The sequence below is a fragment of the Schistocerca americana genome, chromosome 4 (assembly GCF_021461395.2).
Source record: "Schistocerca americana isolate TAMUIC-IGC-003095 chromosome 4, iqSchAmer2.1, whole genome shotgun sequence".
NCBI lineage: Eukaryota > Metazoa > Arthropoda > Insecta > Orthoptera > Acrididae > Schistocerca > Schistocerca americana.
The window spans coordinates 597,182,174-597,309,767 of record NC_060122.1 but is presented as its reverse complement, the minus strand read 5'-3'; the positions used below and the strand labels follow the sequence as shown (position 1 = coordinate 597,309,767).

The 127,594-nt window shown below is 43.0% G+C and overlaps 1 protein-coding gene across 1 annotated transcript; it reads right to left on the bottom strand.

Annotated features, from left to right (window-relative positions):
• Positions 1–6,146: 6,146 nt before the first annotated feature.
• Positions 6,147–115,756, bottom strand: LOC124613107 (chitinase-3-like protein 1). Its single transcript, XM_047141710.1, has 12 exons — positions 115,632–115,756; positions 97,341–97,518; positions 36,924–36,993; positions 35,785–35,961; positions 33,088–33,182; positions 32,867–32,998; positions 31,645–31,772; positions 29,183–29,309; positions 28,914–29,099; positions 25,854–25,976; positions 13,095–13,253; positions 6,147–7,220 (listed from the first exon to the last, which is right to left on the bottom strand). The coding sequence occupies exons 3-12, from the start codon at positions 36,991–36,993 to the stop codon at positions 6,927–6,929; spliced, it is 1,491 nt and encodes a 496-aa protein (XP_046997666.1). The 5' UTR covers positions 97,341–97,518; positions 115,632–115,756; the 3' UTR covers positions 6,147–6,926.
• Between the last annotated feature and the right edge of the window lie 11,838 nt (positions 115,757–127,594).

The window sequence follows — 127,594 nt, the reverse complement described above, 5'->3', positions numbered from 1 at the left end:
GTTTTGACGATCTAACGCGCCAATTGGACAGAATTTGGCACAACATACACCAGAAGGACATCCTACAATGCTAACAGTGAATACCAAGCCGAATAACTGCTTGCTTAAGGGCCAGAGGTGGACCATCGTGTAACTGACTTGCCCAATTTGTGAAGCTCTTCCTCTTAAATCACCTAATTTTTTCTGAAATTGTCATCATTTGTTCGTCTGTACATGTACATCACATCTACCGATTTTCGTCCCATCCGGAAGATTCCTTCGCAGTGCGTCGTTTTCTTTGTCTTTCAAAGACATTTTAATATACCCTTCCGAAAATTAGCGCCAGCATGTAAATGTGAAAGTGTCACTGAAAACAAAACCACATATTCTGTTCTTGAAAATATTTGAACAATTTCGTGGAATTTCGGGGCTCGGACATGGTCGCTCCCACATTCGACTGCGCCATCTAAGAAAATATTCCCTTATATTCTGCATTCATTTTCTACGATAACAAAAAGAGGAAAAGTTGATGGCGATGTAAACTAACCTACACACTACGGCGCACCGAACAAACACTGGCCCTACTCGCCGTTCACAGACTTCGGCTCACAATCCAGCCCGTAGCCCATCAGTGACTGCGTGCAGTTCAGCCCGTCCAGTGCCTTGATGTCAAGGGCTCGTTACGTACTGGGCAATGTGACTGCGTGGACGAGGCCTCTGTGCACTGCTGTGGCGGGAACCTTGACGATGAGGCGTCCTTGAGAAATCTTTCGTTTCAAAGCGTGACGATACAAATTTAACGTTCACAAGAGAACGGGGTTCTCAAGGAAGATCATCCGTACATAGCAGTAAAACCACAACGGTAGAGGTCCGAGACCTGTAAATGTGTCCGTAGCTGGCCTTGGAATAAACATCAGCTTGTCAGTGTAGCGGCCTTTGTCTAGTTACGTCGAGAAAAGCCAGCCATGTTCTGTAGCTTCGATGAAACCAAGAGTTTCTAGCTGCCGTATGCCAAAACATCGCTCTGAATATTTTGAAGTGTACTGATTGACATCACCACATACGCGATCTCCTAGCCTTATGTTGCAAATACGTTGTTGGCATTGTCTATCTTCATTTGATTCCAGAATTATAAAGTCTCTGGCACGGTGCGCATCTGCATCTACATGTAAAATGCGCAAGCCGCCTTACTTTGGTATTTTCGGTATAAATAGCATTTCTCCCATTTCACGTTCCATTCGTATGTGGTGCTTCGGAAGTACTGCGTCGGACTATTATGAATAACATTCATATAATAAATCTCCTTCCATTGGTAACCATGACAATGTTCACGATTTGCGTGTTGGCCTGCCTCTGAAATTACTCTTGCAACTGTTAAAACTCTGTGTACTGTGTACTGTTCCACAAAGTAATACTTAATTCATAAAAAATGTTCAAATGTGAATGAATTCCTAAGGGACTAAACTGCTGAGGTCATCGGTCCCTGGACTTACACACTACATAAACTAACTTATGCTAAGAGCAAAAAACACACACACATATGTAATGTCTCTTGCAGCGGTCTCTCCGCGATATTTTCAGAAATTTTATAAATTATATAACTCAGTACATATCTCGAAATATCTCTTCTTATCTTACCGATTATCAATGCAAAGTAGTTTCAAGCCCAATTATTCCTTGGAGCGTCCATTTACTCCATGGAATAGCTTCTCTGCTATCTATGTTTTCTCTTATGAAAAGAATAAGAACTTCTTGCCGATTAGTCGTAAAAGAAGGAGGTAGATGTATGTATTGTTGAGCGAGTCGCCATCTTGATGAGATACTGTATGGGAAGGAGTTTAATACATGAACTAAACTAAAGTAAGTGTGTTTGAGTATTATTTAACGGATTATTATTATTGACAGTGTCTGCTTACTACGCTGTGTTGCACGGGATCAGTGGGGAACGTCTGATTTAAACTGGACGAACCTGCCGTTTTGAATGCTCAAGATATCCAGTTACTTCAAATAAATAGGCTAACACGGTCTTACCAGCAGATCTCCGGTCTTCCCCATGTGATCACCGAAAGTTAATAATTATTACAAATGTTTCCAGGAGATCGACTCACAATTTTCGTCGCACCGAGACTTCGAAATTGCATCACTGCCTTATGGAACTTAAGTTAAGCTTAATTTAATCAGGACAGAACAGTATTGAGCTGTGTGAATGTGATAAGCCTGCTTTGTCAATGAAAATTCCCTTAATATACGCATGTTTTTACTATCCTGATCAGTGAAGCTAAATCAGGCCGGTGTGAGAGAGGTTCTTTAAATTTAAGAAATATTAAACACACACACACACACACACACACACACATTCCTGCGGGAGACTCGAACCTCCGACGGCAGGGGCCGCTCAATCCGTGACATGGCGCCTCAAACCACGAGGCCATACCGCGCGGCACTTAATTCACAGAATGTATTACCACTTCAGTATTTCCTGATCACACAGTCTATGTACGGTGTTGACATAGACTGCCCTGCGTGCATCTGAGCTACATTACTCCTTTCCAGTATACAATTTAATTACGTACATACATGAAACCTTACGCAGTTTCGCGTGTGCCTGATGTATACACGTACAAAGACACATATATGTTTAAGATACCACAGGGATCCGTCCTTGCTCCTCTCCCGTTTAATTTCTATATACCTGATATTCCAATCCAGAAGTTTGGCTAAGCGGACGACTGGGCAATAGCCACCCAACACAAAACCTTTGAAACAACTGAAGAAATCCTAACTTCTGATGTAGACATCTTAAGCCAATATTTCAGTAATTGTAAGTTACACCAAAACTCAAGTAAAACAGAAATTGGATGTTTTTGCCTGTCCAGTAGATGGGAACACATATGTTTATTTTGAGAGGGATAAACTTTATCACAACATGAATCCAAAATACCTTGAGATGTGGTGCGGAACGACAGACACTTGCTCATGTTGTATCAACATGCCCCTCATATGCCTACAGGTGTCCTGTTGAAGATCCCGTGACAGCGACCAGTGGTGTGACAAAATACTTAAAGGACATTGATATCTGTATATATTTTGTCATTTGCGTTATTTTATCCTGCAGAGCTAGGTTTAAATGTCGACATTTAGTAGTTTTGTAAACTTTGTATGTGTATTGCCATACGGTAAATAAATAACTGAAATAAAACTGCTTGAAAGTAACCAGAGTAATTCAAAAACCATGAATTACTGATTAGAGGAAAAAGTTTTGTTCGGGAGGTCAGAACCTAACGGAAGATGGGGTATTAGACTATAATTAGGATTATTAAGAAAACGTTGTGATTTTTGGCAAAATTGAAAAATGTCACGAACTGCTGCAGCTCATTATGTAAATGAAGTGTCAGAAATACGCTATATTCCATTCTTTCTGAACAAAACTTGAAAAAAAATTTTGGAAAAAGAATGGTCAAGCGTTTTGTGAACTGATTTGCCTAAAAGTAAGAAATAAAATGGATTAGGGGAACATTTAACTTGCCTTTGCATCATGCTCTTAAACATGTACAGTAAATATCCACTAGTGGACTAAGCACTGAATTTGGTATTCTCAACCGATACGCAATCTGCTGCTCATGATTTCTATCAACATTCAAAGGCGCGCAAAACGTTTCTCTAATGTTTTTCGCCGGTCGCTGTGGCCGAGCGGTTCTAGGCGCTTCAATCTGGAGCCGCGCGACCGCTACGGTCGCAGGTTCGAATCCTGCCTCGGGCATGGATGTGTGTGATGTCCTTAGGTTAGGTAGTTCTAAGTTCTAGGGGACTGATGACCTCAGATGTTAAGTCCCATAGTGCTCAGAGTCATTTGAACCATTTATTTTTCTAATCTGTTCTATATCTTACTTTTAGATAAATCATTTCACAAAACATTTGACCGCTTCTTTTATCAACTTTTTTCAGCTAATTCTTTGGTAGGAAGCGTTCCGACAGCACGACATGTTCAAGAGGCCATACGTTATATTCTGTAGCGTTGTCTGCACACCTTTCAGGTGAGTTATTTCTGTTAGGTGAAGCACAGAGGCCAGGTGGCGAAATGTCGCCTGCATTGTAACAGTATGCAATCGACTTTCGGCATACTGAATACAAAAATATCGCTTCACGACATTCTTGTCACACTCTGTTCGTGTTTTTCTCTGTGTTTGTGTGTTCATTGTGCCAGAAACAGAGTATGCACCCCCACAACGCAAGTAGAATTTCGCCACCTACTCTAACGGGTGGGCCAAACAGAAATATCGCATCTGAAAGGTGTATGTTTCGGCAATAGAGAGTCACTGACTTTCAACAAATAATGTTGATGCATTATGGATTCTCATACAAACTACTTGGAGGGAGATACCCCAGGCACATATTTATGCCCTCTTTGATTTTATGTCAACAGTGTCTCTGATTGTAGCTAGTAACTGTCATTGCGTAGTGAATGCTCAGTGTCAGAATTGACTAAAATTCTGTAATCCAAATCATTTAGGTTTTGTCATGTAACTAATCTCTGCTATACTTTTTTAATTTCACAAATGTTAGTGTATTTGGTCACAAGTCTGTTTTCCACAGAGTCTCTGTGTAACTACTCAGCTATATTTGGTAATGAATGTATGTTCCATCGGATAAAAATATGATCTATCCTTTCACAGCTGTTCGATACTGTGTTGTTTTTTTATGTAAAAGGCTGCTGGAGACGAAATGAATGATTTACAACAGGGACCTCAGTTTCTGATATAGTTGGTTGGTATTTACTATGACTTTCACTATAACAATGTTGTGTATTTGTTTTGCTTGAACGCATCGTATAATTTTTCACGAAGTCCCTCTGTAGCTGACTGACCGAGTCGGTGAAAGACAAGCGCGCGTCACCTTCCTTAGGACCACGTCAAATGAGCGGTGTTACGTCTGTCTTCGGGTTGAAGACTGGTTCATTTTGAAATTCACCTACAGAGAACGATAGTAACAACTGTATGTATCGTCACCAGTACCCAAAACATTAAGCAAAGAGGTAATGGTAAATTTATAAAATTGCTCTCCAAGCACTTAATAGCAAATCCGCCGTAAATCGTAAAAAGCAACGCGGCGACCACGCTCAGAGCAGCAGACGACGCCGAACTGTCGCCGTATCATCCTCTGCCAGATGGCGTCATTTGGATATGCAAAGGAGAGTCGTGTGGTTTTCAGACCTTGGAACTGCTACTTCTCATTCCAATTTCTCTTCAGGTAGCCTCAGGCGGATGAGTGCACCACTTTCCAGTCCTCCCGTTAGGGAAATATTCCTGGCGGTACCGCGAATTGAACCCGGGTCTTTCGCATGGCAGCTAGACGCACTGAACGCTCAGAGGCGGGCATTGTAAAGAGCAGGGCCTGATATTTGTTAAGTGCTGGTCTCTTTACAGAGTATGTAGCAACGTCTTTCAGAGGAATGCGTCAACTACCAGCAATTCTGCAAAGTAAGTGCTATGAGGCAATCGGGTTTCCGTCGTTAGAGGTTATTTTATGTTATGTTAACCGGGGACGTAGAAACGACGGAGAGGCTCCGTCCCATCCGCAGCCGCAGTGGTCCGCAACCCCACCACGACTACCGCAGTCCACTTCACCTCTCCGCCGCCCCACACCGAACCCAGGGTTATTGTGCGGTTCGGCCCCCGGTGAACCCCCCCCAGGGAACGTCTCACACCAGACGAGTGTAACCCCTATGTTTACGTGGTAGAGTAATGGTGGTGTACGCGTACGTGGAGAACTTGTTTGCGCAGCAATCGCTGACATAGTGTAACTGAGGCGGAATAAGGGGAACCAGCCCGCATTAGCCGAGGCAGATGGAAAACCGCCTAAAAACCATCCACAGACTGGCCGGCTCACCGGACCTGGACACAAATCCGCCGGGCGAACTCGTGCCGGGAACCGGCGCTCCTTCACGCCCGGAACGCCGTGTGTTAGAGGTTAGTGTAATAATTTCAACAATAAAAATTTTCACAAGGAAAAACACAAAATGAAAGAAAAATATTTTATTATAATTATATTAAATACAATATAAATACAGAATCATTAAAAAGAAAGAAAAGAGATTCAGAAAAAATGCTACAAAAGTTACAGAAAACAGAAAGGATTTGCAACAGTTGCCATAAATATCCATATTTTGATTTGCAGGTCCTTGTATTGGCCCTGTTTACAGTTAAAATTTTTGGGATTTGAGGTCCGCCAGTTACGCAACACACCGTTTTTCTCAGTACCCAAAATAAAAAAAAAAAAGTTGCCATAAAATTAGAAGTGTATGAAAACTCATTTCCTTTTTGCATCTATTACTACAATTTTAAAACAGAGATACGAGTTAAAATTGTAGGAAAATAACATCTTAATCATAATACATAACTACATAAATGTTTTAATAGCCAAAAACAGAGACACTGTGTAACTACTCAGCTATATTTGCTAATGAATGTATGTTCCATAGGCGTACTCCAAATAACGATTGACATGTTCCCACAATTAGTATTTCTACGTTTTTATGTTTGTTTTGAAAGTGGAAGAAACACACTTCATGTAATAGGAAAAGTGTTATTCTATAGGAATCGAAAATGATAGATTGCCGTTGGTACTGATGTATTTCCTGCGATCATTAGACCAAAAGTTTGCAATTTTCTGATAATGGAATCATCGGAAAATCACTTCTGATCTGCATAGCCGTGACTACGACCTATCTATATTCATAATTCTCACTGTAGGTACTCACTTTAACAATCGTATTTATTTATCTTAACAATAATAAAGAAACTCGATCTATGCCAGTGAAGTATCCCACATATAGTTTTCATACTGAAATAAATAATTGGTTTCTGTTTTTGATGGACAATTTTTTCACGTTGTCGTTCCGTCATTAACACTGCGTGTTGCTGTACAATCGCGGAAAACCGCAGAGCTCGTCAGCAGGAGACGAGGTTTCTGTAGTTGCAGATCGACGTGCGGGGATCGAAGGCGAGTCCGGCGGGACACTGGAACCTGCTGGCGGCGTAGGCGCCGAACGAGGCGGAGCAGTAGTAGAAGACGCCGCAGTCGTACGGGTCCCTCACGTAGCCCGGCGCCCTGCACAGCGTCGCCGGCGTCGCCGTTGTCACGTTGCTTCCAGGCAGGCTGCCGAGGCCGCTTGTTCCAGGAGTACTGCCGGAGCCCCAGCCGTTGCTACCGCCACTGCTGCTAGCGGTCGGTGTGTTCCAAACCTGGAACCAGATTTTAATGTTACGAAAACGCCCAAAAATTGACGTACAAGTTTCAAAAAATGGATGTAGTAAAAAGTAACTGATGGAAATATACACCACTGGCCATTAAAATTACTACACCAAGAAGAAATGCAGATGATAAAATGGTATTCATTGGACAAATATATTATACTAGAACTGACATGTCATTACATTTTCACGCAATTTGGGTGCATAGATCCTCAGAAATCAGTACCCAGAACAACCACCTCTGGCCGTAGTAACGGCCTTGATACGCCTGGGCATTGAGTCGAACAGAGCGTGGATGGCGTGTACAGGTACAGCTGCCCATGCAGCTTCAACACGATACCACAGTTCGTCAAGAGTAGTGACTGGCGTATTGTGACGAGCCAGTTGCTCCGCCACCATTGACAAGACGTTTTCAATTTGTGCGAAATCTGGAGAATGTTCTGGCCAGGGCAGCAGTCGAGCATTTTCTGTATCCAGAAAGACCCGTACGGGACCTGCAACATGCGGTCGTGCATTATTTTGCTGAAATGTAGGCTTTCGCAGGGATCGAATGAAGGGTAGAGCCACGGGTAGTAACACATCTGAAATGTAACGTCCACTGTTCAAAGTGCCGTCAATGCGAACAAGAGGTGACCGAGACGTGTAACCAATGGCACCCCATACCATCACGCCGGGTGATACGCCAGTATGACGATGACGAATACACGCTTCCAATGTGCGTTCACCGCGATGTCGCCAGACACGGATGCGACCATAATGATGCTGTAAACAGAAGTTGGATTCATCCGAAAAAATGACGTTTTGCCATTCGTGCACCCAGGTTATTCGTTGAGTACACCATCACAGGCGCTCCTGTCTGTGATGCAGCGTCAAGGGTAACCGCAGCCATGGTCTCCGAGCTGATAGTCCATGCTGCTGCAAACGTCGTCGAACTGTTCGTGCAGATGGTTGTTGTCTTGCAAACGTCCCCATTTGTCGACTCAGGGACCGAAACGTGGATGCACGATCCGGTATAGCCATGCGGATAAGATGCCTGTCATCTCGACTGCTAGTGATACGAGAACGTTGGGATCCAGCATGGAGTTCCGTATTACCCTCTGAACCCACCGATTCCATATTCTGCTAACAGTCATTGGATCTCGACCAACGCGAGCAGCAATGTCGCGATACGATAAACCGCAATCGCGATAGGCTACAATCCGATCTTTATCAAAGTCGGAAACATCTGGTATGATTTTTTTTCCTTTTTTTAGTAATTTAATTGAAAGCTTTGTTTCTTTGGTAAAAATAAAATTGGTTCTTTTTGTCGTGACAGAATAAATTACTATTAATCACACCAGATTTGTCGGAGAACAGCAGCAACATGTGTAATTGATCCAGCTTTAAGAAATTCTATTACCTTTTAGCGGAAAATTCGTGCGGTACTCTCCGACGTTAGAAAAGTCGTGGTGTTTCGTTCGGAGCAGGAGGCGGCTGTCTTTTCTCTTTCGCGATATCGAAAATTACTAAAAAAAAAATGAACAGAAATTTTTTTCGGAGGAAGATCGCGCGGAGAAAACAGATGGAAGTTACATGAAAGAAACCTAAGGGACCAACTAATTGGATTTGTACGAACATATAAACGGAACTGAAAGAACTTGGAATAAATACTATAACGATGTCGTCACGACAGCCTCCTGTTCCGACAGAACACACGCTGGATCATAAGCTGCATAAATCTTTTAAACAGGAAAGATTATCACAAGTATAATTAATGAAAATAAGGTTGAGAGATTTTCTTTGAAATTAAATAAACTTCAAGGCTTCAAGTATTATATTATGAAACGGAAACTTACATTAACATGGCCACCCATTGTGGCGGTGGAGCGAATTTTCATGATATACATTCTCGCTTGTTTGTGGCTACATATATTTTTTAATAAAAAAAAAAATGGCTCTGAGCACTATGGGACTTAACTTCTATGGTCATCAGTCCCCTAGAACTTAGAACTACTTAAACCTAACTAACCTAAGGACATCACACAACACCCAGCCACCACGAGGCAGAGAAAATCCCTGACCCCGCCGGGAATCGAACCCGGGAACCCGGGCGTGGGAAGCGAGAACGCTACCGCACGACCACGAGATGCGGGCTATTTTTTAATCACTTAAACTCTTAAAGTTACAATAAAATGATTATATCAGTATGGAGCACAATACTTTTGCGTCCGACTCGCGACACATTCACAGAACAGCTAGAGAGCGGCGCGGCTCCCTGCAGAAGTAAAAATTGGCAATTGTTATTTTTTAAACATAGGTGCATCGTTTTTTTTTTTACTGATCGATAGCAGCGTATGACAGTTTATAGCTATCGTGATATTCTGCGCTTTTCAGGAGCGCGGCAAAGATATCTGGTTACAACATTCATTGGTATATGTTAAAAGTTCGCACATACTGACGCGAATACAGAAAAAAAAACTTTCACATGTTAAAAATCGCAGTGATAAAGGCTGTAATGTCACAAACATGATGGTACGTATTTCTCCTCCTTACACGAAGCATCACAACAACGTTTCACCAGGCAACGCCGGTCAACTGCTGTTTGTGTATGAGAAAAAAATGGTTCAAATGGCTCTGAGCACTATGGGACTTAACTTCTCAGGTCATCAGTCCCCTAGAACTTAGAACTACTTAAACCTAACCAACCTATGGACATCACACACATCCATGCCCGCGGCAGGATTCGAACCTGCGACCGTAGCGGTCACGCGGCTCCAGCTTGACGCGCCTAGAACCGCACGGCCACACCGGCCGGCTGTGTATGAGAAATCGGTTGGAAACTTTCCTCATGTCAGCACGTTGTAGGTGTCGCTACCGGCGCCAACCTTGTGTGAATGCTCTGAAAAGCTAATCATTTGCATATCACAGCATCTTCTTCCTGTCTGTTAAATTTCGCGTCTGTAGCACGTCATCTTCGAGATGTAGCAATTTTAATGGCCAGTAGAGTAAATTTCTCCACTGGAAACACAGGAGACGTAGAAGGTGAAGGACAATTACTTTTTTGATACTTAAGTCCGTGGTTTTACCGCAGTTGTAGGAAACTGGCCTGTACTGTTGAATGCTCACTTCTAGTCCCCTGCCTAAGTCGTCACTGCACTTCGCTTTTGGAGCACACCGCTCTCGCAGCTGTTATTGTCAGATTTCGAAACTGGAGCCAATGTGCTTCCTTCAGGTTGCCAATCAGTTACGAGGTCGAATGACGTGTTGTTCCACCAAAAAATGGTCTCTGGGATACTGGGAATCGAACGTGAAGTTCTCGAGTGTCACTCGATGTCACTTTCACCACACCGTTATGAGTGACAAATGTCAGTATTTTAAACATAGTGACAAATGTGTTGTCCAGGGGTATTCTCTGCCACTGTAGGAACCAAACTCCGTTAAGTGACAAAGTACAGCGGAATGCGAGCGTCAGTGGGGCACTTAATTTTTCAGTGCATACAAAGCTATCACATTATATGAGGTGAAGGATGTGTGTATTGACTCGCCGTTACCGTTGAACAATAGCTAGTAAAGGATAAAATAGAGTACCTCTGGAAAAATGACTGAATGTATTTCTAGGAGAAATGTTTACATATTCTGTTGACGAACAGCATAAACTCGTCATGATACAGCTGTTTCTCTGACGTTAAGTGCAATAACTATCTTCAAATCGGCCAGCCATTCTCGCGTAGAGAAAGGCTTACGGATATATAAAAAAATCAGAAAAATTAATTTATCTGAGGAATCTGATTTTCTGCGAACAGTAGAACATTGTTGAAAAGGAAGTCCAAATAATGCGGTTTATTTACACAAGTAATGGCTTCACAGGACGGACGACTGCTCACAGAACGACTAGTTACTATTGCTGCTGTCAAAGAACAGTGCGTTCAGGATTTAATTGTTGTTTCCTATCCCCTCACTTTGTGATGATGGTATGTCTAGATGTCTAGAAAGTGTGTGTGTGTTTGGGGGGCGGGGGGTGGGGTGGGGTGAGGACGATGTTTAGTAGATGTTGAGTAGATATTCCTAACGAACAAGCGTCGACATGTGTATGCATCATCAAGTTCCATAGTATACGGAGACCTGCCTCATTTCTTAAATTACGTCTCGTGAAGACGGGCTGTGTTGGTTCTGAGAATACGACGTGAATTTGGAAAATCTGAGTGGTGCACGGCAGTGTGACAGATAAATGTGAAGTACTTCTCCAAAACTATGGAGACATAATCACTGGTGAACATAATCGTGTGTCTGTTACACATAGTTAGCTGATGTTTAACGATTCCTCCTTTCGGATATGACCAGTAACCACTAAAAGAATGACGATATGGATTTAATATCTCGTTCACGGCAAGTTGGGATTAGACTAGGATAGGGGAGGAAATCGGCTGCATACTTTTCGAAGGAATTTCCTGTCATTTGCCTTAAGCGATTTAGGACAACCATGGAAAACAAAAAGAATTTGAACCCCGCCCCTCCCGAACGCAGAAACTGTCAGTAAGTAGGGTGGAAAGTGTGGGCACCCCAAGAAACTGCGTCTGAATGCCACACCGAATACACTTGACTCTTTCCGTGTGGTTTGATAACTGGCAGCTATATAAGTAATGGATCTGGAAAGACAGCGTCAATCGTCGAGCAGCCGCGCGTGCAGCGGCATCCAGATAGGCTAGTTATGCCACGCTACTTTAGGAGGAGTAGGCGTTCGCGTACTACAGTTTTTAAAGCAATAGACAAAATTTCTATTACTAACAAGGATTTCGTAGGCGCCTAAGTCATCTTGCACGGTCCGTCGGTGTTTTGCGGTGGAGTTTTGAACTTCACTCTCGCTAACAAGGATACGAATGAACACGGTAACGGCTGGGTTACCGTTGCTCTTGTACGTGGACCAACAGTCGATAAAGTAAAAGGGATAGATAATTTCAATTCACGTGACGTCATCGCTTATCGGACATTTCAGATTTGTGAAGTGTACAACAGAGATAAGGGTTCATCGTATTACATGTCCACTATGCCTTTGGTCCTCAGGACCAGGAATCGTTGTAAAATAAATGAATCGGAATCTGTCTCAGTGTGGGTTAAAGGTGTTAACAACTGTAAAAAGATCGCACTCGTTGGCGATCTGACTCATTATTATCGAAATTAAATAAAGTTCCCTTCCTTATCCTTAATCCTTATCTTCCTTTATTGTATTACATGTCGACTATGCCTTTGGTCCTCAGGACCAGGAATCATCGTAAAATAAATGAAACGGAATATGTCTCAGTGTGGCTGAAAGGTGTTGACAACTGTAAAAAGATCGCACTCGTTGGTGATCTTACTCATTATTATAGAAATTAAATAAAGTTTTACTGTTGGCATTTCGGAGCGCTAAAGTAAAATGTCAGTATGAACTTCATTAGACTTTTAGTTCGCTTGTGATGTTCAAAGTAATTTTTTGACTATACCTTGCTGGTCATCCTGGAAGATACCTGCAGCTCTAACAATGTGCGTCTGTTGCCCTCAGGTATTGACTGGTTAGCACTCGTATTTATTTCTGAGTTGGAGACGGAGGCTACTGAATTAGAATGTTATGGCCGGTCGGGATGGCCGAGCGGTTCTAGGCGCTACAGTCTGGAACCGCGCGACCGCTACGGTCGCAGGTTCGAATCCTGTCTCGGGCATGGATGTGTGTGCTGTCCTTAGTTTAGTTAGGTTTAAGTAGTTCTAAGTTCTAGGGGACTGATGACCTCAGAAGTTAAGTCCCATAGTGCTCAGAGCCATTTGAACCAGAATGTTATGAGATTTGATGCCAAGTAAGCTAGTACCCGTGAAAGCAAAATAATTCGAGTTACGGGGGACCCGCAGACTTACCGCGGTAGCAGTGCTGTTGTGTGACCTGACTCCTCGCAGCACGCCGTTGATGGTGCTGAGCAGAGGGTACTTCCCGGCGCCGCACAGACCTCTGAAGTCGTCCGTCTCCAGGCTCCAGATCATGGCGCCGCCCAGGTTCATCGCGAGGGCGTACTGCGACTAAAAGACAAACTAGAGTTACGATTCAAAGTCAGAGGACAACGTTAAGTAGCTGAAAATCATTACTTCGGTATAGCTTAACCGTTCAGCGCACGTCAGAAAATTTCTCAGGAGGTACAAATGTTATTTAGTCGACGCTTCGAGTGACATCTCGTGCCAGTGGTGGGAGGTGCGACTTGCACGCTGCCCAGTCCGACCGACTTTAGCGTCAGTGTAGGTAGCGTCGGATACAGCCACTTGCTGGCTGCCCGATTCCAGCCCAGTCCGGTGCGACCTACTTTTATGTGTGACTTTTTCCCACATTTCCCTTGACGCCCCTTAAAGATTAACTCTACATCAAAAGTATGTGCTTATCAGGCTAATATCTGGCACCTCCTCCATATACACTACTGGCCATTGAAATTGCTACACCACGAAGATGACGTGCTACAGATTCGAAATTTAACCGACAAGAAGAAGATGATGTGATATGCAAATGTTTAGCTTTTCAGAGCATTCACACAAGGTTGGCGCCGGTGGCGACTCCTACAACGTGCTGACATGAGGAAAGTTTCCAACCGATTTCTCATACACAAACAGCAGTTGACCGGCGATGCCTGGTGAAACGTTGTTGTGATGCCTCGTGTAAGGAGGAGAAATGCGTACCATCACATTTCCGACTTTGATAAAGGTCGGAATGTAGCCTATCGCGATTGCGGTTTGTCGTATCGCGACATTGCTGATCGCGTTGGTCGAGATCCAATGACTGTTAGCAGAATATGGAATCGGTAGGTTCAGGAGGGTAATACGGAACGCCGTGCTGGATCCCAATGTCCTCGTATCACTAGCAGTCGAGATGACAGGCATCTTATCCGCATGGCTCTAATGGATCGTGCAGCCACGTCTCGATCCCTGAGTCGACAAATGGGGACGTTTGCAAGACAACAACCATCTGCACGAACAGTTGGCCAACGTTTGCCGCAGCATGGACTATCAGCTCAGAGACCATGGCTGCGGTTACCCTTGACGCTGCGTCACAGACAGGAGCGTCTGTGACGGTGTACTCAACGAATAACCTGGGAGCACGAATGGCAAACGCCATTTTTTCGGATGAATCCAACTTCCGTTTACAGCATCATGATGGTCGCATCCGTGTTTGGCGACATCGCGGTGAACCCACATTGGAAGCACGTATTCCTCATCGCAATACTGGCGTGTCACCCGGCGTGATGGTATGGGGTGCCATTGGTTACACGTCTCGGTCACCTCTTGTTCGCATTGACGGCACTTTGAACAGTGGACGTTGCATTTCAGATGTGTTACTACCCGTGGCTCTACCCTTCATTCTATTCCTGCGAAACCCTACATTTCAGCAGGATAATGCACGACTACATGTTGCAGGTCCTGTACAGACCTTTCTGGATACAGAAAATGTTCGACTGCTCTCCTGGCCAGCACATTCTCCAGATTTCGCACCAATTGAAAACGTCTGGTCAATGGTGGCCATGCAACTGGCTCCGTCACAATACCCCAGTCTCTACTCTTGATGAACTGTGGTATTGTGTTGAAGATGCATGGGCAGCTGTACCTGTACACGCCATCCAAACTCTGTTTGACTCAATTCCCAGGCGTATCAAGGCCGTTATTACGGCCAGAGATGGTTGTTTTGGGTACTGATTTCTGAGGATCTATGCACCCAAACTGCGTGAAAATGTAATCACATGTCAATTCTAGTATAATATATTTGTCCAATGAACACCCGTTTATCATCTGCATTTCTTCTTGGCGTAGCAATTTCAATGGCCAGCAGTGTACATTTAGGAAGTCGGCGGGACCTCGCGCAAGCTACCTGGAGCGGTAGCCCTCGCGGGCTATGTGCTGCACTAGGACAGCCTCAGCGTCTTCTGTCCTTTAGTGCTAGATGGCACTGACATCGTTTTCACAGTGGGCCCGCCCACATTTTGCCAACGTTGTTTCGACTACGCTGTAGAAGTATCGTTTGGAACCCCTAACACAGCCTCCATAGCGGTCCAATGTCTCCCATTAAGATTGACGTATTTTTGAAGCCCTTAACAAAGAAATTTGTGGCGAAGGATTTGTTTCGGACGAAGAGGTGCACGCATTGGTACAGCCATTGTTCGGTAGGAAACTGCGAACATTTTTCCATGAAAACACTTACCGTCTTATCTCACAGTGGGATAAATGTATTAACAGTTACAGCGATTGTTGTTGAAATAATAAACACTTTAATTTTTCCCTGTGTCTCGTTTTCATTTGACTTCCCCTTGTACACAGTCCAGTGCCATTAATGCGACCACTACCTATGTTCGACCAAAACGTGCAATAACCACTCACAGACGGCAAGTGGTAGCACTAGCAGTGGAGGGTGTATAAAGCGTGTCGGGAGGGACGCAGTCATTGTCACAATGCAGAAGCGGGGCTATTTGTCTGATGCCAAGGGTTGGAGAATTTTCGAAAAGGTTAAGCTGCAAATTGTGTACGTGCCCACGTGGTTGAAGTATACCGTGCAATGGCAAAATGGCGCTATCCAAAACCGGCACCACAGGCCATAGATGACAGAGGTGAACGACAGCTGCAGAGATGTGTAGGGGCGAACAGAAGTGCAACAGTTGAGCAACTAATCGTCCAGATGAATCAAGGGCTACCAAAAGCGTCCTCCTCAATGACCGTTCAGCGAACATTTGCTGCATATGGCGCTCCGCATGGTCCAGGCGCTGGGTCATGCAACGGCACTAAAGGCCGGTTCCCACTAGGGCTGCCGCGCTTCAAAACCGCGCGTCAAAACCGCGCGTCAGCGGCGTGGTTGCCATGGAAACGGCGTCAGCGGCACGGCGCGGCGGGCTCTGCGTCGCGGTTTGACCATGTCGAACCGCTTCCGCTGCCGCGTGACGCGCCCCAGGTGCGCGCCGCCAATCACAGAACGCGCTGAGCTTGACGTCAGGTGCGCAACCCCGGGCCACAAGAACTTTCGCCGAACCGCTGGCGCGGACGCGGCGGCAGCTATGAAATACTTATCATCCGATTCCAAGGAAACTATTCGGTAGAAAAATTTGATTCTTGGGCATGTTACAGCCTTATATCTTCTCTCGATAAAGGGCCGAATTTCTTTTCGATATTCGTCGTGGTTACTTGCTGTATCGCATTTACGTAAACCTTTACACGAAATTTTAATGAGTGTGCAGAGGTAAAAACGCATTGCGTGGACTTTGCGTACAGTTCATTTTAGGTAATACATTATTGCGTATGAAATTTAGTCAACATATCGAAATTGCTTTTAAAGCTGAGAGCAGAACGATAGCTATCACCGTTCTCTAGATATTGACTGATATGTCGGCGGACGGGCTGTGCGGTGACCGCGCGGGTTGCTCGCGGCGCGACCGATACTTCGTCCTGCTCGTCGTAAACCATGTGGTTTTATCAACTGCAAATTTCGTAAACGGTTCAAGAAATCTAAAAGCGTTTTTTTGCAAACGATAACTTGTAAAAAGTCATGTATTTCGTCGCATGATAAATATCCAAAATCTGTTTATCTACCGAGATATGAAAGAAACTACAGTTTTTCAGAAGGGATAGATGATTTTTTTTAAACAGCATTTAATAGCGTGTCGAATGAGAAGTTAAACAGAAACTAATTTGCTGGTATGTCATAAGATGTAATTTGCTAAGTATCTACAGCTATTGATTATTTCCTTTGGTAAGTAACAAACGTTTTTTTTCTTTATCGAGTGTACTTTATTGGTTCAAGACGCGTTTCGCCTTTTACTTTAAGGCATTTTCGGTGGAATCTGGAATGATTCTGTTTTGTTTTAAATGCATAACTGATTACTTACAGTGAATCGAGTTTTTGGCGGACATATACGTTTCCCCTCACCTGGTCACATGCTGGAGGTTGAACTAAAACTTAAATTATGGAACATAAGCACATTTTCATGTTCGCTCTTTTTTCTTCTGTCACTAGCTGTAGACATTTTACCGAAAACACTGATTTGAAGTCGTAACTACAGTGTGTTCACCTCATGCCCCTTCCTGTTTGGTTTGTTTATGTACATGTTGCCAACCTAAAGAATTATATGCTGAAGTTGTTTTTTATTTCTGTTCTCCTAATATCTGAATATGTGTGGGGCTAGCCAGTGATAGTTATAGAAAGTTGAAAGTGAATGCAGTAGTTGTCAGACAGTGGTTGAAAGGTTTGGTGTTCAGCTGATTTCAGTTTTGGTTTAAATGTTTTGTGGAGGAGTGCATGGAGGAGGAGGAGATTAGTGTTTAACGTCCCGTCGACAACGAGGTCATTAGAGACGGAGCGCAAGCTCGGATGAGGGAAGGATGGGGAAGGAAACCGGCCGTGCCCTTTCAAAGGAACCATCCCGGCATTTGCCTGAAACGATTTAGGGAAATAACGGAAAACCTAAATCAGGATGGCCGGAGACGGGATGGAACCGTCGTCCTCCCGAATGCGAGTCCAGTGTGCTAACCACTGCGCCACCTCGCTCGGTGAGGAGTGCATGGACGACTAAATTCACTGCTTACATTAACAGATAAAATAGTAGAATAGCATTTGAACAAATGATTATTATCAGAATACTATCACCCAACCCCTTTGTCCTCACTCTTTGACACCTCATAATATGTCCTGTCAACTTACCCCTCTTGTAGTCAAAGTTGTGCCGTAATTTCCTCTTCCTACTCTATTTAATTCCGTACCTCTTCTTTAGTTACACGATCCTCATATCTAGTCTTCAGCATTCTTATTGATCACCACGTTTTGAAAGCGTCCATTGTCTTCTCGACAGAACTGTTCATCGCCCACATTTCACTTACAAGGCTGCACTCCACACAAATACCTTCGTAAAATAGTACCCAATCATTAGAATTTATATTCCATGTGAACAAATTTTCTTTTTCAGAACGCTTTTCTTGCTATTCACAGTCTTCATTTTATATCCTCTCTACTTCTGCCTTCTCAATTACTGCTTCCCTTTCAAGTCATTGAAGTCTTAGAAATGCAGTTTGGTTTCTGTACAAGTTGTAGATAATCTTGTGTCCCTGTGTTTTATAGATGACATCTCCAGAGCTTCTAAGAATGTTTTAATTAAGATTGTCAAAATCTTTCTCTAAACATGCAAATGCTATAAACACAGTTTCGCTGTTCTTCAGTGTGTCTACTTAGTTAAGTGGTAGGATCAGTATTGCCTTGCGTGTTCAGACATCTCACAGGAATCTAACATTGTACTTATGTTAGTTTGTACAACCCCTCCCCCTCTCCTGTCTACATATTCCTTCCACTATCTAGCCTTCTCTTATTTGCTTAGTTCTGGCTTGCCAAATGAATTCTAGACAGTTGCTTCTCCTTTGAGCAAAGATTTCTTTGTTCTTTCTCATTTTCATTCCCTTATGTTTTCCAAGTGCAAAATCACATTGCAATTTTGGACTTCCTGTTAACGTCATGTTTAGACATTTCTATTTCCAATGGCCTACTTTATTTGCTGCATTTTTATATTTTTCCCTCTTGTCAGATTTAATATTTCACGTTTTATCTAACGATTTCTATTTTACCTTCTTCCCATTCTCATACTCTGCTGCATTCACCACTTCTTCTCTCAAAGATATCCATTCGTATTCTAGCGGGTTCCTTCCTCTGTTTCAGTCAGTCGTTGCATTACGCTAACTTTAAGATTATCGAAAAATTGTGGGTCTTGACTTATTCAAGTTCCATTTCCTTAATTTGCTACCGTTTACTGTCTCTTTAGTTGTAAACTGCAGCTCGTAACTAATAAAGTATTGTAGGTTTGCGTCTGCACCGGGAAATGTCTTATAATTTAAAATCTGATTTCGAAAACTTTGTTCCAAATATGTATTATTCTTTCATGATTCTTAAGCAATGTGCTAGATAGTGAAGAATGATGAATGGTAGTCATGAAATCTGTTTATGGTGAAATGAGAAAACATGCATAATGGAATATGTGAAAGAGTACATTGTACAGAAAATGAAAAATTGGTATGTCTTCATCCAACTTCGTCTTTCCTCCATGTAGGTGTAAGATATAGTTTTTCAAACGCACCGGGAGTTTCAGTGGGTCCTGACCCGTACCTCAGTAGCTGTCCGTCATTGGCTACCGCTAGCGCCTGCCGCTTCCAGATGGGAACGCCAATTCCGCGAGCCGCCGCGTCAAAGCGGAAAACGCTTGCCGCTGCCGTTGCCGCACGACGCGCTGCCGCGCTCTAGTGGGAACCGGCCTTAACTGCTGTTTCAGAAACGAAGGCTGGAATTAGCTCACCAGCACCGCAACTGGACGATCGAAGAGCGCCAACAGGTGGCCTTATCCAGCGAATCATATTTTATGATGCATCGGAGAACTGATCGTTGACTTGTACGGCCCTCCAAAATTGTCCGAAGGGTCCAGGTCTGATGAGGGTGCGTTATGATGTGAGGAATGTTTTCGTGGCATTCCCTGGGCGAACTCGTCGTTCTGAAAGGCACAATGGACCACACAAGTATGCATCTACACTTAAGGACCATGTCCACTCCTATGTGCAGTTTGTTTTTTCGTCGGCATGATGGCATCTACCACCAGGACAATGCAACGCGCCTCACAGCTCGCAGTGTTAGTGCGTGGTTCGAAGGAGACCAGGATGAGTTTACCGCATTCCCCTGAGCACCAAACTCCCTGGATTTAAACCCAATCGAGAATCTGTGGGATCATTTCGATGGAGCTGTTCGCGTCATGGATCCACAACCGGAAACCTAAGCAACTGGCCACGGCACTGGGGTCGTCATGCCTCCACATTCCTGTCGGTGCCATCCAGAACTTTATTGACTCTTCCTGCACGTCTCGCGGCGGTCCGCAATACAAAAAGTGGTTATTTAGACTTTTGACACGTGGCCACATTAATGTGACTGGACAGCACACAGTCACAAATATTCCTCGTAAATCACTCTATCTGTTAGAGAAAACTGTATCCCTGTAATAATACCTGAGATTAGCCCAAACGTACAACAGAAATCGCGGGGGCAGCCTTTATTTCATATCTGTATAGGCAGAAGGTAGAAGAAGATAGATGGACAGATAGATAGATGCATAGATGTATGGAAAATTGTACGCATTCAAAACTAAAAGAGAAAGGACAGTTCTGAGGCATTAGTTTATCTTATTACTTTTCTCCTAACGGCATGTCTGGTCCGTTATGTACACTATGTAATCAAAAGTGTCCGGACACCCCCAAAAAATACGTTTTTCATATTAGGTGCATTGTGCTGCTACCTGATGCTAGGTGCTCCATATCAGCGACCTCAGTAATCATTAGACATCGCGAGAGCGCAGAATGGGGCGCTCCTCGGAACTCGTGGTCAGGTGATTGGGTGTCACTTCTGTCATAAGTCTGTACCCGATATTTCCACCCTCCTAAACATCCCTAGCTCTACTGTTTCCGATGTGATAGTGAAGTGGAAACGTGAAGGGACACGTACAGCAGAAAAGCGTACAGGCCGACCTCGTCTGTTGACTGACAGAGACCGCCGACAGTTGATGAGGGTTGTAATGTGTAATAGGCAGACATATATCCAGACCATCACACAGGAATTCCAAATTTAATCAGGATCCACTGCAAGTACTATGACAATTAGGCGGGAGGAGAGAAAACTTGGATTACTGGTCGAGCGGCTGCTCATAAGCCACTCATCCCGCCGGTAAATGCCAAACGACGCCTCGCTTGATGTAAGGAGCGTAAACATTGCACGATTGAACAGTGGAAAAACGTTGCGTGGAGTGACGAATCACGGTACACAATGTGGCGATCCACTGGCAGGGTGTGGGTATGACGAATGCCCGATGAACGTCATCGGCCAGCGGGTGTAGTGCCAACAGTAAAATTCGGAGGCGGTGGTGTTATGGTGTGGTCGTGGTTTTCATGGTGAGGGCTTGCGCCCCTTCTTGTTTTGCGTGGCACTATCACAGCACAGCGTACATTGATGTTTTAAGCACCTTCTCGCTTCCCACTGTTAAAGAGCAATTCGGGGATGGCGATTGCATCTTTCAACACGACCGAGCACCTGTTCATAATGAACGGCCTGTGGCGTAGTGGTTACACAATAACATCCCTGTAATGGACTGTCCTGCACAGAGTCCTGACCGGAATCCTGTAGAACACCTTCGGGATTTTTTGGAACGCCGACTTCGTGCCAGGCCTCACTGACCAAATCGATACCTCTCCTCAGTGCAGCGCTCCGTGAAGAAAGGGCTACCATTCACCAAAAAACCTTCCAGCACCTGACTCAACGTATGCCTGCGAGAGCCGAAGCTGTCATCAAGGCTAAGGGTGGGCCGACAGCATATTGAATTCCAGCATTACCAATGGAGGGCGCCACGAACTTGTAAGTCATTTTCAGCCAGGTGTCCGGATACTTTTGATCACATAGTGTATCTGTTCTATGAAATTATGCGTGTGAACTTACCGAGTGTACTACTCCTTGAGATAAGACAGCATTGTTGTAGGAAGCAAGGAAGATTAGAGTTTTTAAAGTCCCATCGAAATCTAGGTCATTAGAGACGGAATATTGTTGTGTGAAGATATAGCGGGTCAGGAGTATATTATCAGCTACAGACTGTTGCTGATCGGTACATGTCCAATGAACGCAACATTTCTATGGGACATGTTACAAAGACTAATATGTTACGATAAGGGGTCAAAATTCCAGTCACCAGAAGTAATACAAGTGACACGTAGCTGTGAGAAGTACCAACTTCTGGTTGGGACGTCGTAGAACCAATGAAAAATGCTTGTACTCCATAGATACCATGCACTCTATCTTAATGGAGCAGGTGAATCGATAGAAAACGAATGACAGCCAGATATATTGCCTGCTTCCTGGTCGATGGAACGTTAACTCGCAGAAAACACTGTTTCAATGTGTCTACATCTGCATTTCAAGAATCCAGTCAGTTTTTTTCCCCGTAAAACTCCAGTTTTATAAATGCGTTTTCTGTAACGAAAGACGATGCAGTGAGAGGGATAATATTATATTCATAGTCTGTGGTTCATGGTGTGGGTTCCTGTAGTCATGTCCTAGTTCATGAAGCACGGGCAACGTATGAGTGGCCAAGTAAGTGGTCCCGACAGTCGGGATACCAGTTACTTTGGAATAAGGCTGGGCATCTCGGACATATTCTGAGTCGTGGTCACCTTTGCGCTCATACGGCAAAGACTACCAAATCCACCGGTTAGTCCCTTAGCCGTTAGGGGTAAAACCCAATGGGACTCGGGGCAACCTGCTTCCCTGGTACTTTAAATATGATGCTGGCAACAATCAGAGCAAAATGCCTCGGACCTTTGGAGGTGACGGAGTCCCACCTCTAACTGACAAACCAGAGACTCCAAAGATACGACTTGGCAAACAAATGGTAATGAGATGGGGAGCTATTAATATCAATGGGGGCTACTCTGGGAAGAAGGCAGAGCTGGCAGAGGCTGCAAGTAAGATGGGGCTGGACGTTTTAGCTGTTAGTGACATTCGGGTAAGGGGTGAGAAAGAAGAGGAAGTGGGAGAATACAAGGTCTACCTGTCAGGAGTCAAAGCAGGAATAGCACAATGGGGTGTAGGGCTTTACATCAGGAAAGAAATGGAACCCAGCGTAGTTGCAATAAGGTATGTAAACGAACGGCTGATGTGGATAGATTTGACAGTGTCTAGCAAGAAAATTAGGATTGTGTCAGTATATTCGCATTGTGAAGGGACAGATCAAGATAAGATGGATAGTTTTTATGAGGCACTCAGTGATGTAGTTGTTAGAGTAAAGGACAAGGACAGTGTTCTGTTCATGGGTGATTTTAACGCCAGGATTGGAAATCGAACAGAAGGGTATGAAAAGATTATGGGTAAATTTGGAGAGGACATGGAGGCCAACAGGAACGGGAAACAACTCTTGGATTTCTGTGCCAGTATGGGCTTAGTAATCACAAACTCCTTTTTTAAACATAAGAACATTCACCGGTATACTTGGGAAGGCAGGGAAACCAGATCTGTCATTGACTACATAATAACAGATCAGGAATTCAGGAAGGCTGTGAGGGACACACGTGTATTCAGGGGATTCTTTGATGACACTGATCATTATTTAATCTGCAGTGAAATTGAGATTGTGAGGCCGAAAGTGCAGGAGGTCAGGTTCATATGTAGGAGGATAAGAGTGGAGAAACTTCAGGATAAGGAAATCAGGCACAAGTACATAACAGCGATCTCAGAAAGGTACCAGTTAGTTGAATGTAGTCAATTACAGTCATTGGAAAAGGAATGGACAAGGTACAGGGACACAGTACTAGAAGTGGCTAAAGAATGTCTTGGAACAGTAGTGTGTAAAAGTAGGATGAAGCAAACAGCTTGGTGGAATGATACAGTCAAGGCAGCCTGTAAAAGGAAAAAGAAGGCGTATCAAAAATGGTTACAAACCAGAACCCAGGTAGACAGAGAATGTTATGTTGAAGAAAGAAACAAAGCCAAACAGATAATTGCAGCATCCAAGAAGAAATCGTGGGAAGACTTTGGAAACAGGTTGGAGACTATGGGTCAAGCTGCTGGAAAACCATTCTGGAGTGTAATTAGCAGTCTTCGAAAGGGAGGTAAGAAGGAAATGACAAGTATTTTGGACAGGTCAGGAAAACTGCTGGTGAATCCTGTGGATGCCTTGGGCAGATGGAGGGAATATTTTGAAGAGTTGCTCAATGTAGGTGAAAATGCGATCAGTAATGTTTCACATTTCGAGGTAGAATGGGATATGAATGATGATGGAAATAGGATCACATTTGAGGAAGTGGAAAAAATGGCCAATAGATTGCAGTGCAATAAAGCGGCTGGGGTGGATGAAATTAAGTCGGAACTCATCAAATACAGTGGAATGTCAGGTCTTAAATGGCCACACAGGATAATTGAAATGGCCTGGGAGTCGGGACAGGTTCCATCAGACTGGACAAAAGCAGTAATCACACCAATCTTTAAACATGGAAACAGAAAAGATTGTAACAACTATAGAGGTATCTCTTTAATCAGCATTGTGGGTAAAATCTTCTCAGGTATTGTTGAAAGGAAAGTGCGAGTATTAGTTGAGGACCAATTGGATGAAAATCAGTGTGGGTTTAGGCCTCTTAGAGGTTGTCAGGACCAGATCTTTAGCTTACGGCTAATAATGGAGAAGTGTTATGAGTGGAACAGGGAATTGTATCTAAGCTTTATAGATCTAGAAAAGGCATATGACCGGGTTCCTAGGAGGAAGTTATTGTCTGTTCTACAAGATTATGGAATAGGAGGCAAACTTTTGCAAGCAATTAAAGGTCTTTACATGGATAGTCAGGCAGCAGTTAGAGTTGACGGTAAATTGAGTCCATGGTTCAGAGTAGTTTCAGGGGTAAGACAAGGCTGCAACCTGTCTCCACTGTTGTTCATATTATTTATGGATCATATGTTGAAAACAATAGACTGGCTGGGTGAGATTAAGATATGTGAACACAAAATAAGCAGTCTTGCATATGCGGATGACTTAGTTGTGATGGCAGATTCGATTGAAAGTTTGCAAAGTAATATTTCAGAGCTAGATCAGAAATGTAAGGACTATGGTATGAAGATTAGCATCTCCAAAACGAAAGTAATGTCAGTGGGAAAGAAATATAAACGGATTGAGTGCCAAATAGGAGGAACAAAGTTAGAACAGGTGGACGGTTTCAAGTACTTAGGATGCATATTCTCACAGGATGGCAACATAGTGAAAGAACTGGAAGCGAGGTGTAGCAAAGCTAATGCAGTGAGCGCTCAGCTACCATCTACTCTCTTCTACAAGAAGGAAGTCAGTACCAAGACTAAGTTATCTGTGCACCGTTCAATCTTTCGACCAACTTTGTTGTACGGGAGCGAAAGCTGGGTGGATTCAGGTTACCTTATCAACAAGGTTGAGGTTACGGATATGAAAGTAGCTAGGATGATTGCAGGTACTAGTGGATGGGAACATTGGCAGGAGGGTGTCCACAATGAGGAAATCAAAGAAAAACTGGGAATGAACTCTATAGATGTAGCAGTCAGGGCGAACAGGCTTAGATGGTAGGGTCATGTTACACGCATGGGAGAAGCAAGGTTACCCAAGAGACTCATGGATTCAGCAGTAGAGGGTAGGAGGAGTCGGGGAAGACCGAGGAGAAGGTACTTGGATTCGGTTAAGAATGATTTTGAAGTAATAGGTTTAACATCAGAAGAGGCACCAATGTTAGCACTGAATAGGGGATCATGGAGGAACTGTATGAGGAAGGCTATGCTCCAGACTGAACGCTGAAAGGCATAATCAGTCTTAAATGATGATGATGATGATGATGATGAGTCTGTGTGAACGAATAGATATGTTCTCTGTAAAGCTTTCAAAAACAGCTCACATGAAGTTCTACTGTCATATGCTCTCAAGTGACTAAAAGTCACTAGATAGTTTACTTATGGGACATAATGTGGAAGTCCGCAAGAAGTAGTAAGCTTGGACAATTAAGACTGTAGCTTCAGTTACCGTGTGCTTTTTGTAACAAAAGTACTAAAGAAGGATCGGACACTTGGTTTTAGTACTAAGAGTAGCTTACCTTTATTCTGATGGATTCTTCACTATCGTAGCCGACCCACTGGTTGCCGCTCACCGCATATGGAACCTTCTGCTGGTCGTCCCACGTTACCGTCCAGCCTCCTGCCATGATTTTCTCACATATCTGCAAGAATTAATGGCAAAACAGGGTTACTACAACGTGTTCAACGTTTTGAGGTCAGAAAACAAAAGTAGGCAATAAAAAGTTCTTTGGGAAGCACAGGCACTAAATGAAAATCAGTCTGGTCGCGTGTATGCTTCGCCGGTTTAAATAATGGAACTGTCGTTGACTAGCCTCCTTTCACACCTTTTTCCGTTTGAAATTAATTATTTACTATACAAATACGATATAAAGCAATTCATTACAAATGAGAGGAATTTTTGATGTAACGTGAGTTTCAGGTTGCTAATAATGAAAGATATGCTTTGTGCAAAAGTATTGCAACTTTTAGGTCGGTAAAATATTTCATAAAATTTGAAGTGCTTTAATTTGTTAGCGATTTCTAATTTATACGTATCTTATACATATTGCGTGAAATTCTCTTTGAAATAAAGTGAACTACGCTGGGTGAAACCCCGAAACAGTTTTCTTATAAGTTACAATCTATAGTTATCATAAACAATTTGCATCAGTTAGATTAAAATCACAAGCTTCGAATGAACATCAACAGGTTTTTAACACTACTTTGCCTTAAATGGCTATATTTTATAGCTGAACACAGCTGTGTTTAATTGGTTAACCACAAAGGCGGTTCTATCCATAACTCGAGAAGTTCTACAGAACTATACTGAGCGTCTTGACATTGTCCTACAGCAGCTGACAGACTTTGATGGTGTGTCTTTTAAACGCATAAACATTCGTTTAATTAAACAGTGAAGCAAAATATTTGAAGAATTGGTTCTTTTGTTTTGATAACTGAGGGCGTTTCTTTCTTACATTTCAACTTGGCGACGCAAAATACAAGTTATTCTGCAGTAGATAACCTGGATTAGATTGGAATCGATTCCCAATCAACAGTTAGGTAAGAGAATACGCAGCAATCAGCGGTGAATTATGGAATTTTGAAAATCTAATGATTCCATTTTTAAAATCTGAATTTGAGCTAGATAGAAGAGAACTGGCTATATATGATATCTCTTCATATGCTGACTCAATTTCAGGTTCAAGATGTTGTAAGAGAAACAGCTCTTTATTTATATGATATACCATTATCAGATCTGCTCTATGTTGTGAAATTCTGGTTATTCTAGGATTTTAATTAGTTCAAATACTTGAAGCTCCTAACGCCTTTGGCTATCAAGCACAGTGATTTTCCGGTAAAGTGAAGTACATTATTACGGCATTTTCGTGGGAGGTTCTAGAAATAGGTTCATCTCCTACTGGAAAGTTTTCTTTCTTCGTTCATAACGGGACCTTTCCTTCACGAAGTGTGGAGCTGGTATCTTTACGTATATCTGTTGAGTGTAGGTAACTGTGATGTGTGCATGTCAAGTTTTAGTGTCGTATTTTATTGTTGATGACTGATGTCGCTGATTGAGAGAAGAGAGAGAATGAAACCTGGTGCCGCCTCGTAACCTAATCTTCTCGTATAGCACCAAGGCTGCTTGATGTCTCCTTCCGGAGGAGGGATTAACATCAACAGTGTCACATGCCCTCACTCCTTGAGACACTGCAGAGTGAATTGGAATTTCATTCAGGACGTTGGAGGAAATTCTGGAGATCAGCGCCGGCCGCTGTGGCCGAGCAGTTCTAGGAGCTTCAGTCCGGAACCGCGCTGCTGCTACGGTCGCAGGTTCGAATTCTGCCTCGGGCATGGATGTGTGTGATGTCCTTAGGTTAGGTAGGTTTAAGTAGTTCTAAGTCTAGGGGACTGATGGACTCAGATGTTAAGTCCCATAGTGCTTGGAGCCATTTGCATTTTGGAGATCAGCGGTTTTGTACCACTATCTCTCTTCCCCTTGCCCGCACTGAAAGTTCATTTCGTTCCAGGACTCGAACTGTTCAGATATAACACCACATCGGCTACAGAGGCACGTATCCTGTGGTGATCTTCTACTGAAGTTCGTTAATTGTTAGAAGAGACACAGTGAAAAGAAATGTGCCACACACTGCTGTCATCCTGTCTGGCCTACCGATCGAGTGCTGCTCCACTCCTTGCCGCAAGCATTTTGGAATGTGGGACTTGCAGCGAAATAGCAGGACATGTTTTCGGCCTTCGGTGTCGAGTTTTAAAGGGGAACCATTACCGCAATTTCAAACAAGAAAAATGCAATGGAGATCTCGGGGCGGAACCTGGGTCTTCATGTACCAGCTTTCTTTGAGTCCTTGGCGAGGCGAATGGTGGGTGGAGGCAAATAACTAAAATGACAAAATGGAAAGTGGACATGTGCGGTATACTTTCCGAAATTTTCGTGCCAGAGGATCCATGTTATTACCAGCATTGTTCCCTTACGTCTACCATGAGACATACATATGGATTCCGAGAAATGAAACGTGTGCCCATGATCTGCCTGATGAAGTTTTGCCTAATTTTAGATCAGTTGGAGTCCTGAGTGCAAATGGACAGGTAGCAAACGTACTTCCACAACTCGAACAATAGATCTCTGTTCCTCCGACAGTCATTCAACGTGACTGAATGGTTGAATCATGTTTTTGCTCCTCCATAATTGATGTCCTCTGGGGTCATTCGCAAAATTCCGAGTCGATTGGTGCTGCAGGTACAGTGGGTGACAGTTTAATAAAACGTAATTTTTGAGGTTTTCACGACTTAATAGGGAAGACATATTTGCGGGTGTCTATTCCGTTTTAGTGTCGTGCCATCAAAACTGCCAGGTTAGAGCCCATGTAAGCGATCACCTAGAAGGCGATCGCTTGCATTACGGGAAAAAGTCCAGTAGGCCAGTTGGTGAAATATAAAGGGACTATATCAACCTGGCGGGATCCTCAAGATGAGAAAATGAAAACTTGGCATCGACTATTCCGTACTGGTGGTACAGTTGCCTCGAAAACTGCGCTTAGCAGGTGTTTCTTCCACAAAGCCGGAAACGCGTGGGTGCTTACCTCGTTGTATCCCAGCATGCCAGGTTGGTAGGTGTACTGCCCACCGTTTCCAGGACCACTGGCAGGCGCACCGACGCCACTGTTGGCAGCACTGCTCAGAGTGAACGTCCGCCCATAGGTCCCCATTCCCAGTATGAGCTTAGAAGGATCGACACCACTCTGTATCCAGTAGCGAACGCTGGCGTCCTGGAACCAACAAAAATTAAGTATTTTGCATTGATCCCGTATCATATTTTCTGATATGTAACATTAACCGAACAGAAACTCACCACATTGAGCTGACGTTCGGCTTCGGTCGTGTCGGCTGAGCTGGCGTACAGAGGGGCATTCTGACCGGTCTTCTGGTCCCAGGAACCGTGGAAGTCATATGCCATCAAGTTGATGAAGTCAAGATACCTAAAAAAATGGTTCATTTGGTTTCGTGCCTCATCTGTTCTACTGGGCTGATGCAGATGCTTGTAGCATTCTTTTGATGTCAATATACCGTAAACTTCATCTTGTACTCCTTAAATGTCAAATAGTATAAACTCTCTTCAGTTTTACTGATTTCACGATGTCATGCAAACAGTAGATGCAGCTTAACGGGTAGATTCCGTCTTTCTAGATTTGTAAAAGGCTTTCGACACTACCATGTCACTGATTATTAATCGAGATACAATCATCCATACATACCACAACTGACTACTAGGATCCAGAAGGCGTTGCCAGGTGGCGAATGATCAACGGTCTCAAAAATAACATCGATTGTGCCTCAAAGCAGAGTAATGAGACACCTTATGTTCTCAATATACATAAACAATTAGTCAGTTAGAATACGCAGTATTATAAGATTATTACTAACGATTCTGTTGTCTACAGTCGAGCATCGTCGTTGAACAATAATAAGAACAGGCAGAAAACTTGAAACAGATACCCACATGGTGTAATGATTGCTAGCTCTTTTTAAATAGGGATAAATGTAAAACAATCTTCATAACAAAGAGAAATGACCCAATAGTATCCAATTACACCATTAGTGGTGGACATGAAACAATTCTCATCGTTTTATAAGGGCTAGCTCTTTTTTTCAAGGTCCGATCGATCGTTAGATTAAAACCACGGTGAAAATCTGATTTAGCTTCGCACCGAAGTGTTACGCAGTGTCTCTAATACGCCAGGCTATCACATCACGCGGCACTTTTCAGTCCTGAGCGCACAATGAGCACGTAAAGATTCCTAGAACAACAGCGTCTCCCACCAAGCGAAAAGCGCGTTCCATCATTCAGTTTCTTCTACTGAGGAGTTCCGCCTGGTTTCATGCAGCCCACATAACGTAACTGTCATGCGTGACAGCAAAGCACAACAATGGTGCAGCAACTTTGAAGCGGGACGTTCAGACGTTAAATGACGCATGCGGTCAGGGAAGGAAGTGAGTGTCAGCCGACGATCTTGTTCAGCGATTCAAGAAAATAATCTAAAAACGGTAGTTAACAAGATGCGAAGATGAATGATGTCATTAAGAACTGTCCTTTACGAGAATGCTCGGCCACACGCTGCAGCTGTAACAAAGAAGTTCCTGCAGCGTTTCTGATGGGAAGTGTTTGATTACCCACCATAAAGCCCAGACTTGGCTCCCTCCGATTTTCATCTCTTTGCTCATACGAACCGCTGACTATGAGGACAGTGTTTTGGTACAGACAATTAGGTGCAGACCAGCGTAGAGAATTGGCAGAATGCACAGGGGGCCGTCTTCTATGGCGAGGGTATTGGAAAGTTGGTACCACGCGTTATCTGGAAGATGTAGTTAAATGTTCCAAATAAAAATTTTTAATTTTCGCTGTGGTTTCCATTTCGCGACAGGTCGGAAACTGAAGAAAAAATAGCAATTGTATTTAAAGGTAACACTAAAAAGAGATACAAAATGGTACGAACACGCAAAATATTAGAGAAGGCGATTGGAAGACTTAGAATCATTGCAAGGATTATGGGAAAGTGCATTGCGTATGTAATGTAAGTGGCGTACAAGACGCTAGTGCGACCAATTCTGAAGTATTAGTCCATCGATTGGAGTCCTTATCAGGTAAGTATGGCAGTAGACATCAAACGAAATGAGAGGCGCACAGCGAAGACCCTAACAGGATGGTATGACCGTCGCAAAACCTAGGTGCTTGGCCAACCGCATCGGGAATCTTCTCAAGAAAAGCGATCTGGCTCTCGCGTCAGCTTGTTGGCTAAATTTAGAGAACAGGTATTCGAGGAAGACAGTGCCACAGTCCTGCTGACAGTATCTCGTACCTCAGGAAGAGGCTGCAAGAGTGCGATAAGAGGGATTAGGACAAGTAGGAAGTGATTTATCCCTCGCTCAATAAGCCACTGAAATAAGACAGAAAATCGCTACTCCGTAGATTCAAGCGCAAAAGCCCCAATGCCAAATGACAAATGGTTCAAATGGCTCTGAGCATTATGGGACTTAACTTCTAAGGTCATCAGTCCCCTAGAACTTATAACTACTTAAACCTAACTAACCTAGGAACATCACACACAACCATGCCCGAGGCAGGATTCGAACCTGTGACCGTAGCGGTCGCGCGGTTCCAGACTGTAGCGCCTAGAACCGCTCGGCCACCCCGGCCGGCACCAAATGACAGATGACGCACGGTAAATAATGTCCTAGCAGTGAACTGTAATGGTAATAAACAAAAAAGCTGCTACGAATCTAATACGTAAGCCGGACGTGTGAATTTGAACTCACTTGGACAGCTGCGGCACGTCGTATCCAGTCCCGATGAGGTTGCGGGCAGCTCCGACGGCGGCGCTCAGGATGTAGCCGTACTTGTCAAACTCCGTCCTCAGCGCCTTCAGCAGCTCAACAAACGCCACCTGGGGTAGAACATTTTGACCTTAAGTCTGACTTTTTCTGGAATGCAGTTGCTGTTCGAAACGAATTTTAGGTGTGTTAAAACTGGATGTAAACTAGACATTAACTGCAACGACGTTTACGGCACTACGAAATAAATGGAGGCAGGTTCTTAGAATGAAAAGAAATAAAAAAGATTTTTTCAAGTATATCTCATGTCAGCCTTTGTTTATGAAGGTGCCTACGTAGATAATGTTGTAGAGTACATTTTATTTGTTGATGTATTTACCCTGCCAAGATTAGGGCATAAAGCCTTCTATTAAGCTAACCGGGCATACTTCATATTTTATCAGTATATTATTGTGACAAATGTGTTAAAAATCTTAGAATGAAATCTAACACTCGCTCACAAATATTTAAGAGAGAATAGTAAAATCTGGAATAGCTATAACGGAAAAAGAACGACGTTTATATTTGTTCGTGAAGAGTAGAAGATGAAAGTTAATTAACAGTCGGGTGGAACAGCAATGGACGTGAGAGAAAAGATAGGAGACGGGGGCGGGGGGGGGGGGGGGGAGGACGTGGAGAAGCGTGAGATCAGAAATAATAAAGAAAGGGGGGAAAAGGGAAAAAGCTGAAGCGTAAAGAGAAAGGATTGTGATTGGAAGAAGTAAGTATTTGCTGCACCGTTTAACAGAGACAAATGGCCCTAGGCGATAATTTTTAACAGAAAAATTACGAAAATGACGGACGAAAGTGCTCCAACTTTTTCTTAAGTGCAACAGAGAACTGACTTGTACGTAGAAATCACGGAAATGAAAGCATACTAAATAAGACAAAAATGATCCATCAGATCATAAACTTAAGCAATTATTTTTGCTATATGTCACAAGAAGAACTGTCAGAAAAATCACTAGAAATAGACAAACAGGCAACGTCAAAAACTGCAATGTTTATATTCAAGATCAGTCCCCAAGCCTCAATTAATCATAAATCCTGGTAAGGCGTGCAAAAGCATCAATTCTTGGCACAAGTAGCTTCACACAAAAACAAGTAATGGATGCTTTTGTGCGACACAGTTGAACAGAAGTGCTACTGTTAAGACATGCTGAATTACCAGGTCGGAGGCAGCTCCGCCACGATTCGCCGGGTATTCCCAGTCCACGTCGAGTCCGTCAAAGCCGTATTTGCCCACAAAAGCAGCTGCATTCTGCGCGAACCTCGCCCTCAGTGTGGGGTCGTTCGCAACCTGCAGTCACAAAAAGGAACAGCATGAGTTCACCTTCCAGGCGCGGCACCGGCTGTGCTAGAAGCTCTGCGGTGCGCTCTGTTACTCACAGCTGAGAAAGTCGTTGACCCTTCGTTCCAGCCACCGATAGCAACAAGAGTTTTTGTGTTCGCTGATTTCAAACTGTTGAACCGATTATACCCGTCTGTAAAAACAGAAAAATTACGATTATTATGTGGAGGATATTATCACAAGTAAACAAACAGCAGCGACTCAGCAGCGCTGCATGCTTGGCGGCAGCAATCAGGGTTGGCCAGGGCAGTGCTGTCGCTGCTTGGAAAATTGGTTATTCTTCATTCTATACTGTCCCTGTTAATACATATCGATGAAACAAATATAACACAAGACTAATTTGGGACCGCTGTATCTAGTCGGCATGTAAAATTCCGCATAAAAAATTCTTTTGTTTGCAACGGGAAACAAACCGACGCATTCCCTCGACACTGGGAGTCGCACGAAAGATGTGTGAGCACTATTTGTTTGGGGTGACTTCAGCTACAAAAAACTCAATTGCCAATATCTGCTGGAACACAAGGGCCCCTGACGATTCTTTGGAGAGACACCTTGCGGACGAAGGATACTAGGCGATTAGTTTGCAACGATTGGCTTACTCTGTGAAAGTTTAAGGGTTGGAAACTGACTTTACAAACAAACGAGTTTTAACGTAAACACGTAAACATTTTTGGTGAAGACAGGAAATATCTTTCTACTTTTCCAATAAATGGAGAAGCTAATTTGACTTAGCGACAAAATAAACTTCTGGAGCTGACAGTTTCAATAAAAATGTACAGCGTTTCTTTTGGGTTGTCACACTACTGACTGAGTACGGCGAATAAAAACTGTTCACATCTGATAAAGAGTGACTCAGCTACTTCAGCAGAGAGCAACAACGTCTCCACGAACAAGATGAGTCATAATTAAGTACCGAATCGCGACGCCGAGAGAGATGGCGGAATGATTAAGATACTGAACTCGCATTCCGGAGAAGACTGCTTAAAGATGGCACTTGTATTTGTCCAAGGAAGCAAGTGGGTGCTACATTCACTATATAGTTGGTTGTCATACCATTTCATAACGTGAAACGCTATCTGAAGATGTGACTTTCACGTGAAAATAGTGTGATAGCATCGATTTGTAACGATTCATGCGAATGATGTTAACATTGGTAACATTTCACGTAATTTACGTCTTTCACTGCGTACACAGCTTCGCACTCGTCTGATGATACTGAATTTCTACAGTGAAATGGCCTTTTCTTGACGAGGGTAAGTATACATGTCGGAGTATTTTGAAGTCTGACTCGCGCTGAAGCAAAATCCTTTGCTGCATCACCACTTGAAAATGGTCCAAAGGTGTAAATTGCAGTAGTTGAAATAACTTCTACAGTCAACGGCGAATATGATGTCTTTTAGAAAATTCAAATAATCGATTACGATTAGCCATGGATTGGGACCGTTCCTTATAAACATTTATTCTTTAAAAGCGTGATGCATTAATGTTGAAGCACCCCATAACAACCTTCAAGCATACGCTCCACTATGCGTGTGTCACCGTGGTATCATCTAATATGCGTCGTGAATTTGCGAAGAGAAAGAATCAGTTGGTACAGAACACCCGATGTCATGGTCACTGATGAGACCATAGCGTCATCTTGAAGATATTTCTTTATGTCCTGTCTGGAATGTTCGTTTAGATTTTGGACTGGTGTAATTGTAGCTGTTTCAGCAAGCCTATAAGCTTATTCCGCCCGAATGTACTTTCCACTAATCTTCAACGTTTCTAACAACAGTGATTGTGTCCTTGCATGAAAATAGTGAGAAGAAATTGTCTGCCTATTCTATATACTAAAAGCATTCGTGGATTTCTCACAAATGCATTTTTCGTTACGGCGGAATCTTCTCACGAAATTTCAGTCGCCAGCTTTCTCTTCCGAATGCGAAAATATTTTGTTGACACCGACCTACATAGGGAGAAACGATAATCATAATAAAGTAGGAGAAATCAGAGCTCGCACGGAAAGATATAAGTGCTCCGTTTCTTCGCACGCTATTCGATACTAGAATAATAGGGAATTATTGTGAAAGTGGCTCGATGAACCCTTTGCCAGGCACTTAAGTGTGATTTTCAGAGTATCCATGTAGATGCAGATGTAGATGTATATCCCTCTAAGTTTCTATAATAAGTCTACAAGACGTATTCGCCTTGAGAATCGAATCGCTGAGTGTGTTTGTCGAGTTCTCGAAGTAATATTTATTAATCTTGAACGTTACTTTGTATAGCAACTAAACGAATTAGGAAGGAAGAGCGAAGCTTTACGCTCCGTAGAAGCGGAGGAGGAAGTATATGCTTGGATTGCAGGAGGTAAGGGAAGGGAAGGCGTTCCCTAAAGAACCATCCGAGTTTTGGAGTTGCTGATGCAATTTAAATAACTGATAATCAATAACTCTACCTCAGATGATATTCTGTTTCACTAGTGCAGCTTAGTTGGAACACGTATGTACCATTTCAAAATGTTTGTTGTAGAGGTAAGAAATTTGTCACCGGTATATCCACGAAATAGCAAAGAATCTAATAAAAGGTAGAAGCTTAAGGACGTGAAAAGCTTCCTCTTTCCCTCTGTCACACACACACACACACACACACACACACACACACACACACACACACACACACACAAAAGAGCGCACACCAAAACTCTGGATATAAATGATTGCAGTACATTTTATGTGCTTGCAGATTGGACTTACTTTTTCCGCTTGGAAGATCCATCCATGGATCCAGAATTTTGACCTCTCCTGCAGAAGTTATTCCAACAAAACTGTAAACCAGGTGCGTGCACAGTTCCGGCTGAATGTATTCTATTTCGAACTGTCCATTTCCATTTCTGTAGGCAGCCCAGCTACCTAAGTAGCACACCACTTTTTCTGGAATGAAAAACTTGTATCACGTTGAAGTATTGAGACAGTTACATAGAGAGGAAAGCTGCAACAGTTCAGACCGATCTCAAATTAAAAGATACTTTCAAACAGACCTTTCGTCGACCAGCAAGCAAAAAATAGTATTGATAGCATTGCGTACGAAATTCGGTTCTGATATGTTTTCTGGAAGTGCTGGTCCAGAGATTCAAAGTATTTGGAAAAGAAAGACATGACCACCGGTAAATTGCGGTATGAATTTACTTTACTGAACAACTAGTTTAAACAGTATTATCATCATCATGTGGCCAACGTAATTGAGTCATATGGCTAATAATGACGAGACATTATCAGCATGTGCCGCAAATCACTAGAAATTATAAGCGTTTGTTTCTCTAAATTTATTATTAGCGTGACGTATGAATTTTGTCAACTTCACAAACAAATGATTCATGTTACCACACGGCAGTTCGTTGTGCTGACTAAACAGCACATACACAGTGTACATACCGCAGCTTACAAACGTACTATGAGTTTTTAAAGATGACCCTGTTTTTTATAAAGTTCACAGATATCATACGTTATGCCAGTTAGTTTTATTACTCCATTTGCTTATTTCATTTCTGGAGATGAGTGCAGTAACGCGTCAAATACAACGCTATTTTATCAAGTGGACTGAGGAAAATAATGCACCAGGCGCTAACGAATGGTGTTGAGAAGGCTACTACATGTAGTTGGTTAATTAGCTTTTCCTGATTTACTTGTTCATATAGCCCTATATTGTGTGAACACTTTGGTTAATCACCTATGTTAATAAACTTAACAATATCTCTCCTTAAAGTCTTTATATAGACGTTATTCTTCAACGGTACACTCTGAGTGTTGTACGATCTGGATTACCGAGGCTACATTTGATGTAGACATCCAATCATTCATTCATACTATTCTGTTGTGTAGAATAAATTACTCACTTTCATTGGCCCCACAGGTGTCGTGTGGAGCCCAGAGAACCAGGAGCAGAGCGAGCCACGCTGCCGACATCTGCAAACAGAAACTTTCACTTAGCTGGCTTGTTTGATAAAAAAAAGGAAGACCGCGCTACCCGTAGATATAAGACGATTACCGGTGCTTCAGAGCGGGAAAAGCTGGTGGTACGAACACGGACCGCAAGATGCAACACAGGACTAACGGTGTGCTTTATATACAAGTAACAATCGCTGTTGATAAGAGAGAAGCCTATTGCGAAACTGTGGTGGGAACATCTTCACCCACTCAAGCCAGTTCGAGTAACAATCTAGATACCGGGAATTAATCTCGGGAAAGAAAACAATTTCGCTATTTGCGAACGGAAATGCTTTTTAAGTGATACCTAGAATGAAAAGATTCATCATCGGAGACGCAAACTTAGGAGGAAGATCGTTTCCAGTAAGGGTGATGATTGTATCGGTCACAGTTAATCAAACAAGGTGACAGCCGCAATAATGACACTCGCTAGGCAACGTTTTCTGCTGGACAAAGATTCCAGACTCGAAATGATGTTCACACTGTGGTTTCTAGTGGCGTGGGTTCGAAACTACAGTCGATCTTCTTTAAGTGAAAATCTGTTGTTCAAACGGAACAGTAGTAACGCGGATAAAATAAATGTTGTGACACATAAGGGCTTGGTAAACTATCTGGGAAGCAAATAATGTCTGCAGATAAGAAAGTTTTGAAACATGTCTATTACAAGAAATATGGGAAAATTCGTAATATTTAGTGCAAAAATATGAATATGAGAGTTTCCAACCAAACGATTAAAACAAGTAAATACTATTCATCAGCTACATCTTCACGTCTGCGAACAAAGTAACACTCATCCAATGTTAAATACGTTTTCTAGAACACTACGGAACTTGGTAAATTTCAGCTGAAGTGTAGTAACATGTCCATTTTAACAAAGTACTTTGTAATGATTTTGCACCAAGTTGTCTGTAACGTACAGAAATCAGTTTCATTGTGACCATTTTGTCTGCAATCTTGGTTTGAGGAGTCCTGTGTGAAGCACATCAAAATGGCTTTTTCATCAAATATAAATTTACAGTGAACAAATACCGGATTAAAAGAAACAGTATAACTGTGTATTGTACAGCAGACGAAAATTTGAATATTTTGTGTGCACGTTAAATGAAAGACAGAAGAAGGTTCCTAAAACAGTTTGATTGGCCGTTTTGTGTACCGGCAGCGACACTCACGTTTCCGGACTCTCGACATTAAAATATACAGGATGGGTATTATTTCGTGTCTGAGTAGTTGGTTCTGGCAACACGGTTTCCTTTTAACTCTCAGGTACCTTCAGATTTTTGTGATAATTATGTCTTTGGCCTTGATATTTACAATCATATGGCCATCTACAGTATATGGATAATACTGTTGTTTGCTCAGACGATCACACTGTCACATATTCGAATCACACAAACCATTTGATTTACGAATTCGCGTGGCGAGTTTACCATGACGTACAGGCTAAGTTGATGACATCTCGTAAAAACATAATAACACATACAAATTATAAAAGGATACAGTATCCAATTAGTAAATCCTGAATGTATGAGCTACAGCTCCTTTCAGATCCTGCCTTCCTTTGATGGAACAGCTACGCACCGCCAGAATTCCAGTTCCACCCTGCTACGTAATTCGACAACAATCTGAAAATCTTGATGTCTGTAGTCACCAGGAGCGTTTTCGCGCTGAATGGTCCGGCATGTTCTATGCTCCTCAGCTGCAAGAGTATACCATCATTTTTTAACGGGAACAGCTACAGCTCTGCCAGTGGTCTACAAGAAGCTGCTTGAGAGTTGAACCGTCTTCTTGGCTTCCGACCGCTCCTCGAGTAAAAATATGCGTTCATGGCAATTTCGGTGGAGTTGTGTTTTTTGAATAGTATCTATGGTTGTTACCCGTGGCACACATATTTCAATGTTTTCGCTTACTTTCGGTATATCGTGTTTAACAATTAGAGACATGTAACTAGGAGCGTGTAGCACTCCCAGTTGGCTCGATAACGTCAGCGACTCGTCGGGGCTTGGACTCCACAAGCACCCGAAGTTCTGCAGGACCGTTGTGATCTATGATGTCCGTATTACTCGATTCTGGTCGTGTGACCTTTGGCCCCACACAACCACACTCGTCTGCATGCAGTGTTCTCAAAATATCCTGACACATCTTCACGTTTTCGCGGCGCAGTGGCTGCTACATTAAATTTCGGGCGAGCAGCCACATGAATTCCATTTCTTCCTCTGATGTTTCGGCTGGCTAACGTTCAGCTATCTTCAGGGTGAGCCGAATGACAGGCTGACTCACAAGATGGCTGAACGATACACAGCCGAAAATATCATAAGAAGAAGAAGAAGAAGAAGAAGAAGAAGTGGAATTCATACGGCTGCTCGCCCGAAATTTAATGGAGTATTCTGACACAGTTTGTCCTGCTGAATGCACACGTCACCATGAAGGCTGCTGTAGACAAAGAAACTAATAGATGTGAACGAATAGTACGTTCCTGCGTTGTTCGTCGGTTACAGACGATGGGAGACGTATCAGAACCTCGTTTCACATCCTGTAAACCCATTCGAGAATACCTCCAAGATCTACTTGAACTGGGAACTGTTGGCTAGCGGAATCTGTCACCTCATCTGGTTTCTCACGTGTTAGGAACTTACCATCGGCTGGTACCAACATGTACTGCAACCCGACAGTTTTCTCATTAGTTTTCTGCTGTTAGTGTCCGATTGTGCCCCTCTGCTCCTGAATTTTCTTACATTTAATGAAGGTAGTACCCGACAGATCGTCAATATCTAAAGAAAAGGTTGAGTTGTAGTTCAACCGCAAAGAGCTATTTATAGTACCATTATATTCACAGCTGAAGATCGTCAGGTATCTTAGCCATTACAGCAGTTTACAAGGCAATATTAGCACTGTGGTGTCAAATAACATAAAATACATGTTATGCCACTGCTGTTCAAAAAGTGAAATACGTAACATTGTCAGTAATAAAGATAAAATGTATCGAAATTGTTAATCTTCGTCTACATATTACAGTCGGGTTCCGATATTTCTTGTTCTCTACATATTCAATCTTAAGCACGTAGTAAAGTATTTGCTGTGCGAACATTGAATATCGCCAGAGAAATCCAGGCCACTCTGCTGCCAGTCATAAAGGAGACGCGCTCTTCTAGTAGGACAATACCTTCGTAAACACTTCTCCCTTTGTTCAAATGTCAGCATATTGCAAAACCTGCCTGCCATGATACACACTCCGTCAGTCCAAAAAGTTTCTAAACTGGATTAATAAAAAATAGAGAAAAGTAAAGATGGTGGTCCGAATGATTCAGAATTTGTACATAATCTCTCCCCTGCCTTCTTGAGTACAACACACAGAACATTTATACAACCACGTGAAATCGTTAGGAAAGACATTCTTTGGAATGTGGTTTGTTTGGCGCATCATATTGGTTTGAATGACGGTTATGTTGTCAAATCATTGACATTTCATGTGAATTTTTTGCACTTTCTCGTTTTTTGGTAGGTTCGTATTGATAACACCAAGTCTCGGCACCCTGATGATTTTTTCCCAGAAAAAAATTGTTCGCATTTTACAGTTCAATCAAGTCGCGGCAGGAGTCAGGAGTCAGCGCATCTTTTTTTTGCATTCGGGAATCAACACACAAACTTCTCTTCTTCAAATCATTTTGAAGAACGTCTTGAGGACCTGAATCAACATCGTTGACACGCTACGAATACCCGACTGCTACTTAGCACAGCTTGCTCGCAACTGACTGGTCTAATGTGCATCTGTTGTTCACAGATATCAGTTTAAACTGCCATCGTAGTTACAGCGCTGATGTCTCTTATATGCCAGTAATAAAATCAGTCTCGGAATTTTGTGGTGATAATGAATCACCGTCTGTATCCGTTGACCGACTGCAACTGCAGATGGAGGAGGCGTGGCACAATGTCTCTCCACACCTCCGTGAGCGTCTTTATGCAGCGCTAGGTACTAGGTACTGAAATTGTTGATAGAGACAATCTCTCTATAGCTATATGCGACTGCAATTATGATGAACTACAGTGTATGTCAAACATACGAGGGTAATCATAAAAATAAAGTCTCCTATTTTTTTATAAGTACATTGGCCTGTTTATTTCTACAATGGTTTACATCAGTTTACAGCTTGAAGATTTTGCTATTTTTCGACATAATTACCATTTCTGTCGATACTTTATTGTAGTCGCTGTGGCAGTTTTTGTATGCCCATGTCATACCAGCTCGCCGCCGTGCTGTTCAGAAAGTTATGAACGTCTTATTTCACCTCGTCGTCGGAGCTGAATCGCTTTCCGGCCAAATGTTCTTTCAACCTAGGGAACAGGTGATAGTCACTGGGCGCCAAGTCAGGACTATAGGGTAGGTGGGTGATTATGTTCCACTGAAACTGTTGCAGGAGAGCAACGGTTTGCCGAGCGATGTGTGGGCGAGCGTTGTCATGGAGAATGCGTAGGCCCTTGCTCCACATTCCTCTTCTCCTGTTCTGAATTGCACGTTTGAGTGTTTTCAGAGTCTCACAGTACATGTCAGCGTTAATTGTGGTCCCAGCGATTCAGCTCTGCCGACGAGGTGAAATAAGAGATTCATAACTTTCTGAACAGCATGGCGGCTAGCTGGTATGACATGGGCATAAAAAAAACTGCCACAGCGTCTACAAAAATCCATCGACAGAAATGGTTATTATGTCGAAAAATAGCTATATGTTCAAGCTGTAAACTGATGTAAACCATTGTGCAAATAAATAGCTCTATGTACTTATAAAAAATAGGTGACCTTACTTTTGGGATTACCCTCGTACATGTATTTGTTTAATTCCTCTGTAAGCTAATAAAGCTTTCAGTATGTTTATCTTCTAAATACACTGACGTAAAGAAAATCGCAACACCAAGAAGGAAACGTGCGACATAAACGAAAGTTGGTAGGCGTGTTTCTACATCTGAAAAACGATGTCTATTCAGATCTCGCGCGATTGATATAAGAGTGGGTGGCACTAGTAGCGCCACAATGAGGATCCGGATCAGGTTTGCCTTAAATACGCCTTGTAACGGTTGTGAGCGTGACTTACCTTTGAGATTGGACGTGTTGGGTTGATGTTAGTCAAGAATGTCTGTGAGGCAACAAAGACGGCCATTATCAACACCTCACTGAGTTTGAACGAGGTCGTTTAATAGGGCTATGAGAAGCTGGATGTACGTCCAGTCATAATGCAGGAATACTTGGCAGGAATGTAGCCACTGTACCTGATTTTGGTAGCGGTGGTCACGAGAACGTACGGTCTCAAGAAGACCGGGCTCCGGATGGCCATGTGGCACTGCCGAAAGGGAGGGACATTGTGTTTGGCGTACGGTCCTGGCGCATCGGACTGCATCTGCAGCAGCTGGCACCACAGTGACACAACGAAGTGTTACAAATCGGTTACTTCAAGAACAGCTCCGACCTGGTCGCCCTGTAGCGTGCATTCCAAACCACCGCCATTTGCTATTCCTGTGGTGTCAAGCAAGGGCTCATGGGAAGGCAGGGTGGAGGTCTGTTGGTTTTCGTGATAAAAGCTGGTTCTGCCTTGGTACAAGCTGCGGCCGTGTGTTGGTTAGAGGGAGGCCGGTTGAAAGCCTGCAACCAATCTGTGTTAGACACACTGGATCTACTGCTGGAGTTATGGTCTGGGCTGCTATTTCGTAAGACAGCAGGGGCACTCTCGTGGTTATCCCACGCATCCTGACCGCTAATTTTTACGTCAGTCTGGTGATTCGACCTGTTGTGCTGCCCAAAAGGATATGGCCCGCCCATATACCGCCATTGTAACACACACGCTCCACGGAGTGTAGACTTGTTGGCCTGAACTACTCGATCACCAGATCTGTCTCCTGTCGAGCACATATGGGGTATCATCGGACTACAACTCCAGGGACATCCACAAACTGCGATAACCATCCTGTATTGATTTACCATCGCACTAACTGACATACGACACCTCTACAACACAATGCATGCACGTTTGGATTCCAGCATTCAACACTCTGGGGTTACACCGGTTATTAATGTACGAGAATTTCACAATTGCAGTGGCTTATGTCGCGCATATTTTATTATGTGATCTTGCAGTGTTACTCACTTAAATATCTTACCTAGACGAATGTATTCTCGAAATTTCATTACCCTACATTAACTATATTTGGTATTGCTATTTTTTCCGTCACTACAGATTATGTAGAATATAACAGCATCGTGAAGAGAACCGTTTCAGTGGGAAATGAGGAAACTGTTCGTGCTTATATTTACTGACCAACTTTCACTGTCGATTCTAATCAAACTTTCAATACGTTTAGCTTGCAAATGTAATACTTAGAGTAAATCATCTTCGCGAAGAGAACCATTTCAGAGGGCAACGTGTTCACTGACCTACCTCCACTGTTCATTGCAGAAGCGCAAGCAGAGTGAAATACGGACCAGGATGGCGATCTGAAGAGAACTACCTGGAAGGCATTCTGAAGCCGCCAGACGGAGGGCAACAAGTTATGCAAAAGCGGGGTTGCGTGGCCTTCAAAAGATCGCCTCCACCAGGAGCAGATTTTGGATAAATTATTAATCGTTGGAAAATCATGTTCTTCCTCTCGCCTAGTTGTATCGACCTATCCAAAGCTCTTTCCAGGAATGACAATCAGCTGTTCGATTTTAGAGTTCATTCCTTTTCATAACGTGTACTTTGTTACTAGGTAGTTGTCGACATGACGGATATGTCACTGATACTATGAGTTATCTCCTTTGTATGCACATTCACGATGAAGACCCTGTAACTGGAGTGCTATTCCTCTTGCTGTGTGTTATCTCGCTTGTATGCACGTTCATGATGAAGACCCTGTCCTATACAGTGTGATCAAAAGTATCCGGACACCTGGCTGAAAATGACTTACAAGTCCGTGGCACCCTCCAACGGTACAGCTGGAATTCAATATAGTGTTGGCCCACGCTCAGCCTTGTTGACAGCTTCCACTCTCGCAGATATACGTGCAGTCAGGTGCTGGAAGATTTCTTGGGAATGGCAGCCATTCTTCACGGAGTGCTGCACTGAGGAGAGGTATCGATGTCGGTCGGTGAGCCCTGGCACGAAGTCGGCGTTCCAAAACATCCCAAAGGTATTCTGTAGGATTCAGGTCAGGACTCTGTGCAGGTCAGTCCAGTCCATTACAGGCCGTGCAATATGAACAGGTGTTCGATCGTGTTAAAAGATGCAATCGGCAGCCCCGAATTGCTCTTCAACAGTGGGAAGCAAGAAGGTGCTTAAAACATCGATGTGGGCCTGTTCTGTGATAGGTCCATGCAAAACAGCAAGGGGTGCAAACCCCCTCTATGAAAAACACGACCACACCATAACACCACGGCTCCGAATTTTACTGTTGGCACTACACACGCTGGCAGATGACGTTCACCGGGCATTCGCCATACCCATACCCTGCCATCGGATCGCCACATTGTGTACCGTGATTCGTCACTCCACGCAACATTTTTCCAGTGTTCAATCGTCCAATGTTTACGCTCCTTACACCAAGCGAGCCGTAGTTTAGCATTTACCGGCGTGATGTGTGACTTATGAGCAGCCTCTCACCTCCCGCCTGTCATAGTACTTGTAGTGGATTCTGATGCAGTGTGGAATTCCTGTGTGATGGTCTGGATAAATGTTTGCCCGTTACACATTACGACCCTCTTCGACTGTCGGCGGTCTCTTGTCAGTCAACATACGATTTCGGCCTGTACGCTTTGGTGCTGTACGTGTCTCTTCACGCTTCCACTTCACTATCACATCGGAAACACTGGATGTAGGGATGTTTATGGGTGTGGAAATCTCGCGTACAAACGTATGACATAAGTGACACCCAATCACCTGACCACATTCGAAGTCTGTGATTTCCGCGGAGGGCCCCATTCTGCCCTCTTGCGATGTCTAATAACTATTGAGGCCGCTGATATGGAGTGTCTGGCAGCAGGTGGCAGCACAATGCACCTAATATGAAAAATGTATGTTTTTGAGGGTGTCCGGATACTTTTTATCACATAGTGTGTGTAATCAAAATTTCTTTTTACATAGGAAGTAGGGAAGTAAGTTTGTGTTTGATGCCCCTCGATGTCTAGATTATTAGAGAAGGGGCACAAGTTCACGTTGGAAAAGGATGACGAACCAAATAGACCGTGGACTACTCAAAGAACCGACGCGGTATTCGTCTGAAGTAACTCAGGGTAACTAAATTAATCCTCAACCTGGATGGTCAGATGGTGATTCGAACTCCGTCCGATCTCGGGAACAGAGTACTGAGCCTCAACTAGAGTACTTACAATCCATCTAACATTTATTTAATAATTTTCACATTCATGTAAATTCATCAACAAATCCACAGCCTCACTGAAGAGTAAACGTATCTTTTACTATTTATGCTCATCCTCAGTTGAAAGATCGTGAAGTTCTCTGCAGGTTTGGGGATTTGTTTCACCAAAAGGCCAATGAATAAAATGGGGTACATCGCATCAAGCCGTAGATTTGTTCATTTATGGCTTCAAAATGAAAGCAAACTTCAGTGCTGACATCGAATGAAAAATCCAATATGGTTGATATTTGTGTTGTAACTTGTATGCAATACACACACGCTGGCAGATACACCGGTGCTAAGCGTCGCATACATCATGTCAGCCTTCGGCAGCTGAAGTAGGCTCTCATGCTCTGGAGTTCGTGACGTCTCTGTTCTAGTGTCGCAATGACGCAATGCCTTAAGAGTCATTTCATATTTGATTTACTGTTAATTTAGGCTGAAGACCAATTTACTGTATGTTCAGTAATTAATGATATAAAAGAGAGTTCCTCAAAGCGTACCTGTCCTTTTAATCATGCATATCGTGTGTGTGAGACAGTAACTGAAATAAGTTGAAATAAGGATGGTAGAACTAGAAACATAAAACAGAAAATGTTACCATAATATTACCAAAATAAAAAGTAATTTGATTGTACCACTAAGCATAAAATGATAGCATTTTATCTGTTTGATATGAATGTAGGATTTATATTATCTAGGCAAAGAACATAAGAGGTAATTGACGTTTTCATATTAATGTTTTAAGTAATAGATATTACTTAAAATACTATCTTGTGCGGAAAACTAGGTATCCGAACCGAAATATTTTAACCTTATGCATGGATCGAGTTACTTCGATTATGTAAAAAACCTGTTTGTAACAAGTATTTAAAAACGGACTGGCGCAGTGCTTCCGTATAAGATTCTGTGTGATGGCTCAAGGCAGTTATCACTCACCAAACACATTATCCCGCTCTGACTTTCAGTAAATGTTAGTAATATGGGAAAGGAAAAACTTTCTTGATGTTGTGACAATACTATTTGTTTGAGCGCGAACCGGTTTTGGGCTTGCCAGGCAATCGTCGGTTCTCATTTGACGAATTCGAAAACCGGTTTGTGATCAAATAAACAGCATTTTCAGAACACCAGGAAAGTGATTCCTTTTCACTGTAATTGTCACGTTCTGTCAGTCAGCGACAGCGAATTTCATAAATGTTAGTAACGTAGGACGTTATTTCCAAAATGGAAATCAAATGTGAATCTAGGCTCACAAAAATAATCACCTCACTGCGCACACACAGATGACTCTTTACGCCCTTACACAGGGTGCAGCGATCGAGTCACGTGGTCAACCGCTCGCGCTCTGCCTCTACGTGAGCACAGGGAAGTAACGATCAGTGAGACATTTATGTTTCTCAAACGAACATTGTACGCAAACATGGTTAATTGTAAGGACGTGACAGAGAGGCAAAAAGAGGCAGTCATTCTAGGCCGTACCCTTGGCCATATGGTGTGTGAAGAAACTAGCTTTGTTGGAGTTTCGCGGTAGGGATTGTTCAACGTGTCTACAAGCAGTGGTGTAACACACACGTCCACGAAACACGACGTCAGAGCCGCGCGGAGTGGCCGCGAGGTTAGAGGTGCCATGTCACGGATCACGCGGCCCCTCCCGCCGGAAATTGGAGTCCTCTCTCAGGTATGCGTGCTTGTGTGTGTTGTTCTTAGCATAAGTTAGTTTAAGTAGTGTGTAAGTCCAGGGACCGATACCTCAGCAGTTTGGTCCCTCAGGAATCACACATATTTTTGAACGACGTCAGAATAGTGGTCTGAAAAAGATTCTGAATGAGAGGGGCTGGAGACGCGTTTCAAAACTTGTGAATCAAAATCGCTTTCAAGCCCGACAGTAATCGCTGGCAGCCGGTGAATGGAGTTCCACCCCAACCTGTTGGCGAGAAAGCACTGTGATGGCGAGTGCATGCAACGAACATTTGGAGCCGGTCAACCGGTCTCCTCGAAAAAGGCCACTGCTCACACACGCATATAATGGCGACGATAGCAAAGCAAAGCTCATCGGGCTGGAAGAATATGTGACTGGTTTTCTGAACCCTCCGCTACGCTATTACGTCTCGACTGGCCTGCAAAACCATCTGAATAGGACCCCATAGAAAACCTGTGGAACATGTTGTAACAGTGGGTAAAACGCAAACATCGACATCCCCGCAATTTGGTGGAAGTGAGCGATCAAATCCTCAGCGAATAGCTTAACCTACACGCGACGTACCAGCACAACTTTGTGGAACCACTTCCTAACCGTATCCGGGGGCGGAATTACACGTATTACATGGTGCTAACACGAATTCTTTACAGACGAATGGGAAAAAAACTGGTAGAAGCCGACCTCGGGGAAGGTCAGTTTGGATTCCGTAGAAATGTTGGAACACGTGAGGCAATACTGACCCTATGACTTATCTTATAAAATAGATTAAGAAAAGGCAAACCTACGTTTCTAGCACGTGTAGACTTAGAGAAAGCTTTTGACAATGTTGACTGGAGTACTCTCTTTCAAATTCTGAAGGTGGCAGGGGTAAAATACAGGGAGCGAAAGGCTGTTTACAATTTGTACAGAAACCAGATGGCAGTTATACGAGTTGAGGGACATGTAAGGGAAGCAGTCGTTGGGAAGGGAGTGAGACAGGGTTGTAGCCTATCCCCGATGTTATTCAATCTGTATAATGAGCAAGCAGTAAAGGAAACAAAAGAAATATTCGGAGTAGGAGTTAAAATCCACGGAGAAGAAATTAAAACTTTGAGATTTGCCGACGACATTGTAATTCTGTCAGAGACATCAAAGGACCTGGAAGAACAGTTGAACGGAATGGACAGTGTCTTGAAAGGAGGATATAAGATGAACATCAACAAAAGCAAAACGAGGATAATGGAATGTAGTCGAATTAAATCGGGTGATGCTGCGGGAATTAGGTTAGGAAATGAGACACTTAAAGTAGTAAATGAGTTTTGCTATTTGGGGAGCAAAATAACTGATGATGTTCGAAGTAGAGAGGATATAAAATGTAAACTGGCAATGGCAAGGAAAGCGTTTCTGAAGAAGAGGAATTTGTTAACAAAAAATGGTTCAAATGGCTCTGAGCACTATGGGACTCAACTTCTCAGGTCATTAGTCCCCTAGAACTTAGAACTAGTTAAACCTAACTAACCTAAGGACATCACACACATCCATGCCCGAGGCAGGATTCGAACCTGCGAGCGTAGCAGCCGCGCGGTTCCGGACTGAGCGCCTAAAACCGCTAGACCACCGCGGCCGGCGAATTTGTTAACATCGAGTTTAGATTTAAGTCTCAGGAAGTCGTTTCTGAAAGTATTTGTATGGAGTGTAGCCATGTACGGAAGTGAAACGTGGACGATAAATAGTTTAGACAAGAAGAGAGGCCGGCCGTAGTGTCCGTGCGGTTCTAGGCGCTACAGTCTGGAACCGAGCGACCGCTACGGTCGCAGGTTCGAATCCTGCCTCGGGCATGGATGTGTGTGATGTCCTTAGGTTAGTTAGGTTTAATTAGTTCTAAGTTCTAGGCGACTGATGACCTCAGAAGTTCAGTCGCATAGTGCTCAGAGCCATTTTGAATAAGAAGAGAATAGAAGCTTTAGAAATGTTGTGCTACAGAAGAATGCTGAAGATTAGATGGGTAGATCACATAACTAATGAGGAGGTATTGAATAGAACTGGAGAGAAGAGAAATTTGTGGCACAACTTGACTAGGAGAACGGATAGGTTGGTGGGGCCTATTCTGAGGCATCAAGGGATCACCAATTTAGTATTGGAGGGCAGTGTGGAGGGTAAAAACAGTAGAGGGAGGCCAAGAGATGAATACACTAAACAGATTCAGAAGGATGTAGGTTGCAGTAGGTACTGGGAGATGAAGAAGCTTGCACAGGATAGAGTAGCATGGAGAGCTGCATCAAACCAGTCTCAGGACTGAAGACCACAACAACAACAACAACAACAAAATAACAACAAAAACAACAACATGATACTTGTAATGTTTTTCTGGGGTCATAACTTTTTTCCGGTGAGCTTACATGACAGACTAAATATTTTTTAAATGTTTGATACTGAAAGAAAGGGGAAGTAGCAGGTTGTGTCATTCAGTAATCGAAAATGTATATTATGTTATGTCAGTATCAACTTCTATTACGTGTAAATTTAGATTAGAAAACGAGATAGCTACTAGTCGTTATCAATCTCCTTTTTGCTCTCGATGTTTTTTATTAATCTTGATTTAATTAATCTTTTAATTCATGAGAATCGCGTCACATACTACACCATCTCACTCGGCTGTCAAAGACCGGTCTTCGATAATAACTTACGTGGGAGCAGAAAGAGAGACATTCTGTGCTACTGAGAACGATGTCCGCTGCTAGACTGATACTCAGCCGGTTAAAACTGCGAAAAGTGTGGGGAGAGATAGAAATAATTTGCGGCGCTTACCTCGAAGAGGACTCCCGTTGTCCACGAAGGTATGGACGACATGCCTTGCACCAGGTTCACGGAGCTTATATAGGCCTACGCACAGCTCACAGACCATTACGTGGGTCACGCCTCTGTGGCAACGTAACACGGGCCCCAAAACTGCCAACACAAGTTGACCTGAAAAGTGCTGGATAATTCACTAGCTCCTCTGACTACCGATGACGAACTGCTTTCATTAGCCTGGATTGCTGCGGAAACAGGAATAAGGTTACTCGGCGAAGTACACACGTGCTGTCGCTTGTCGGTTGCACCAGCCGTCAGGAGCCTCGGGTCAGCCCGCGTGGGCATAATTTGTTTTACGACACGGAGGGGAGCGTGGGGATTTTACTGTGCGAAACTACTCTTTCACGTCTCAGCGACCTTACCTCAACTGTGAACAAGAATTTCTCATCAAAAGTAAGGTAAAGAAGGATTTACGAGAAGGGTTAGGGTCCTGTCGACGACAAGGTCATTAGAGACGGATAACACGGCAGTTGTGGAGAGGCGTGAGGAAGGAAGCCGATTGTGTACTGTTAAAAAGGAATCGTCGCGCTCTTGCCCAAATCTGGATGCTCAGACTTAATCAAATAAGCAACTTACTCTCAACTGGAAATGATTTCAAAAATTCGAAAGCACATACTTTGGAGAGAAGCGATTATTAGTAAACAGGAAGACGGTGAAACACAGAATAGCGAACAGCTAATGTATTGTTGGCAACGTTTGCCGTAATATTTATTTTTATTTAACGTAAGAAATGCACATTCAGTGTTTGTAACAACAGTATCACAACTGCAACGTTATAGCCTCCTTCATAGTTTTGCATATCACGAGGTTTTGTGCCATCAGGATCAAGGGGTTTCAACTTTTTTCTTGACGCCATCAAGCCACCTCTTCAGAGTTCTTCTGGTGCTTCCTCTGTGCCCCAAGGGATCTAGCGAATCAACTATTGATTAAATTTGTAGTGGTCTTGCCTTTCGTATGTGCTTGGCCGGGCGCAGCTTCCGTTTGCCAACTCACCCGACATCTGCTGCCTCTGTTTTTGCCTCTGATCATCTCTGTCTCTTGATTATATTTTTACAATACAGGTATACTATTTCTGGTTGAAAGAAGTATTGACTTACGATTTATGTATTTCGAAATTTTACTCAAATCATTTTTGAATCTGCAATACGACGAATAATGAATGATATAGAACTCATTCTGTTTCATAAGAGTTCTTAATAATACCTCAACGGTAGTGAAGACGGAGATGAAGATCATCGGTACGGCGGAACTGGCGGAAGAGGCAAGCATTATCAACAAGATAAAGCATATTGAAAAGCCCAGACACGTCTGTGTGGCAACCACCGGTACTCTGGCCAGCGTCTGTTCACCATGTGAGGTGCGGCTGAACACCAAGCTCCAGGAACTAACAATCCCTGGTTCTAACTACCCAGCATTAGCTGGAACTTAATTACAAGCAGTATGATTCGTACAAGTAAAATTAATATTACCCCAGGTGGCCAATCCACTCGCCCTGTGGCGACAACCAAGCTATCGGATTCTGGGGAGCTTGGGCTCGTACGACAGAGAAAGTCGGAGTTCTCTAGTAAACGTCCACGAAAGTCCCATACATTTATTGGCACTTTTAACATTCAGACACTAATTCAGACAGGCAAACTTCATAATCTTACAACAGAACTCAACAAACAGAAAATTCAAATCCTTGCTCTCCAAGAGACCAGATTCACTGATTCAGAAACAATAGACTACAACAATTACCGTATCTTTAAAAGTAAAACAGACAAGAAAATTGGCAAAGGAGCTGCAATATTTGGCATGGCTTTTATTGTAAATAAGGACACCCTTGACTCTGTTATAGACATGAATCAAATCAGTAACAGACTAATGACCATGCGAATCAAGCACACCAACAAAATATATACATTTATTAATGTTCATGCACCTACCAACATTGCCAACAAAAAAGAACCGGAGAAGACAGAAAAATTTTGGGAAAAACTCGAAACTGAAATGTCCAAAATTCCAAAGGAGGATGTAAAAATTCTTCTAGGGGATTTCAACGCGCAAATTGGCAAAGAGAGGAAATATAAAAAAAACAGTCGGTAATTACCCTGCACACAAATTCACAAACAAGAACGGCATGAGACTCATCGAGTTATGTCAGCAAAACAACCTAAAAATCGTGACAACATCACTTCGAAAAGACCCCAAGAAACAAAAAACATGGAGAGCACCAAACCTTCAGCTTGGTGAATTTCAAATAGACCATGTTGCGATCTCCTATGACTTCCAGAAAGAAATACACGACGTTCAAGTCCGCAGAGGGGCAAATATAGATTCTGACCACTACCTTACCAGAGGTAAAATTAAATTCACTCCAAAAAGCAAACGCCAAAGGAAATCACCACTAATTCCCAAATTTGACTTGAAAAATATCAAGGAATCAGAAATTACAGAAGCATGGGATAAACAACCAACAAACAACTGGAAAGATTTCCGAACGAAAATTATACAGAAAGCAAGAGATTTGATTCCGTTAAAGAAAATATCCAAGCATCCATGGTGGAATTCGAATTGTGATAACGCATTAGAAGAGAGACAACAAGCCTTTTTAAATTACAATTGTGACAAATCAGAAACCACACAACAAACATTTTTCAAAGTGAGAAAACAAACAGCTAAAATACTTAGACAAACTAAAAGAAAATACCTTAATGAACAGCTAAACACAATTGAAGAAAACTTTAAGAACCACAACACTCAAGATTTTTATAAAATATTCGCAAATCAAATCAAAGGATACACTCCACAAAATCTCTGCTTCCGGAAACAGAATGGAAAATTGGCACTAACTAACAAAGAAAATTGCCAAGAACTAGCTAAATATTTCTCACAACTCCTAAATTGCCCACAACCAAGTACAAGATTCCCCAGATTACAACCAGAACACACGAATGAGACTTCACTACCACCATCTCAAGAAGAAATTTATAGTCACATTAGAAAACTCAAAAATAATAAATCATCGGGAGAAGATGGAATTGTAGCTGAACTACTGAAAAACCTTGGTCCAAATTCGTTAAAAGAGATCACTAGCATCATCAAAGAAATTTGGCAGACAGAAAATATCCCAGAGGAGTGGAAGTGTGCACTAATTCACCCATTGCACAAAAAGGGAGAAAGATCAAACGTAAACAACTACAGAGGCATTTCACTTTTACCAGTTACCTACAAAATTCTATCTGCATGTCTCCTAAAGAGGGCACAAGAACAACTAGAACATACAATTTCAGACTACCAAGCAGGCTTTCGTCCTAATAGATCATGCCCGGAACAGATATTCAACCTTAAAACTATTTTAAAGATTAAAGCAATCAGGTCAAAACCAATAATCTGCACATTCGTTGATTTCAAAAAGGCATACGATTCCATAGACAGACAGTCTCTATGTCACATTCTCGAAGAACGAGGCCTAGACACTAAAACCCGAAAACTAATTGAACAAACACTAACAGAAACCAAATCAAAAATTAAATTCAGAGGGGAAATTTCGGAACCATTCTCAATTAAAACAGGAGTAAGACAAGGAGATGGGATCTCACCACTATTATTCAATATAGTTTTGGACAAAGTTATGAAAGAGTGGGAAGTAACACTAAGGAAACAAAGCTTTTGGAAGCCAATTGAACTAGGAAGAGGTAAAGGAAAATTGAACATCCCTTATTTAGCGTTTGCAGATGACTTGGCAATTATAACTGACAGTGAAGAAACAGCAGTAAAACAAATTGAGACACTTAAAGAATGTGCTGAGAAGGTTGGCCTGCAAATCTCCTTTGAGAAGACAGAATTCATCTGCTCAAAATTAGATATTTCGAAACTAAAAACAAAGTATGGTGAAATAACTAGAGTCAAGCACTTTAAGTATCTCGGTGAAGTTATTGAACCAACAGGACTTGAGAAAATAGCACAAAAAAACCGATTACAGAAAATCAAGAAAGCATTCGGACTTATTCAAAATATATATAACAAGAAATGTCTATCAAAAGGCACTAAAATCAGACACTACAACACAGTCATCAAACCAACAGTCACATATGCAAGTGAAACACTCTCCCTGAATAGAAAATTAGATTTACACGAAATTAAGAAAGTAGAGAGAAAAATTATTAGAAAAATCCTAGGACCACGATACACACAAGATGGATACAGGCTGCAGACTACCGAGACAACCGAAAAAATATCAAACATCGAGGCAGATATCAGGAAGAGGCGGATGAAGTTTTATGGACATATAGACAGATTACCTGGAAACAGGTTAACTAAACGTCTATTGGACTATATGACATCACTTAAGGCAACAATACCCTGGGTAACTGAAGTTAAGAAGGATTTGAAAAAGGCAAAAATTGACATAACAAACACATCAGACCGGGATACATTCAGAAGAAAAATCGACAAGTGGAAGTTTACTCCAGAGACGGAATCTAAACCTGTCCGACCAAAGTGGACCGAAGAAAGGAAGAAGGCCTTTGGGGAGGCAATGAAGAAATACTGGGGAAATAAGAAGAACATTAAGAAATGTTAATCACCTGCTTATCGTTCTCCCATGGGGACATTCGCTAATAATAATAATAATAATTATTTCCCTTGCCTGAGTTAGAAGACATCTATATTGTATATCTGTTCTGTGCAAGAATACATGAAGAATTTTAGCACACAATCATGCATTTCAGTGGAAGAAATAAGTAGGTACGCGCCACTAAGTAATCGATAATAAGCTTTACAATCGATTTCACATTACTAGCCGGCCGGAATGGCCGTGTGGTTCTAGGCGCTACAATCTGGAACCGAGCGACCGCTACGGTCGCAGGTTCGAATCCTGCCTCGGGCATGGATGTGTGTGATATCCTTAGGTTAGTTAGGTTTAATTAATTCTACGTTCTAGGCGACTGATGACCTCAGAAGTTAAGTCGCATAGTGCTCAGAGCCATTTGAACCATCACATTACTAGTGGTGAGTCAGCCATTGGCTTCTCATTTTTCTTAGGGATGTGCTGTGACTTCACTCATTGCCGTCTGCACTAACAATACAAAAAATGTACGCAACTACCGATCATGGGGTCACAGTAACTGGAATCGAATTCAGGAGAAACCGAGTTCAAATCCCATTTTGGCCATTGTGCTTTAGATTTCCCGTCGTTTTGCACATTCACTAAAAGAGATAGTTTGGATAGCTCTTTCAAGATGACCACAGTCAACGTCTCATAGCACCACTGTCCAATCTGAGTTTGTGCACTGTCTATAATGAGCTCAGCATTGACGGGGCGTTATGTCATAAACTCGGTTCCATCCTTCCAACATTCCTTCCACGCACCTGCACTTGTAATATGTATAGAGACATACGCGTACACTGTAGATATACACACAAGACGTTACAATACGTTTCGATTTTTAGAAAACACGTCTCATTAATATAGTTGTGGGAGGCACTTTGAAACTGGCCGCCTAATCAATTCCCAGAATCCCGCCGACAATTAAAATAAAACTTTGGAATATCCCAATCCGCTCTCCCTATTCCATAACTCTATGTCAAGCAACTTTTTATTAGCGTTTCTAATTATCCCCTTCACATTTTGGGCCAACACAAAAATCTTCTCGGAATCTCTATTGAAGTTGTTTTCAGAGGACCTGTTACTCATTGAGCAAAAACTGCAGAAAGCGTCTTGTTGTAGGAAAGGACTTGAGGAGTTTTGGCTGAAGTGAGCATTTATTGAAGTTCGTGAGCTCTAGAAAATATATAAAGAGGTTGGTTTCTTGCTTCTAGCACGACAGAAATGTCAGCTTACGAAATGCCATAACTTTGTAAACAAATCAAAATTTCTGGACATGGGTCAGTGTGGTATACGAAATTTTGTTTTTTTTTGTCATTCCTCCGCCTTGAGAACAAGGTTTCAACATCGCCTTCAGTCAGGACGCGGACGGATCTGTCGCAACTGGACCAGATTGGATACCGCAGGGAGAGCCACAAAGAAACTCAGGGGAAAAGGTGGCTTTAATTCGCTGTTTCAGTATCAAGTTCTAAAATACAGCTAAAAATCTAGTGCCGTCATTGCCATTTAAACTGTTGGAAATGAAGCTAAGGAATGGAAAGAAGGGTCGGAGAAAAGACGGATGATATTTCGGAGAGGAGTTCCTGAACTGACTCGTTATGGGGAATAATGTTGACTCACAGGGCTTTGGCAACCCCTCTCAAACAGTATTTTTTTTTCGTGGATTGTTTGTGAATCTACTTTTGATTGAAGTGTGTATTAGAGCAGATATGAATAATGTAAGCCGGCTGTGGAGGGAAAGTTTTTTATAGTCCGTTCCAACTTCCTGACTCATTTTAAACTACCAGTAAGTTTAAAAACAGCATACTCAGCTGCAAAGTGAAAGAGTCACACTGTGAACAATGCTCAAAGCTGTAACTAAGTCGTTTATCCTCAATATCCTTCCTTTCAGGGAGTGCTAGTCCAGCGAGATAAGTAGGAAAACTTCTGTGGAATTTGAAGAACAGGAGAGAGATACTAGCAGTAGCTGTGAGAGATTGGTGAGAGTGTGGGATCGTGAGCCATGGCTGGATAGCTCAGTCGGTGAGAGCGTTACACGTGAACCATGAAAGGCGAGGTTCTGGGATAGAGTTCCGGTCTGGCACACTGTTTTAATCTGCCAGCTTGTTTCAGTTTTGTACGGGTTTAAAGATTGTCACGTCGTCTGCGAGACCTGTTTGAGTACATCTAAGCCAATCAGAAGTAGAGAACGCTTGATGAATCTGTAGAAGCTTTCGGAAGTTAAAGAAATTACTTCATTATTCCAGAAATGAGTTAATTAAATACAATTTTCGTTACCTTATTTGGCCACTTACGTGCACTTAGTGTCAGAGTTACGAGTACTATAGTGTGTATACAAAATTTTCAATATCACAGAAGTCATGGTTTCGAGTCGTAGGTGGCATCCAAATTTATAATATTTAGTTCAAATGGTTCAAATGGCTCTGAGCATTATGGGACTTAACATCTGAGGTCATCAGTCCCCTTAATATTTAGTATTTTGATTTTAGTTATGGCCTGTCGGTAGAAAGATTTATCATTTTTCATTATGAAAATGAGTAATGTTGAGTAATGTTTAAAACAAAATCTGTCAACTCCGCTTCTATGAATCAGTTTCCTGGATGAAACTTAATCAATTTTGTTAAACTGCTCAGTGAAGAATACCAAATATACTGAATGTTAATACACATATTTTAGGGTGCATCCACCAACCCAAACTTCTTTATGCTATCAGCGAAGCATGTTTCGAGATGAATGTACTGTATATGCTTATTACGGATTTAATTCAACTAAAAGTTTCTGAAATAATTGTAATTTCAAAAATTGATAATACGAAGCTGAAATTATGTAATGCAAATCGGAGCAAGTGGCCGCTACAAGTTAAGCTGTTTTCTGTCGCAGATTTCAGGTTGTTGTTCCCAGGAACTGTTTGTGAAACATTTCTTTAGGCTGAATGTTTTAACGAAGAGTCGCACCTCCCACCTTATCATGTTTACTTGTTTTCAGCGATTCTCCTGTGAAGAACGAGACTCTTTGGCGTCAGCGTCCCTAACACACCTCACTGCTTTTCGGAGAATGTGTACGTGAGCCGCCGCCACATAATTGTCTTCTCCGTCGAATCTTATCAGTTTTGTTTACATTCATGATATGATGTAACTGTCAGTCGTGGACAGGAGTTGTGACTAACGTGTGATAGGCTGAGATATTCCGCTATCTTGCCCAGCACTGAAAGCTCTTAACGTCCAGGTAGACTTCTAAAATCCTTGAGTGAATCATGCGCAGCCACTAGGTTTGTGTTCCATGAAGAGATTCGCTTCTCTGCACTAAACAACAAGTCTTTTTCATTGGTAGCCTTCGATACGTGGGCTCCACAGAATTTATAAAGTCGTTGCAGACGAGAGGTCACATTTCAGACTACTTAAGTTAGAGATAGCCAAATGTCGTTATTGGTGGAAATGACTAACTCCAGATGCCAAGAATTTACTGAGATATAGCGTTCCGTGTGGTGGAACGTACAGGGTGCAACGGGTATAAGTGCAGATATTGTTTTGTATGTGGTACCACAAAGTGTACACACATAAGTCTGTTGGTTACTTTTTCCTGTGCGTCGGTCATCCTGTGAACACATCACAGACTTTTCTGCATGGGGAAGCTTCACCAGTAAGTGGACTGCACCTGTCAGTATAGACTAACCGTTTTGCGTCCACACTTCAACACCGACTGATCAGCTGTCAAGGAGAAAATATGCGTTAATGGCTTGCTCTTGTCGTATATACTCGGTGGTATTGACGAACCTAAAAACGCACTACTCGTAATAGCTATAATTACTACCCTGCAGTTGACGAAAATACTAATGTAATGTTGTTCAGTGTAACGTCCTCAGTCACCAATAGAAATATCTGGACTTAAACCCAAATTCAAATGGCTCCAAGCACCAAGGGATTTAACATCTGAGGCCATGAGTCTCCTAGACTTAGAATTACATAAACCCAACTAACCTAAGGACATCACACACATCCATGCCCGAGGCAGGATTCGAACCTGCGATCGTAGCAGCAGCGCGGTTCCGGACTGAAGCGCCTAGAACAGCTCGGTCACAGCGGCCGGCCACTTATATCCGTTACACCCTATATATTAATGTTGTCTTCTTTGTTCTGTCACTGTTCCCGCAGTCGGAGTTACACTCCTGGAAATGGAAAAAAGAACACATTGACACCGGTGTGTCAGACCCACCATACTTGCTCCGGACGCTGCGAGAGGGCTGTACAAGCAATGATCACACGCACGGCACAGCGGACACGCAGCATTTGTGCACCGCCGCTGTCAGTGTCAGCCAGTTTGCCGTGGCATATGGAGCTCCATCGCAGTCTTTAACACTGGTAGCATGCCGCGACAGCGTGGACGTGAACCTTATGTGCAGTTGCCGGACTTTGAGCGAGGGCATATAGTGGGCATGCGGGAGGCCGGGTGGACGTACCGCCGCATTGCTCAACACGTGGGGCGTGAGGTCTCCACAGTACATCGATGTTGTCGCCAGTGGTCGGCGGAAGGTGCACGTGCCCGTCGACCTGGGATCGGACCGCAGCGACGCACGGATGCACGCCAAGACCGTAGGATCCTACACAGTGCCGTAGGGGACCGCACCGCCACTTCCCAGCAAATTAGGGACACTGTTGCTCCTGGGGTATCGGCGAGGACCATTCGGAACCGTCTCCATGAAGCTGGGCTACGGTCCCGCACACCGTTAAGCCGTCTTCCGCTCACGCCCCAACATCGTGCAGCCCGCCTCCAGTAGTGTCGCGACAGGCGTGAATGGAGGGACGAATGGAGACGTGTCGTCTTCAGCGATGAGGGTCGCTTCTGCCTTGGTGCCAATGATGGTCGTATGCGTGTTTGGCGCCGTGCAGGTGAGCGCCACAATCAGGACTGCATACGACCGAGGCACACAGGGCCAACACCCGGCATCATGGTGTGGGGAGCGATCTCCTACACTGGCCGTACACCACTGGTGATCGTCGAGGGGACACTGAATAGTGCACGGTACATCCAAACCGTCATCGAACCCATCGTTCTACCATTCCTAGACCGGCAAGGGAACTTGCTGTTCCAACAGGACAATGCACGTCCGCATGTATCCCGTGCCACCCAACGTGCTCTAGAAGGTGTAAGTCAACTACCCTGGCCAGCAAGATCTCCGGATCTGTCCCCCATTGAGCATGTTTGGGACTGGATGAAGCGTCGTCTCACGCGGTCTGCACGTCCAGCACGAACGCTGGTCCAACTGAGGCGCCAGGTGGAAATGGCATGGCAAGCCGTTCCACAGGACTACATCCAGCATCTCTACGATCGTCTCCATGGGAGAATAGCAGCCTGCATTGCTGCGAAAGGTGGATATACACTGTACTAGTGCCGACATTGTGCATGCTCTGTTGCCTGTGTCTATGTGCCTGTGGTTCTGTCAGTGTGATCATGTGATGTATCTGACCCCAGGAATGTGTCAATAAAGTTTCCCCTTCCTGGGACAATGAATTCACGGTGTTCTTATTTCAATTTCCAGGAGTGTATACAAGCCATATAGGTTAATATCAAATATATGTTGACGGTATGGACTTTACTTACTCACAACTGAATCATCTTTATGGCCGATACTTTATCACCACCATCCAGGAACGCTGACAATAAGTGGAATACAGCGAATAAAGCAACATGTGTGATAGTGAGCAGTGAGGGAATACTTTGTGCGCAGTTCTCAAGAACAACAAAGTACAGAAAGTAATGGGCCACTGAACATAAAGACATTTGGTACATGTCAGGCCACAGTTTCCCGCTGCTTGCAATAAATTTTGTAGATTGAATTTGTGAGAGTGAGTCGCACGTAATTTATCGAATAACACGTGACTGATAACGCGAAGATGTACAAGTGCTTGTTTTGCTTTCCCGGAACAGAAGTCAACCATTTCTCTGCGAGCTCCTGACGTGCCGCAACTTTCATCACAATAGTGACTACTAAGGAAGTACGCACTGACTTGTGTAGACTGATTTAAAGAAGTAAAGTGCTAGTGTCAGATAAGAATGTGAACGTCTACGTGACACGAACAAAAGGGCAGAAATTACACAGTTCGCTGTGTCAGTCAATGATCGTTTCAGTTGGACCAGAGGACCCAGTCCATTCCACGTAAACACTATTGTGGAACCACCACCAACTTGCACGGTGCCTTGTTGACAACTTAGGTTCATGGCTTCGTGGGATCTGCGCCACACTCGAATCCTACCATCAGCTCTTGCCAACTGAAAGCGAGACTCATCTGCTCTGGCCACAGATTTCCAGTCGTCTAGTGTCCAACCGATATGGTCAGAGCCCAGGAGATTGGCTTCAGCTGTCATGCTGTTAGCGTCACTCATCTGCTGCCATAGCCCATTAACCCCAAATTTTACTGCACTATCCTAACGGACAAGTTCTTCGTACGTCCCACATTGATTTCTGTGGCTATTTCACACAGTGTTACTTGTCTGTTAGCACGGGTAACTCTACCCAAACACCACTGCTCTGGGTCGTTAAGTGAAGGCCATAGACCACTGCGTTGTCCGTGGCGAGAGGTAATGCATGATAATTGGTATTCTCGGCACACTCCTGACACTGTGGATCTCGGAATATTGAATTCGCTAATGATTTCCGAAATGAAACGTCCATGCGTTTAGCTCGAACTACCACTCCGCATTCGAAGTCTGTTAATTCACGTCGCGTGGCCATTATCATGTAGCAAACTTTTTCACACGAATCACCTGAGTATAAATGGCGGCTCAGCCAGTGTGCACTACCATTTTATACTTTTTGCATGCGATAATACCACGCCGTCCGCGGTGGCCCAGCGGTTCTAGACGCTTCAGTCTGGAACCGCGCGACTGCTACGGTCGCAGGTTCGAATCCTGCCTCGAGCATGGATGTGTGTGATGTCCTTAGGTTAGTTAGGTTTAAGTAGTTCTAAGTTCTAGGGGACTGATGACCTCAGATGCTGAGTCCCATAGTGTTCAGAGCCATTTGAACCATTTTTGATACTACCACAATCTGTTTACGTGCATATCGCTGTTTCAGGACTTTTTGTCGTCTCTGTGTACGTTGTTAGCTCCTTCATGACTGTTTTGCGCCTCTGCTACATCCGCATTGTTCAGCTGCGTACCGTGTTCCCTCACGTGTGCTGCGTAGCATCTCGTATACTCATCGATGCTGACATGAAATGTACAGGATATAATAAGTGTTTTTATTGGTGACTGAAGGCAGGCAGTGCACTGAACAACATTACGAGAGTATTTACGTCATTTTCACACTAATAGTTATACCTATTACGAGTAGTCTGTTTTTAGATTGATTAGTGCCTCCAAGTGCATGCAGCAAGAGCAAGCCGTTGATGCTTATTTGTCCCTGGACGACCCGTCAGGTGTTGAAGTGTGCACGGCTGGATGCCAATGGGTAGTCTGTACTGACAGGGATAGTCCACTTTGTGGTGCAGTTGCGACCGTACAGAAAACGTCAGGTCGTAAAGTTTGATTTGTGGGTTGTTTGCAGGAAGACTCTTCGACACACACACACAAAAAACAACAAAAACACTGATATGTATACTTATTAAGGTATTGCTTATAAATATATTTGCACTTAACACCTGTTACACCCTGCATTTTTTAAAATGTTAATGAAAGGCTTTTTCCCTGTTACTGTGCCTGTTCCATCACTCAGCAACTGTTTTTCACGCGTCAGCCTATCGTTACGACTTTTAAGAGGGAAATAAGAAACAGTATTCTTATGGTCTTCGATGCCGATTTGTTATTTATTCGGATTAGTCTTCAGAGTATCCTTGTACAGTTTCTGCTGCGCTTCTCGTCTTCTTCGGGAAAGTTTTAGCCGGGAATACCCGATTTACTCTGAGGGACGGAATTCAGACACAGCGCCAGACGATGTACGCATATAATCAGCTATTTTGTTTCGTTGCTGTTGCTTCTTCCAAAACGCTGTTTTTGGGCAGGTGTTGCCACTACAGTCGTAGGATCCTTTTTGGAAATCGCTGATGATTTGTCTCTGGACAGTGTAATCAAACTTATAATAGCTATATTGTTTACGAATTTAGACTGAAATTGTATGTTGATTCAAATAATTTACGGAGCGTATTACAAATTTTGATAAGATTGTAGCAGAACGTTAGATATCTTGTACTTACTTTTTCACTATGAAGTTGACAACGGGGTGAACAAAATCTGCTCGCCTAAATTTTAATGCCGTGGATTTCTTGCACATGGGAACCCTACGCTGGAAAGCAACAATGTGGTGAATGTTTGTGGGCGTCATAGTACAAATCGGAAAAATGAACCAAAAGTGGTGCAGATCGGTAAGTAACACTTCTATCATTCAACGAAATACCTCATGCAAGTTAGTGCAGAGTATTTTATCGTATACGTATGCCCGAGGAAAACGTGTTGTGTAAATATTACGTAATTAACAACACTAGTCAACAAATTTAAACTTTAAGTCTTGATGTGGATTGTAAATGGTTGGATTTACCTAATATTCTGGCATTGAATTCATTAGTAAAACCAGCTTTTCTGTATCACGTAAAATTTCCTAGACAGAGAGGAGAATCAAAAAAAGTCTAGTGAACGTTGACAGGATTAATACGAACAAGAAATATATAATCAGAACTTTAGAACTCAGTGCTGTTTCAGATGCGTATAAAACACGGCGCCAATAGACCAGAAATAACGTAGGAACTTGAATTTGTCAATGAGCGTTTAATTTTTATTATTAATTTTATTTGGTGGCCCGCCGCTGTGGTCGAGCGGTTCTAGGTGCTTGTGTCCGTAACCGCGCTGCTGCTACGGTCGCAGGTTCGAATCCTGTCTCGGGCATGGATGTGTGTGCTTAGGTTAGTTAGGTTTAAGTAGTTCTAAGTCTAGGGGACTGATGACCTCAGATGTTATAGTGCTTCGAGCCATTTGAACCATTTATTTGGTGCGAGGGCAGACGAGGATACTAAATAAGTAATGATAATATGCAGGTATGGAAGAGTTCTTCTACATCTACAGCTACATCTACGCTCCGCAAGTCATCGTACCGTGCTTGGCGGAGGGTATTTTGTGTACCACTGTAACTTCCTTCTTTTCCTGTTCCAGTCGCGAATTGTTTGCGTGAAGAACGATTGTTTGCAAGCGTCTGTGTAAGCTCGAATCCCTCTAATTTTATCTTCAAGCCTTTTTGCAAGATGTATGTAGAAGGAGCCAATGTATTGGTTGACCCTTGTGGGAACGCATGTTATCGGAACTTCAACACTAAACTACGCTGTGAAGCAGAACGCCTTTCTTGCAGAGTCTGCCACTAGAGATCGCTGGGTATCACCATGACGTTTTCACGCTTACTCAACAAACCTGTAACGAAACGCGCTGCTTTTCTTTGAATATTTTATATTTCCTCTTTCAATCCTATCCATTAGAGGTCCCATACCGATCTATTAGGAAACCCATACCGACCAGCAACATTCTAATATTAGTTGAATGAGGGTTTTGCGAGCTACTTTCCTTGTGGGTGGACTACACTTTATGAGGATTATTGTAGTGAATGTGTCTGGTATCTGCCTCACCTTCGATTCGTTTTGTGTGGCCGTTCCACTTTAATCGAGCCATACGTATACTCCTAAATATTTTCTGGAAGTTGCTGCTTCCAGTTGTTGTTCTTCTTGTATTCAACAAATACGCTTGGTGCCAAGCATATTCTTGTATTCAACAAATACTCTTGGTGCCAAGCATAAATATATGGCAGGAAGAGTCCGCATTACCACGGACTGTAGTTGCTGTTAGGCCTATTAGGTGATCTGTTTGCATGCACTAACTCTACAGTCTCTTCACAGGGCCAAACAGGGTTAAGCAATAGCTACGGCAAAATGATAGTAACACAGATTAGCAACAAATGACAATAATTTATTTATAGCGACTTTACAAATATTTAACTGTAGTATGAAGATAGTGTGTGGCATTAGTTAATTCTTGTATAGCACTGATCTGTCTTTAGTTTGGTCTAGTCCTGAATACAGTGAAATATGAGGGGCAGTCAAATAAAAACCCAACATTCGCCACAACGGGATCGTGGAATGGTTCCATTAAAAAATAATCAACATGCGTCTTAAGACATTTATTTCACTGTTTCGTAGAAGATGGTCGACCGCTGACGGATCCACAATCGCGCTCTTGTACTTCCTCATCCAACTGAATCCGGCACCCACGTATGTCTTTCTTCAGTTCGTAAGAGACGTCAAAATCACACGGTGAAAGATCCAAAATGTACAGAGTATGTTGCAATGTTTCCCAGACAAATAATAAATGGTCCAAATGGTACTGAGCACTATGGGACTTAACATCTGAGGTCATCAGTCCCCTAGAACTTAGAACTACTTAAACCCAACTACTCTAAGGACATCACACACATCCATGCCCGAGGCAGGATTCGAACCTGCGACCGTAGCGGTCGCACGGTTCTTGACAAGCGCCTAGAACCGCTCGGCCACTCCGGCCGGCCCCCAAACAAATCGCAGGCTTCTTCTGATTGGCAATGTGGGGGTCGGCTTTATCATGCAACACGACGATTCTATCCGCCAGCATTCCGACAGCCCGAGGGCAAACAGCAAACCCAACAATGGAAATATCCTACATCTTCCCGCCAAAGAAATCCAAAACAGTTCACACAAGTCCCGGTATGGTCATGATGACTTTCCTATTCGACTGCAGGGGCCCTGTGGCCGTCGAGTTCCTCGAGCGCGGAGTCACAATCAATGCGCAGCCCTATGGAGACATTTTGCAGAAACTGCGACGCACCATAAAGTGAAAACGCTCGGTAGTGCTATTGTAAGGAAGCATCCTATTGCACGATTACGTCCGCCCCCACACCGCAGACTACGCTTCAGCGAATTGGTTGGGAAACACTGCAACATCCTCCATACAGCCAGGATCTTTCACCATGCGATTTTCACATCTTTGGCAACGTGAAGAAAGACGTCCGTGGAAGTTGGTTTCATTCGGATGAGGTTGGTTGGATGGTTGGTTGCTTGGGGAAGGAGACCGGACAGCGAGGTCATCGGTCTCATCGGATTAGGGAAGGATGGGGAAGGAAGTCGGCCGTGCCCTTTCAGAGGAACCATCCCGGCATTTGCCTGGAGTGATTTAGGGAAATCACGGAAAACCTAAATCAGGATGGCCGGACGCGGGATTGAACCGTCGTCCTCCCGAATGCGAGTCCAGTGTCTAACCACTGCGCCCCCTCGCTCGGTATTCGGATGAGGAAGTGCAAGGGTGAGTGCGGTTGTGGATCAGTCAGCGGCCGACCGCTTTCTACGAAATAGGAATTGATTGTTTCGTATGTCAGTGGGCTAAATGTCTTAATGCGTGCGGTGATTATTTTTGAATGGAACGATTCCATGATCCCTTTGTGGTGGGTGTTCAGTTGCAACTTGACTCTCCCCCACATCTGTATGCAATGCGTTATAACTGTGTTTGTTGACGGTCAATTGACAATCCCTGTATCAAGTGTCAATCTTCGGCTGGTCTTCGTGTGCTTTGCTACAATTTTATAGCGTTCCAACTTCTTTGTATAGGACAGCACCGCCGCGCGGAGTGGCCGCGCGGTTAGAGGCGCCATGTCACGGACTGCGCGGCCCCTCCCGCCAGAGGTTCGAGTCCTCCCTCGGGCATGGGTGTGTGTGTGTGTTGTTTTTAGCATAACTTAGTTTAAGTTAGTTTACTTAGTGTGTAAGTCTAGGTCCCTTAGGAATTCACACACAAGTGAACATTTAAACGACAGCACCCTCATGGAACTTCCAACGTTATGCAATAAGTAATTGATATTTTATGCTATGAAAGGTAATGGTCCTGTAACACTCTCTTGGAGTATGCACGAAGTTACTTTTACGACTGAAGATTCTTCTCCGTTGACAATGACTTGCTGTCTTCTGTTTGCTAGAAAAGCTTTTCTGATATTCCATACGCTCGTATTTTGTTCATTATGCGTCAGTGCGGAGCTATATCGATCACCTTCCGAAAGTGAAGGAACACGGGATCTACATGAGCGCCTTCTGGATCTCGTGCAAGAGCAGAGCGAATTGTGTTCCACACCATCGTTGTTTTTGGAACCCATGTTGATTCCAACAGAGGAGTTTTAGGTCCTAACAAGGAAACCTCCCCATCGCACCCCCCTCAGATTTAGTTATAAGTTGGCACAGTGGATAGGCCTTGAAACACTGAACACAGATCAATCGAGAAAACAGGAAGAAGTTGCGTGGAACTATGAAAAAAATAAGCAAAATATACAAACTGAGTAGTCCATGCGCAACATATCTATCATGATGGATAAGGCGAGCTCAGGAGCGCCGTGGTCCCGTGGTTAGCGTGAGCAGCTGCGGGACGAGAGGTACTTGGTTTAAGTCTTCCCTCGGATGAAAAGTTTAATTTTTTATTTTCGCAAAGTTATGATCTGTTCGTTCGTTCATTGACGTCTCTGTTCACTGAAATAAGTTTAGTGTCTGTGTTTTGCGACCGCACCGCAAAACTGTGCGATTAGAAGACGAAAGGACGTGCCTCTCCAATAGGAACCGAAAACATTTAATCGCAAGGTCTTACGATTCCTCGAACCGCGCGACTGCTACGGTCGCAGGTTCGAATCCTGCCTCGGGCATGGATGTATGTGATGTCTTTAGTTAGGTTTAATTAGTTCTAAGTTCTAGGGGACTGATGACCTCAGAGGTTAAGTCCCGTAGTGCTCAGAGCCATTTGAACCAGTAACACGTTGGCCCACGTATGGTTCTTACTCAACCAGTTATTCGAATTCGTAATGATTGACTAAGTTGTTGGAGGTCCTCTGAGAGATATCGTGCCAAATTCTGTCCTATTGGGGCATTACGTAGTCAGAATCTCGAGATGGTTGGGGTGGTCTGCCCATAATGCTCAAAACATTCTCAGTTGGGGAGAGATCAGGCAATCTTGCTGGCCAAGGTAGGGTTTTACAGGGACGAAGACAAGCAGTAGAAACAATCGCCGCTTGGGGGTGGGCATTTTCTAGCTGAAATGTAAGCCCAGCATGGGTTGCAATGAAGGGAAACAAAATGGGACATAGAACGTCGTCGACGTATCGCTGTGCTGTGAGGGTCGCGCGGATTACAACCCAAGGCGACATCCTACGAAAAGAAATGGCACCCCAGACCATTAGTCTTGGTTTTCGGGCCGTTTGACCGGCGACAAAAAATGGCTCTGAGCACTATGAGACTTAACTTCTGAGGTCATCATTCCCCTAGAACTTAGAACCACGTAAACCTAACTAACCTAAGGACATCACACACATCCATGCCCGAGGCAGGATTCGAACCTGCGACCGTGACCGGCGACAGTCAGGTCGTTACGCCACTGCCGACTGGGGTGTCTCCAGACACATCTCCGGCTTGGAATCTCATTGACTAGAATAGGATTGTCTTCAGTAATGAGTCTCAGCTCGAATGTGGCCGCTATAACCAGCGACAACGTATCTGGAGACGCCCTGGATTGTGATGGGATTCCAAACTGACTGTTTCCCGTCATACGACACGACAGCCAGGAGTGATGATCTGGAGTGCAGTTTCTTTTCGCAGCAGGATCCTTTTGAGGTTGGCATCCACGACACACTTACAGCACAGCGGTACGTCGATGATATTCTGCGCCCAGTTTTGTTGCCCTTCCTGGTAACCCGTCCTGGGCTTGCATTTCAGCAAGAAAATGCCCGCGCGCGCACACGGCAAGAGTTTTTACTGCTTGACTTCAGGCTTGCCAAACCCAATTTTAGCCAGTAAGATCGCCGGATCTCTCCCCAACTTCCGATCATCTCCGAATTTTGACGACCTAAGGTGCCAATTGGACAGAATTTGGCACGATATCCCTCAGAAGCACGCCCAACAACTCTGTCAATCTATGCCAAGCCGTATAGCTGCTTGCATAAGGACCAGGGGTGGACCAAAGCGTTATCGACACGCTCAGTTTATGATGTTATGTCTCTTGAATAAATGATCCAATAATTCTGAAATTGTAATAATTCGTTTGTCTGTACATGTACATCACATCTACCTATTTCCGTCCCGTTCGGATAATTCCTTCGTGATACTTCGTTTCTTTTTTTGTCTTAGAGTGTATTAGTGTCCTGTGATGTGAGGATGACACGGCGGCCGGTCGGTACCGTTGGGCCTTCCAAGGCCTCATCCCATGTAGGCTTTCACGGCCGGCGTCTTCATCAGTAAACACTTCCGGGCTAAGTTGCCGTGGTCGATCTGTAGAAATTCTTCTCCCTGACGTTTCGTTCTCAACTACGGAGAACATCTTCCGAGGTGAGTCGACTCACCTCGGAAGATGTTCTCCGTAGTTGAGAACGAAACGTCAGGGAGAAGAATTTCTACAGATCGACCACGACAACTTAGCCTGGAAGTGTTTACTGATAAACTTCCAAGGCCTGTTTGGGAGGAGTTTAATTTTTTAGTATATTATTGTATTTTTGTACGGTTATAAACACGCCTCCACCATCTGCTTTTCATCTATCTTTGCGACATACAATACAATCGGAATTTAAAATTTCATTGCTTCATATTGATTGACAAAATTGTTGGAAGTCCTCCTTGTATTTTTGTACGGTTATAAACACGCCTCCACCGTCTGCTTTTAACCTATCTTTGCGAAATACAATACAATCTGAATTAAAAATTTCATTGCTATTAACATCCGATTTTAGCCTGCTTTCTGTCCCTGTTACTACGAGGCATTTTACCGTGTACAAACGAAACTAGTTTTGGAACCTTTCCACAGGCGCTCCTGCCGTTAACTAATACTATATTAACATATTCTTTGTCCTAAGTGGCATGGCGAATGCTACTCTCTTTAATTAATGAGGATAGTATTCTTCCCTGTCTGAAATCGCAACGTGTCGCAACGGGCTATGGAGGGATTACTCTGTCCTAAGAAACCCAGATGTGCACACAAATGGAGTAGGGGGTCCACAATTCTCCGCTTGATAGTAGAGGTCGATGAAGCTGCATCCAAGATCGTCAAACAATCGTCTGAGCCTTTGTTTTAAGCCTTCCACGCGATTCCAAAGCAGAATACGGCGATCGGTGGCGGGAACGATGCTACAAAACGCTGACTCTGTTTTACGATGCTATCTTTTCTGTGGCGGCAAAGAGAGTAGAGACGAGGGTAAATTTAGAGATACCGGATAATTTTATTTGCTCTGTGAACAAAATCAATAGACGTCATGAAGTATAACAACCGGCTGAACCAGCTTGATGTTGCGTTATCTAAGGAATATAAAATAGTCACAAGTGAGAAAGTGAGCTGACGGAATAGTAATCGAGCTTTATATTTCAGAATACACTTACGTAACAGGTAGTAGGTTCGATTAACAGTGTTACATTAGTGCCTCCGAGGCGAATTATCAGTGATGATGCGCTCGCAAACACCAAAAAGGCTCTTAACTAAATTACAGTCTGCTAAAACACACTTCGAATCCAATTACACACTTAAGTCAACTGACACATTGACTACAAGTGACAAGTTCAAATTAATGACACCCCTGAAATTAAAATGTTAATTGTTATTTCAGAATAAATGTAAAAACATTTTTACAATAGCTGCTCTTCTCAATTCGTTCTCGACACGGTACAATAGAACAATAGTAGTAGACCATAGATTTTAAGAACAAATGCGAGGCGCTCAAGTCAACTCAGAGACGATAACGAATGTGCAATCTATGCACTTCTTGTGAAACTGAAATAGTTTTATTTAAGTTGAACTTTGAGAAGGTCTCAGAAGAATAAAATAGTGCTCTATGAAGCATTATTACAGTTCCCACCCCGCATCTGTTTTGCGGATCCTATTGCACATAATTAAGAAGTTAGTCATTTTCGAACTTTCTGTTAAAAGCAACTCCCAGTTGATTGGGGCCTCGCGCACGGTATTATAGAGAGTCCGCTTCAGGAGTTAGACGTCTGTGTGTGCCAACTTACAGGGTCTGAGGAGCTTTCCAAAAAGCTGTAAAAATGAATTCAGTTAGATTGTCTGTAGGATATTGTCTCCCTCTGAACATTCAACTTTTTTATTTTAATGCCAAGGTTTTAAATAGCACCCGGTGTCAGCACTCACTTTCAGTTTGGTGGGTATCGTCTACAGGCAATGGTTAGTTCAGCCAGCCTCCAGGCCACATAGACCTACAGCTTAGGCGCCAGGTTGCAGTAGGAGTTTAGATGATTGTATCTAAAGCCTCACATGTTCTGGGAAGGATACCGATTTTGTCGAGTAAAACGGTTTACAATCTCATTGCTTGTTGGTCACAACAAAGAGGTGCACACCACAGCACCCTTTGGTTTCCGACCTATTTGTATGCTTCCTGCACTGTCCAAGGCCTTAGAATATAAAGACCACGACCGCCTAGCAAACTATCTAACTACAAACACCCTACTAGACGAAAACCAATCAGATTTCCGTAAACATCACAACGCAACTTCTGCCTTAACAAATGTAACAGATTACCTGAAGCTTGTCATGGATGGACAAGAGGCGACTATCATGTACTTCTTAGACTTCAGCAAAAGCTTTCACCCTGTCGAGTTCGACATTTTACTTGCCAAACTTAGCAGCCCAAATTTCTCGCAAAGCGCAGCGCATAGTTTCACCCATACCTGTCGTCTCGCCAAGAGAGCTTCATGTCCGGCGCCATGAAGTCACAATGGAGGCAAGTAGTAGCAAGGGTCCCCTGGGGTTCGATATTAGATGGTATACTCTTTCGATTGTATGTCAATGACTTACCATCAGTTTTGTCCTACTGCAAATAGAACATGTACGCTAATGACTTCCAGTTGTGTCCAAGTGGAAAACCAATAAAACTAAAGACAACTTTGATGATCTCAATACCGAAGTGTTCGCACTTTCAAAATTGGTGCATAATATTGGGGTAAAGCTCAACCCATCCAAAACCCAAGTGAAACTGACTGGTCATTTTCGGTTCATTAGTCCGAAGTATCGGCAATCCGTACCATCTTTAACCCTAAATGGAACAAATAGCAGCTTCTCTCCCTCAGCAAAGAGTCTAGGAGTAATACTTGATGCAAATCTAAATTGGACAGAGCACTTAATCGTAGTGTGCAAGAGGGCATCGGCATCTCTCCAAGCCCTGTAGAAATATAAAAAGCTCTTCTCTCTTGATCTGAAAAGAACTTGTACAAACATTTATATTTCGAGTTATTGATTACAGCGACGTTATTTTGATAGATCTTTCTCAGTAAAGCTCTCGACTCCCGGAATTGGCCATGAATTCCTGTGTTCGTCAATCTGTGATGTTCGACTTTCTGATCATATTTCACAATCATATACACAGCTGTCCTGGGTGCAACGTGTGCAGAGATTTCCATACGCTCTGTCTTCTCTACTGTCTTATCAAAGAACACTGTTCCTCGTATGTCTCCTCGGCCTTAACGCTCTTGTCTGAACAACATGGCAGAAACACTCGTTTACATCAGAGCAAATCCCTTTCTGTTACACTCCATCGTTCAGCCACTTCCTCGAAGTCCTCAGTAGCAGTAACCCAACTCTGGAATAACCTCCCGCACTATATTAGAGAGCCGAGTAACGCATCGAGCTTCAGAGGGCAGGGCCGGTCCTGGTGACCGAGCGGTTCTAGGCACTTCAGTCTGGAACAGCGCGACTGATACGGTCGCAGGTTCGAATCCTGCCTCGGGCATGGATGTGTGTGATGTCCTTCGGTTAGTTACGTTTAAGTAGTTCTAAGTTCTAGGGGAATGATGACCTCAGATGTTAAGTCCCATAGTGCTCAGAGGCATTTGAACCATTTTTCAGAAGGCAGTTAATGACTTATCTACTAAAGCAACAATAATGATTACCGTTCCCCTGTCGCACTCGTTACTCCTGAACATCCTACTTTCCAACCAGAACTTCTTCATTTCCCTGCATTCTTAGTTGGTGCAGCCTCCTTGAATCTTGTTTCCAAGAACTTCTTGCTATTTCAGAAAACATCTGTTTCGTACACCTATAAATTCTGTTAATATCTACCACTACTAGTAATGTTATTATTGTCAGTATTACTATTACTGTTATTATTATTGTTATTATCATCACTATTGGTGGCAGCAGCATCAGTAGTAGGACTGCCAGTATTAACTTTATTAGTTCGTAGTCAGTATTATTTAATCACACTGTCCTAATAGACACTAATATCATATTTACTGTTTTTCGTATTGTTATTTCTTAGGTACCTATAAGGTAGAAATATACGCATGTGTGAAATCGTAACCCTATGTAAGAGAGAGAGCTTGATCGCCCTAAACAAACAAATAAATAAATACGTTGCCAACTCGCAATTGTGACTGCATCTGCCTCACCGACGTATGTACGCCGCCACAGATGCAATCTTGGACGTTCTGCTGCCTTGTACCATCACAAGAAAGAATTTCTCTCACTTGCCCACAATTTTTTGTATTCAGTTTTCATATTCGCATTAGTTCATGATCTCTTGTGTGTGTGGTCTCACTCCTACATAACGAGCGCTGTCTGCTGGTCCCTCAATCGTTGACTGTCTACGATAACAGGAATTTCGCCATACATTTGAGTGCTTTCTAATTAATTAAATCTGAGAACCTTCTTCTAAGCGTGCTTATGGGTCTCTGTGCAGAGAGTACCCATTTAACTGAGACTGTAATAGGCTCTTATTTTAGGGATGTTAAATCTACAGGAGAAAGAAAACTGGCGTTCTACGGATCGGAGCGTGGAATGTCAGATCCCTTAATCGGGCAGGTAGGTCAGAAAATTTAAAAAGGGAAATGGATAGGTTAAAGTTAGATATAGTGGGAATTAGTGAAGTTCGGTGGCAGGAGGAACAAGACCTTTCGTCAGGTGAATACAAGGTTATAAGTACAAAATCAAATAGGGGTAATGCAGGAGTAGGTTTAATAATGAATAAAAAAATAAGAGTGCGGGTAAGCTACTACAAACAGCATAGATAACGCATTATTGTGGCCACGATAGACACGAAGCCCACGCCTACTACAGTAGTACAAGTTTATATGCCAACTAGCTCTGCAGATGATGAAGAAATTGATGAAATGTATGATGAGATAAAAGAAATTATTCAGGTAGTGAAGGGAGAAGAAAATTTAAGTCGTGGGTGACTGTAATTCGACAGTAGGAAAAGGAAGAGAAGAAAACGTAGTAGGTGAATATGGATTGGGGCTAAGAAATGAAAGAGGAAGCCGCCTGGTAGAATTTTGCACAGAGCATAACTTAATCATAGCTAACACTTGGTTCAAGAATCATAAAAGAAGGTTGTGTACATGGAGGAAGCCTGGAGATACTGGAAGGTCTCAGATAGATTATATAATGGTAAGACAGAGATTCAGGAACCAGGTTTTAAATTGCAAGACATTTCCAGGAGCAGATGTGGACTCTGATGACAAAGTATTGGTTATGAACTGTATATTAAAACTGAAGAAACTGCAAAAAGGTGGGAATTTGAGTGGATGGGACCTGGATAAACTGAAAGAACGAGAGGTTGTAGAGAGCTTCAGGGAAAGTATTAAGGAACCATTGACAAGAATAGGGGAAAGAAATACAGTAGAGGAAGAATGGGTAGCTTTGAGAGATGAAATAGTGAAGGTAGCAGAGGATCAAGTAGGTAAAAAGATGAGGGCTAATACAAATCCTTGGGTAACAAAAGAGATATTGAATTTAATGGATGAAAGGAGAAAATATAAAAATGCAGTGAATGAAGCAGGCAAAAAGGAATACAAACGTCTCAAAAATGAGATTGCCAGGAAGTGCAAAAATGGCTAAGCAGGGATGGCTAGTGGATAAATGTAAGGATGCAGAGGCGCATATCACTAGGGGTAAGATAGATACTGCCTACAGTAAAATTAAAGGGACCTTTGGAGAAAAGAGAACGACTTGTATGAATATCAAGAGCTCAGATGTGAACCCAGTTCTAAGCGAAGAAGGGAAAGCAAAAGGTGGAAGGAGTATATAGAGGGTCTATATAAGGGTGATGTACTTGAGGACAATATTATGGAAATGGAAGAGGATGTAGATGAAGATGAAATGGGAGATATGATACTGCGTGAAGAGTTTGACAGAGCACTGAAAGACCTAAATCGAAACAAGGCCCCGGGAATAGACAACATTCCATTTTAAATACTGACAGCGTTGGGAGAGCCAGGCCTCACAAAACTCTACCATCTGGTGAGCAAGATGTATGAGAGAGGCGAAATACCCTCAGACTTCAAGAAGAATATAATAATTCCAATCCCAAAGAAAGCAGGTGTTGACAGATGTGAAAATTACCGAATTATCAGTTTAATAAGCCGCGGGTGCAAAATACTAACACGAATTATTTACAGTCGAGTGGAGAAACTGGTAGAAGCCGACCTCGGGGAAGATCAGTTTGGATTCCGTAGAAATGTTGCAACACGTGAGGCAATACTGACCCTACGGCTTATCTTAGAAAATAGATTAAGGGAAGGCAAACCTACGTTTCTAGCATTTGTAGACTTAGAGAAAGCTTTTGACAATGTTGACTGGAATACTCTCTTTCAAATTCTGAAGGTGGAAGGGGTAAAATAAGAGGGAACGAAAGGCTATTTGCAATTTGTGCAGAAACCAGATGGCAGTTATAATAGTCTAGGGACACGAAAGGGAAGTAGTGGTTGGGAAGGGAGTGAGACAGGGTTGTACCTATTCCCGAAGTTATTCAATCTCTATATTGAGCAAGCAGTGAAGGTAACAAAAGGAAAATTCGGAGTAGGTATTAAAATCCATGGAGAAGAATTAAAACTTTGAGGTTCGCCGATGAGATTGTAATTCTATCAGAGACAGGAAAGGACCTGGAAGAGCAGCTGTACGGAATGGACAGCGTCTTGAAAGGAGGATATAAGATGAACATCAACAAAAGCAAAACGAGAATAATGGAATGTAGTCGAATTAAGTCGGGTGATGCTGCGGGAATTGGATTAGGAAATGAGACACTTAAAGTAGTGAATGACTTTTGCTATTTGGAAAGCAAAATAACTGATCATGACCAAAATGGAGAGGATTTAAAATGTAGACTGGCAATGGGAAGGAAAGCGCTTCTGAAGAAGAGAAATTTGTTAACATCGAGTATAGATTTAAGTGTCAGGAAGTCATTTCTGAAAGTATTCGTATAGAGGGTAGTCCTATATGGAAGTGAAACATGGATGGTAAATAGTTTATACAAGAAGAGCCTACAGCATGAGAAGAGTTTGATGCGTTCAGAAACAGTCGGGATATCGATGTTGGGTAGTCACACTGGTCAGCAACGAGGGAGTCGATTTTCTTTAAGTTATATTTGTAATTATTTGTAGGTCTCGTGAAGTGATTCGACATTACGTATGGTGTGACATGTTTGAAAGTTTAATAAAAGGCGTTTATGCTTAGAAACTTTAAAACATTAACGGCTACACGCTATACACTTAGGGAGAAGAAACAAAGTAAATGAGACAAAAAAATGGATGGTAGACTATAGATGTATGCAAATAGGATGTTGGAAAGATTCGTGATTGACTTATTCTTCAGTTTAAAAAGAAATAAACCATAGACTTACTGACTAAAATTAGCGAACTATGCGCGGATGTCGCCAGGTACTCGTAAACATAAAGAAAAGGAGAGGAGAAAGTTGAGAAACACCATGCACATTGAATAATGCAGTAAGCAGGTCCACTGGTTGACAAAGATTAAGGTTGAAATGAGGAGGGTGTGTAAAGAACCTTAACCGGGGAGAATAAAGTTTTACACAGATTTTTTTGGTAGTGCAAGACAAATGTTATTATTGACGGATATTCGATACTGAAGGTCCAATTTTCCTGCGGTAATTACCTTCCACTTGTGCCTAAGCTATTCTGGACAGCTAACTTTACAGCCCATTTACGTCATCACAGCACGAATGTCGAACAGTATAACCCAGTAAGAGCGACATTTCCATCTGCCTGTATATCAGGATATCAAAAGAAGAAACAGATCAGACAAAAAAATGGTTCAAATGGCTCTGAGCACTATGGGACTTAACTGCTGAGGTCATCAGTCCCCTAGAACGTAGAACTACTTAAACCTAACTAACCTAAGGACACCACACACATCCATGCCCGAGGCAGGATTCTAACCTGCGACTGTAGCGGTCACGCGGTTCCAGACTGTAGCGCCTAGAACCGCTCGACCACCCCCGGCCGGCACAGATCAGACAGATTACCCGTTTCTGCACTCACATTCTCTCGTCTTTGTTTCGTTCGCACTCTTTTTTTTCTCAAAGGATAATTGAGAGGAACGTTTGCGACCCCTTTTTGGTTTTCAGATTTATCGTTCGGCAACAGCTTCGTCACGAGAGACGGCGCACAGAACAAAATCAGATGCGCAAGTCCGGGGAAACAAGTCTTGTAGAGGGAACCGTCCCAGTATTCCCTAGGGTGGTCACGCAATATGTCAGTGAATAGCTTAACCAGGATTTTAAACCAGGTCTTCCTGCACAGGTTTCGAACGATGTGACACATTGTAAGAGACGGGACTCGCATTCGGGAGGACACCGGTACAAATCCATGTCCGACCACCGGTGTCCTTCCCCATACTTCTCCAATCACAGCTCCAACTCCGTCTCTTACAATCTCGTTGTCGACGAGACATCAAATCCAGGCCTTTTTTCCCGTACAGGAATGCAGTGCGTGAACCACGTTTGTACATAATTTGCTTCCGCCTGCCGTACCGTGCTTTTAATGGATTTTCAGCGTAAGCATTAGTGTGCGTCAGCCTGTTCGCTCAATAGGATTGCCCTTTCGAGTTGTTGACACTGTCCCAGTGGCACACATGGAGAATGTCATTTCAATATTCATGCACAGTCGTTTTCTAAGAAAAACTCTGTCTGCCTTTTTAGTTTCTCAGCAAACTGACAGATTATCTCGTAATGCGGATAAAGACTAGTCGTTTAGCAAGTAGGGAGAGCAGTGATGACAGTATGAATTCCCTATGGGTTCCACCGCCTAAATCAGAAAGGTTTTCTTTATTCCCACCCACAACATTTTTTTAATGAGAAATGTAAATACTGTATTCGAAACGCAACTGTTCCGTATCGAAGACTGGACTGAATCGGTGTAGAGCGCTGGCTCCCAACCTAGGGAATAATTATCCCCTGAAAAGTAAAACGAAATTTTCTGAGAGTTAAGGCCAAAATGGGTTCAATGATGATTTAGTGACTACTATGATTTTTTTAAAGTAGTCACTATTACGGGAGACCAACATGAATGAATCAGGATATTCATACGCCATTTGACGTCTACTGTTGGATAAAAGCTCCCTCTAGGTATTTCCATGCGCTGCGATCCTGACCGGTACGGTTCCCTGTTGCTCGTGCCCGGCTACTGTCCAGCCCACCTCCACTTTTTTTCATCTCTGTCATAGCAACGCCTTCCACTCTAGTCTGTTCCCTAATGTCTTGTAGGTATCTCTTCCAGGAGCTAGGCGTTTTAATACGCTGTCACAATAAATACATTCTCTAATGAAATTTTTCATTAATAATCCTTCACAATTTGAGAAGAACACAGTGATGCTCAAACCTACAATTTTAACCATTGTTAAAGTTGTCAGTGGCTCAGAAAGGCGTTCAATAAGCAGCAGCAAGAACTTTTCGTCATTTTCCCAGTAACATAAAATGGTAGACCGGTAGCGAAGCAAGTTTTAAATCTAATTTAAAATCATTTCTCCTGGACAACTGCTTCAATTCCATTGAGAATTTCTACTTAAAAACTAGTATGTTCTTAATTTTAGATACTAAAATAATAATGTGTTCATTAATGTTAACACTAATCATATACTGTGTACATATACTGTAAACTAGCTCGTTCCACATCATTTCCATAAAAGAATCATTCACTTGATCTATGGAACGTGCAACTAACTAATCCATTTACTTGCTCTCCTGCCTCTGACGGTAATTTGCCACGCTTATCTCTCCATAGATTGCTGAGGCGCTCCAAATTTTGAATGGTTTTTGTGTTAAAAGATCAGGTTTCAATATCGTGAGCAAAAGTCCCGTAATACGAGCTCGTTACAAACATCGAGTTTCATTTACAATAAGAGCGTCATTTTGAAATTTTATTTATTTTAGCAAGAGCACTCGAGAACATTTATTTCTTTTACTGTCAGTCAAGTGGTAGTAGTTATCAATATTCTTCGTTAATAAATTCTAATAGCAACGGTTTTTTTTTTCTGTGAATGAAGAACACTTCCAGAAAATGCAACTCGTCGGAAAGCACAAATTCGTACGTCAAAAAGGGAACGTGCTCCAAACAGATTTCCTTGAAATATAATTGGTACTATTTTAGTGAAAGGTCGGTGATGAGTAGCTATCATTATTAGAAAGAACTCTTTAAGAAAACCGTTTCCACACACAACTTAAAGGTGTGAACATAGACTTTTGTTTACGTTAGCAAACAAACTAAAAGTGATGAACTGAATGAACCTGTCACATGACTTAGTACATGCATTGGTGGACAGCAAACCAAGTATAAAAAGGATTGTTCGAAATAAGCAGAATCAAACACCCAATTGACGAATTATTTCATGGTGTAGTGAAAAACGTGGAAAACTTGTGATTTTCAGTTGTTGTCAGCAGTGAATGTACTCGCGACATTTTATCTACAGGTGCACGACGCTTACCGTTATGCTACTAGCTGACACGTATCTATGGCAGCTCCAGAAGTCAACAACAATTCCTCCAGAACTTCCGAATTCCACAGTGCTGTGAGATAATGCATGTGGCCGGATCTAGACTTCTGAGAGACAGACAGTTACAGCTTTTCTTTTGCACTGCACGACGTTTTCAACAAACAGATAGCGCAATAGAGTAGCTCAAGTGGAAAGGAACACTTCCTATTTAAATGTCTGCATCCTAACACTGTTGGCAGTTCTGTGTAGGTGGCAGTTACGTGATTTTATTTCGGTGATTACAAAATAGAGTCGAATGTATGCACTGGGTAGCAGAGGCAGCTAGTTCATGGCGATTCGGTCAACCAAGTAAATGAATGTACTGAACATGCTGCAAACCACTACAGGGAGTCTGTGTGTCAGAATTCTCATCCAGTGTGGCGCAACATCGTTATGATAGAAAAATAAGTTATAGAGAAGAGGATTTGGTGGTCTGTTGGATTGATGATTGGTTCATATACTTATGGTCTGGGTTCAATTCCAACTTCTGCTGATGATTTTTGATAGGGAGAGGCAGATTCTATTCTCTTCTGGCTACGCCAAGTGAAGAAGGTATAATGGCATTGTGGTCTGAAATTCACATTAAACATGATATTCCTTCTCTACCAAGTAGACGTTAGGTTGAACCACGATAAAGTCTGGAGTGGCGACATGTAGATACTCTATCACCAGTAATCTTTCTTATACTAGTTATTTATCTCTGGTGACAAAACAAACGCTATGTAGGGTCACAGAACACTTATTCCATCTTTTACACGAGCCTCTGTATGTCAATAAAATTGGTTCTGAACTGAGAATGCAACTCAGACCGCCCTTAACTCGGAATTTGATCGCTTGGTGACAATACAGCTCGACTACAATTTGTTGTTTGTTCAAAACTGCAGATTCGTCAACATCTCCACATATTGCACACGAAAGGGTTCGAATCCTGGCCCGGCACTAAAGTTTTCATTATGTATTATGACCTATTTGCTGGTGGAAGATAATTTTGATTTTTAATGTATTTTCATTCGTTGTGAACTCTAACGATATCTGACGTTTTTGACTCCCAGTGAGGCACAGAACTATTTGCGAGATCACTGTAAGTTCAAGGATGTTATTCCGAGCTGCTGGTGGAGAAAAATTCGGTAGTTGACGTCCCTTTGTGTGTAGTCAATAACGATATGTGTGGGGTTCGATTACCTGTCAGCACTGAACTCTTCGTCATATTATTTCTAGTTCAAACCTGCTCACATGTCGCTGCTGGTGTAACAAACCCATATTTAACGTTCGTTTTCTCTAGAATATAACAGCGATAGGTGCCGAGTTGGAGTCCTGGGAAGGAAAAATTTAATGTTTCGTCACGTCATTTCAGTTAAAACATCTAGCTACTGCCGAGAAAATCCGATATGTCACAGTTGATTGTGCTTCGATAACAATGCGATTAGGTTCTGGGTTCGAATCCCTGTCCAACACAAAGCTTTACCTCACGGCATATCAAGTAAGTTACTTGTGAAGAAGCAATATTTAACACCTCTCGTAGTTCGTTAACAGGGACAATAGATGCTGGGTAGGAATTCGCGTCCGTTAAAAATGTTTACGTTGTGTAATTTAAAGTTGATATTTCCTAACTGATACTGTTAAAATCGAGGTATATCACTCTCTGTATGCCTAGTTGAGAATGACTGTTAGTTTCTGTCAGTCACGAAATCTTTGCTTAGTCTGCATGACCTGGGTTTGAATCCATATGCAGAACGAGACGTTTCGTGGTGTCATTTGAAGTTCATACATATTCTCAACTAGCTGCTCGTGAATAACTTAAATTTTTGATGTCATTCTGTGTTAAATAATAAGTACTGTATGTTACTTTGAAGAGGAAATCATAAATACGACGAACTTACTACGTGCATTACCTATCTGACGTAAAAATGAGAGTGGTAACATTTCAGGATGTCATTTATTGTAATAAATGTGAGCTTACAAGCCTTAAGGATAGTCTTATCTGTGATAAGGTGTTCCCTGATATTTGTAGTATCGTGGTATTACTTTACATCTTGAGTTATTGCGATACAGAGCAGTGTTTTCTAGTAGTGACTTGTTGGAACCATTTTCAACAGCCAAACGACTGTACCGAGGAGCGATTAGAGGACCTGCTAGACAGCTGTGTTATGCGGGTTGCATGCGAATCAGGCGAAATGCAATTCTGGTCGTTCGGATACTTTTGAGCACGACTGTACATGAACATGTCTCGTCATAATGTACTACAAAATCATGTATTCATGTGCCACTTTATAATATACCAATGTAATCTTTCCAGCATCAGAATTAAGCTAAATTTGCGGAACAATTCGATGAGGACTGTCAAAACACCTGAAGATGAGCCCCCAGAGCTAAAATTGCTTCATCTATTGAAGTAAATTCACAATTTTGACTGAAGGCGATTGTTCATGTTAATAATGTATTCCTCCTATTATATGCACAATAGGTAAATTTCTTATTTACTATCCTATCTGGTGTGGCAATTTGAATGGCTATCGGAGTGTTACAAAAAGCACATCACGTCAGTGCATTTACAAAGGGAATATTCTCCTGATAGAAGGTGATAACCTGAGAAACTCAAAAAACGGTGTAGGGTAGTAATTGCCTCTCATTTTTCTCTCGTTTAAGAGACTTAGATACCGAAACCTTGCACATGGCGGTCGACCAAACAGTATGCAGCAAGAACTCTCATCTTGTATTGTAAATAAGAGCAAATGGAACAAAAAAAATTGCGCTGAAAGAGATTACTAATATCTTTAGTGCCGAATGTAGCTACCGACTTTTTATATGTACTGGCATCGCCTGAAAATGGTCTTGGTGGCTGTAACCGGTCGTGGTGTTACAAAATAAAATGGCAACAGGTGCTGTAATTTGTTTCCAAATAACTACCATCATCTTTTTTGTTGTTGATGAAGGATATGAAAATTTAGTTTATTAGTTCTTCTTGTTTATCATCATCATCATTTGCCCATATATGTATGTGCCTTATTTTTTCTGTCTATTTTTATCCATTCATTTTCCTAAGTAGCTCACGGAAAAGATTAAAACGCAACAATCAAGCCTGTGGAGCTAGCGAAAAAAGATGAAGAACATTAATTTTCTTATGTTTGTAAAAACTCGTATTGGATGTTTCATCAATCATGTACTGTCTGTCTTTTCCTGGTCATGATAGAAAGACGACATGGATTTCTGGTTAGTTCACTGATAATGTGAAATACATTAATTCTTATAGTGCGAAGTCAACTTCATTTATTAATTCTTATAGTGCGAAGTCAACTTCATTTATTAGTTCCTTATTCCACCTGATCCATCTATCTACGTTACCAGTATCTGTAATACGGCGGAGAAGCAATAAATTTAAGCAAAGCAATCTGGATGTCATAACATTGTCTAAGAGGAACAGGAGGTAAGTAACTTCAAGGCTCGAAAACTATCATCTAATAATCCAATGTTATATGTTAAAGATTTTTCATGTATACGGAAAATCGTAGTCCTGACTGTCTGGAGAGCGCGTTGCTGGGTGTAAATTAGCTGCGACACAGGCTCCCGAGAAAAATCACTATTGTTACGTCTCTTGTGCGGCGCCAGCAAATTTCCATCGTAATCATTATTCTTAAAATTATTAATAATTCAGTAGAAAATCACCAGGTGATCACCTAAACCTCTTCCGGTGGTAAGGTATTCAGGTTACCTGATAAATTTCCGTCCTCAGGAAATCCAAAGGTAGTTGCAAAGCGTGTTTCAGAGCTGAATTTTGTGCCCGCTATAAGCGATTGATGTGATGCATCTGCCGCATTTCCCCAAATTACTGACATATACTCGAGAGCTGGACTCAGCGGTGTCTTGGACAGAATGATTCCAAGGTCCTGTGGAAATGTTGTCGTCGGTTTTAGAAGCTAGCAGACTTGGCCAGGCTGCCCGTCGCTTTGGCCCGCAGTTCTTCGACATGTCGACGTCAGATAAAAATAGACAAAAAAAAATTTCTAGGTGTCGCTAGTATGCCACAAAACAGACAACCACACCCATAGGCACCACGTATGGCTCCATAACGTCACTAGGCGGTCACAGTTGGTGGTGAGCTAATATATTTACTGTAGTACGGAAAATTACGTTGTGTTTATCAGAGATCGCTGCAAGTGAGTACGATGGCGAGAACAGACTGTGGCACGCATCATCCAGATCGTCTGAGAATACAGCCTACTGGGCTAAACTTTCGTAGAAGGCTAGAAGACGTCTAGCGTCAGGGTCAGTAGGCAGACAGCAAAAGAAATAACCAGAAGAGTAAAAATGGCCAGAAGTACACTACTGGCCATTAAAATTGCTATGCCACGAAGATGACGAGTTACAGACCGAAATTTAACCGACAGGAAGAAGATGTTGTGATACGCATAAGATTAGCTTTTCAGGGCATTCACACACGGTTGGCGCCGGTGGCGACACCTACAACGTGCTGACATGAGGAAAGTTTCCAACCGATTTCTCATACGTAAACAGCAATTGACAGATGTTGCCTGGTGAAACGTTGTTGTGATGCCTCGTGTAAGGAGAAGAAATGCGTACCATCACGTTTCCGACTTTGATAAAGGTCGGATTGTAGCCCATCGCGATTGCGGTTTATCGTATCGCGACATTGCTGCTCGCGTTGGTCGAGATCCAATGACTGTTAGCAGAATATGGAATCGGTGGATTCAGGAGGGTAATACGGAACGCCGTGCTGGATCCCAACGACCTCGTATCACTAGCAGTCGAGATGACAGGCATCTTATCCGCATGGCTGTAACGGATCGTGCAGCCACGTCTCGATCCCTGAGTCAACAGATGGGGCCGTTTGCAAGACAACAACCATCTGCAAGAACAGTTGGACAACGTTTGCACCAGCACGGACTATCAGCTCGAAGACAATGGCTGCGGTTACCCTTGACGGTGCATCACAGACAGGAGCGCGTGCGATGGTGTACTCAGCGACGAACCTGGGTGCACAAATGGCAAAACGTCATTTTTTCGCATGAATCCAGCTTCTGTTTACAGCATCATGATGGTCGCATCCGCTTTTGGCGACATCGCTGTGAACGCACATTGGAAGCGTGTATTCGTCATCGCCGTACTGGCGTATCACCCGGCGTGATGGTATGGGGCTTCATTGGTTACACATCTCGGTCACCTCTTGTTCGCATTGACGGCACTTTGAACAGTGGACGTTACATTTCAGATGTGCTACGACCCGTGACTCCACCCTTCATTCGATCCCTGCGAAACACTACATTTCAGCAGGAGAATCCACGAACGCATGTTGCAGGTCCTGTACGGGCCTTTCTGGATACAGAAAATGTTCGACTGCTTTCCTGCCCAGCACATTCTCCATATCTCTCACCAACTGAAAACGTCTGGTCAAAGGTGGCCGAGAAACTGGCTCGTCACAATACGCCAGTCACTACTCTTGATGAACTGTGGTATCATGTTGAAGCTGCTAGGGCAGCTGTACTTGTACACGCCATCCAAGCTCTGTTTGACTCAATGCCCAGGCGTATCAAGGCCGTTATCACGGCCAGAGGTGGTTGTTCTCGGTACCGATTTTTCAGGATCTATGCACCCAAACTGCGTGAAAATGTAATCACATGTCAGTTCTAGTATAATATATTTGTCCAATGAATACCCGCTTATCATCTGCATTTCTTCTTGGTGTAGCAATTTTAATGGCCAGTAGTGTACTTTTGGTAAACTGAACAAGGTTCTCAAAAGTAAGCTTTCAGAAAATAGTCAGTGTGTGATAAATCTTCTTGGGTGATCAGTAGTGTGGTGGTGTCATCTTGTCGCAAAATTTCAATGAGTTTCGTACCTGTTATCTTGAGCAAAAGTGTCGGGATGCTAGACTGGGCGAGACAGACAAGTAGACAGTTGGTAGAGCATAGCGTCAACCACGATCACACTTTCGATTTTGAACAAACGAAGAAGCAACGCAGCGCCAACGTGTTCTGGGACTCTATTGTCAAAGAGGTGGTGGATATACGTCTGCACAACAACCTAATAAGCCGCGATAGCGGGTTTCAACCCAGGACAGCGTGAGATTTCTCAACTGTGAAATATAATAGGAACGCTCCGTTTCGAAGGCGGCGGCGTCCGCAGACAGAATGGAGAGACACGACACGGTGCTCGGATGGGCCCGCAGTGCGTTCCTCCACCCTTTCCGGAGGCCCGCCATCGTCCCATCCACAGAAGAGGTCAGCGCTCCAGCGGCTATATAGAGACGCAGAACACAGCCTGAAGATTATGGGTACTAAACTCACAGAAATATTGCGACAAGAGGACGCCACCATTCGACTAATCACCCCAGAACATTTTATCACTGGAATACGCCGAGGAAGCCTGCTGTCACATACATCAGTCAGTTGCATCGCAGGTTTTGACTTGTGGCAGTGTGACATGAGTTTTTAATGTGAAAACCAATCAAAAACTGAGTGCTGATAAGCAAAAGTCGAGAAGAGTTATCTGTTGTCAGGCCATAGGACAACTGTATCACTATATCGGTTCAGAGATTTAAGAACTTCATAATGTGATCATACACTGCCGAAACATGTGTTTTTAAATTAAATAAATCACACATGTGGACAACTGGTGCGTCATATTCTCCGTGCCGATATGGAGAAGCGCGTGCCGGGAATTTCAAGTAGACGCGGAAAACCAAACGAACTGACTATCTAAGTGATTGAAGCGAGATACATCACCACGCTGGTGCTAAAAGTGAAATGGACGTGAACAGGACATGTCTCAAATGAATGGACGATGTATGAACCAAGGAAGTTATTTGCTGGTTTCTGAGAAGTAAGAAAAGAGCCAGGTGGCTATCTAATGAAAGATGCGTAGGTGATATTACACAACGTGTAGTACCACTAAAGATCGCAATGCACGGAAAAGTCTAGAGACGGCTTTTATCCAGCAAAGGATTTTAAATTGATGATGATGATGATCAATAAGAAGAACTAATAAATTAAATTTTTATATCCTTCATCAACAACAAAAAATTGATAGTAGTTATTTGGAAACAAATTACAGCACCTGTTGCCATTTTATTTTGTAGCACCACGACCGGTTACAGCCACCAAGACCATTTTCAGGCGATGCCAGTACATAAAAAAGTCGGTAGCTACATTCGATACTAAAGATATTAGTAATCTCTTTCAGCGCAATTGTTTTTGTTCCATTTGCTCTTATTTACAACACAAGAGGAGAGTTCTTGCTGCCTATAGTTTGGTAGACCGCTATGTGAAATGTTTCGGTATCTAAGTCTCTTAAACGAGAGAAAAATGAGAGACAATGACTGTCCTAGATCGTTTTCTGAGTTACTTGGGCTATCACCTTCTATCAGGAGAATACTCTCTTTGGAAATGCACTGACGTGATGTGCTTTTTCTAATACTCTGCTAGCCATTAAAATTGCAACACCAGATAGGATAGAATATAAATTTACTTATTGTGCCTATATTAGGAAGAATACATTATTAACATAAAACAGAGAACAATCGCCTTCAGTCAAAAATGTGAAATTACTTCAATAGATGATGCATTTTGAGCGCTGGGGGCTCATCCTCAGGTGTTTTGACAGCCCTCATCGATTTTTTCCGCAAATTTATGTTAATTCTGATCCTGGAAAGATTACATTGGTATATTATAAAGTGGCACATGAATACATGATTTTGTAGTACATTATGACTAGACATGTTCATGTACATACATACAGTTTCCGTCACACAACACATTTGAAAACACAAGTCAAAGAATTTTAGATATAAAGCTGCTGAATTTCTACGAATTTAGAAATTTTATGATTTCAAACAATATACAAAACTGTTGTATTGTAAATTGTACGTGGATATCTTTCTTAAATAAAATATTTGTGACTATGTCATTTTCAAAGTTTATTTTTTCCTAAAAAACATATATTTAATTGTACAGTCATTTGGTAGCATACAGCCAAATTTGATACATTCACAAATACTGGATTTATAAATGATACTTAAGAGTAAATCATAATACAACAGCTTTATATCTGTATATTTGTAGAAATATAAAATCTTTAGATCTGAAATTCTTTGACTTGTTTTGACTGGTATTCAGAAATGCGCTGTGTAATGGAAAGTGCGTATATGTACATAAACATATCTACTCGTACTGTACTTCAAAACCCTGTATCCATTACTGGAAACAGTATGTGATTTTTCGATTTGTCTTAGTTTTGTAAACTTATATTCACAATGTGCCACTTCATAGCATACCAATGTACTCTTACCAGGGCCAAAATTAACCTAAATTTGGAAAAAAATTGATGTAGACTGTCAAAGCTTCTGGGGATGAACTTCAAGGGCTCAAAATGCGCCGTTCACTGAAATAAAATCACGGTTGTGCCTGAAGGAGGTTGTTCTCTGTTTTACGAAAGTAATACGGTCACAGAAGAAACACTAACCCGTAATGGATAAAATTAAGATATATTAATAAATTTCTGAGTGTGCAATTTAGTACACTGAGCTGCCACTTCTGGCTCCAACTGTGGCTCTAGCCAGGCTGTGGCTGGATGACATACTGAGGTACGTCATGCCATGCTGCTTCACCTCTATACACAGTACACCAGTCCTAGTGAGTGGCGACTGGCGGCAAGTCAGTCTCTCGGCAACCCATGACCGGATGTTTAGAATGGACGAGGGACCTACAGAACGTGCTGGCCAGGGCAACAGTCAAACAGTGTCTGTATCGAGGTAGATCATTACAGCTTAAGCAATATGTGGTCTTCCATGAGTGACAACATCATGGAGGCCTTGAAGCAGCAGATCTCAGCACGTTGTACCACGACTGTCACTTATCGCTATACGATATTGTTTCATTTTCTGCCACTATTTCGTGGTTATTTTACTGTGCGTAACGGACTACTGGGCATGTTCGCTATGGAGGACATTTTCGAATCTTCGAGTGTTTATCGCTGGGAGGGTGCGCTCCCATTGTGGTCTTTAGTTCCCGGAAGTGGTCAATAAACCTCATTAGGAGGGACAGGTCTCCCAAGGGAATTAAGCACCTTTCATGGAAGTGAGGCCGTGGCCCGTTGCGTGCTTTCGTTGATGAAAGCTGATGCCTGTCATCACTGAGGGTACAGACTGCCTTGCCGCTACTGCCCTCTCCAGAGAATAATTGAGCATGACGTTTTTGCGTTTTCTGCATGAACATAAAAGGACAGGACGCCGTGGCATCGCTTGACCAGTATCACAAAGCCGGTTGCTTTTGCCCTAAAGTCTGGTGTATTCAATCGAATGAGACGCCCCTGCCATCATGATTGGCGCGAAGAGGCTGACCAACCGATGAGACACTGCTCCAGGCCGGTTCCAATCTCTCGTTTGCTAATGTACGTTTTGTACGATTGTACGGCAAGAATATGAAGTTTCTGCTGCGGGGACCAGGGGAACACAGCCAAAAATTAATTCCTCTGGTTTTTATTTCGTGAAATATGCAGTATTATGATTCATTACATTGGCAACAATACTGTGTCGTCCCCTACATGTAGGGTTTTTTGAAAAGTTTGGAGGGCAGAAAAGGAAGTTTTTTGGGATTCGTCTCCTGTTCGACGTCTTTTTGGCGCACACCAGTTAATTATGGTTAAATGTAAGTATCGCTATTGTGGTAGTGTGATTCATATTCTGAGCACTGGTGACTTACTTGTTCTGTAAAGCAACTTACGTTGCCAAATTGATTGTAATTTGTGGTCCCTTTTGCCTCATTAACTTTGAATTTGTGAGGGATTACATTAGATAGCACACTTTCTTTTAAGAGGCACTTGACACGAACATCTGCTAAGCTAAGCAGAAACAACATTCTCTGTAAACTCTCGCGGCACTCGCTGCGGATCGTCAGCAGCCACTCTTCGCAATGGTATACTCAGCAGTAGAGTATTGTGCGCCTATCTGACTTAATAGATCACGCGTAAAAAAGATGGATGTACAGTTAACTAGGCCATGAACACTATTATGGGTCAATATGGTCTAATCCCACATACTGGCTACATATCTTGATCCAATTCCACGTCCTGATATCCGAAGGAAGAGTGCGTTACTGACTGAATGCCAGAAGATTTCTGATAACACCGACCTTCTAATACATAACGATGTGTCCCTGTGGAACGAAAAAGACTAAGACCAAGATATCCCACTCTTATCGCAGCCAGGACTCTCATCGGAATGGAATTCAGTTAACGCTACCGGCAACAAAATTGTTCTGCACAATCGTATAGATCTGACCAGCCTCGGGCAAATTGGACAACCATTAACCGCATCCGAACAGGCTAAAGAAGATGTGCAGACACCCTCTACAAGTCGAATAAATCTTTACACTATCGTGTGACTGTGGTGCGGAGCGACAGACAGTTGCTGATCTATCAACATGTCCCACAAGTGCTATTAGGGTCCTGTCGAATATTTCCTAACAGGGACGGATAGTGTGACAAAATACATAAGAGACCTTGAGATCCGTATATAGCTGTTGTCATTTGTGTCCTTTTATGCAGGAGAGCTCTGTTTAAATGTTGACATGTTGTAGGTTTGCAATCTTTGTAGATGCATTGTCATAAATAAAATTCCATATAATTTAGTACCTCCTCACAGTGTATGCGTCATTCTGTGTAATTTCAAATGAGGTTTTAGAGAATTTTGCTCTCTGTCAGTTTAATATGAATTGCATCCATCAGAAAGAGCAAATAAAAATCGGTTAGACTAGATTTAGATTTCTAGATCCCTTGACTGCCCTACAACTTTTCCATGGCTACGTGACCCACAAGTAAAAAATGAACCTTTTGTATACCTAAGTTGTTTTCACTGTGATAGTGTTGTCATTGCGGACAGTAGAAAATTCAACAACCAGTTATTTAAAAATTCAGAGAAGGGATCGAGCATTGCACTTGCCTATCTCGTGTTATTATATTACGTTGGTGCGTAAGTTCGAAGTGTTTTTGTTTTGCATGTTGGTATTCCTGTTGCTATAGGTTTACTTATCGATCGTCGTTTTTTATTTTTAGATCATTGTTGCTTTCTGAGTTTATAAGTTGTCATTTTGTCATTTGGAGATAGCTGGCTGGTTGATTCTGGGGAGGCGACCAAACTGCGAGGTCATAGGTCCCATCGGATTAGGGAAGGATGGAAAAGGAAGTCGTCCGTGCCCTTTCAAAGGAACTATCTCGGCATTTGCCTGAAGCGATTTAGGGGAATCACGGAAAACCTAATTCAGAATGGCTGGAATCGGGTTTGCACCGTCGTCCTCTTTAATGCGAGCCCAGCGTGCTAACCACTGCGCCACCTCGCTCGTTTTGGAGATAGTAAGTGGAGCTGTGGACACTAAAATGTGGAGTGCCAAGCGGAGAAATCGGAACGTTTTTGACGTATTCTTCTGTATCAGTTCAGTAGAAAGGTTCAAATGGCTCTGAGCACTATGGGACTTAACATCTATGGTCATCAGTCCCCTAGAACTTAGAACTAATTAAACCTAACTAACCTAAGGTCAGCACACAACACCCAGCCATCACGAGGCAGAGAAAATCCCTGACCCCGCCGGGAATCGAACCCGGGAACCCGGGCGTCGGAAGCGAGAACGCTACCGCACGACCACGAGATGCGGGCAGTAGAAAGGTGATAGCAGTGTAGGCAGCCAGAAATATTTGTGCTTTGTGTGGGGATAATGGCACTGGACGGTGCACAGCAAGAAAACAGTTTTATCCTTTTAAGGAAGTTCGTTTTGGAAATAGTGACGCTCCACTTTCAGGAAGACTTTTGTGGTTTGATGAAGATCGTTTAAGTGCGTTAATCCACAATTATCCACGCCAGTGTGCTCGAGAACCGGTAAATGTAATCATTGCACCACCGCGCGACATTTTCCTGCAACGGGAAAGGTCCAAAAATCGGTTCCGCATGCTCTAAGCCAAAATCACAAAAATCATTGGGTGGCCATATGCGCATCTCTGCTTGCTCGTCTTAATTGGTTTGTATACAACACCGACCATTCCTAAACCGTATCGTTACTGGTGACGACAAACGGTGTCTTTATGCTAACATAAGGAAAGGGAAAGAAAGGAATGACTGAGCCCAAACAAAGCTGTACTCCCCGTACAAATACCTGCGCGCATCCACAAAAGATAGTTATGCATCTGATGGAACAGCGACCGTGTGGTGTACTACACTACTGGCCATTAAAATTGCTATGCCACGAAGATGACGTGCTACAGACGCGAAATTTAACCGACAGGAAGAAGATGCTCTGATATGAAAATGATTAGCTTTTCAGAGCATTCATACAAGGTTGGCGCCGGTGGCGACACCTACAACGTGCTGACATGAGGAAAGTTTCCAACCGATTTCTCATACACAAACAGCAGTTGACCGGCGATGCCTCGTGAAACGTTGTTGTGATGCCTCGTGTAAGGAGGTAAAAGTCGGATTGTAGTCTATCGCGAATGCAGTTTATCGTATCGCGACATTGCTGCTCGCGTTGGTCGAGACCCAATGACTGTTAACAGAATATGGAATCGGTGGGTTCAGGAGGGTAATAAAGAACGCCGTGCTGGATCCCAACGACCTCGTATCACTAGCAGTCGAGATGACAGGCATCTTATCCGCATGGCTGTAACGGATCGTGCAGCCATGTCTCGATCCCTGAGGCAACAGATGGGGACGTTTGCAAGCAACAACCATCTGCACGAACAGTTCGACGACGTTTGCGGCAGCATGGACTATCAGCTCACAGACCATGGCTGCGGTTACCCTTGATGCTGCATTACAGACAGCAGCGCCTGCGATGGTGTACTCAACGACGAACCTGGGTGCACGAATGGCAAAACGTCATTTTTTCGGATGAATCCAAGTTCTGTTTACAGCATCATGATGGTCGCATCCGTGTTTGGCGACATCGCTGTGAACGCACATTGGAAGCGTGTATTCGTCATGGCCATACTGGCGTATCACCCGGCGTGATGGTATGGGGTGCCATTGGTTACACGTCTCGGTCACCTCTTGTTCGCATTGACGGCACTTTGAACAGTGGACGTTACATTTCAGATGTGTTACTACCCGTGGCTCTACCCTTCATTCGATCCCTGCGAAACCCTACATTTTAGCCGGATAATGCACGGCCGCATGTTGCAGGTCCTGTACGGGCGTTTCTGGATACATAAAATGTTCGACTGCTGCCCTGGGCAGCACATTCTCCATATCTCTCACCAACTGAAAACGTCTGGTCAATGGTGGCCGAGCAACTGGCTCGTCACAATACGCCAGTCACTACTCTTGATGAACTGTGGTATCGTGCTGAAGCTGCATGGGCAGCTGTACCTGTACACGCCATCCAAGCTCTATTTGACTCAATGCCCAGGCGTATCAATGTCGTTATTACGGCCAGAGGTGGTTGTTATGGGTACTGATTTTTCAGGATCTATGCACCCAAATTGCTGAAAATGTAATGACATGTCAGTTCTAGTATAATATATTTGTCCAATGAATACCCGTTTATCATCTGCATTTCTTCTTGGTGTAGCAATTTTAATGGCCAGTAGTGTACAATACCAATTGCTTCCCCGCAGTGCAGTCATCATTTCTGGCATTTATTGTCAACAATTGAGACGTCTTGCAGACGCAGTCCAAGATCAACGATCAGGAAGACTGCGTTAAGTTATGGTACTCTATGGTGACGCCCACCCGCATAATGCTGGACGGCTGACAAAAAACACTACACAGAAGTTGCGTTGGGAAGTCATTCCGTACCTACCACGTTCACTTGATCTTGCGGCCTCAGATTTTCATCTTTTCCGCTCTCTATCGAACAATCTTCAGGGAAGTTTCTTTCCGGACGAAAATGAGCTCTGAACCTGGCTGGACGAGATCTTCGCCTCAAAAGCACGTGATTTCTTTGGTCGCGGAATTGAAAAGTTACCCCTCCGTTGGCAAATTATAAATAGTGAAGGAAAATATTTTATTTATGACAAAAGTCTCTTTTATGTGTATCTGTCGTGTTTATTGAACTTATGGGAAACGCTAGGAACATGTGAGCAAACCTAATAATAACAACTGTGGGGGAGCCTCGTAGCTTGAGCCGGCATGTACCTTGAGCCAATCTTACATCTCTGGCCTATACTCTAACTCCAGGCTTTTTCACACCAGATGTGATGAGTATAACCAGCTATTGTTAAAGAAGCGAGGAGCAGTAATTTTAATTTCCTAAAGAGTAAGTTTTTCTGTCGTTAATTCAATGTTATTCCAGCTATATATGCACAAATATAAGTAAACTTAAATGGTTGATAATTACGATAGACATTTATCTTAATAACTGTGAATTTTCCCGACATCTTAACATTTTAGGTTATGTTAACCATTTACTGAAGTTTGAGAAAAATTGTACCTTGAGCCTGTTGGTGATACTGAGCTATGATCACGGCACAAAGTACTTTGTAACAGACATTTACAAAATGACAACAGAGATTAACAATATAGAAATGTTATACAGGCTTAGAACAATAAGAGTGATATGTTGCTTTTAAATCTTTATTGGTATGAATTTTAGTTCTAATTTGTTGACAAGAAAAACTACTTTTATGAGTATTTACTTGGATGTTTAGTTTATTAGTCCTGAGTTTAAGTTCAATAAAGTCTGTTTATGATATGTGACTTGTCCACTAGTTTTAAACTGTGGCTCATGGTAAGAGACCACATCGTACTTTGAGCCAAATACGACATTTTGAAACGTTATCTCTGTGATACAGCCATTTAATAGACTATGTACTGCGTTTTATATGATGGGAAATAAGACAAGTAATGAAATGCTTAAATAAGCACATCAAAAACCCACTATACTGGCGTCATGGAGTCATGGTATAGCGAAGTGCACATATGCAGATGGTGGTAGTACAATATACACAAGGTATAAAAGGACAATGTATTGGCAAAACTATCGTTTGTTCTCTGTTGATTCATGTGAAAAGGTTTCCGACGTGATTATGGCAGCATGACGAGTATTAACAGACCTTGAATGCGGAATGGTATTTGGAGCTAGACGCATGGGACATTCCATTTCGGAACTCGTCAAGGAATTCAGTATTCCAAGATCCACAGTGTCAAGAGTGTGCCACGAATAGCACATTTCAGGCATTACCTCTCACCACGGACAGCGCAGTGGCCGACGGCCTTCACTTAACGACTGAGAGCAGCGGCGTTTGCTTACAGCCGTCACTGCTAGCAGACATGCAGTAGTACGTGAAATAACCGCAGAAATCAATATGGGATGTACGACGAACTTTCACTTAGGAGAGTGAAGCGAAATCCAGCGCTATTGGGCTATGGCAGCACATCACTGACGCGAGTCCCTCCTGGGCTCGTGACCATAGCGGTTGGACCCTAGGCGGCCGGAAAACCGTGCCCGGTCAGTTGAGTCCCTATCAGTTGGTAAGAACTGATGGTATGGATTGAGTGTTGGTAGCGATTGAATGTAGTGTAGACACCACGAAACCATGGACCCATGTTGTCAACAAAGCACTATGCAAGATGGTAGTGGCTCCATAACGGCGTGGGCTGTGTTTGCATGGAATGGACAGGGTGCCCCGGATGTCCGGCTACTTCGAGACCATTTTCAGTCATTCACGGACGTTATGTTCCCGAGCAGTGATGGGATTGTCGCCGGGCCATAGTTGTTCGCGATTGGCCAACCAGATCCCTGGACATGAACCACATCGAACATTTATGGGACGTAATAGAGAGCAGGACAACACTTTCGCAATTAAAGACTGGTATAGAGGCAGCATGGCTCTATATTTCTGCAGGGGACTTCCAACGACTTGTTGAGTCAATGCCTCGTCGAGCTGGTGCACTACGCCGGGCTAAACGAGGCCCGACAAGATATAAGGGACCCCGGTCCGGAAACGACCAAGTCGAAAATTCAGAGGGAAAATAGTTCTGATGCCTCCGACAACGGGATACATCTAACGGTCCTATTGTTGCTCAATGTAGGGCAGGTAACAAGAAAAAACGTTCAGTAAAATGGGCTGTAAAATGCATACTTTAAGAGCTACGAGAAAATGGTTCAAATGGCTCAAAGTACTATGGGACTTAACATCTGAGGTCATCAGTCCCCTAGACTTAGAACTACTTAAATCTAACTAACCTAAGGATATCACACACATCCATTCCCGAGGATTCGAACCTGCTACTGTAGCAGCAGCGCGGTTCCGGACTGAAGCGCCCAGAACCGCTCGGCCACAGCGGCCGGCAAGAGCTATGAGCACTTGGTCATTTTCAATACTGTGAAATACACTTTGGTTTCTATATTTTGAGAGGAGACTGTATGGACTCAAACAAGAAAACAGTGTCTAGTAAACTTGGACTCTAAAATGCATACCTTAAGAGCTATGGAGCGTGTTCATCTTCGCAACTGTGAAGCACGCCTCTTCTACTAAACAACTGCACATGACTTTTTAGAACCCATACTGGCCATTCTTTTGTTATTTTTCTTGCTTCAGTCCAATTTCCCCCCGAAAATATGGAGACCAACGAGCAGCAGAGATGTGTTTCATAGTAGCGAAGACAAAAAAGGGCTCATAACTCTTAAGGTACGCATTTTAGATCGCATGTTTATTAGACAACATTTTCTTGTTTTGGTCCATACTACCACCTCGAAAAGCTGCACACCTTGCATTAGCGAGAGGTTCAGATACAGGAAGAAGCCGTAATCTGATGGTTATAAATCTCCTGGAGTATATTGCATTACATGCGATGATTGTAGTTCGAGGAGTTTCGGTCAAACCGGTAGAAATTTGGAGATGCACTTTAAGGAGCACATTATCAACCCACACTCCAAATCAGCCTTAAGTACCCGCCACTGGAAATTTGGCATCCAGTTATGAATATCTCTTGTAATCTTCGAACACTGCATCGAGAAAGCAAAGCCAATACACTTAATATTTTGGAAGAATTGGAAAGTTATCGAACTCTGAAAAAAAATTCTTCTTGATGCTCAGACGGATTACGCCGTAGAAACCTTTTGGCTAATTTTAATGCTTAAGTAAGTGGGTTATTGGTTCCTAGAAGCATATTTGTATGCATTGCCTTTAGATGTCAATATATTCACCCCTGCTTGTTGAAGGATTAGTTTAGTAACACTGTGTAACCACTGTGCATTCTTCTCGTCGGCATGTACGACTCGGCCCTTTCCGCGTGCGCCAAGTCCCACGCGGACTTACAACAGCGTTCCGACAGTTTAGCTGTTTTGTGCCGTGTTACCTCCCTGAGCAGTCTAACGATGAGCTGTGTGTTCAGCCTTGCTGATTTCTTGTCTGGTTCTTACTTGAAGTTATATTATGTTTATTTGACTTTATTTATTCGCTTGTTCTTACGGCAACCACGGTTTTTCTGGCTGCTTCCGTTTTTCATGGTTACTGAGATGTGCCCATATCTTATAAGCTGCTTTTCGAGCGTAGTCATCTTAACTTCGACTACCGCTTTATAGCGAGTTACTTATTTTTGTTACTTTGACGATGCACTATGGGAACTGGCTATTACTCTTTTTCCTGTATACTGCAATGACATAAAAGATAATCTAAATATAGTATTCTCAGCGGTATTATGTGATTATGATCGCATTTGTTAGTATTGGTTACTCCGAAGAGTAAATACGTTATTCTTACAACGTACAGATCGCCTGATGGTGCATTTGAAGAATGCAAAACCGGTCGTGACCTTTTAATAGAGGACTTGAACAGCCTGAGTGGAAGACTATAATAGCAGTACCAGATTTTCGCTTTTATCTTTCTCGACTCGGTAATTTCCGGACCTCGGATTGATACGTTTACACTTCTCCATCATTCCTGAAAGTCTGTAGCATCATCATGGAATCACTATGTAGAATTTAGCATTGAACACCTTATTGGCCTAAAGAATTAGTTACTCCTGAAACAAAGACTTAGCCCAGACTTACAGTGTTAACCAGAACGGATCCAGGTTCCAACAGAGGAAAGAAACCGACTCGTACTTACGGTAGCAGGAAGCTATGCGGCCGGGTGGTGCTCGCGGGTATTTGCCGGTGCTTTGCGCCGGTCCCAAACTGCCGGCGAGCCGCACCGCTGAGACACGCCCACAGGCGAACTGCTCGTATTTGGGCCGCCAGCGCCTCCTGCGTGCTACAAAGCGGCGGCTCACGCCCTGCCGTTCCACCTGAAACGTAAAGACGCTCGTGCTATTACTTGCTACCCGGTGCCACACTTGACGTACGTCACGGAGGTAGGCCTGAACCCGCTCGCTCGCTCAGCTCAACAGACAAAATGCGTTTCTAAACCTGTTAACTCGCAGCTGGGCGTGTACGTGCTAACGAGAATTTCATCTTCTTCTGGAATCTGCTATTATGAAGTCTTACTGATTAAGAGTACTACAACAGAATTTAAGATCAGTATTCGATACAAACGTGGTAACGGCTTGTTTATAGCATTTAGTCTCTTCTGGTTAGCAGTCCTCATTTCATACAAGAAGTTGTGCCTTATGCAACTGTTAATCATTTTGGCATGATTTTAATTTCATTATACCCCAGTACAGCCGTAGCAAATTATAAGTAGGTCTATGGACTTCCGATCATTGTAGGACTAATAACAGTAAGACTCCATAACAGTGGATTCCAGTAGAAGATGCAATTCTCGTTTGTACGTATACAACCAGTTAAGAGTTAACAGGTGTAGAAACTTAGATTGTCTGCCGAACTGAGCGAGCGAGCGAGTTCAGGCCTACCTTCGTGACGTATGCGCCGCGGCGCGGCCTGTCTTTCTCGTAGGCCTCGCTCAGGATAGCGTGACGTCATTTGTTCCATCTACTGTAGTTTGCGGCGTCCTGAGTGGCCCATTTTCGCTATGATTCGTGAAGCTGTGAAACGTTTCAGGAGATGAATTACTGATTAACGCCCGTGTATTCCAAGTTTATTAGACTAGCCTCAGGCTCGGATTGAAAGGGAAGGAGACCGAGCGTGTCATTTCCAAAGGAATCATCGTCGCGTTTGCCTCATGAGAGCCAGAGAAACCACGGAAAAATGTAACCTCCTTGACCGAACGGCGACTTGAATCGCCATCCTCACGAATGTTGGTGCAGTGTATAACACAACTGCTACACTCGAAATTAATTTTTTCTTTTTAATATGCTACTGCGTCTGATATTCTAAATTTCTCATACATGATCACTGTGCGCTATTTCTCTTCCTTTCTGTTTGCTTTAATGACCTAGTTTTTGATTTTCACTATTAGTATTGTTCCACATTTTTGTCGTCATAGTGTCCGTAGACGCTTTATAATTATTGCAACTACAAGGTTGTGCGCACTTTTCTCATGAAACGCGTTTCGTTTTACTGACTTTTTTTGAGTCATCAATCTTCTGATTGCCCACCATGAATTCCTCTGTTGTGTCAACCTCTTCATGTCAGAGTAGCACTTCGAGCGTGCATTCTCAATTATTTGTCGGACGTATTCTAACCTGTGTCTTCCCCAACAGTTTATACGCTCTACAGCTCCCTGTAATACCACGAAGTTATTCTCAGCTGTCTTAACACACGTCCTCATCCTGCCCTACTTCGTCCATTCTGCGGAGAACATCCTAGCTCCTTACTTTATCAGTCCACCTAATTTTCAACATTCTTCTGTAGTATCACATCTCAAACGCTTTGTTTCTCTTCTGTTCCGGTTTTCCCACAGTCCTTGATTCACTACCATACAACGCTGTACTCCAAATGTACATTCCCAGTAATGTCTTCATGAGAATAAGGCCTTTATTTGATACTAGTAGATTTCTTTCAGCCAGAAGTGCCCTTTTTCCCTATGCTAGTTTGCTTTCTGCGCCCTCCTTGCTCCGACCGTCAAGGGTTGTTTCGCTACCAAAGTTGCACAATTACTTACCTTCGTGTACTTCGCGATTACCAATTTTGATGTTAATCTTCCCACTACTCTCATTTTTGCTACTTCTTGCTACTTTCGTCTATCTTCTGTTTACTATCAGTTCACATTCTGTACGCTTTAGACTGTTCATTCCATTCAACAGATGCTGTAACTATTCTTCGCCTTCCTTGAGGATAGCCATGTCATCAGCGAATCTTACTATGAATATCTTTTCACCCTGAATTTTAATCCCACTCTTGAACCTTTCTTATAACTCCTTCATTGCTTCTTCGATGCATAGGTTGAACAGTAGGGGCAACAGACTGCATCTTTGTCTTACTCCCTTTTTAATACGAGAACTTCGAATTTGGCTTTCCAGGCTTTTTGTTCCACCTTGAGTCTGGCACGTATTGTATATTACTCGTCTTTCTCTACAGTTTACTCCCATTTTTCTCAGAATTTCGAAAATCTTGCACCATTTTACACTGACGAACGTTTTTTCCAAGTCGACAAATCCCATAAGCATGTCTTGATCTTTCTTCAGTCTCGCTTTCATGATCAAGCGCAGTCAGAGCTGCCTCTCTGGTGCCTACATCTTTCATAAAGCCAAACTGATCGTCGTCTAACAGATCCTCAGTTTTCAGTTCGATTCTTCTGCCTTTTATTCTTGTCAGCCAATTGGACGCATGAGCTGTTAAGCTGACTGTGCCATAGTTCTCGCACTTATCTGTACTTGCTGTCTCCGGAAGTGTGTGGACGATTGTTTTCCGGAAGTATGTACACTATGCGAACAAAGTATCCGGACACCTGGCTGAAAATGACGTATATGTTCGTGGAATCCTTCATCGGTTATGCTGGAATTCAGTATGGTGTTGGCCCACCCTTAGCCTTGATGACAGTTTCCACAGTCGCAGGCATAGGTTCAATTAGATGCTGGAAGGTTTCTTGGGGAATGGCAGCCAAATCTTCACGGAGTGCTGCACTGAGGAGTGGTATCGATGTCGGTCGGTGAGACCTGGCACGAAGTCGGCGTTCCAAAACATCCCAAAAGTTTTCTATAGGATTCAGGTAAGGACTCTGTGCAGGCCAGTCAATTACAGGGATGTTATTGTCATGAAACCACTCCGCCAAGATGCAATCGCCAACCCCGAATTGCTCTTCAACAGTGGGAAGCAAGAAGGTGCTTAAAACAACAATTTAGGCCTGTGCTGTGATAGTGCCACGCGAAACAACAACGGGTGCAAGCCCCCTCCATGAAAAACACGACCACACCATAACACCACCGCCTCCGAATTTTATTGTTGGCACTGCACACGCTGGCAGATGACGTTCACCGGGCATTCGCAATACCCACACCCTGTCAGCGGATCGCCACATTGTGTACCGTGATTCGTCACTCCACACAACGTTTTTCCACTGTTCAATCGTCCAATGTTTATGCTCCTTACACCAAGCGAGGCGTGATGTGTGGCTTATGAGCAGCCGCTCGGCCATGAAACCCAAGTTTTCTCACATCCCGCCCAACTGTCATAGTACTTGCAGTGGATCCTGAAGCAGCTTGGAAGTCCAGTATGATGGTCTGGATAGATGTCTGCCTATTACACATTACGACCCTCATCAACTATCAGTTAACAGACGAGGTCGGCTGTACGCTTTTGTGCTATACGTCTCCCTCCACGTTTCCACTTCACTATCACATCGGAAACAATGGACCTAGGTATGACTACTGAGGTCGCCGATATGGAGTATCTGGCAGTAGGTGGCAGCACAATGCACCTAACATGAAAAACTTATGTTTTTGGGGGTGTCCGGATACTTTTGATCACATAGTGTAGGTATGTCGCCAGTCTCATAGAGTCTACATACAAACTTATGTAGCCGTTTTGTTGGCACTTCCCCCAATGATTTTACAACTTCCGCTGGACTGTTGTTTATCCCTTCCTTATTTCATGATTCAAATGGCTCTGAGCACTATGGGACTTAACATCTGAGGTCATCAGTCAGTTGGAACTTAGAACTACTTAAACCTAACTAACCTAAGGACATCACACGCATCCATGCCCGAGGCAGGATTCGAACCTTATTTCATCTTTGGTCTTCCAAAGCTCCTTTAAATTTTAACAGTAAAACTGGATCCCCAATCTACACCTACATCTACATGGATACTCTGCAAATCACATTTAAGTGCCTGGCAGAGGGTTCATCGAACCACCTTCACAATTCTCTATTATTTCAGTCACGTATAGCGCGCGGAAAGAATGAACACCTATATCTTTCCGTACGAGCTCTGATTTCCCTTATTTTATCGTGATGATCGTTCCTCCCTGTGTAAGTCGGTGTCAACAAAATATTTTCACATTCGGAGGAGAAAGTTGGTGATTGGAATTTCGTTAGAAGATTGCGTCGCAATGAAAAACGCCTTTCTTTTAGTGATGTCCATCCCAAATCCTGTATCATTTCTGTGACACTCTCTCCCATATTTCGCGATAATACAAAACGTGCTGCCTTTCTTTGAACTTTTTCGATGTGGTCTCCATTGCCTTCTGCATCCTCGTGCCGATATTCACTACTGATTGTTCCGCGTGTTAGGGGCAGTTTCCCACCCCAAGGGTAAGAGGATGCCATGAACCTCTGTCTGCTCCTCCACTCTCTTTGACAAGGCCGTTGGCAGAATGAGGATGACACTTTAATCCAGAATCGGCCGCCATTGCTGATGAATTTTATTCAAAATTTAAGCAGTGGCTAGGTTATAACCTGAGACCCAGAACGATTTTATTACTAGTCGAAGATACTACGGCATTCTTTTTTTTTCGGGATTCTGTCACATGATATAGTTTACTGAGGAACTTTGCCTTTGGCGGGCAAGTGCTCCACCAAAACTTTTTATTGTTACAGGATCAACAGGGCCACAAAAATGAAACAAATGGCGAAACCATTTACCTGAAAAGGGGCCATGGCTAAAAGTCCACAAGGAACGGCTAAACCAACCAATGCCTTGACAACATATTGACGAATAAGTCGTGATACGCAACGCACAAACACTTCAAATACGCAGTGGCCATATATTTCAGAAGGTATGTGGGTCCATATTGCCCCCTTCATCTACAATGTAATGAACATAGTGCCCCAATAGCCATTCGGTTGTATTTGACCGTGCACTCGGAAAGTAAGAGTAGGCTGGGCGCAACAGGATATCAGCTGAAAAGGCAGTGCCAAGAAATCGAATCAGAAACGCTAGTTGTCTTTTAAGCCAGTGCCAGTTCGCTTCGTGACCATAACAGGTAAATCTATGTTGTAGCTTGTCTATAGCAGGGCAGCAACTGTACTAATCCATGACACTAAGTCCAATACGAAATAGGCGCTCATAAGTGGATAACAGGTTGTGGACCACTTGATAGCAGAAAGACGTCACCACCACTGTTAGAACAGGAAGGTTAAGATGAAAGTTCAAATGTATGTGAATTCCTAAGGGACCAAACTGTTGAGGTCATTGGTCCCTAGACTTACACACTAGTTAAACTAACTTATGCTAAGAACAGCACACACACACACACCCATGCCCGAGGGAGGACTCGACCCTCCGGCGGGAGAGCTAAGGTAAAACTACACCGTCTTCCAAGAAGTTTGCGGCGGTGCTCGTCCAACAGGCCACGTACAGTCAATCCTTCCCCTTGCATTAACAAAAATTTGATAGTGAGATGTGGCCTCTGTAGACTATCAACCCCCAAGTGAATGACAGCAATATAAAATTCACGGACATGTTCTAATTAAAATCTGAATCGACCAACATCGACAGGCAGATCAACACAGCCTGGTAGCAGACAGAAAAACAACCGAGAAGTGAATGAGTGGACTGCGCCGAACATATAACACTGGCACTTTCCTTTGAATATCAGAAAGTCCCAGATCCCCAAAGCGACGCACATGTGCAACTACCTTGTATCGTAATTGACAAATATAATGCTTCCATAAAAAACGACTAGACAGCTGTTTCAATTTCCTATCCATCATAGCAGGAAGGGAGAAGACCTGAGTGAAGTAGTATGCTTTGCTCACGATGTATGATTAAGCACCCAGGAACTGAATTTTCCGTAGCAGGTTAAGGGAATGTCATTCTTGTTCGAGGGTTGCACCTTCTATCTTCCCAATAGACAACTTTGAACTAAGTGTAGCCATTTAAATTGGAGAATGTTTAGTTATGACTCCCAAAGACTTATCCCAATTGACAACCATTGTCCACAAAATGACATCATCATCTACACCCCATAAGTAGTGGGACAAAGAGAGCATGAGAGCATGTTGTTAGTGCGGATTGCCTATATCAGGGGCAAGCATACATTCAGGGGAAAACCTATTGTTCTCTTTTGATTGACAGACCCTTAAGCTATTGTTTTAGTCCTTCTGAGAAACTTCACCCCCCCCCCCCCCCCTCAGTTAATTTTCAGTTCAAGGGTGAATCTCTAATATGGATTTGTAAAAGTTTACACATGTTACATGAATGTTTCGAAAAACTACCCTGTAACATCATCCCTTCCTTAAAATTTAAAATTTCAGTTGAGGCAGAGGTGCTCAAAGTACTAGTGGATTGGGAAAACTTGTCTCCTAAGTGTCACTTATCTCTCACTCATCCATCAGTGTTGTGGTGAATTAAATGTTTATATTTCACAAACTTTCCAACTTACAGTCACTCACACACATAAAAATCTTCATTCTTGAATCTTAATTTACCTATTTTAATACCAAAGCTTTACAAACTGTAATGGTATTTTATTGATTCGTTCACACATCGATGGATTGCGCCATACACTCGCACAGTCAAACCTCTTATTAAACTGACAATCAACTCCATTGATTCTCCTAATAGTTTGCTGACTAACTCATTCATTCCTTCATCTCATGTAATATTTACGATCAATATTTAGCTACAAAATAATATCAGAAATCAAAAATTACAGTAACATTAAAAAACGTTAGGAGGGTGATGGAGCCCCTTTGGGAAATAGTGTATAGGGCTGGAAAGAAATCCAACGTGCACTCGGTTTGTCTGCTGCGGGGCCTTATCCAAGATGTGGAGGCGGCCTTGCCTGCGGCTATCGAGCGTAGGGGGTGCAGTCGTCTGTAAGTAGTTGCTCACGTCGGCACCAATGATGCCTGTCGCTTGGGTTCTGAGGCGATCCTCAGTTCGTACAGGTGGCTGGCGGATTTGGTGAAGACCGCTGGCCTCGCACGTGGGGTGCAAGCAGAGCTCTCTATTTGCAGCATCGTTGCCAGACTGGATTGGGGTCCTTTGGTTTGGAGCCAAGTGGAGGGTCTCAACCAGAGGCTACGTCGACTCTTTGACGGTCTTGGCTGCAGATTTCTAGACTTGCGCTATTGGGTGGGGAATTGTAGGACGCCCCTAGATAGGTCAGGGGTGCACTACACAAAGGAAGCGGCTACTCGGGTAGCAGAGTACTTGTGGCGTGCACATGGGTTTTTTTTAGGCTAGGCAGTAGTGCGAGGTGTCCTGATGAACACTCATCACTCGACGTGCAGGCAGGGAAATCAGGACGCGCTCAGTGTAAAGACACTTCAGCTATCAAGATATTAGCAGTAAATTTTCAGAGTGTTCGGAATAAAGTTCCTGAATTTACTGCCCTCCAGGAAGAGTGTGGCGCGCAAATTATTCTCGGGACTGAGACCTGGCTGAACCCTGAGATAGGAAGTTCTGAAATATTTAGTGAGGGTTGGAACGTGTATCGGAAAGACAGATTAGACACCGTAGGAGGTGGTGTCTTCATTGCAGTTGACAAAAATATTGTGTCTACTGAGGTCGAAGTAGAGTGTGATTGTGAAGTTATCTGGACACGTTTAACAGGGCTAGGGGAAATAAAGTTAATTGATGGGTGTTATTACCGACCATCAGGTTCCACCGTGACAGTTCTAGAATCACTCAAAGGGAGTCTACATTCTGTATCGCAGAAGTATCCGGATTATGCTATATTAGTCGGAGGCGACTTCAGCCTACCTAGTATAGACTGGGATGTCTATGGATTCATTACAGATGGTACAGACCAGCCGTCGTGTGAATTACTTTTGAATGCATTATCCGAAAACTTTCTTGAACTGCCAAATCGACAGCCAACGCGTAATGGAAATATTTTAGATCTGGTAGCCACGAACAGACCAGACCTCATCGACGGTGTCAGTGTTGAGACAGGGATTAGTGATCATGATGTTGCCATTACGACTATGGTTACGAATGTTAAAAAGTCGATCAAGAAGGATAGGAGAGTATTCTTACTAGAAAGAGCAGATAAGCAGTTGTTGGCATCCCACTTAGTAAATGAATCGACTTCATTTACTTCCGGTACGATGGACGTGGAAGAATTATGGGCACATTTTAAACACATTGTAAATCACGCATTGGACAAATATGTGCCGAAAAAGTGGGTTACGGACGGAAAAGACCCACCGTGGTTTAACAGCGGAATTCGGAGAATGCTCAGGAAGCAAAGGCGGTTGCGCTCGCGGTACAAGAAATATCGGGAGAATGAGGACAGGCAAAAGTTAGTAGAGGTTCGTGCTGCTGTAAAAAGAGCGGTGCGCGAAGCATTCAACCACTACCACCGTCATACCTTAGCAAAAGATCTTGCTGAAAATCCAAGGAAATTCTCGTCTTACGTAAAATCGGTAAGCGGGTCGAAGGCTTCCATCCAGTCACTCACTGATCAGTCTGGCCTGGCAACGGAAGACAGTAAAACGAAAGCTGAAATTTTAAATTTAGCATTTGAGAAATCTTTCACGCAGGAGGATCGTACAAACATACCGCCGTTTGAGTCTCGTACAGATGCCCGTAGGGAGGACATAGTGATAGACATCCCTGGGGTTGTGAAGCAGCTGAATGGGTTGAAAATAAATAAATCGCCAGGTCCTGATGGGATTCCAATTCGGTTTTACAGAGAGTACTCTATTGCATTGGCTTCTTACTTACCTTGCATTTATCACGAATCTCTTGCCCAACGTAAAGTCCCGAGCGACTGGAAGGAAGCGCAGGTGACCCCTGTATATAAGAAGGGTGGAAGGACGGATCCTCAAAATTACAGACCAATGTCCTTAACATTGGTTTTTTGCAGGATTCTCGAACATATTCTCAGTTCGAATATAAAGAACTTCCTCGAGACAGAGAAGTTGCTGTCCATGCATCAGCACGGCTTTACAAAGCATCGCTCCTGCGAAACGCAACTCGCCCTTTTTTCACATGATATCTTGCGAACCATGGATGAAGGGTATCAGACGGATGCCATATTCCTTGACTTCCGGCAAGCGTTTGACTCGGTGCCACACTGCAGACTCCTAACTAAGGTACGAGCATATGGGATTGGTTCCCAAGTATGTGAGTGGCTCGAAGACTTCTTAAGTAATAGAACCCAGTACGTTGTCCTCGATGGTGAGTGTTCATCGGAGGTGAGGGTATCATCTGGAGTGCCCCAAGGAAGTGTGGCAGGTCCGCTGTTGTTTTCTATCTACATAAATGATCTTTTGGATAGGGTGGATAGCAATGTGCGGCTGTTTGCTGATGATGCTTTGGTGTACGGGAAGGTGTCGTCGTTGAGTGACTGTAGGAGGATACAAGATGACTTGAACGGGATTTGTGATTCGTGTAAAGAATGGCAGCTAACTCTAAATATAGATAAATGTAAATTAATGCAGATGAATAGGAAAAAGAATCCTGTAATGTTTGAATACTCCATTAGTAGTGTAGCGCTTGACACAGTCACGTCGATTAAATATTTGGGCGTAACATTGCAGAGCGATATGAAGTGGGACAAGCATGTAATGGCAGTTTTGGGGAAGGCGGATAGTCGTCTTCGGTTCATTGGTAGGATTTTGGGAAGATGTGGTTCATCTGTAAAGAAGATCGCTTAAAAAACACTAATACGACCTATTCTTGAGTACTGCTCGGGCGTTTGGGATTCCTATCAGGTCTGATTGAGGGAGGACATAGAAGCAATTCAGAGGCGGGCTGCTAGATTTGTCACTGGTAGGTTTGATCATCACGCGAGTGTTACGGAAATGCTTCAGGAACTCGGGTGGGAGTCTTTCGAGGAAAGGAGGCGTTCTTTTCGTAAATCGCTACTGAGGAAATTTAGAGAACCAGCATTTGAGGCTGACTGCAGTACAATAAGAGAGATTAGGGCTCGTACAGAGGCATATAGGCAGTCATTTTTCCCTCGTTCTGTTTGGGAGTGGAACAGGGAGAGAAGACGCGGGTTGTGGTACGAGGTACCCTCCGCCACGCACCGTATGGTGGATTGCGGAGTATGTATGTAGATGTAGACGTACAAATATTATGATAAATAAAAAAAGCGTCGTCATAAGTCATCACAAAAACATAACATCTCATCATAATCCACAAGAAATCATATATAAGACATGGCTATAGGCCACAAGAAAAGTATACATGTGATGCAGAAAATAAATAATTTCGAAGTATCAGCTATAGCAAACAAATCATAAGACTAAATGAATGGGAATACTGAGAAACCCCACATGTCGATTTTTTGCCAAAATTGATTTACCTATGGTTCTGTACTTTAAACATATAAACCAATCATAATATAGAGAAGCCCCACATGTTATGGCGTTTTCCGTGTTGTTACGTAGCTTTTACACTATCTGCACTGCAGAGAAACCACACACGTACAAAAGCATTGGACTTTCTCAAAATTTTAAGTGTTCAGCACTGTTTTAAACAGGGAGAATAATCAGTATTGCCCCTTCATTGATTTCTATTATTATTGGCGCAAAAATGTCAGACAGTGGTGATGCTAGTTACAAATATCAGGAAATAATGAAGAAAAGAAAGAATGCAGTGGTGTTTCCGATACACACAGCCATAAGACGAACAAGCGTAAAAAATGAAGCGTATATACTGGAAACGAGATAGAGTTCAAGCAAAACAACACATAGTCTCGATGTTGTTAAAGTTACGCCATTCATGATGGAGCAAAAGAGCACAACATCCCAGTTGGCTGATCCATCTGTAATTCCATCAAGACCCGTAAGTCAGGCTTATCAAGATTATGTGCCTACAAAGGAGAAGAAAATACGTGACCTACTTCTATTTCTACCACTCCCGCCAAAAGAACAAATCATACACAACTTGTCCTCTGACATATGCTTGTACTCTGACATATGGCCAACATTTCTCAAAGACTGAACTATGCATGGAGTATAATGTCAAAGGGAATGGAAAACAGGCATAGTTTATTTGATTTTTGTCCGTATTATCAATAAAGTATGAGTTAGGTAATGATATCTGCTTACGTATTACAAAATATTGAGAAAACCCACATATTTACTACATAAATTTTAACTTAACGTCAATAAAATGTATCGAAGTTGTCTACAGTGCATTGACATTCTTTTCCCTATGCCCATTTTAGCGAAAAATGAGAAGGAAAACGGAACTTCAGCATAGTTTTAAGATCAGGAAAATTCTCTGTATCTCTTGAAAAGTTTAATTTTTTGCACATGTGGGGTTTCTCGATATTCCAATTCAAATAATATTTTCACAGCGAACCATCCATTCAACGCAACTACATGAAATCTCTATATATGTAGTAATCGTTTCTGTATGGCAGCGCTTGTATTGCTGTTTGTGATTAGTGTACAAGCCTGTAAACACACATTTTAATTAATCTGTACATTTCGTTTATCATTTAGTGGAGCTCCTCCACAATTTTGTCATTTCTTTGAGTCAATTCATACCGTTATTATACAATTCTAACACATTTGAAACACGTTTACTTATAATTGTCCATCAAATTTCATCACATAAACAAGAATTTACGTTGGTTGTCACATGAGATGTGGCTGTCACTCTTCGAAGACGACAGTGGTCGCTGTTCATTAACTATCTGTTCATCTTTCTGTCACGGATCGAGTTCAGATTGGAACAAGGTAACGTAACTGTGATGGAGTATCGTTCATAGTGTACCAGTTTTTCAAAGTTCATTGTGCACACACTTATTATTCAGGGTTCAAGTGGTCAGGCAGGGTCCCGACAGTGTTTGAGATCGGCAGCCTCGTCCTCCTTGCCTATTGCAGTCGGCATTTCCTTTCATCTCTCGGATAGCGGTTCGAAATGGCAACCCGTAAGGCGGTCGTGTGGCGTCTGACCAACTTTGACCCATCTGCGAGGCGTGCAAGTGCTTTACCCGCTCGTATTGAAGGTCCATCCAGTTAATTCTATCACCTGTCGCCTGTGAATGCCCTTATGTTTCCGGTACACGTGTGGCTTGCGCAGCCTCGAAACTAGTTACAAACAGTAATCAGTTACACAATTTTCATAAGAAAAATTAAATTATTACCATCACTACACTCACAACGATCATTAATGTATGCAACTCGCATAATGTTTCCCTTTAAAATTCTTTACAAAATTTAACAATTACATCAATGAAATTCCTGCTTCTCTCCGCAAAGTTATTTCTTTAACAAAAACGGAACTACTTAGGTTTATCATGGTTACTGATTGCATCGATGAAAACTGTTACTTTCCTCAAAATTATTCTTTTAACAAAAATTATACATAATCTTGCAAATTCACATTCTTGAGATATTGTATGGGATTCAGTTAGTGTGAAAACTGTCATGTAGATCTTTTAATGTTTTAGTTTGTATGCACCACAATAGACTCGAGATATCCACTGATACTGAGTGGCACTCACACAGGAACCATGCAGCTGCAATCACTTCTAGTCTACAGTGGCCATCTGCTATTCCTGTTTTTCTTACTCTTACCCTTAAATTCATCTTAAATTGTTATGCATTAGCTCCACTATGAAAATCAATGTCCCTCTTTTCCAGTTCGGTGTGGATCCTTCAATGTTGGAAATCGCAAATCTGTAACAAAAGCAAATACATAATTTGTTCACAGCTTACACACACAACCTATCTTGCACCACTAACTGTCGTTTTCTGTAATTTTAATTTACCTGTTTCTTTTACTTTACCTCTTTTCATTCCTTGTTTTATGTTTCACTGTATTCCATCTTTATTCATTGTCTGTTTCCATATTTATTGATCAGTCCAAGATTTCCTCTCTGTATTTCATCCTCTTTTCGATCTTTATTTTGATTTTTATTCCATTACATAGGTAATCATCTCATACAGTTCAAATCACACTAACAATACCTGAAGATATGTAAAATTGTCACATCTTATTCTCATTAGCACATAGAATACTTATTTAAATCAGCGTATTGCCCTAAACGACTTCCACACAAAGTCGTACACAAATTATTTGCACTTATTAATATGCGTTAAACATAATCTCTCACAACACACAAACCATCGTTTGTCACAACTTGACAGCATCCTTTGGGTCTGATAAACTTCATAAAACATCATTTTTATGACAATTAATCCTCAGTACACATTTCTCTAGTTGTGCACTTATAGTCGACTATTGTCCAACGTTTTTTTCTTCATATCTCTGTTCCCATCTCCTTGACTTCTTCGGACAAGCACGTTTATCCCACGCAGTTTCAATTAGACGTTTCCCTGGAATCACTTCCTGTTAGAAGTTCTTCTCTTTTGTTGGCACAGTACGGACTAGTTGTCATGTCCCTATTAACGCTCCTTTCTTCTGTACATATTTTAACATGTGAGATTTAATAATTCTCTATTGATTTATAGCTTTCGAGGTTTCCGACTCTACAACATTACTGTACAATTCTTTTCACGTGATATAGTCCACAAGATCATAGAAAAACTTCTTTCTGTATGATTCATATACGGTGTTATTAATTTTTGATTTCTAGTATTACTTCATAGTTAAATAAATATCGTAAGTATCGCATAATTTGAAGGAATGAATGAGTTAATCAGCACATTATTTGGAGAATGAATGGCGTTCACTGTTGTTTTAGTAAAAGCATTGAATGGAAGAGTGTATGGTGCAAACCATCGGTGTGTGAACTAATCAATAAAATTTTATTACAAACTGAAAAGTTTTGCAACAGTCAGGATATCCTCTAGCGACGACTCACACAAATGTTTTTCCGAGGTGGAGTGAGGAAGAAAATTTAGCGACAGGCGCTATTGTCAGCCATATACCGAAAGCTGGCTTTCCGGGTGGGGGCTGGATATCGATATCTTGCATGTGGAAAGTGAACTCCAAGCTGGGCCTTTGAAAACCGTAAGGTGCCGTAGAACACATAGCTGTTATAGAAAAACACTGGTTGGTTGATTCGGGGGAAGGGACCAAACAGCGAGGTCATCGGTGCCATCGGATTAGGGAAGGAAGGCGGCCGTGCCCTTTCTAAGGAACCATCCCGGCATTTGCCTGAAGCGATTTATGGAAATCACGGAAAACCTAAATTAGGATGGCCGGATGCGCGTTTGAACCGTCTTCCTCCCGAATGCGGGTCCATTGCGTTAACTACAGAAAAACGTTGTTTAAGAACCTAAGACCTATGGACAGAGTTTCATTTAAAGTTTTTCTAGAGAGAAAGCGAAGCACGGCAGTGATGACAGAAATTTACCAAATTGGTCGAGGAGAGGCAGGAATAGCAAGGAACGATTTTTTCAGAGGGAAATAGTACGTTGGGTATCATGATTCAATGGGAGTCTTGTTTTCGAGCTCTGCTGCTACCACACAGCCATTGTTAGCTTCAGCCACCAGCTGCTATGATGCGTTTGGGGACTTAGAAAATTTTCGGGCCATCACTTAGCCACGGGAGAGCATCGCTGGCACAGTCTGTGATTGAGGTCGCAGTACTCCAGTCACCAACAACTACAATGCGGTGAGACCAAGGTGCTACCAAGTGAGACTTAGGAAATTTCAAGCCAGTTCTTAATTTTACAATCTTAGAGCCTCAATCTGAAGATTTGCCTTGCGAAGTCATGAACTGTTTGCTCCATAATCCACAAAATGTGTGATGTATTACCTTCAATAGTTTTGCGTATTACCTTCAGTAGTTCTCTTCTTTGTTAACCAGTTTCACGACATTCACTAGGTACTTGTACGATCATTCAGTCCCCCCCCCCCCCCCCCAACCTACATGTTAGATTCGTCAGGTTTGCATTTCCATAGGTCTTTTAAGAAACTGACACAGGTTGCCATTACTTATTGGTAAGAAGTTGCCACAGGTTTCTATTATTATGTATGAAGTATTCATTGTCAATGAATCTGAGTATCATTTTGGCTTAATTGTTAATTGCCTGATTTTTTATATGGAAATAAACCCAAGTAATTTGAATAAGTGTAACACTTAACATTTTTATCGACCCCTCCCAACCAGGGTGTATTACAAGTATACACCTGACCCATTTAGAGGGACTCTACAGTTCTTAACCCTATGGTGCATGCCCAGGGAATCACAGCCTAGCTTGTCACAGAAACTTCGAAGTCTCTGATTCAGTCCTTCCACTTGAATTAGAATCAGGAGCCCATGATCAGTTCTAGGGACAATGGAGCAAACTGTGGGATTCGTTGAAACTCAGTGCATAAAGCTGGTCTTCTCCGACTTCTTTACCAGTCGCTGGAATGATGCAAGTACGACCTCGGAGGCCAGATGAAGGGCATCGTTCGTTCCAACCACTGTCATAATCTCCAGTTGTTTGTACCCTGTTCCTTCAATGACTGCTGGAAAAGCCTCTTCACCACGCTGAATGAGGTCCTCAGGCATACACGCTGAGTGCATCTGATATTTCTTCCCGCCCTTTCCTCCCATTTCCGTAAAGGGTATAATTATTTATCATACACTTGAATTGCCAATGATGGAGCCCTACCCTTTCGCAGTTGCCTCCTCTTGACACAGGATAAAGCAGGTTTCCCGGCAGGCAAAATGAGTCACACTAGCTCAGTTTCAGATTCAGTGGAACCTAAACCTCGAACATGTTTATTGAGAGGGCAGGGGGGAGGGATAGATGGCACCCGAAGTCCTCCCTAGTCCCATTCTACCCTGTACAAGATGCCTAGACCTACCGCTGACACACTACTTGCAGTCAATTGGACGATAATGACAGATCCCATAACTCCCACAGAGGAGACATGATCCACAGTAGAGGACAGTACTTGAGATGCCTTTGGTACCTTTGCTTTGGACAGCTCTCCTAACACACCAATTCGCAGCAGCTGCCAGTCGTTTGACTAGGGCGATTTCCAGCTGCTTACGAACGTCAACTCATTCCGCAATTTGTATGAAAATGCTATGAGATGAAGCGGCCATTGGATGCATTTTAATAACTTTTTTAATAACTTTCAGATGTCTTGTTCACATTTTTATCGCTTCCAAAATCTCTTTACGCATTTTGACATCCCGTTATCTACAAAGGCAATAAAATATCATACAAACTTTTATTAAACGATATGAGAAAATGTTATATTTCACCATTGACTGGAGACATAGTATAGAGAACAACATGGTTTTTTAGCTTACCAACGATTGACATAATATTTGTAAGCTAAAAAACCGTATTCCACTCACTAAGCTATGTCTCTAATCAATGGTGAAATGTACATATTTTCGTAGATTTTGATACCTGTTTCGTATCGTACTTTATAGTCTTTGAAAATGACGGAATCACGAAACGCGTAAGGCGACTTTGGAAATAATACACTCCTGGAAATTGAAATAAGAACACCGTGAATTCATTGTCCCAGGAAGGGGAAACTTTATTGACACATTCCTGGGGTCAGATACATCACATGATCACACTGACAGAACCACAGGCACATAGACACAGGCAACAGAGCATGCACAATGTCGGCACTAGTACAGTGTATATCCACCTTTCGCAGCAATGCAGGCTGCTATTCTCCCATGGAGACGATCGTAGAGATGCTGGATGTAGTCCTGTGGAACGGCTTGCCATGCCATTTCCACCTGGCGCCTCAGTTGGACCAGCGTTAGTGCTGGACGTGCAGACCGCGTGAGACGACGCTTCATCCAGTCCCAAATATGCTCAATGGGGGACAGATCCGGAGATCTTGCTGGCCAGGGTAGTTGACTTACACCTTCTAGAGCACGTTGGGTGGCACGGGATACATGCGGACGTGCATTGTCCTGTTGGAACAGCAAGTTCCCTTGCCGGTCTAGGAATGGTAGAACGATGGGTTCGATGAAGGTTTGGATGTACCGTGCACTATTCAGTGTCCCCTCGACGATCACCAGTGGTGTACGGCCAGTGTAGGAGATCGCTCCCCACACCATGATGCCGGGTGTTGGCCCTGTGTGCCTCGGTCGTATGCAGTCCTGATTGTGGCGCTCACCTGCACGGCGCCAAACACGCATACGACCATCATTGGCACCAAGGCAGAAGCGACTCTCATCGCTGAAGACGACACGTCTCCATTCGTCCCTCCATTCACGCCTGTCGCGACACCACTGGAGGCGGGCTGCACGATGTTGGGGCGTGAGCGGAAGACGGCCTAACGGTGTGCGGGACCGTAGCCCAGCCTCATGGAGACGGTTGCGAATGGTCCTCGCCGATACCCCAGGAGCAACAGTGTCCCTAATTTGCTGGGAAGTGGCGGTGCGGTCCCCTACGGCACTGCGTAGGATCCTACGGTCTTGGCGTGCAACACACCGGTGTCAATGTGTTCTTTTTTCCATTTCCAGGAGTGTATTAATACAACAGAAAAGCACGTGCTAAAAATTACTAGTTTCCTAAAACTTTTTCACTTCATAGTCGCTAAACAAACAAGAATATACCGTAAATTTACTATAAATGTAGATAATATAAATTCCTCTTGACAGGGCAAACTAGATGTAACAAGGTACGTTAGTGACAATATATCATACAGTAGTTGGTTGGTTGGTTGGTTGTTTTTGGGGAAGGAGACCAGACAGCGAGGTCATCGGTCTCATCGGAATAGGGAAGGACGGGGAAGGAAGTCGGCCGTGCCCTTTGAAAGGAACCATCCCGGCATTTGCCTGGAGCGATTTAGGGAAATCACGGAAAACCTAAATCAGGATGGCCGGACGCGGGATTGAACCGTCGTCCTCCCGAATGCGAGTCCAGTGTCTAACCACTGCGCCGTCTCGCTCGGTCATACAGTAGTTAAACCACAAACGCCGGTTAGTATGATACAGCTTATGCACCCTACAGCGGTAACTTCCGAAAATTCTCAAAAATGTACGTTTATTCGTGTTGATATACACTGAAATTTTGGGTTAACTGTTTCCTTGCCAGCACTGTAAATCACAACGATGATTTGGTACGAAATAAATAATCATCAACACTCATAACTTTAACAAAATTTTCGAAAATTCCCGAAAATTGACCTATTTCTCATGTTATTACACAATGAAATCCTTTGTGGTTGGTGAGTTTTATGTATGTATTAAAGGTGAAACTCTCACATTTTAGAAATGGCCTACCACTGATATCCTTCTCTGTTCTTGGCTCTATATGACTGCTTACCTGTATAGTTTATCTATTGTTCCAAGTTTAGGATTTGTTAGCATTCTCCATTTTTCTTTCCTTAAGTGGTCCTGGAAACCTTTGCGTGTTGCTTCATTAAGTTTAGCATTTTTAGCATTTCTTTTGCTACACTGTTTGCTACATCCAGTTCATCATTCTGTGTCACATCATCACTATTCTTTCTGCACAGTCGAAATTAGGCTTCATTCGACGGATCCAGTGGTTCATCTGTCCAGGCTACAACATCTATAAATGACATAAAATCGTTGAATAAATCCACAGTCATTATCACTCTAAATATAATTTTCTATCTTGATCGCTATTTATATTTTCATCAGTACAAATCTCGTCGTTCACATGTACACTTGTACAGTAAAACACCTCGCGTCATCGTTATGCTGAACTGCATAGCTTTATTAACACAGCATAACACACAAGGATACGAAATACTACCAACATATTATCTATCAACGTGAAATCTAAAAACTACTCGAACATTGTCAGACTGTTTTAGATAATATGGGAGACTACACTGCTGCTGATTCATTTATCTCTTACGTTTATCTGTTATGTTCAATAAAGTAAGGACAAAACACTATTTAGTTTGCTCTCTATCAACACAAATAAATTACAACTGATCATGATACTATTACGATAGAAGTATTTTTCTATAAAAGAAAGTATCCCAGATTGTTACGAATTAGCAGGATAATAAGCGATTTTGACTTAGAAACGGTCTTCGAAACGTTCACTCCACAGTGCTACGAAGGAATACCAGGACAATATACAGGGTGGTCCATTGATCGTGACCGGGCCAAATATATCACGAAATCAGCGTCAAACGAAAAAACTAGGAACAACGAAACTTGTGCTACGAAGGAATACCAGGACAATATACAGGGTGGTCCATTGATCGTGACCGGGCCAAATATATCACGAAATCAGCGTCAAACGAAAAAACTAGAAACAACGAAACTTGTGTAGCTTGAAGGGGGAAACCAGATGGCGCTATGGTTGGCCTGCTAGGTGGTGTTGCCATAGGGTCAGACGGATATCAACTGCGTTTTTTTTTAAAAATAGGAACCCCCATTTTTTATTACATATTCGTGTAGTACGTAAAGAAATATGAATGTTTTAGTTGGACCACTTTTTTCGCTTTGTGATAGATGGCGCTGTAATAGTCTCAAACATATGGCTCACAATTTTAGACGAACAGTTGGTAACAGGTAGGTTTTTTAAATTAAAATACAGAACGTAGGTACGTTTGAACATTTTATTTCGATTGTTCCAATGTGATACATGTACCTTTGTGACTTTATCATTTCTGAGGACGCATGCTGTTGCAACATGATTACCTGTAAATACCACATTATTGCAATAAATGCCCAAAATGATGTCCGTCAGTCTCAATGAATTTGGCAATACGTGTAACGACATTCCTCTCAACAGCGAGTAGTTCGCCTTCCGTAACGTTCGCACATGCATTGACAATGCGCTGACGCATGTTGTCAGGAGTTGTCGGTGGATCACGATAGCAAATATCCTTCAACTTTCCCCACAGGAAGAAATCCGGGGACGTCAGATCCGGTGAACGTGCGGGCTTCGACGACAAACCACCTTTCATGAAATATGCTATTCAATACCGCTTCAACCGCACGCGAGTTATGTGCCGGACATCTATCATGTTGCAAGTACATCGCCATTCTGTCATGCAGTGAAACATCTTGTAGTAACATCGGTAGAACATTACGTAGGAAATCAGCAGACATTGCACCATTTAGATTGCCATCGATAAAATGAGGGCCAATTATCCTCCCTCTCATAATGCCGCACCATACATCAACCCGCCAAGGTCGCTGATGTTCCACTTGTCGCAGCCATCGTGGATTTTCCGTTGCCCAATAGTGCATATTATGCCGGTTTACGTTATCGATGTTGGCGAATGACGCTTCGTCGGTAAATAGAACGCGTGCAAAAAATCTGTGCCGTAGTTTCTCTTGTTCCCAGTGGCAGAACTGTACACGATGTTCAAAGTCGTCGCCATGCAATTCCTGGTGCATAGAAATATGGTACGGGAGCAATCGATGTTGATGTAGCATTCTCAACACCGACGTTTTTGAGATTTCCGATTCTCGCGCAATTTGTCTGATACTGACGTGCGGATTAGCCCCGACAGCAGCTGAAACACCTACTTGGGCATCATCATTTGTTGCAGGTCGTGGTTGACGTTTCACACGTGGCTGAACACTTCTTGTTTCCTTAAATAACGTAACTATCCGGCGAACGGTCCGGACACTTGGATGATGTCGTCCAGGATACCGAGCAGCATACGTAGCACACGCCCGTTAGGCATTCTGATCACAATAGCCATACTTCAACACGATATCGACCTTTTCCGCAATTGATAAACGGTCCATTTTAACACGGGTAATGTATCATGAAGCAAATACCGTCCGCACTGGCGGAATGTTACGTGATACCACGTACTTATATGTTTGTGACTATTACAGCGCCATCTACCACAAAGCGAAAAAAGTGGTCCAATTAAAACATTCATATTTCTTTACGTACTACATGAATATATAATAAAAAAATGGGGGTTCCTATTTAAAAAACGCAGTTGATATCTGTTTGACCTATGGCAGCACCATCTAGCGGGCCAACGATAGCGCCATCTGGTTTGCCCCTTCAAGCTAGACGAGCTTCTTTCTTTGTAGTTTTTTCGTTTGATGCTTCTTTCGTGAGATATTTGGCCCAGTCACTATCAATGGACCACCCTGTATAAGTGTAGCAGTGGGGATAGATGCATAGCGAAATCCAGTTAACAAGTCATTCAGTGCTACAGTTAAGCGAATATTGACAGAAACAGAGAAAATAGTCATTAATAAGTGTGCAGTTCTGAAAGTTTTTCATCTTTAGATCCAGAGTGTACAGAAACAAGGTAGCGACAAAACTTATGAGGAGAAGTTGTCTTAGGATTTCCTTACCTCGCACCAAAAGGGGGTACTGTTACATCCTCATGTTCGTGGAGCTTACGTCGAAATTCGTACCGCTGACACCTCTTAAGAGGGCGACAGCGAGGACGGTGTCACGGTCTCTAACTACCGATTTCCTGCTGCAAGTGGGACACGTCGAGAAGATCATCCTTGACAACGGTCCACAGTTTCAATCGGGGGAGGGTGGGGGGGGGGGGGGGGGGGGGGAGACTGAAGGAGGTGTTGAGGAAACACAAAATCGAACCTGTTTTTATCTCCTCTCACGATCCAAGTTCGAATGCTGCAGAACGCGTGATAAAGGAACTGGGTAATCTCTGCAGGATATACTGCAATAAGCAGCATACAACGTGGGATGTTTTCCTGCATGGCTTTCAGGATGTACTCAGTGAGGTGTCTCACGGCGTGACACAGCTCGCAGCTGTAACAATATTGACGAATCGGCAGCCAAAGGACCTGATTAGAACCATTGTCGGTTAGCCTGCAAGGATGCGGGAACAACACAAGAGAGTAGTGGAGGAAGTGCTCCGTACAATTCAGGCAGCCGCACGCAGTAGGAAAACTCAGGCTGACAGGACTTCACGAGTACGACAGTTCCACATTGGAGACAAAGTCGTTGTGAAATCTTACCGGCTGTCTAATAAGGTGAAACAGCAGTACCACAAGATCTCCAAGGTGTATAACGGGCCTTTCCGAGTCCGCAGAATCGCTCACGAGAACGTCCTGGAATTGGAATCATTGAAGGTCGGTCGGCCTTCACCACCTTTGTCACGTCAAGCACTTCATAGAATAGGGTCTTAGTAATGTATCACATAGTTTAGTAGTAGAAGTTTTAGGTATTGTTTGTTATGTTTTGTAAATGTAATTGTGTAAACATTGGGTGTTACATAGGGTTTATTTTTGATTATATGGTTTGAGTGAAAACAAGGTTGTAATGGACATTTGTGTCTGACTACTGCATTTTATCTTTGTCATCTTTCAGCGTTACATCCAATTAAAGTTGTTTTTTAATTTTTTATTTTTTGTTTGCTTTTTGTTCCGTGGCCGCTTTTCTTGTGGAGCACCGATATGGAATGTGAACGCCATTTATAAGTGGTACTTATCGGTGTTTGGGCAAATGCATTCTCTTTCTGGAGTCATGACTGATACATGAGTGATTTCGGCCTTTTCGTCCTTGATGGGGAAATCGGCATCTGGCATGTGTGAAACCTGGGCCGATCTCGTGTGTCTGGTGGTATTCTGGGGTGCTTACCACTCCTAAAAATGCTTATGACAGTGAGTGGGGCACCCACTCATTGCGTTGCACCTGTCTCCTGATCAGTTTCGAGTGCGTATGGCTATGCCCTTGAGCGCTGCGCCAGTTTTTGTGGCGTTTTTTCGAATGTGCATAGCCACGCCTGAGATGCGTGTGCTGATTTCGGATTCGTGAAATGCTAAGGACGCCTGCGAGCCCGCCCTCGCCGCTGTGCGTTGCGTCATACTTTCTTGTAGTGAGAGGTTTGAGCCACCTCCCCGTTTAAATGCGTGTGTGTATGCAACCTCATTGTGGGGAAAAGATAATGGGGAATAGTGAGTCGCACCCCAGCAACAAAACCGTAACACCAGACTGGACTGTGTATTTCCCAAGCATATCAGTTACGTCTAATTGTAGCGATAGTTCCGCTTTATTGCTTCTCTTTCTTGGCTCTTGGTATAACCGCACACGACTGGACGTTTGTCCGGCTTTCCTTCGGGAGTTTCACAGCCTGCTACGCATTTCGTCCTCGAGGTTACAGCAGTACTTAATCACAAACATAGAAACCTGGAGAATCGGGGAAGAACTGTCGTCAAAACATCAATATCTCGGCGAGACGGCATTTCGCGACTCGGCTGTCGCAGGTCGGGCCAGATGGACACAGGAGTATCGAAATTTTATTTCCCTTCTGCAGGTTATACTGCCGGTATTCACTGTCTTCTCTGTGTTGCCCCTTTGTTTTGTTACTCTCGACCCCCGTGCTTGTCTTTAAAATTTTCACAGATCACCCAGACGCCGCCACCACGTACGAAGACTACGTTTTTAGACTTACTGTTGCATATTGGGCTTAATCATTTAGTTTTGTATGTTAGGTTTGGTCTCCGTTTGTATTTACCACTGTGAATGCCTGAATATTTAGGATATAAAAGTTGCTGCAGGGTAGTTTTTAAGAACAATTAGAGCATAAGGCGTGCGAATTTACGTAGAAGGTGATTAGTAAGGGTTACCCCTGTCTACTGTTAGATATTAAAGTAATTTTTCATGTCTATTGCTAAGTGCCACATTTTTGTATTTTGTTTTATCCGTATATCCAATAGTAATTCGTGAATAAATATTTTAATCTTTTTGTGTTTTTAGTATCATCTAGATTGTAAATATTTTAGTTTTTTTGTGAGTTGGAATCCAACGTGCTACTGTAACTATGTACAAGATGTTGTAAAAGTGTGGACAGTGTACCAATTAGGTTTCGGTGAGGACTGTACAGGGAGGTATTAGGAGGTCAGACGAGAAACCAGCCACCACAGGCCTTTGAAGAGAAGCGGGAGGTGTAACTCGCCAGGCAGCAGGCACGGTAGACAATGCTGCAACATGCAGACGACCAGGGCTACCCCTGCCAGAAGAAGCAAACAATCGCCGCCACGCACCATGCTCGCCTTCGCCGACAGGTGACACAACAGAAGTGACCTTGGGGGATCCCTGAGAGTGGACCACTGTCGGTTGGTGCGCACTTTCACTCTATGTGGGACGAGCCGACACCAGCTGGTGGTCCGGCCCAACTAGCTGCTTGAGCTGGAAGGAGGGGTGCCCGGGGCGTGCTGCTGTCAACACAGCTACCTGTGAACAATGCCCACGGAGGGGCATCTCCATCAGCCACGGGACATCATGGAGCACCTTGTACAAGCTGCCAGATGGTTGGTCCACATGTGGGAATGGTCCGCGTGACCGCCCGCAGTCTGTTCCGGCCACTGGCACCTCGCAGCTCTGAGACATGCCACCTGGTCCTCCCGTTGGCGCGCCAGCTGGAGGGGGACATCAGGTTAACACAGTGCGACAAATGGTGGCTGTCATGTGAGCAGTTGGTCCTTCTGTGGATATGGTCCGCGTGACCGACCACACCCCGCAGCGGCCAGCGGCATCGCCGGGGCGTGATGTGTGTCTAGCATCTTGCGTTATGGCCCCCAATGCCCAAACCCACTGACTCACACGTGGGCCTGGTCTGTAAGACCGCCCGCAACTCTCACCAAGACTACTGTGGTGTCAGCCTGTGTTATGTAGTGTCTTGTGTAAAACAATTCTGTCGACACCTACACAAGATAGGTCGAACCCAAGGATGCTACCATCCATAACTTATTTCATAAAACAAAGAAAAAAAATGTATTTCATTGCTGTTGTATGCACAAATATTCAGTGACACTTAGTTTTTTTTCATCACCTACTTCACTGGTGAACATTACACACTATAATTGTCTGTTTGCTTCCTTGCCATAGATTTAAGTAGGTCTCATTTTTGTTTTGGTAATCATTAAAACACAACTGGCCACTATCAGTCAGTTCCTGCTATAAACATTCCTAGTTTTGTGTTTCCATGTAACGTTCGTAGCAGATTTCATTTGTTTTTTGTGTACCCGGGAATGTTTATTTTCGTATTTATGCTCACCAGTTTTTCACTTACTGTTAGTCTCGTAATACAACATATTTTTCATGTATAAATTGTGACACACATTTTGTAAATCCAGCTACACAATTGTGTCTTCCATTTATTAATGAAAAGTGAATGCAAGTTGTGTAACAGTCATGTCTCATGAATGAATCAGTGCGAAAGGACATTAGGCCACGTCACTATGGCTGTCACTTTTCTTTTCTCAGGGATGCTGAATGTATGTGGTCACTTTTCACATATGGGGGAATATCCTTTGTAAGGATTTCCCCTTTCCTTCTTCTAGTGAATGCGTGTGTTTGCACTGGGCACAATTAAACTATGCATTGTTAACGAATTAAGTCTGGATGTTTTCCGGCTGATGTGTCCATTGAACTGACAATGGCAACAACCAGCAGTGCTCAACTATCTTGTAACTGGAGGAGAGGATGTGTGTGTGCACATGGGTATCCCTGTGAATGAATGAGTGTCACTTAAGGTATGAGAGTAAAATTGGCTGTGAGGTCGGCAATATTCACCTCTATGATCTCTGCACTTTCTTGCTTCACCACAACTAGTGGCTGTTTTGATGTTTCAATTGAGACATTTTTCTTCTGTTGTGTCACACTGTTCCTTGCCTTAAGTGAGCTGCAAATGGCGAAATGTGATCTACTGTGAGTAGGGGGGGGGGGGGGGGGGGGAAGGGAGGGGGGGAAGGGGGTTAATGAAAGATGGCAGTGCCTTCCAGGCAGGCATCTGTCGTGGTAATAATACACGTCAGGCATTTCCCCTTTCATTTTATTTCGGTGATTATCATACAATTTCATTCGTCCTTGGTGTATATAAATTTTCCCTGTTTGATATTAATCTGATGGACTGTTAGGGTTAACATTAATTAAAACTTCCGGGCTGAATTGCCGTGGTCCATATATAAAACTGCTTCTCCTTCCTGACGTTTCGTTGCCTTCTGCGGGCAACATCTTCTGAGGTGAGTCGGCAACTGGCTGCTAGGCGCTGGAGGTCCCGCTTATATAGAGTGCTTAGATGGCGCCACCACTCATCACGTGCTTTCGACTTTAAAACTATCTCTGGCTAGTGCCATCTCTCTCAATTATAGGTAATCAATAGTCACTTCTTTGGTACAGAGTCGACCGCCATATCTTGTCTAGTTTTAATCCTTCTTCTTTTTTATTAAAATTATTTCTGGTCCCTATAGCTTCTCTATACATGCGGGTATAATAATGTGAGGTCCTAGTTATCACGTTTGTCTCGCAAAATTTTATTTCGTGATCACCATCTTTGAAAACGTGTTCCGCTACAGCTGATTTGTCAATTTGTCCCAATCTACAGTTCCTTTTGTGTTCTGTTAGGCGGGCATTAACACTCCTTTTAGTTGTTCCAATATAAACCATGTCACAGCTACACGGAATTTTATACACACCTGGAGTAGCTAAGGGGTGTCGTGCATCTTCCACCGATCTTAACCTTTCACTAATTTTCTTGGTAGGTCGAAAGATTGTCTCCATTTGAAACTTGGTCAAAACTTTCCCAATATGAATAAATGGAAGAAAAACTTTTCCAGCTGACGGTTGTTGTTGTCGTGTATTTTCGGACACTTTTCTTCTAGGGTGGAGTGCTCGATCTATTTCGTTGTCAGTGTACCCATTTCTCTTGAAAGCCATTCGCAAATGGCTTAATTCATCCCTGTCCACTAAAGTTTTTATAACTCCTCTCTTCTGCCTAGGATGATGATTTGAATCCTTATGTAGGTAATGAAGACGCCGGCCGTGAAAGCTTACATGTTATGATTATTAGGGTTAAGTTAAACCACTGATTGATCTCACAGTACTTGCATGGCTTGAGTAGCAGTAGTAGAATTAAACTCGACTATAGAGACAGATTTTTGGATGCTGCAGGTGACTGTTGCTTTAGGGGCAGCTTTAGAACTTTCCCCGAGCAGCGAGTGAGTTCGCGGATTCCTTTGTAGTCACCGAACTGGCCGTGAGCCCTGCAGGGCGATGGTTTATGGGCCGCCATTCTGGCGAGCGGCCTTGTTCCACTAGCGGCCAAGTAAGAGGTTGAGAACGCCGTGGCTGAATGCGAAATGACACTCCTTTAGAAACTGGTGGCGCCGGGCATCCCGGTGCTGGCCTAACCGCTTTATTACCCTGTGGACATGGTGTGAGAGCCTGATCTCCTTATCCTGTGTGTGGGTCCTGGTAAAGTGGCGTTGGGCTGGCGCCCGGCTAATGTGTTTCTTACCAGGACAGCGTGCCTTGTGAGATGGGATGACGAATTTCTCCGGATGTCGTGTTTCTTACATGCCGCCAGGCCTCGCCAAAACAGTGCCCACTAAATCGTTTTATGGACGAAATGGAGCTTATTTTCACTAGAAAGCTTCCCTCATTTTGTGAAATGCGCAGGGGGTTTGGCTGCAAGACCTCCAGGCATTGTGTGCTGTTTTTTTTGGAGAACAGAAAGTGTACTGCACTGCAGTGATTGGTTGAGGAAGATCGGATCTTCTTGCTAGAAAACATGATTCACACGGTAACCACTGTTCGGCCATAATAGGTTTATTCAAGAACATCGGGAAGGAGGGGGGGGGGGGGGGGGAGAGGGGAATGGCTGTTTTTCAGAAGATTTCGAGCAACGGGAGAGGGGACTTGTTTCTCGACTGTCACAAAGTACAGTCAATAGACCTCTTCCATCTCTACAGAGAGAGTAGTTAGTGGCAAACACGTCCAGACACCTGGGCGAAACTTTGGATGTGGGATCATCTCCCGGAGCACAATGCGCCACCAAACCTAGCAGCTTCAGCAGCGCACGCATGCAGACGACAACATCTCGTCTTTCACCGGCTATACCGGTAGCGTTGCGCAGCTTTGGCAAATTCAGCAGCTTATCAATCATTTTCATGGCCATCTCTTTTTCATAGCAGCCTTGTACTTGCGGTAGCCACTCCAAGTATCCATTGCATGCTTAATTATATTTTAACACGAGAGACCAATCAATGGAATGATACAGCAGTGTGCGCTTGCCTAGATTGGGATCCTTCCACTCACAGTAGCCAGTCTCATTTATACGTAAATTCCAGTTGGGTTCCCAAGTCTATTGCCAACCAACCTGAGTTCGTGTTAATGAAATGTTATACAGTTGAAGCTTCTGTTTATATGTTTTCTTCTCTCTTGACCTTAATATTAGTCAATAAATCTCTTTGTGATACAGTAGGTCCTTGTTATCAGTTTTTCAATAACACCCTTTTTCATTCCATAGGATGTCCTTTATTTTGTTATGGGTTTGAAGTAATTAAATTAGTTTTATGTCAAGTTAGCCAACTCAGGGGTTATCCACACTGGGGCCACTAATCAGATTTCCTTGCGCTGTTGATAAATGTGGCACCTCTTGGGTGTGGTGGTTATGACTTTATAGGCATTTGGCAGGTGGAGAACTGCCACCCCCACAGCCTACCTTGCAAGCATGTTAAATTTTTAAATTCGGTCAATGATTACGCGAAATACTGAAAATGAACCTTTTGTTGCTCCTAGAAGCTGTTAGAAGGCCACCTCTAATAAAAAGTCCAGAACAGACACTTAGAAACGGATTTTAGATTATAGATATGTACGATCCCTTAACGAAATGTGCGATAATTTCAATGGGGTTATGTGATCCAGTAATGCTGAAAGGTTGGCAACGCTGCGCGTGCAGCCCAGCAAGGAGGTTTAACCTTCTTGTAGTACAGTCACATTCTCTGGTGATAATCTCGTGGCAAACGAAGCATATCAAAGTATTTTCCTGGAAACTGGAGCATGCAACTAGTCACGGAGCCAGGTGTATATTTTATTAACATCATTGCTTGTACTTGTGATTTCCATTTGCTGTGCGATGAGAATAGGGCACTTATGCAATGGCAAATGGAATTCCTCTGTCGATAAAAGTATACATGATAGAGTTGACAGAACGACATACGTTAATGAACACATCGATACTCCGATTTCATTAACAAGTAGACCATCGTAAAATGACGGATAGCTTTGCCCATCCCACGGATCAACAATACATAGAAATGGCTGCCTTTCTGTGTAATGTTGCAAAACTTTGCCTAAAAAACATTATCTTTTTGCGAAAGTCTTAGGTTGTTGCGATCACATTATGATGCCGTTCCTACGGATGGTTTATGTCTTGCTGGACTCTATGGCTAAATTTCCCACAAATGTCTTGGAGACAGACAAAAACTGTTAGCAACAGTTTTTCAGAAAATGTTATTCTGCACTGGGCCATGTACAAGGGTGCAAGCTCAGAAGTACAAAACAGCTATTGCTATGGAGGACAAAGTGACAAGCAGAAGATCAATTCAAGGTAAATATAAAATGACCAATTTGTGTGTGCTCGATGGTTTTACAGAGGCTAGAAACAATGGACGTGTGGTTCCTATATGAGCACTGTGGCAGTGGATAATGGCTGCAGCAGTCTCATTGTTGTCAGAATGTTTGGAGTTCAAAGCCACAAACACTTGGTGCAATTCATTTACTGGGAAACAGACATCAGCAGAGCTGTATCACCAAATGCATCAGCACCAATAACAAGATTACATTTAATGAATTATTGGAAACAGCAATGTTCTTTCAATTTCAGACCTCCACTATAATTCATTGAACACTGATTACTGTAGTTATAAATATGGATCAAACTGAATGTATCATATCTCTAGTAGGAGGACATTATGACTTTGAGGTAACAAAGTTACAGAAGTATCTAACGGCCAGTTGAAGCAAATTTATATCAGCAGTTTTCTGGACAAAGTTTTGCGATATTATGTAAAAAAAATGAAAAAAAGAAAACAACAGGCAGTTCCCGAAGTCTGAAGGTTCCATGCAAACTTAATAAATAATAATATTAATTTTATATGGCTAAATGGCTGGGTGCAAGTCTTTCTATTGGATGCCATTTTGGCGACTTGCATGTCCATAGCCTACCTCAGTTATCCAATTAAGGAAAGGGAGCCTACAGTTTAAGATGGTATCCATGCCACGTGTTGTTTCTGGGGACATCTCGCATCATTAAGATGGGAAAGTTAGGTTAAAATGAAGAATCAAAAATCCGTGGTTTCACTGAAATGCAATCTCGCAGGCTCTCGGTTCATAGGCATGCAGTTTTATTTTATTTTATTATTTTTTTTAACCTTTCCTGCGGCTAAAGGAAGGGGTGGGGGCAAAGTGCGCAGGTGTCACAACCCAAGGCCTGGTCAATGTCCTCGTCCCTCCCCCAGGGGCCTCGGAAAATGTAGGGAACGAGGAGCAGAGGTAAAAGCACATCAATCAGA

Coding starts and splice junctions, on each gene's coding strand:
- LOC124613107 (XM_047141710.1), bottom strand. CDS start 36,993: ATGTCGGCAGCGTGGCTCGCTCTGCTCCTGGTTCTCTGGGCTCCACAC. Junction 32,999..33,087: donor GGTCAACGACTTTCTCAGCT/GTGAGTAACAGA, acceptor TTGTGACTGCAG/GTTGCGAACGACCCCACACT. Junction 13,254..25,853: donor AAGAATCCATCAGAATAAAG/GTAAGCTACTCT, acceptor TTTGTCTTTTAG/TCGCAGTACGCCCTCGCGAT.